At 41.1% G+C, this 144,179-nt stretch overlaps 3 protein-coding genes across 6 annotated transcripts; all 3 read left to right on the top strand.

Moving 5' to 3' along the window:
* The first annotated feature begins 1,153 nt into the window (after window positions 1-1,153).
* Window positions 1,154-2,005, top strand: LOC121529120 (myeloid-associated differentiation marker-like). The gene has a single exon (XM_041816821.1). The coding sequence runs from the start codon at window positions 1,154-1,156 to the stop codon at window positions 2,003-2,005; it is 852 nt and encodes a 283-aa protein (XP_041672755.1).
* An 11,506-nt stretch (window positions 2,006-13,511) lies between these two features.
* LOC121503493 (somatostatin receptor type 5-like) lies at window positions 13,512-23,517 on the top strand. Of its 3 annotated transcripts, none has more exons than XM_041777947.1 (4): window positions 13,512-13,743; window positions 18,193-18,922; window positions 19,005-19,400; window positions 22,671-23,517. In XM_041777947.1, exons 2-4 carry the CDS (start codon window positions 18,239-18,241, stop codon window positions 22,752-22,754), a joined length of 1,164 nt encoding a protein of 387 aa, XP_041633881.1. In that variant the 5' UTR covers window positions 13,512-13,743; window positions 18,193-18,238; the 3' UTR covers window positions 22,755-23,517. The 3 variants fall into 3 exon arrangements, with proteins under 3 accessions (XP_041633881.1, XP_041633879.1, XP_041633880.1); XM_041777945.1 differs by having other exon boundaries at window positions 22,668-23,517; XM_041777946.1 differs by having other exon boundaries at window positions 13,515-13,652; window positions 22,668-23,517.
* Window positions 23,518-36,824: 13,307 nt separating this feature from the next.
* Window positions 36,825-101,957, top strand: LOC121503785 (Na(+)/H(+) exchange regulatory cofactor NHE-RF2). 2 transcript variants are annotated; one of them, XM_041778340.1, is made up of 7 exons: window positions 36,825-37,625; window positions 41,111-41,404; window positions 71,373-71,435; window positions 88,759-88,992; window positions 97,992-98,145; window positions 99,256-99,374; window positions 100,064-101,957. In XM_041778340.1, the coding sequence occupies exons 1-7, from the start codon at window positions 37,419-37,421 to the stop codon at window positions 100,226-100,228; spliced, it is 1,236 nt and encodes a 411-aa protein (XP_041634274.1). In that variant the 5' UTR covers window positions 36,825-37,418; the 3' UTR covers window positions 100,229-101,957. The 2 variants fall into 2 exon arrangements, with proteins under 2 accessions (XP_041634274.1, XP_041634275.1); XM_041778341.1 differs by lacking the exon at window positions 71,373-71,435 and having other exon boundaries at window positions 100,064-101,955.
* Window positions 101,958-144,179: the final 42,222 nt, after the last annotated feature.

Raw genomic sequence — 144,179 nt, 5'->3', positions numbered from 1 at the left:
GGCAAGAAATGGACAAAACAATGGAAAAAAATATATTAAATGCAGAAAAAATGTCAAAAATTGAGAAAAGTGGCAAAAGCAGCTAAAGTAGCTCAAAGTTACAAAAGAATGTGGCAGAAATGGGCAAAAAGTTGTTAGAAAAAGTGACAAAAAATGGCTTAAAAAGGGCACAAGTGAAATAAAAGTGGCAAAAAAGTTTTAAAAGGGGGCAAAAAGAAGCAAAAGGGGCATAAAGTTTTAAAAGAAATATGTTGCAGAGGTGGGGAAAAGTGGTAAAAAAAAAAAACAGGAATACAGCTGTGCAAAGATGAGCAGAAAATGGTCATAAAGTGGTAGAAATGGGTTTTAAAAAGTTGCAGAAAGCTGCAAAAACAGGTTAAAAGTGGCAAAAAGATTGGGCTATAAATGCAAAAATAGTGAAAGTGTAGAGATAACACACCCCCAACAATAGCGAGGACGCTGAGGCCTTAAACGGCCTGTCAGTAGTTCTGTCTGACCTTGAAGAGCACTCTGAATGTCTCTGTGTTTGCATGGTGCTCTGTGAACTAAAGTGTCTGGTCCTGCTTTGCCTATCACAAAGAGATCAAACACAGAAGTCTGGAACAAACGCAACCCCAACAAGCTGCCAATGCAAAGTTAAAAAACACAAATGTAGCCACGTCCAGCCGTCACAACTAAAAAAGCTAAGAGCCCATACTGATAAAGACAGATTCTTTAAAAAGGGATCTAAACCTAGAGTCTTAACTCTGTTTCTGTCTCAGCAAAATGAGTTACACCACTGCCACAGCTTCTAAATCTCCCTAAGAACAAGAGACAGGGGGGCAGATATGGGCGTCTCCTCTCCTCAGGACGTGACCTCCACCTACATCACTGTCAGAGATTAGCTCATGAGTGGAGGAACAGAGTCCAGCCTGTTTGGCTCTAGCTGAATGTGATAAGGCAGGCCTTACCCAATCCAAAGAGAGAGTCAGCGGCCATAAAGCTCTCAGATAAGACTGGGATGCTCTGTTTGAACAGTTTCATTTTCAGGAAGAGGCCGGCTCTGACTCTACATGGATTTCTATGACAGGATCGCTCGGTTGCTGAGACATGCTCTGAGAGTAAAGTGACTAAAACAAGGATTATTTCAGGCTGAGCGGACTCGTGTGCAGCCATGATCATTGTGAATTTACGTGCGCTCACTCAGCCGGTGGGCATCATGAGAATAATGGCGGCCCTGCTCACCTGCATGTCTTTCAGCCTGGTGGCATCAGTCGGACATCGAGACTCTCCGTACTGGGCGTGGTGCATGTTCACCTGGTGTTTCTGCTGCTTCTTCACGCTCCTCATCCTCATCCTGGAGTTCACCACCATCTCCACGAAACTCCCCTTCGCCTGGGAGGATTTCACCAACGCCTTTGCTATGTTGGCCGGCCTCATGTGCTTTTCGGCCTCCATCATCTACCCCACCTTCTTCACCTGCAGTAACTGCCATCGACAGATCGGAGCGTCCGTGGTATCCTGGGTGTGCTTCGCCGTGTACGCAGGAGAGGTCGTGTTCACTCGGCTCCGTCCGAGCGGGGAGCACATCGGCTTCCTCTCCACGCTGCCGGGGATAATGAAGATGCTGGAGACGTTCCTCGCCTGTCTCATCTTCACGTCACTGGAGGCGGGACAGTACTCGACCTCCCCTGGGCTGCAGTGGTGCATCGCCGTGTTCTCCTTGTGCTTCATCTTTAACGTCGTCATCATCCTGCTCAGCATCGGACGGTACACCTCCTACATTCCTGTCTCTTTTGACCACATTGTGATCGTTTATAACATTTTAGCAGCAGTGATGTACCTGACAGCGATGGTGATCTGGCCGCTTTACAGTTTCAAAACAGCGAGACCAAGCGACTGTGGCCGGCTCTGTTCGTGGGACAAACTGGTGGTGGTCACCCTCATGACTATTTTCAACTTCATTGTTTACACGCTGGACTGTGCGTACGCCATACGACTAGTTTTCTGTGTCAGGAACCAATGACATGGCTGCTCCATCTGACCTGGACAAAATCAGCCTGCAGCTTCACTTCAAAAACACCAGCTGAGTTTTATACCTCTTATTGTAAACTTTTTATTGGTGCTGCAGACAGGATGCAAGAGAAACTGCATATTCTGTCTGTGCTCTTTAACAGATTTCCATGCTATGTTAAATAAGAAAAAAGGAAGGGTTAGTTAATGATTACAGCTGAAGTATCAGTGCCATAAAAATGAAAAATCACCCAGAACTTTGGATCCTGATACAGAGAGTGATCAGCAGTAAAGGTGATTAAACAGAGCTGCAGTTTATGGATGATGGTCAAATTGTTCCTCTTGTGAATACACACATCTATGTTTACAGCTGTTTGCTTCTCATGTCTTTATTTATGATTTCTGAGGATCTGGTGAGTCCATGGTTCAAAGCCTTTATCTTCAGAGCCTTATCTCTAAGGAGATACAACACCATGTCCAAAAAAGTTGGGGCACTGTGTGAAATTTGATTAAAGCAGAATGCAGTGATTTGCAAATCTCAAAAACCTAAATTTTATCCACAATAGAATATAAAAACATATCAGCTGTTAAAAAATATTAGCTCATGTTGAATTTGGTGGCAGCAAAACATCTCAAAAAAAATTGGGACAGGGCTGTGTTTACCTCTGTGTAGCAGTCTGTAAACATCTGGGAAGTTAGGAAACCAGCTGCTGGAGTTTAAGGAGAGGAATGTTGTCCCATTCTTGTCTGATGTTAACCTGACACGCTCACACATCCATCTGGTAAACCTCCCTGCGTTTGGGAAAGGGCAGAGGCTTTAAAAAAAACTCGGAGGGTGACTGGATGAACATTCTGTCTGTCACATCTTTACGGGCCAATCAGAGCAGCAAAACACGTGACATCATAGCCCCAAATCAAGGAGTAAACTCCACAGAGAGCTGCATAACGCAAACCATGACAACTGTAGACATGTCAGTACACGACTTTTAGCGTTTTTGAAAAGAAAACAACTCACTGCTGTTCTTTGTTCTTCTTTTAACGAAGAAATGTCATCAAGTTCTGATAAAACTGGCATTTTTAGCAGCATCCACACTAATCTCTTCCGCCATAACTGCACCGGCCTCTTGTTGCTGTTGCTTACATCACAACTCTGCCGCGCCCGAAAGTACTGCCCCTCAACACTGATTGGTCCTGTTACTTTCAGATGGGTGAAAAAACGGACGTATCCATCTGCTTTGCAAGGTTGTCCTGATGTAGGATTCTAGCTGCACTGATGCTCCAAATGTTTTCTAATGGTGAAAGGTCTGAACTGCAGACAGACCAGTTAAGGACCCAGGCTCTTCTCCTGTGAAGCCATGCTGTTGTGATGGATGTGGTTTCGCATCATTTTGCTGAAATAGCCAAGGCCTTCCCTGAAACAGACTTTGTCTGGAAAGGAGCATATGTTGCTCTAAAACCTCTCTCTACTTTCCAGCATTGATAGTTCCTTTCCAGATGTTAGAGCTGCCCACGCCATAGACACCAATGCAACCCCATACCATCCGAGATGTAGGCTTTAGAACTGAGCCAGGAGAACAAGCTGGATGGTCCCTCTACTTTTTAGTCCACAGGACACAGCATCCACGGTTTTCACAAAGAATTTCAAATTTTGATTAATTTGACCACAGAACAGTTTTCCATTCTGCCTCAGTCTATTTGAAATGAGCTTGATGACAGCTTTAAATGACATTTGTGGATGGCACCAACAGCTGTGTTGACAGAATGTTTTCTGGTAGCGTTCCTGAGCCCATGCGGTGATTTCTGGTAGAGTCAGGCCTGTTTTTAATGCAGTGGCCCCTGAAGGCCTGAAGATCACGAGCATCCACTATTGACCATCACCTTTGACTCTTGTTCACAGATTTCTCCAGGTTCCCTGAATGTTTTGATGATATCATGGACTGTAGATGGTGGGAGATTTAAAATCAAAGCAATTTTACATCACAAAACATTTCCTGAAATTGTTCCATAATTTTTGGACACCGTTTTTGGCATATTGGTGAACCTCTGCCCATTTTTACTTCAGAGAGACTCTGCCTCTCTAAAATGCCCCTCCAACTGTTTTTCATTACTACCACGTATCTTTCCAGCCTATGTTGGCCTGTCCCTACTTTTTTGAGATTTGTTGCTGCAGTCAAATTCAAAATTAGCTAATTTTTTCATGAAATAGTAAATCTGATAAATTGTTTATGTTTTACTGTGAATAAGATGTTTTTAGAACAGTGAAAATCATTGCATTCATTTATTTACTTTATATAGAGCGCCCCAACTTTTTTGGAATTGGGGTTGTACATGCATATTGTGTGACATATTCCATGTATTACCCTCTAATCTGCTTGTTGCTTTATCTGGATTTGAGCACAAACAAAGTCGTTTGTCTATGAGATTTTGATTTACTCAAATTTAAAAATCGTTTCACTCCGCCTGCAGACCGGAACGTTTCTCTCTGCCAGTATGGAAAAGGGCCACAATTCCATGGGAAAACCACAGACCTGGCAACTCTGTTAAGACTTCCCAGACTGCAGGGAGTTGGTTGAGGAGTTGCTACCGTGCCCACATCCTAATGGAAATATCTCAGGAATCTATTATTGCACTTTACAGAGAAATATTCCTGCTATGATGGTTTATAAGTAGAGAGGGCATGGGAAAAGGACAGTAAAACTCTTCAGTGAACAGGCAACTCCTTTTCTTCTTTACTGGTCAAAACCTGAGAGCGTTATGTCATCTCCTCTCCCTTTTTAAGAAATGAAATCTTCACCAAATCTCTCCGTAATCCTGCAGGTATTGTCTGCCTCTGCACACCAATCTGAGAGAGTGAACTCGGGTCAAATGGAGCAACTGCAGCGTGCAAAATGTAGCCTTTCTCCTCATGTCAGTCTGTCTGAAATACCTACACAAACACCTACCTACTACAACATTAGCCTCCTGAGACCTGAGCTTTTGTTAGGAAAGACTTTCTAGTTTCTCCACATTATTTGAGATAATCAGTCTGATGAGGTAAAACATCAGCCTTGTGTTTGAGCAGGAATTTCATGGAAATTTTCTTTTTCAAAATCCAAACAAGTTAAAAAATTATGTAAAATTATGTCAAGTTTCTATATCATTGAAAGGACCCTTTCATTTTTTTAATCCTTAAATCTTTCTTTACAAAGCCTAAGTATCCCAAATTTTAAAAATCCCTCCAAATTTTCATGCAAATTCCCCAAATGTTAAAACAAGTTTCCCCAAAAATTTCTTTGCAAATTTACAAACACATTCTCCAAAATTCCATGAAAAGGATGAAAACATTCAAACAAATCCCCTGAAATTTCCATGAAAATTCCTTAAAATTTCAAAGGACAATTCCTACCCTCAAACTCCCAGTCCATTTCCCCAAAATTTACAAATACATTCCCAAATTCCCCCAAAAATGCCCCAAAATTCCAAAGCAATTCCCAGAATCTTCCAAACAAACTCTGCAAAATATACAAACATATCCACTTAATTTCCACTCAGATACTTGAGTTTTTCCAAATTCCCCCAAAATATCCAAACCACAAATTATCCAAACATTTCTAGCAAGTTGCTTTAAGTTTAGTTGACATTCCAGTTAATTATTCCAAAGATCCTAACAGCAGGAATTCTTACTGTGTTGTAGGAAAGCCGAAGTGTCATCTGCTTACAGGAGGTTAACTTTTTAAAAAAATCAGTTAAGATCTGAATGTTGAATTGTGGGTATTCAGCCTTAGCCTGGGTTTTTACTTCAGCTATACCAGGGGCTTGCATCCCTCCTCCACCCCAGCTCCTCCTTTTTCCTGATTCTGGTTTGATTAATGTCGCTCTGTTGTCACTGATGCCTGCTATGCTCTAGTTTTTGCTGCTTCCTGAATGAATTAGCCAATCACTGAGTATTTCTTAACCTACATCATTTTAAAGCGACCTGAACATCCTTATATATTTCTGCGTGTGGCCCTCAGTGGAAAAAGTTAAGACACTCCTGAACTATACCCTTTAACATCTCTTTATACCAGTTTTAAACCATAATAACCTGAAAGTCCCATTGAACACAGTATTTCAAGATGCAATAATCAAAAACAAATATCAGGTTTGCTTGTAAAGGTAATTTTCACTCCTGATAGTCCAGGGAACTCGGTTCCACTGGGGCTTAAATTGTAACGCTGTTGTGCTGTCCTGTGATTTGGTCAAACGAACCAAGCCGTCAGGACAACTTCTGGCAGTTCTATGTTTTTGGTGCTTGTTTGCAGATGATGCCACACAGCAGCAGAGGACTCCCCTCAGGGGGGTATTAAGAATTTCTGCATAGAGAAACTCTACCAAAAGGCCATGTTCACGCTGTTTATGACCATGGAAGCTTTTAGAGTGCAGGAGGTTATGCTGACAGACAGCAGCAATCCCTCAAGTGAAGGAAAACTCCAAAGAAGGGGGGTAAAACCTGATCCAGATCCATGCATGGCTGTGTGATAACCCCAGAATAACATCCTAAAACAAAACTTTATATCGTTATGAATGCATCGTGTGTCTGCAGGCTTCCTTTGTGCATCATCTCCCATAGAAACACAGATTATTAACATGCACGGTCCTGAGATGTGAAGTCTCCTCCTCAGGTCGCCTGCTGGGATTCACTGAGGTGATCCGACTGATATGTGAGCGTTACGGCGTGTGAGTCACCGTGACTCACTCGTCCTCCTGCTCATTATCTCTTATTAAAGTCTCTTCCTGATTACTGATGGCCCCCGATTCAACTGTGCAGAAATCTGAGGGGGAACTGTGAAAGTGAATCACTACTAATTAGGAGGCACGATTCAGGGGAGTCAGTGAGCGGGGGTCAGAAAGACCAGCACACCTCAGGACTGAATTATGTGGCCATTATTACATAACAGCACCATTTCAACTATCAGAGAGCCTTTAACCCTTCAGTGCCAGTCTGCAGTGGACAGCAGTCTGAAAACTGAATGCAGGTTTAAAGGGAATGGTGCCACATCAGCCACTTCAGTGGATGTTTTTAAGTTATCTCATGCAGCGCCATCCACTGGCTAGCTGTAGTAAGTGCACCAATATGTCAGAACTAATTCAAAGCAGGAAACTCAAGCTGAACCAATTAGTCTGACATAAAGGGCCTGACCCAGCTGGTGGACCTGACCCAGCTGGTGGACCTAGCAGTGTGTGGGAGGTGTGTGTGACAGAGTCAGTGGGTTCCGTTCAGAGCGTACTGTTAATGCTTGTCATCCTCACCCCCGTGTGTCTGCACAGATTCAGCTTGTACCTGTTGTAAAAACTTGCATTGACTAACTCCCTGCTCTAAAAACATAATGGACGGTCTTACCTGTTCATTCTAGCAGGAATCTGGACCCACTACTCCTGGATTAGAACCAGCGAACGCACAGGTAAGACTAAGTGGGAAAGGCAAGGGTGGCACTGGGACTGAGCCCAAATTTGATTTTCACATCACAAAAAGAAACAGGAAGTTCTTCCACAATTAGAAAATTCAATTAAAACTAAGACTCCAGCCTTTTGAGACCTGAGAACGCTGCCTCCATCAGGTTTCTGGCTGTGCCCTGTTTCTTTCTTCACCCTTTTCCTCTCTTTAGCACACACCTGATTTCCTCTGGTTATTCTGAGCTGCTTCCTCTATGTGCAGATCTGCAGGGGGTTTAAATACTGGCTGACACCGCCACAAAAGCCAAACATTGCAGAAATTCTTAATAACACGTCTCTTTTTAGGGGAAAGTCCTTCCCTCAGCCGCCCAGGAAGTCCTTTTCAAAGCAGAGCTGCAACACGCTGTAATTAAGACTGTCAAATCATTTGTTTCAGGGTTAAAAATAGAGATTTTACTTTTCTTTTTAGTCTGTCAGCAGAAAGAACAAAAAGCACTTTGTTAGCAGAAATATTAATGAGAGCAAAGAACAAGAAACGTGTCGATTCAAACTTTCCTAATCAGCACAAACTCATCCACAAGCACAGACGGGGTGTTTGAATGACGGTTGGATTTTTCAGTCATAGAGGCCAAACGTTATAGTTTTAAATAAACAGTAAAGCCTACTTGATCACTCAACTGTGTCTATACTCAACGCCACCCACAAGGCAGAACAAGGGGACCGCAAAATCATGATCCATTTTAAGTTAGGTGTGATGAAGAGGTTTTATTTAGGCTTATTTAGGCTATATATTTTTTTATATAGGCTGTAGCAGTCTTAAGAATGGAAACTCGTTCTCTTCAAACTGAATTAAAGATGGTGGCAAAAGGGGTTTAAGAAATAAAATATAGTTAAAATGGGCAAAAGTTAGGCAGAAAAGTGGTGGAGAAGGTTTATAAGTAGCAAAAATTGGTTTAAAATGAAGAAAATAAGATGTAAGAAATCGTGAAATGCAGTTTAAATGGTCAAAAGTAGGCGTAAAAAGTGATGAAAAGGGATAATTGTGGCATAAATTGGTCAACTGTGTGATGTTTGGGCAACATGAAACAAAAGGAGGACCCAAACGTTAAGGCACTGCTGTGGAAAAAATGTTTAATAAACTCAAAATGCAAAAATAACTTAACTAATACGAAACTGGAGAGCTAAAAGACAAAAAGTTCCCCAAAAAAAATCTCACCAAAAATAAACACTGGAGACTCGAGGAGTTAGGAAGCACGGAAGACAAAGCACAGATATTCTCAAGCCGGGTAAACACGAACAAACGGACAACGGCAAAGAGAAACACAGAAACTGCAGTCAACTTCCAAAAGATTGGTTACGTATCTGATTTAGAGCCACATTCGAAAGTGGCCTGATTCTGACTCAAAAAGGTCAGAATCAACGTGGCTCGCAACATTCACACTGTCAGGAAAAACTCCGATACGAGTCACATGTGAGCAGAAAAATCAGATTCTGGTCACTTTTAACTTCAGTGTGAAAATAACCTAAATGTACTGGGAGTGATTGCAGACAGAGAGACAGGTGTGACAAATGAGACAGAGGGAGGGAAACTCAGGCAGGAAAAAAGCAAAATTAAACAGGAAACTTAACAACACACAAAAGCACTTACCTGACACGCCAGAAGGAAGTGTTTCAAAACCTTCAATACTAAGCATTTGGGAAAGGGCAGAGGCTTTGAAAAAAAACTCGGAGGGTGATTGGATGAACGTTCTGTCTGTCACATCTTTACGGGCCAATCAGAGCAACAGAATACATGAAGTAGCCACGACCAAGGTGCGCATGTGCAGCTACCGAGGAATAACGCGAACAATGGCAACTTCTGAAAATGGAATCAAACACAGAAACATGCAAGAAACACCAGGCAAAGGATCCCAACAGAACAGGAAAAATCAACCAAACACAAAATCATGACAAACAGAGGCAACAGTACAGGTGGGAAGGGGCAAAACAGTGTTACAAGAGGCAAAAAAAGGCATTACGAACAGTGAAATGTGGCTTTAAATGGCAATAACAGGTAGAAAAAGAGGTGGAAAGGGTTTCAAAGGGCCAAAAATGCCAGGAAAGGGTAGGAAATGTTCCTGAAATGGGATTTAGCACAGAAAAAAAATGGGTGAAAAGTAGAAACAACTGCTGCAACAAAAAGTGTGAAAAAAAAATAATTAAAAAAAAACAGGCAGATGAGGTGGTGACATGGGGTTTGAAAAGACAAAAAAAGGGATTAAAGTGACAAAAATTGTTTAAAGTTGCAAAAATGGAGGAAAGAGGAAAAAACAGCAAAAATGGCAGAAAAAAATGATGAGAAATGGGTGGGAAAAAAGCAGTGAAAAAGGGTTGATTTAGGCAAAAATGGACTATAAGTGGCAAAAATTGTTTTAAAGTGGCTAAAATGGGCGCAAGAAATAGTGAAATGCAGTTAAAATTGGAAAAATAGGCACAAAAAGTGAGAGGGACCCAACTGCAGTCAAGATGGCCGACATGGGCGTCGCTATACATCCAATCCACGCCAGAAGTCCCAAGCGGAAGTTTCTTCTTCGTGTTGGACTCAGCTGCCAGTGTTTGTCAGTCTTTTTCACGCCTAAGCCTAACCCTTGGTGCTGGATCTCAAATATATCACCTTCCCCACTGCCTTACCCTGAACCTAACCACCTGGGTTCTAACGCCTAAGCCTAACCTTAGACGTACGGACTTCTGGTTAAGACTTCCTGTACGGATTGGATGTATGTCGGCCATCTTGTCTGCAGCAAGGTACTCTTGTAAAAGGGGTTTGGCAAAAATGGCTCAACAGAAGCATCAGTAGGCGGCGAGTGGCAAAAAATGTGTAACAAATAGTTAAATGTTAAAACTGGCAACAAAAAAATAAGCAAAGATAAGTTTAAAATGTGAAAAAATGGGTTAAAAGTTGCAGAATAATGTGTTAAGAGGAGAAATAAAGGCCCAAAAATATATATATATATTATTGGTTCCAAAAGTGGCAAAAACAGTAGAAACTGGCAGAAAAGGTGGAGAAATGGGATTGTTAATGTTGCAAAGGTGGTTAAATGGGGAAAATGAGGCAAAAAGAACAAAAATTGCACGAAATTGGTGAAAAGTGGCAAAAATGTGCTGGGAAAAATGGTAACGAATGTCACAAACAAATAATTCCAATATCAGGACCCAGGAATAGTACGACACACTTTTCAGCTCCAAAGTTAGAGAACTGTTAGCCAGGATGCTAGCACCAATGCTACGGATCAATCATGAACTGAACTGATACGATCAATAAATCCCAATGGAGGGTCAATCTCCTGGGCCCTGCCAAGTCTGTGTGCAGACCTGGTTCAGACTGAGAACTGAAGGAAACAGGCAGCTCCAGTACGAAAATCATAAACAGGTCAGAAGAAGAAGAGTAACTTCTAGAGGCGTTCAGAGCCGACTCCGTCAGAGTCGTTTCCTCTCCGCTCCTCTGATCCTCCAGCACCTCACACACGAACTCACAGGAGTGGAGCTTGTTTAACCGTCAGTCCTCTCTGATCGATCTTCCTGTCACCAGACGACAAAGCGGGTGATGACACAAACGCCATCTGATGTCAGTTTCACCGAGAGGAAGGTCGAAGGTCAGGAGGTGCAGGACAAGAATGTGAGTCGGCAGGGCTCATCTGGGGACGAGAAACAGAGATTTAGGAGAGAGAGGAAAATACCAACCCACATGTGGACTAGGACTAAACCAGGTCTCCTTAGTGCAAATATCTCAGCGTTCAAATGTGACAAATATGAAAAATAGAAGTCAGGAAGGGTCGAACTTCAAATTATTGTTAAAATGAATTCTCTGTTGCTTCCTGTGGTGCATGGGGCTGGAATGAGCTGAGCCCTCAAACATTTTTACATCAAGTATTCAGCATATTTTTGGATGAGGATACTCAGACTTTGTTCAGTAATTTGCTGCAATTTTTAAAATGTCCTAACCACAGGAATCTCCTGAGAAGATGAGGAATAAATTTGCACTAAAAATACCAGGCTAATGGGTTCTGTATTTGCAGAACCTGCTGCAGACAGATAAACACACAGAACAGAACACAGAGTCCCCGCCACACTCAGACCGACCGGCCAGGCCTAAATAATAACTTGGTTTTAACTTCAGGTTAGACTAACAGGATTATTTTACTTCTCCAGGAGTTAAAAGTTTATTTCACACGTGTGCATGGTCAGAGGTGTTGACCTTGAGAATGGGAGCTGGCACTGACCCACAGAGTTGATCACATGCTGTAAATTAGCCGTATCACATCCTGGCATCTTTAGTGCTACAGACCTCTGTCCCCTCAGGGCAGCAGATACACACAGCTGCTAAACGCTGTTTACCTCCACGATCCCAGGTCTCAGAAAAACCTAGTCTCTGGCCGAGTGAGGACCAGTCAAACAGGACCTGTAGGCGACGTCATCCACCCCCCATGTGTCCTTCCTTAACCCTCTTTGATGCTGCACGCCGGTGGAAAAAGCAGCACTGTAAACATGTACACAGAGAGAGGGGAACCTGTCTACACCTGCACCCAGACCGGCCCAAACCAGACATGGACTGAGAGGATCTGCAGCACTGAGCGCCATGACAGCAACATGAACCTAATGGTTTAAAGTACGCAGCTTTCACACCCAATCAGCATCAAACGTCTCCTCCAGCACCAACGTCTCAGCGCTGCTCCACTCCTCTTCGTCTGGCTCAGGTGTCCTCATGGTGCTGATTTATTCCTCAGGCTGAGTCTCAGCGCTGCTCCACTTCTCTCTCTGGGTGTCTAGAGGGGGTTATGACCCTTTAGTATGGAGGCCCTGAAGGTCAACTGCAAAAAACATTTCATTAATGCAAAAAAAAAAAAAAACACAATCAGTCATCCTCAGCTGTCTATGCAGTGGTTCTCAACATGGGGGTTGACGGGATCGTTTTCCTGAAACGATTCTGTCTTTGCGAAAAACTTTTTCCAAACGAAACACAATATAATGTTTTCGTCTGCGTGTGGACGAGACCTGAGTCTGGCCTGTGGCGTAAATCAACCCATAAATTTATCTTTAAAAAGAAGAAGGTGAGCAATGAACTGAAAGCTTTTCTTAGAAAAAATGTTTTTGCTCTTTTACTGACCGCCTGGAACAAGAAATTAATTTTCCTAAGTGGCTCCACTGATAGTGAACAAAGTGTACCAACATGCCGACAGCTGCCTGTGGTGCTTTTACTCCTTCTAGGTCATCATTTATGTCGCTCTGATTGGTCAGTTTTTTTAAGGTTCCCAAACACGTCTCTGTGTCGTTGCTCGGATAGATGTGAAATATCTCATGGATGTGTGAAACGGCCAATCTGATTTGTCAGGTTAGAAAAGCATTTTGTCAAACATAAAAAAAAATGTACAAAAATTAAAATTGTATGTCATGAATTATTTTAAGGATATCTTACTTTTTTTTCTTTCTTTTTTTGCATTTAATGAAATGTTTTGGCATTTTTTCCTTCAGAGCCACTGTACATCATGAATTACTAACTGTAAAAACTCACACTGAAGGAAGTGTGTCCCTCTCATTTGTAGTCAGATTATCGTCATACTCATCATAAACCACATTTACCTGACAAATCAGGATACACTGTTTATTTCAGGGTGTGGAGCAAACAATAAGACCTGAATTGTGCCGTAGTGCCACAACATGAGATGTACTGAAATCTAAAATAAGACACAAAACAAGTCGTATTTAGACGCTCCATTGGCAGATTTATTTTTTGCTTTTTCCCAATTAGGCCTTATTTCTGGCTTTTTAAATCCTTGAATTGATCTGGACTAGTGCTGTAAATTTGCCTCATAATGACTGTAGAGTGGTATTTTAGTGGAAATAAGACAAATAAACTGGTTTAGATTTGATTTAGTGCAGCAGAAAAGGGTTAAATATAGAAGATTGTGCCTTAGGGGAAAAGAAAATATAAATAATGAGTTTTCACACCAACATCTGCAGACTGTGAGGAGATAGTGGGATGGGCATCCACAGGCGGAGTGACTTTCTCCTCTTAAATACTCAGAGCGCATCAAGGCACAACATAAGAGCCTCTCCAGGAGCTGCAGGAACGCATTCCTTCTTCAGACCTGACCACAGACAGAACCTTAGGAAATCAGGCGTAATGTCAGGTCTTCATCGTTGCTGACGGTGGAAATCCGCGCCTGCTGACTGGAGAAGATGCCTCAGGATGAGAACTTTGAGCGGGAGAGGTGATTTTGAGCGCACTTTTCCAGAACACTGCGAGAGACGCGCAACACGCGAGCGCTCATTTGAGAGGAAAGAGCGCACAAGAGCGCACGGGTAAGCTGAATTACATGCGTAAAAATGAATTTATCAACAATAATACAGTCCTTTTATGTAGTCAAACTACCAAAAGACGTGATCATCAAAGATGCCTTCAGGTTAATTTTGTTTATTTTTGCCATTTTGGTGCTTTACGCGTAACGCTTCATGGATTTCATTGGATGACTTTAAAGAGCCAGACTCTGCTCTCTCGTACCTTTAGGGTGTAACACTTCATGTTTTTCAGACACAGATGTATTGAGCTCCTCTGAGGCTGAAGGGGACGTGGGGCAGCGTGTGTTTGTTTTCTCAACAATACTCTGCGGGCTGCGCGTCATTCCCTGTTTTTTCTGCACCTCGGTTGACTGAATCTCACGTCACACCATTTATTTGTGCAACACGTTTTCACAGCCTCGGGCCCGAGCGTCTGACAGCCGACAGTTATTCGATTATTTATTATTTGAGGTCACCCGCAAGCCAGCAGGTGAGGGTGGCCTTTAGTCTCACCTGGGACCAAACAGTCCAGGAGTCAGCAGGGGAAGACCGGACAATATGGAGACACACATAATATGAATATAGTCAGGGTATTTTTATGCAAATGAATGCCTATTAGTGAGGCACGTGCAGGTAAAAGTGTAACGTGTAGACCAACTTATAATTGTGGATTTATTTTATTTTGGTTCAGAAACTCTTTTTTGCTTTAAATTGTCAAAATTCTCACAAGCCATCAATTACAGCTGAAGTCTGCCTCTCATTGGCTGTCCATACACACGTGACTTTTGCAACACTTCTGTAGCACAATCTGCAAATGTGTACTCAGATCTTTGAGTGTTAAAGCCCTGGGTTCTGTTGCCCTGAGTGCAGGCTCACAGGAAAGGCTGTCCAGCTTCATAGCATAGGCATCACACAGACCGGTATTCAATGCTGAGCCCAGCAGCAGTCTAGACCTCAGTCCACGATTAAAAATTGGCCTTCACATCTGCAGAATTGTGCACATATTTGTGGATCTGTGCACACATTTGCAAGTTCAGCTCCAAGATTTAAGATTCAAAATCTTCATTGTCAATTCTGCATTATGTACAGAACGTATAGAGCAGTGGTTCTCAACCTTTTCAGCCCGCGACCCCCGAAGTAAAAGTGCCAGTGGCCAGGGACCCCCGCTGTAACCTGAAGGTTGTTGGACGACCATGTGCAGACAAGGCCGTACATAAGGGGGGAAAAGGGGGAGGTTTCTGGGACCCAGCCAAACTGGGGGCCCATGGAGTTCAGCAAAACCATGGTCCATTGTGAAGTTAAGCTGTGAAAACCATGTTGACCTGAATAATACCCACTCTTATCAAAGGTCCAAATGTCTTTACTTATTCATTCAGCCTTCTTTAAATTAAAAACATAATTAAATTGGGTTAAAAAAATGGCTAAACTTGGTTAATAATGGCACAAAATAGTGGAAAATTGGGGAAAATGAATTTTTTAACGAACATAAATTGGTTAAAAGTGGCAAAAACTGGCACAAAAATTGGTTAAAAAGTGGCTAAAATGGCGTTATAGTGCAAAAATTGTTGTAAATTTAGTTGAGAATCATTGATACAGATGATCAAAATTGCGTTTCTCTCTTAACTGCGGTGAGATATGTCTATTAAAAAAATAGAGACAATTAACATCAAATCTATACAATTTAAACAATACTGAACAGTTTGTAATTAAATGGAGGAGTGCAAATAACCAGTAGTGGAATATAAGTTTTAGAAGACCTGAGGAGAAAACAGTAAAATGTATGTCGATATTCACATTTGCAGATATGAGTACAGATCTGTGTATGCATTTGCAAATAGTTTTGCAACAATAATAGCTCCATAATACCAGAGCATGCGGACAGAAGTCTTTCAGTCCTTGATTCTTCCAGTTTTACTTTACTCTTGTGAGGCCTGGACACTGACTGATCTCCAGAGACTGGACTCCTTTGTGACGACTTCTCTGCACATCTTTGGCAGGACCATGTGTCTGATGCTGATGTGTTCAGGAGAGCAGGGAAGGGAGGGGTCAGCTGCTTGATATGGGAACTGCAGCTGCACTATTACAGGCACCTGGCGCATTTCCCAGGGCCTGATCCGGGTCACCACATACTGGGTTCTCAGGACCCTGTGGGCTGGTCCAGATGCCAGGGGGTCAACTGCGTGTATTTGGAAGGGTCAGCTGGGAGGATACCTAGAGAGATGGGGGTCATCAGAAGGCTGGAGCAGAACAGGACCAAGGTTGACCGCTCCCATACCTGACCTGACTTGATTGGAATAATTTTCTAGCAGTGCTGATCATTACTTTACTCAATCTGCACGTCCTCAGTTTGAATGAAGAAACAGGCCTGCAGTATGATGGAAAACCTAAAGATAAAGAGCACTTTAAATTTTATTTTTAGGTTAGAATTCAATTAAAAATATTACTCAATAGCCAATTCTCATGCAAAGTTTCACAGTCTTTAACACTACCCAGTGAAAATGTTGGTAAGATGTCTCTAAAATGAGTGAATCGCCATTTTTATGCAGTTTACTGGTAAAAAAAAAAAAAAAGCAGCCTCAAAGTGGCAAATTAATGCAAAAATTGGAAGGGTGTTATTAACAAAACAATGTAACTGCAAAGCTATATATATATTTTTGCATCTTGAGGTAAAATTAAATGACACGTGAAGCTTTGTTCCTGCAGGAATACATGACTGGAAGGTCACACCAAACGACCAAATCTTTATCCCTGCACACACTCCTCCACTTCTTTGAATGATTAAACAGTGATCTAAAGCTGATGTTAACCCTCAGAATAAAAAAGATTTTTTACACTTGAGAGACTCCATAAAACTTTAACAAACTCTGTGTCAGCTGCTGAAAGTGTTTGGACCTCCTCATACTGTTTAAATGATGGATTTTTCCCACCGTCGCAGCGCTCCAGCTCCTCAGAGAGTGGGCTCTCTGCCACTTGGCTGCAGGTTCACGTTTTTTGTCTGAATCCAGCTCAGGAGTGACAGAAGTTAAAACCTGCTTCACTAATGTCATCGTCTTCTAAAGTGCACCTTCCCATTAGGAGGAAAAGCCTGTTGGCTACTCGCCCAGACAATCCCGTGGAAAGTTTCTCTTCATCTCAGGTACATATGGGCACCCTGCCCAGAGAGAGCCCAGGTGTGGCTGTGAGAGAGTTTGGGACAGAAAAAGGATTTATCAGGATATTAGGCAGATTAGAGCAGAGGTTCTTCACTGGTGTCTCCTCAGAACCACCATCACCTCCTCAGTGAGAAATCAAAACCTAAATTTTACAACATTTTCAACTACTGATGAGAAGTGTTTGGACCTTCGACTGAACAAACGACAGAGTAAAACAAACAGGAAAGTGATTACAGGAGCCCTGAGAGGACATGCATATGAGCATTATATTTTACTTCTTTTCCATCATGATGAGCGAGTTTTGGTTGGTTTGTAGAGATCGGATTGAATTAAAACATTTTAATGGGAAAATTTCTTTTCAGGTACACATTTGAGGAAAAATTGGAACAGCTCCACAATACAAATGGCAATGATTTTGAATAATTAGATGCAGATTTGGTGGTCATCAGAGTGTTTCTGTGTCGGGTTGTTTTGGTGTCCAGTGCCCCTTTGCCCCTGAGAGAACGGAGGAGTTTTAAACAATGTGTTTCTTAGGTGTTTGGGGTTTACAGCAATATCACATGCCTGATTTCTCTTAAACATAACCCAAACATTATATTTTTATATTACTTTGGTCTTAAAGTCCTTTTTCAGATTTCAAATGTCATACACTACCTGCATTTCCATTACCCCTAGAAAATCTAAATCTAAATAGCGCAATAAAAAACTGGTAATGGAAAGACCTAATTTTGAAAAACCTTTCAAATGTCTCTAAAAAATTTTAGCGCTCTCATCAGGAGGTTTTTGTGACATTTGGATATAGATATATATAGCAAAAGTGAAATGGAAACAACCTGACACGCCAGATGGATTTATTTCAGACATCCATCTGGAAAACCTTAAATGCTAAACGTTTGGGAAAGGGCAGAGGATTTGAAAAAACCTGAAAGGATTTTTGGATGAACGTTTTGTCTGTCACATCTTTACGGGCCAATCAGAGCAACAAAACACGTGACGTAGCCGCGAGTCCGCGACCAAGGTGCGCATGTGTAGCTACCAAGGAATAACGTGAACCATGGCGACTGTAGTACATGACGTTTGTTGTTTTTGAGAAGAAAATTACTCACTGCTGTTCTTTCTTCTTGTTTAAACAAAATGTCGTCAAGTTCTGATTAAACTGGCGCTTTAGCAGCATCCATGCTAGGCTCTCGTAACCTCCTGAAACAGCTCCTTGATCCACTTTTGGATCCGCCAGTTGAGAACCACTGACCCAGTCAGGTTTTGTTTCTTGTTTCTGAAAGTTTCCATATGAAATTGTAAAATTCTGCCTTTTCTCTTCTAGCTCTTACCTCGTAATCTGAGTGGACGCCATCTCTCCCTCTGTCATCATGGATCACTTTAATTGGACGATGATGCCGGACAACGACACCTCACCCCCCTCCCAGCCGTCCCCCAGCTTCTCCACCTTTAGGAATATATCAGAGATCGCTGCTCCCATGCCCTTTGACGTGGTCACCGCTGTCGTCTACGCCATCGTCTTCATCGTGGGCCTCTTGGGAAACACGCTCGCCATCTACGTGGTGGTCCGCTACGCCAAAATGAAGACAGTGACCAACATTTACATCCTCAATTTAGCCTTGGCGGATGAACTCTACATCCTGGGGATTCCCTTCCTGGGCACTAACAGCGTGCTCTCTTATTGGCCTTATGGGGGGTTTTTCTGCAAAGTGTGCATGGCTGCTGACGCCATGAGCCAGTTCGCTTCCACCTTTAGCCTGACGGTGATGAGCATAGATCGCTACCTGGCCGTGGTTCATCCGATCCGAAGCTCTAAATGGAGGAAACCTCAGGTGGCAAAGGTTTCTAATGTCCTGGTTTGGGTCATTTCTTTCTTGGTTGTGCTGCCAGTCACGATTTATTCACATGTCCAAGAGGAGCTGAACACCTGTAACATCACCTGGCCTGAACCACATGAACTGTGGTCAATTGTTTTCATCCTCTACACTGCCATCCTGGGCTTCTTCGCCCCTATCATCGTTATCTCCATCTGCCACCTGCTCATTGTCATCAAGGTAAGAAGATGCATGAAATCATTTCTCATTGTTAAATCTAACTTCAGTTCCTAAAGCTGTCTTTCTATCTGCCTGTTTCCAGGTGAGGTCTGCAGGTGTTAAAGCAGGCCTGACCAAGCGCCGTAAATCAGAGCGAAAGGTAACCCGTATGGTGGTGGTCATTGTTTTGGTGTTCATACTCTGCTGGCTTCCTTTCTACGTCACCAACATCGTCAACCTGATCCACATCATCCCTGAGAACAAAACCACCGCGGCCGTCTACTTCTCCCTGGTCATTCTCACCTACGTCAACTCCTGCGCCAACCCCTTCCTCTACGGCTTCCTCTCCGAAAACTTCAGGCAGAGCTTCAAGAAGGTTCTCTGCATCCACAAGCCAAGCCATGCCGCCACTAAGGAGCAGAAGGGAGGCAGAAAGATGGTGTCACAGGAGAACCATAGTCCTATTTACTTGCAGAATGGAAAGCTCCCAAGTATTCAGGTATTCATAACTTTATCATATCAGGGCAAGCTGACTTTGCAATATTTTTCAGTAGATTTAATTTTTTCTTGATAAAAAAGCTGAATAATAATAGGTGACTGCAGTGTTGTCCTTCAGTGTCTGCCTCCAGTGTCAGTCTGGTGTATCTGTGACAGCAGCGGAGAACACTTCCTCTGCTTAAACAGGGCAGAGTTTTATGGGTGCTGGTGCTGATGTATGAGCTTTTACTGTAGGTGTGGTTTCCATTAAAGAACTAAAATGAAATGTGCTTTGAGTAATGTAACTTACATCTTCATCTTGTGTCCTGCAGTGGCTCATGCATGTATTGTAATTGCGATTGATAAACAAATATTGTGCAGCCTTAATTCATATAGAAGTGTGCAGGGAAGCAAAGATTAGGTGAGAAATTGTAAATTAAAAAGAGCAAAGTACTAAAGTACACAGGATTTTTAGAAAGCACTTTAAACAAGCAATATTTTTATGATTAAAGCCAAAACAGTAAAAAGAAATACATAAATTGACAAATAAAATCATAAATAAATAAAGCAAATGAATGGGTAATTAACCCAGAAAGTATGTCTTTATGGGCAAAATGGTGTGAACCCTTTAATTGATCTTGTTTTCTGCATTAATTGGTCATCAGATGACTTTGTAACCCCTTACAGTCACATGCAGTTCAACAATTCTAGACCAAAGGTCGTCTCCCCCACCTGGCTCAGATCTCCTTTAATTGATGGGACTTCAGGTGAGCTAACCCCTGACTCCAGTTAGCTCTTTTTGGAGTTATTAGCCTGATCCGCAATTTCCAAATAGGATGACTGCGCCGCAGGTCTGGTCCGACTGAGGGCAAGTGACCTCGCCTGCTGGAAGCGAGTCTAGAACTCTAGGAACTACATGGTGCCAGATCCACCCGTCCTGTTCGATGGCCACGTCTGGCCCATGTATTTGAAACACAAGAACATCAGGGCGCCGCAGCCCTGATCAGCAGGCAGAGATCACGGGCAAATTGCAAGTTCACACAGGAATAGCATGTCAACAGCGGACTATTTTACCTTTGGGGTTCAATTTATCATCCGTTCTGGTATAAGTCCATGATATTATTGCTTCCGCCATTGGGTGGGTACATTAGGAAGTTAAAAGGTTCATGTTTGTTCAAAGGATCTGTGGTTTTATGTAAAACCAGTGGCACCGTTGTAGCTCTGTGACCCACTGACCTCTCTGTGACCCTTTGCTCTCGCTGCAGGATGCGACGTAATGTTGATGTAGTGATGATTTACTATTGGGAGTCTGTGCGTTGTGTTTTATTTTGAAAGAACCGGATACTCTACGCTTGTGACTTCCTCTTCTGGAGCTTTCTGATCGATGGGTATTGACACGGTTTGGCAGCGGCCGGCGCTGAAAATAGACCTGTAGTGTGTCTTAAACGAAGCGAAGTGTTGGTCCAGGCACGCGCCACTGCCAGGCTGGAGCGCTGACTGTGGAAATGCTCTGATAGACTAGAAAGGGAGCGATTTGCTCCACAGTATGATTCGCCAGCTGTTCGTGGCGCGTTCGTTGTATGTGGACATTGGAGGTAAGGCAGGGGTGTCCACTCTATTTTTGATTCACCCCCAGCTAATTCTTGATATAAAATGAAAGACAGCCCACATTTGAACATCAACACCACGCTTGACTGTATTGAACTTCATAGTTTCAGCCCAAGGCGTGCTACCATGTTAATTCGGTAAACAAACATTTTGACAAATTTTTATGTTTTTTTGCACTGCTAAATGTTTCATCACTAAATCTTTGATACCTGTTCAATAGTTGTGTAATTTAGACAGCATGAAGGCTGCAGTTTTAATGATTCGAAACAAGAATTGTCCCAATGCTGAGATCCTGGGACTTCTATTTGTTGTTGTGGTATTAGATCAGCTGTTAATAAAGTTTTATTTTGACTGCTATCATATCTGAGGTCTTCATATGTATCAGGTAAAATTGCCATCTTCAACCACAGTTCCCATTAGGAGCGTCCTGTGTCTAACCTTGCAAAGCCGATGGATTCGCCCATTTCCATGTTTCTCACTGGAGAAATCATCTTACAAAGCTCCCGTCTGAAACGTTTGGACCCGGTTAGCAAGTGATGGGCCAATCAGCGTCGAGGGGCAGTACTTTCGGGTGCAGCAGGTGCGGAGTCATGACGTAAGCAAGCAGCAACAGGAGGCCGGTGCAACTATGGCGGAAGACATTAGCGCGGATGCTGCTAAAGCGCCAGTTTGATCAGAACTTGACGACATTTCTTCATTAAAAGAAAAACAAAGAACAGCAGTGAGGTGTTTCCTTTAAAAAACGACAAGTCGTGTTCTGACATGTCTACAGTCGCCGTGGTTCGCACCATAGTCGTGGCTATGATGTCACATGTTTTGTGGCTCTGATTGGCCCGTAAAGATATGACAGACAGGAAGTTCATCCAGTTACACTCAGAGTGTTTTTCAAAGGCTCTGCCCTTTCCCAAACGTGGTCTATAGGATTTTATCCTCTGTCGTGATGTTGGTGTAAACGCTCGGTGTATTTTCTGGCAGATCCATTTCCTGTTTGTAACCAGACAAGGATTAACTCTCGCTCTGATTATTTGTTTACTTGTTTATTGTGTACACACTAATTAAAAAACCTTTCCACCAAACAATACGATTATAAATTGAAAATCTAACTCCTGCTGTGTACATGGATTAATACCTCAAGCAGTCCAAGCTTATTTATTAAATTATTATTTATTTTTACTGCTGACATTATTTTTGATACACCATATGGAGCAAATAGGCCTATTATTACACTGTCAAACTCAGTGGATGGCTATGTCGGCTTCAATTTTGACATGAGGGCTTTTATTTTGAAATGTTCACCTTTCCAAATGGGTCACATGATTCCCTTTTCCTCATGTATTTTATTAAAACAAAATAACTGAATTTTAAAAAACAGAACCTTTGTAAAAAATGTTTGCATTTGTTTTTTTTTTTTTAAGAAAAAAGTGAAAAGCTCTTTTTTCCTCCATTTTTGTCAAAAACAACAAAAAACACACCCATTTTCCTTTTTTTTCCCATCTTCTGTCAAAAATGAAATAACCTGAGTTTCTCTGGATTTTTTGAGTCTGGTTTGAACCAGGTGACGGATCTGCCAGAAAGCACACTGGCCTGAAGAGACTCTGCTGCTTGAACGTTTGTCTGCTGCTGATGTTAATTATTGATGCTGGGGTTTTTTAATACCTCTGATCTCTGTGTCTTGTTTCAGCAGCCAATCCAGTTAGAACGCAACGAAGACCTCAACAGCGAGGCTCTGACTTTGAAGACGGACCTGAACAGCCAGACATTGCTATGATTTTGACTCTGGACCACAACCAGGGACGGTCCAGTCCTGAATCTTTTACTGACGGCTGTTTCCTGATTTTATTTCTGATCCTCTCTGAACTTTGTGAAGAGGACTGAAGGAGGAACATTATTGAGCTTTTCTTTACTTTTATTTCTCTGTTATGTTATTTTATCTGTTGTTGTGTAAAAAGCATTACTATCTGTCATGGTGTAAAGTCTTAGTATGACCCTTGACACTTAGCCTTTTTTCATTCTGTTATTAATGTCTCTATTCTTTAAATATTTATACACCATCACTGTAATGCTGGTTGAAATGTCTTTGATGGTTATGGCTCCTTTGGATCATTAACGTTGTTTTGAAATGGTACAGAGAAATTTTATCCCCCGGAGCAGATGCCTCTCTTTCTCTTCTCTTCAAACCGAGCATGTGCAGGAATGGACGTCCCGGTCACAGCTCCTGTCCGTGATTTATGACGCTGACATGAACTCAAAGTTGCTGGACAACGCTGTTAAAGCTGACGATACGGACTCCTTTAACTTCTTTAACAAATAAAAGAACTAAGAAATAACCGGAGAGGTGGAGTGGAAGGAAACCTCACAGGAGAGACGGGATATTTTAATGTTGGAGCCACTGTGAATTTTAAACTCTCGGGTTCCTCATACATATGAAACTAATGTTCACTCATCCAGTCTGTAAAGAGAATCTGAATAAAACATCATGTCTGTTTTGCATGTTTGTGTGTTTTCATCTGTGCTGTTATGAGCTGCTGATATGAAACTAAGCATTTTACATTAAAATGAGCTTCATAGCTGCTCCTGGCTCATCATGTGTGTTGTGCATGGCCTCTGTTAAATAAAATTCACTGGGATTGATTCATACATCATACATTTATGTACTGCACCATTTAACTGACCAGTTATCCATCGATTCATTGTTTCTAAATGTTTAGAGGGATCTTCCCAGAGAGAGGCGTCGTCCTGATGGAGCATGTGCTGCTCTAAAACCTCCATCTACTTTTCAGCATCAATAGTTCAATTCCAGATGTGTAAGCTGCCCACACCATGCATGAATGTAAGGGTACCAGAGAATAAAACAGAACGAACTGAAATAACTTTAAGGGAAAAATAAAATAAAGGCAAAAGGCAGTAACAATTGGCAGAAATAAGTGGTGAATAGCGGTTAAGGAGTGGACAAAATGGGTTCGAAGTGGCAAAGAAGGGGATAATGCAGCAAATATAGGTAAAGAGAGGAAAAGAGGAGCAAAAACGTGTAGTAAAAGTGATGAAAAGCAGTTAAAAAGAGGCAAAAATGGTTTTATGTGACAAAAATTGATTTAAAGTGGAAAAAGTTAAAAGAAAAAGTGGTGAAGGTTGAGTATACAGAGTGACAAAATTAGTTTAAGGAGGAAAAAACAGAAAATGCAGCAGATATGGGTTAAAGTATGTAAAATAATGGCAAAAATGGTCAAAAGAGGCTAAAATGTGGCAAAATGGGTTAAAAGTAGAGAAAATAGTGATGCAAAAGGTGAAAAGTGGTTAAGATGTTGCAAAAATGGGTGTAAATAAGTAGTGAAATTTGATAAATTGTTTAAAAGTTGGCAAAAAATGCATTTTGCAATAAAAAAGAAAGGAAAAAAGTGATTAAAAAAAAGGGGGGGGGTGTTAAAATGGGGAAAAGCAGTTAAAAGGTTGAACAAAATGGTTTTAAGTGGCAAAAAAAACTGCATGCAATGAGTGGTTTAAAAGGTGAAAAGCTGTTGAAAAGTGGGGTTTTCAGGGGCCCGGCCAATTCTGTGGGCAGGCCTGTTAGTACCACTTACTTTTCCAGCCTTTTGTTGCCCTGTCCCTACGTTTTTTAGATGTGTCGCTGCCCTCAAATTCGAAATGAGCTAATATTTTTCATGACATGTCTCAGTTTCTTATATGATGTTTGTGCTCTATCATGAATAAAATGTTGGTTTATGAGATTTAACAATCGTTGCATTCTGTTTTTATTTACATTTTACAGTGTCCTAGTTTTTTAAACCTTGGGTTGGAGAAGCTTTTATATCCAAAGACAGTGTGGAGATATCCAGCTTTAAATAAACTACACCTCTCTCCTACAGCGTTGTCCTGACCCTCATTGCATGCCTGTTTGCTGACAGTCAGTCTGTGTGGGTGGAAACACGGCGAGGGACTTCTGCAGGTTCCGGTTGGTTCTGTTTATGACAGCTGCCAATATCAACACTGACTTATCAAAAAGCCTAAAAAGCCAGTGGACTAGACTGAGGTTAACCTCAGCATAAGTTTATTATTTTTGTTTAACATTCCCGCTGAAATGTTCCTCTTTTTAGGAAAAATGTCACCTCCTGCCTCTCAGCGGCGGTCTTTGGTGGCACTTGTTGCCCTTTTTGTGTGATCCTTGTCTTCTGAGTAAAGCTCCAGCCCTGCAGGATAACTTGACTTTTAAGAAACTGTGAGAAATTAAACTTTAGATATGGTGATTTATTTTTAGGAAAGAAGTTACTGAAAGCCACTGGCTGTTCTTTCATCTTAAATATCAGTCCATCATCATCATCATCATCCTCACGTCTCGTGCTGATTTGAGTTCTTCTTCCTGTTTGCTCTGTTCCTGGTACTTTTGATGCTTTAGGCAGGATTGTGATGCCAGAGTTCTCCTTTTTAACAGGATCACTGACGCAGCCTCTGGATTTGATTTAAAGCACGTGGATCTGAGAAAAGGGAAGCATACAGCGTTTAGACATGTTTTAAATTTGTTTATATGAGTTTAAATGTTGTACAGGGATCACTGATGACATCCCTTTGCTCCTGTTTTCTCTAGATTATTGTTGTTTTCACGCTAAACACGTATGCACCATGAGTGAAGCTGTTCACTGAGTCAACCAAAGACAGTCAGATGTTCTTCTTTAAGTGTGCTGAGTTTGTCTGTTTGCCTCATTCTTATATGACGACTCCTGCTTTAGTGGTTTTATTTTTAAGGAGAAAGAAAGAAAATGAATAAGTGCAATGAAATGCATCAAGTATTAAAGCAGCAGGCACTTCAGATGAACACCTCCGGGGAGAGGGGAATAATAGTGAAGAGGTGAAAGTACACCTAGTGTGTCAGAAAGGAACAGTCTGGTAAAAATGAACACTACCAGAAAGATCAGAACCCCTGATAAATATATAAACTCTGAGAGAGACTTATTTAAAACCATAATGCATTTCTTATATATTTTTAATGAGTATTTTTTAAAATGTAAACTGAAGACAATTTGAAGAATTGCACATACAAAGTTTCATTAACTTTCCTGGACTTTTGTGTGAAAGCATTTGGTCACGAACATCTTCGTTTCCCTCTTTTAGCAGCACGTCTGCAGGTCGAGGAGAGAGCAGCACTGAGGGGGTCAGAAGTTCCCTCTGTGGATAATTAGAGCTGAACACCATGCCCTTCTCACACCCACCGTGACTTTTCCTCCCACAGCCAGGGGGGAGGAAGGATGTCTCTGCCCATTTCAATAATTCACACCACAGCTGAACACAAGGGGGATGCACGCTGTCACTCAGTGCATCACCACAAAGGTGAGGTAATGCAGTAAATATACGCATAAAAAATGGAAAACAATGGAACAAAAGGAGAAAATTAAACAGTATGAAACAAGCAAGACAAGTGGCGTCTCTATATAATTTACTTATAAACCGAGCCTCACCAGAAACAGTTGAATGGGCACTCCTATGATGCTGCAGTGATCTTAAAATGATGATGTTCATTTTGCAGACATATCTGGAGGGCTGAATTTCTCCTTTTTTGTTTTAAACACACGCTTGAGCTCAAGTTGTTACTAAAACTGAAGAAGGAGTCAGTGGATTCTATCTCACAGACGAATCCAAAGACGAAACTGGAGCACACAAATCCCTTAATCAGGACTAACACTTTGACGCGCACTGCATCATCATCTGAGTCAAACAAACTTTGTTCATCTGTCTGATGGTGTTATAACAGCAGGAAAAGTTTGTCTGTCTGTTATTATCAGTGATGGTTTCAGGAATATAAACTCCCATACTTTCTGTTGCTGGGAATCAGCCCATTTTTTGGAGGGAATCTTTCAAACAATCTTGTCACCCAGTATAACCCATCTTCCCAGTATGCTTTGCATCTTGTCACCCAGTCATCAGCTGGTTGAGTTCAGAGATTTTCTTCCTTCCTCCTTTCAATATCATCCAAACAGGAGTGCCGCAGAAAGCCCACCAAGATCACACAACTCTTGTCCCAGCTCAGAAGGACAACACGAGCCCTGATCTCATCCTGAAACTCAATCTTGGCTCAACAAGACTTTTAACTTGCTGGAACCGTTAATGGGTTCCATTAGGACCATTAGTGGACTGACCTCTGCTCCTTCCTGATCTGTTGGATTAGACTCAAATCACACACTGTGGTCACAAGTAAGAAGCATTGATCTGTGTGCCCTTCATTGCTGGAACCTTGGAAGGAACATAACAAGACAGACGTCTGCTCACTCCTGGATCCATTAGATACCAGACTGAAATCATACAAGGTTGTAGCACGTAAGAGGCTTTGATCTGTGTGCTCCCTTCATGAGGACGAGGGGGATTTTAACACCAATGGACAGATAGCCAACTGGCCGCTCCTTCCTTCATTACTCAGGTAGAAGAATAGTTGCTAGGGTTTAAAAAGACTTCTGTAGAAGTTGAAGTGTCAGCTCAAGCTTTTTACTCGGGTAAAAGTGTAAAAGTACTGGTTTCAAAACTACTTAAAGCCCCAAAACACATTTTTCTAAAGGCTATAATGACTATAATGTTATATTAAAATATTAATGTTGAAAAATTTGGGATGCACCTGTTTCAGCCATATTTATGCCCATTGAAAATGAACCCATTTTAGTACAATGCAAATACACTCAAGAACCATATATGTGTACTACCAACCTCCTCGCTGGTGCCTGGTTGGGACATTTCGCTCCAGTTCTCTTGAGTCTCAGCCACGGACATCTTCGTACGAGGCTACATACGTCTGATATTTCCTTGCTGGAGTGTGACGTGATTTGTGTCATACACAGGTGCGATGGATCGTGTACAAACCAGTAGGGTGTCAGAATGGTATTATGTTTATACTTCTCATCCAATCACAATCAAGTTCACTCTACCTGGATGGCACGATTTATCTGGATAGGTTTTCAGGTTATTTATTTGTGTTTTTTTGAACAATGACAAGCCGGATTGAAAACAAGCTTAAATGAAATGGGGCTAACGAGGCTATTTTTAAAATGTAAGGACTAGAAGTAAAAAGTCTGCTGAAAAATAATTACTCCAGTAAAGTATAGATACCCAAATTTCTACTTAAGTAAGGTAACAAAGTATTTGTACTTTGTTACTTGACACCTCTGCTGCTCTCATCCTAAACCTTAATTTTGATTCTGCAAGACTTTTAACTTCCTGGAACCATGGAAGGAACATTACTGAACTGACCTCTGCTCACACATACATCTGTTAGATACCAGACTGAAATCACACACCCGCCGTCACAAGTAAGAGGCATTGATCTGTGTGCGCTCCTTTCACAAAATGAGGGGGTTTTTAACACCTATGGATGGATGGCCAACTGGCAGCTCCTTCATATGTACAGCTTTGTGGAGCCATACCAAAGCAACAGCGATGACGCCGCCGGCATCCACAGGATGATACGAGCCCTCGTCTCATCCTGAAGCTCAATCTTGACACAGCAAGGCTTTTAACTTGCTGGAACCGTGGGAGGACCATTAATGGACTCACCTTTGCTCACCACTGGATCTGTTAGATACCAGACTGAAGTCACACACCTGTGGTAAAGTAAGAGGCAATGATCTACATGCGCTCCATTCACGAAGGCGGGGGGGATTTTAATATCTATGAACAGATGGCCCACTGGCAGCTCCTTCATATGTACTGCTTCACAGAGCCACATCAAAGCAACAGCATTGACAACACTGACTTCACAGGAATATACGAGCCTTGCTCTCATCCTCAAGCTCTATCTTGATGCCACTAGACGTTTAACTTGCTGGAACTGTCAAAGGAACATTAATGAACTGTTGGACTGTATCTCTTAGATATCAGACTGAATCATACCATGTGGTAACAAGTAAGAGGCTTTAATCCGTATCTGCTAGATTCATGAAGCGAGGGGGTTTTTAACACCTACGGATTCTCATCCTAAACCTCAATCTTGACGCTGCAAGACTTTTAACTTGCTGAAACCATGGAACATTAATGGACTGACCTCTGCTCACTGCTGGATCTGTTGGATTAGATCCAGCAGTGAGCAGATTAGATCCAAATCACACATTGTGGCCACAAGTAAGAGGCTTTGATCTGGGCAGGACTAGTCGTAGGGAGTGTGTGCTAATTGAAAGCTGCATTTTTTTGTCCCGTTGTCTGCTCATGTGTTATCCAGCACAGTGCCCTCACCTACATGAACATTAGTGCAATCAAAGTCTGTCTACTGGGTGTCTGTGTGGTGGAGCTATCATGCTGATGTTTGTTTAAGGTGAGACCACGTGGCACGTGCTTGTTAATAGTTTGTTGTAGATCAGCAGTTATAATGCTTATTTCTTTATTTATGGGTCATTGATGACCATTGATGCTGCTTCATTAAATATTAATTTATCTAAATACTAACATTTTTTGAAATTATTATTTTATTTTTTTTTCTTAAACTAAGACTGATTTTTAGGGTTGTTGCTTCCTGTTTTTAGGGTGGTGCCCCATAAATTACGTATATTTTCAAAGATTTTATTTATTTGTATTGATAAATATAATTATAATTATTCTGATTTAAACAATAAGTAAAACCTTAAACCCCAACACTGCTGTCACCTGATGGATGTTGGAGTGACATTTTCTCTGCATGTTTCTTTCTCACCTACGCATGTTTGTTGTTTTGCAGACCCATTCAGAGGGAGGAGCAGAGCAGCAGGGAGTCCATCAGTGTGTCAGTAGCAATTATACCTGCAAAAACATGCAGCCAGGAGTGATTTCATGCTATTTTCATTCTTTTACTAGAAGGTGCATGTAACGAAGACAGGTCATGAGCATGCAGACTGGTCCTAACACACATGATGGAGAGTTCTGGAGGAATAGCTCTAGTCTTCTTCACAGTAAATGTTTCATAAGTCGACTAAATCCGAGAAAAAATGTCACTCTTCTGGCTGAATGAATTAGCTTTGACTCTGACTACCAAATTATGTATTTGCTGTGTATTTTACTTTTTAAAAAATTCAATTTTGTGCATAATGTCTGCTGTGGCCGCTCCATTTCTCTGCTCAGGCAAAGCTGTGAGAGAGTAGACTTTCCCAGAGGACTCTCTGGAAGGCAGATCTCATCTTCTTCAGTATAAACACAGAGAAACTCCTCTGTGTTGCTTTAAAGAAGCCTTGCAGTGTGTGTATTTGTGTGCAAATGAGATGTTGGCAGACAACACATAAACTCATCCATTATCAGTGACAGAAAAAGGTCAGTGTATCATCACATTTCCTCGTCTGCTTTTCTTCATGTTAGCAGTCAGCTCCTGTCTACAAGCTGTCAACCCTTAAACTCAAACAAAGGCCCCGTTTACGAAGAGGCAGCGATGGTGGATGGGACGAGAGCAGAAGAAATCAGCTCTTCAGCTCATCCTCCATCCTTCCCTCCACCACAGAGAGCCGAGACTCCATAAGAGCGATGTTCTTCCCTGCTTCCAGCCCCACTTTGACTATTTAAGGGCATAATACTGAGGTCTAATCACCGGAGTCTTTGCACATTGTGCATTCTTTTCTAAACTAGTCAATAAAGAACTTTTCCCCCATAATAACATCCGTCCTGATTGAACAGAGAATGCAACAGGAAATGCAACATGATCAGGCATGATTAATGTGATACTTCTGTTGGTGTAAAACTTTTCAATCAGTCTGCTGGCAATCAGTCGGCCGGTCTGATTACTGATCGCTCTTCATGCACGCAAAAGTTCACCAGGAAAAACCGCTGCTGAACTTAAGAGAAGGTGACCTTGGAGAAATCAACACATCTGAGTGGATTTTAAAAGTTTCTGAAGAGAAAACCTGATTGCAGCCACATGCAAACATTAGCTTGTGCATAGCCTTGTGTATGCAGAAGAAGGTGAGTGAAAGAGAAATGAGAGGAGCACAGAGCATCGGTGTTTACTCAACAAACCAACATATTCCTATAGGAAGAAATGGGTGAAAAAAATCCAAGGTATCCAGGTATGGTAGCATATCAGCCTCAGTCCTTGGCGTCCTGATGGCCATCCTCCAGGCCGGTGCCCCATCTCTCCAGGTATCCTCCCAGCATGCTTAGGCCCGGGCCCATAGAAGCAAACCTGCTGCTCCCATATCTGGCTGCTGACCCTTCCCATCCTCACTCTCCTGAGCGCATCTGCATTAGACAAACAGTCGTGCCAACGATACCCAAAGATGCGCGGAAGAAAAGTTGTCACAAAGGAGTCCAGTCGGCGCCTCTGGCCATCAGTCAATGCTGAGGCCCCACAAGGGTGGAAGGACCAAGGACTGTAAGACTCAGGATTATGCTGCCAAGGTAGGTGAACTGCCCCACAACTTCCACGCTCTCACCATTTACACAGATTCAATGGCAACATCCCCAAATACCTGGATCTTTGTTTTGGACGTGCATTACCAACATTTTTGCCTCCTCACTCAGCAATTTAAGATCCCCCACAAGGACATCTACGGTCTCTGCAGGATCACAGCATCAGCAAAGTCCACATCAGTGATCTGGACATAAATGACACTCACAGTTCCCTGCCCCTGTTACCCGCTCCATTATCCAGTCCATACAGGTACTAAGAGTGTAGGGCACTGATCATCAACTGGCGGACCGGGAAAAGTGGTGAGAAGAGGTTAAAATGTGGCAAACCATTGGTATTAGAGGAAAAAAGGGGCAAAAAAGTATGTCAAAAATGGGTTAAAAGTGGCAAAAATGTTGACAAAAGTAATGAAAGGTGGCAAAAATAGACAAAAAGGGGCAAAATGGAAAAAGGAGAGATAAGACAGGCAAGAAAAGTAGTTTGAAAGAGTTAAAGAATGGCAAATAGTTGGGATAAATTGGCAAAAATGGTCAAAAGTATCAAAAAGGGTTAAAAGTAGCAGAAAGGTGAAAAAATAGCCAATGACAAAGTAGTGAAACCGCAGGAAAGTGGGTTAAAGAGTGATTAAATAGCAAAAATGGGTTAAATGTGGCACAAAATGTTGCAGAAATGGCAGAATGAAGCAGTGACATTGTGAAAAGTGTTAAACATGAGTTTAAATTTGTAGCTAAATCAAAAATGTTTAGGGCCAATTCTCTGCGATTTTCAGGAGCCCAGCCAATTCTGTGGGCATGTCTGTCTCCTTGTGGTCTACGGCATTATTGGGATATATCTCACTGGTAATGCCTCAAAATGTCCTGCGTTTTGACAGAAAATACAAATACTATTGAAGTAATTTGTTACTTAGAACAAAATATTGATGTAATTTTTCTTTATTTGGAAGTCTGGACCCCAGAGACTGTCAGGAATAAACCTGGCCCTTGTGCAAATGTACTTGATGACCCCTGGTGTAGGGGAACCCTGCCTCAACACAGAGTCAACTAGGTAGAGGTCAAAGGTGGAGCCACCACACTTCACAGCACTCTATACCAGAATAAAGGCAGACATCAGCTGGATGAGCCAAGGTGGGCGCTCCAGAATCTACCATCTCTACTCACCAAGTCAAACGCCTTCTGAGAGTCAACGAAGGCTGCAAGCATTCGCAGCATTTTGGTGACCCTAAGTTGTAACTAATGCTTTAATCATGCTTTGATTAATTTAAACATTTCAGAGGGAAAATTACAGATTGAACCTTTAAATTTTGAGAGAGACTGCAGATGTGGAGGGTAGAACACCACTTCTGCAGAGAAGCATCATGATTGATTTCACCGCGTCCTCATGCAGATTTAACACAACGTGAATCTTTTTAAACTCCTCATGCAGCTTCTTTGAGCCTTCGGGTGAATCTGAACCGTTTTTAAATGTCACAAAATGTGAAAAATGGCAGATTCTCAGAGCCTATGTGACACCCTGTGCTATTTTTTACGGTCAGCTCTCTGAAACCCTTTTTTTATTTAATATGACAGATGACAAACAGCAGCTATTAAAAATGAGACGGTGTAACCACAGAACTGTGACCTTTCACCTTTTTAATGACTCAAAGGTAATATCTACTTATCCAAATTGATGAAAATGTTTAAGTCAGCTTTTCTTTGCAGCTCCTTGTTGTTGTTTTTATTATTTTTATCGACAGATTAATGCTAAAACTACAATATTAGAATAAATGGAACTGTCAGTGCTGCATGCTGACTGCAATGCTGCTTTTGAATTCTATTAACATTATCTTTTAATGCAAAAACATGGAGGATTTTTTCCACTGGATGGATGAGAAATGAAATTTGAGAGCAGGGTCTTCCTCCAGAGCTCTGATGTGATTGTGGCTGATCAGGAAATGATGCTCTGAGTGAGCACTAATATGACCAAGAAGATCTGCAGGAGAACAACAGGCTGTAAACAGAGAGACTCTGATTTTCACTCCAGGACAGATTTCAGTTTGCTCTAACTGTGCAGAGGTTTATGATGCATCTAGAGTAAAGAATAAATTTTTTTATTGACCGATTTTACTGACTGATGGGTAAATATTCTATTTATTACGTCGTTTATTATTCACAGACTTTTATCCTAATTTTGCAAATAATAGAACAGATGTTTTATACCAAGAGGTTGATTTGACTTTAAAATGTTTAATAGAAAGTTTCAGTGTCTGATTGAGGGAAGGACTGTTCGTGTATAATCATGACTTTACTGCCCTCTAGTGGTCAGAGCTGCAAAGCTAAAACTACAACAGCACAATGGTAAAAACTGATTTAAAAATGGAACATACACATACAAGGTTTAGGAGTGTGTTTATGGGGATTTTTGACCATTCTTCCTGAAGCACATTTGTGAGGTCACACACTGATGTTGGACGAGAAGGCCTGGCTCTCAGTCTCCGCTCTAATTCATCCCAAAGGTGTTCTATCAGGTTGAGGTCAGGACTCTGTGCAGGCCAGTCAACTTCATCCACACCAAACTCTCTCATCCATGTCTTTATGGACCTTGCTTTGTGCACTGGTGCACAGTCATGTTGGAACAGGAAGGGGCCATCCCCAAACTGTTCCCACAAAGTTGGGAGCATGGAATTGTCCAAAATCTCTTGGTATGCTGAAGCATTCAGAGTTCCTTTCACTGGAACTAAGGGGCCAAGCCCAGCTCCTGAAAAACAAGCCCACAAATATAATCCCCCCTCCACCAAACTTTACACTTGGCACAATGCAGTCAGACAAGGACCGTTCTCCTGGCAACCACCAAACCCAGACTGGTCCATCAGATTGCCTGATGGAGAAGCGCGATTCGTCACTCCAGAGAACACGTCTCCACTGCTCTAGAGTCCAGTGGCGGCGTGCTTTACCCCACTGCTTCCCACGCTTTGCATTGCACTTGCTGATGTATGGCTTGGATGCAGCTGCTCAGCCATGGAAACCCATTCCATGAAGCTCTCTACCACTGTTCTTGAGCTAATCTGAAGGCCACATGAAGTTTGGAGGTCTGTAGTGATTGACTCTGCAGAAAGTTGGCCACCTCTGCACACTACGCGCCTCAGCATCTGCTGACCCTGCTCCATCATTTTACGTGACCTACCACTTCATGGCTGAGTTGTTGTCATTTCTTATCACTTCCACTTTGTTATAATACCACTGACAGTTGACTGTGGAATATTTAGGAGTGAGAAAATTTCCCCACTGGACTTGTTGCACAGGTGGCATCCTATCACAGTGCCACGCTGGAATTCACTGAGCTCCTGAGAGCGGCCCATTCTTTCACAATTGTTTGTAGAAACAGTCTGCATGCCTAGGTGCTTGATTTTATACACCTGTGGCCATGGAAGTGATCGGAACACCTGATTTCAATTATTTGGATGGGTGAGTGAATATTTTTGGCAAAATAGTGTATTTATCTTGTAAATGCTTTAATAAGTTTCCTTCAAACTTTGCAAAAAAAAGTTCACTGTCGCTGTTTAGCTGAAATCAAAGCTAAAAAGGTCAGAAAACTTTTTCTGTCTGGCCAGGCAGTGGTTCTAATTTATCTAAGTTCTTATTTTTCCTATCGTAATTTCTTTAATTCTTTTGATTTTGTGTTGAATATATTTCATTTTTATTGTCTTTTAGCTGTCTTGTAATGCTCTTGATATTAAAAAGGTTCTTTATTTAACTTTGTTAAGCCTTTGAGTGCATTGTGTATAAGAATGAAATTTGCTTTACAGCTTGAACATCTGGTGTAAGGGTCTTAGAGCTAAGAATGATCCAAATGTGTCTTAACAACAGAAAACACCAACTTTAAAATATTTTTAATCATTTTAAAACATTATAACTTCCCTATAAGAGACTGAAACATTATAAAAAGTGACACATTATTCAGATTTGTCGAATATTTTGAAACTGAATTGTAAAGTACATAATAGTGAGAAGTATCTTGCCAATAAAGTTTAGTTTCATGTGCATTTTTGTTGCCTGAAAAGTATAATTTTAGGACTTTGACATTGACCAAGATGCATTTATTCGGGCATTAATAAAATTGATAACTATAATGATAGTAAGCATTAACTACTGAAGTCTTGATATTAAAAAAACAATGGTCTTCAGTGATTAAATTTTTTCTTTCTGCACTGTGACGATCAAAACATAAATACTTGCACAGTTCATGGTTACTGACACGTTGTCTGAATAGATTTTTTTTCTGTTTGAAATAAGATGCTTGATTTTTGGAGCTGAAATAAACATTTTCTGACTTTTTTTAAACATCGCATCGCTGTAAATGTGTTTCTTTCAGGGTAAAACCTTTATCCAATATTTGATTCTCTCTACAACACTGATCATCAGCTGGCAGCTCGGGGGCCATATCAGGACCCCCAAAGCTTCCTGTCTGGCCCCTGAAAGATCATTAAATTCAGAAAAAGAGGAGAGGAAGATGTTGTTTTAAGAGTATCCTTTAAATGTTTGCAGCTGTTAAATCCATCCCACAAACATTAATATTCAAATAGTTTTAGACTTAACATTTGATCTATTTTACAGAAATTTACTGCCATACTGAGTAGATATTTAAAAATAGGGTCAAGGTTGGCAGAAGTGCTGCGAAAATGACCAGATAAAGTGGTGAAAAGAGGTTAAAATGCGTCAAAAATTGGTTAAAGAAGGAAAAGGGGACAAAAAGTATAATGAAGAGGTTAGAAATTACAAAAATAGTTTTAAAAAGTAATGAACATGGGTTTAAAATGGGCAAAAATAGATGAAAAATGGCATAAATTGATAAAATAGTGGCACAAAGGGGATGAAACATGCAGGAAAAGTGGTTTGAATGGGAAAAAGAATGGCAAAAATTGGGTTAAGGAAGCAAAAAGGGGCAAAAAGTATCAAAAATGGGTTTAAAGTGGCAAAAATACAGCAGAAATAGCCTGGCAAATCAGTGAAAATGTGTTCAAGAGTGGCACAAAAGGGAAATAATTGGCAGGAAAGTTGCAAAAGGGGGTTGAAGAGTGACAAATATGAGTGAAAAGTGGCAAAGATTTGTTAAAAGTTGCAACTATTGTTGAGAAAAATGTAATGAAAAAAGGTTAAAAAGTGGCAAAAATGGATAAGAATGGCACAAAGAGGATAAAACATGCAGGAAAAGTTTTTTAAATGGGTTAAAGAATGGCAAAAAAAATTTGGTTAAAGAGGCAAAAAAGGGGTTAAAATGAGTTAGTACTGGTGCTAAATCACAATTGTTGAGGGCCCATTCTCTGGGATTTTCAGGGGCCCAGCCAACTCTGTTGTCCGGTCTGTCTCCTTGTGGCCTGCTGCATTATAGACAATAGAGATAGATCTCACTGGTAATGACTGAACGTGTCCTTAAGAAAATACAAATACTACCAAAATAATATGATATCCAGACCAAAATATATTTAATTTTTGTGTATTTAAAAGTCCGGCCCCCAGAGTTTCTGTCGAGACTAAATCTGGCCCTTGCGCAAAGGTTCTTGATGACCCCTGCTCTACAACCATCTCCGGCCACCAGGGGGCAGTACTCCATCGTCCTGAATCCTCTGGTCCTGTCCTGAATATTTCAGTCTCTTCTCAGAAACAAACAGTGAGGGTTGAGGGGAGGTGGTGCCATTGCGCATGAGACGCTAACTGTGCGTAAAGTCCACTTTAACAGCGTGCACGTTTCTGATCAGACGGTATGGATAAATGTCGAGGCTCAGGTGAGCTACAGGTGATCTGAGCACGGCTGCAGTCCCTCTAAAGATGCTCTGTTTTTGGCTGTGACGTCTGTGCGTGGTGGTGGATCTGTTTTGGAGTCTGACACACGATCTGGAGGAGTGATCGCATCGTTAAAGTTTACTGCTGTTGAGTGGTTCTTCTTTTTGGTTGCATTCGGAGCTGACTGGTGTTTGGGTGTTGCTCTACTATGGGGGACAGCGTGCGTATCGGGCTCTTGTGTTTCTGCTCCGTGGAAGTTTAGTCACCCTAACCCTCATCTTTGCATCTGAAGCATCAAACATTAACTGAAGTCTGCACGAGGATTCAAACTTCACGAGTGGAAATGGCCAGCGAGCGGAAGCCTCGGCTGTGTATCATGCTGAAAGCAGAGGGTGGATATGGATTTCACTTACACGGAGAGAAAGGGAAGAGTGGACAGTTCATCCGGAAAGTGGAGCCTGGCTCCCCTGCAGAAGCTTCGGGGCTCCGGGCTGGGGACCGAGTGGTGGCTGTGAATGGGATCAACGTGGAGAAAGAGACACACCACCAGGTGAGCGCACGTGCAGGAATATTTGTGGGTTTACCCTCTGATAGAGAAGGTTTGGGCTGGCTGAGCTGTAGTTTGCAGCAACAGGTTGCTCTGGTTGGTGCATGCTCTCTGACTGTTACTGTCACAAAAATGCACCCACAGCACCCTCCACCTGGTGGGAAACTTTCCGTTCAGTTTCTCTTTTGTACGGCAGCCCTGAAGGTGAACTACAAAAACATTTTGCAGAACTCAAAAATATTTAATGGAAAATAGAAATATTAGCTAAAATACAGAAACCCTTTCACTAAATTAAGAATAAGTGATGAAATGCAAAAACATTTAAAAACAGAAAGCTCAACATGGCATTTGTGCCTCAGATTTTATTTATTTAGTGTGCATGTTTTAGTGAAAGTATTTGCATTGCAAAATGTTTGGGTTTCACCTAATGTATTTCCACCTCTAAGTTTTTTTTTAATGATGTGAAATGTTTTTTGTGTTGCATTAAATGTTTATCAACAGCCAGTAAAAACTGATTTCCCTGCTTGGTAACATTTTTTTGTTACCAAAACTGAAAACCCTTTAAATATTACAGCGGCACGTACTTTACATCTTTGTATGTGTCGACTCTAAAGTATTGTACAGCCTCGTTTGCAGCCCATAATCTGAAGCCCTGCTGTCTGATAGCATCATGATGAGGACGTCGATGTGTTGTTCTCCTTAAAATAATGCTGATTGCTCCAAACCATTTTTGGGTCTGGTGGAAACGTCTTAGATTGGAGCTTTGCAGGAGGAATCTGCCTGATGACTGTCGGGTAAATCCATTTGCTTTTTAAGGTTAAAAATGGTTTAATTTCAAAATCTTTCATATTCAGCAAGATTTAGCCACAAACTTCTAAAACATGAAAATATTTTCCAGTGAATTTTAAGCTGTATTTATAGTAGATACTCATTTACAGGGTGGTCTGTACTGTGAGGTGGCTGTCCTACACCTGAACTCATTCATTTCATTTCATGAGAATTATTCTGCTTTTATTTTGCATTTTTCAGTTATTTCTACTTCATATATTTCAAAATGAAGAAAGAAAAACAAATGAACAAAAAACAGATCCGTGCAAAAAAAAAAAAAAATAGGGATGCACAGAATGTGATTTCTTTGCCAATATTTACAGATTAATTTTGGCAGGTACAGTTATTCAAATAGAAGGATAGTCGTTTGTTGTCATTGCATTGTAAAAACACAACAAAAGCATGTTTGGCAGTCTCTTCTGTAGCTGCAAACACAGTCCTCCAAGCGGTGGTTAGAAATTCACAGCCTCACGTCATCCATCCTGCTGGCGAGGGAGCGAGCACCTGTGAGAAAGACACTCGGCACACCAGGTTTGTGTGGGGCCGCTCTTGGCCTAGCCTGCAGCCCGGCTTGTTTGCCTCGCTTCCACCTTCTCGCACAATGCCATCTCTGCGTCCTCCCTGCCAGCTGTAGGTATCATGCTGCTCCACGTTCTCCCCCTTTGAGTCTCCGAGCTCCCTGTTCTCCGGATAATCTCCGTCGGGAAAGATGTAAACTCCGTGGGCACACTGTCAGTTCTGGTGTAAGTCTAGGGCTTTGTTTTGCTGCTAGTGATGGAGCACCAGGCCGCTGCGTTCGTATGCGTCGCCTTATGCTATCTCAGTAGGTAGCATTCAGTAGTCTCCTGTTGATCGGGCAGTGTTCAGTGGCAGTTACTGGCAGTTGTTGTTAGCTTTAAAGCTAGCCAGGAACTGTAGTTGAGACTTAGGTCTTCTTTTTCATCTTTAAGTAAGTATTTTAAATCTAAAACATAAGTCCTTCAAACACATTTTATTGTTTAAGGATGAACAAAGAATCTAACTTGAGTGCTTTGTAGTTTTATGGAGCTAATATTGTTGTAAAACTATTTGCAGCTGCGTACACAGATCTGTGCATAAATCCACAAATGCATGTAGCTACAGATCTCCAAATGTGTAGACCATGTGTACTCAGATCTGTAAGTGTAAAACCACTGGGTTTTATTGCCCTCAGCGCAGGCTTACAGGCAAGGCTGTCTGGCCTCATAGCTCATGCATCACACAGGCCAGTATTCAGTTCTGAGCCAAGCAGCAGTTTAGACCCATCCATGCATTTGCAGGTTCGTGTATGCATTGGTGGAAATTTGTCTTTGTGCAAATTTGCAAACCTTTTTTCCAGATTTGCAGATCTAGGCATGCATTCAAAGATCAGTTCATGCGTCCGGAAAACCATCAACACGTTAACAGATTTGTGTACAGATCTTTGTACGCATTTGCAAATAGTTTTGCAACAATAATAGCTTCATATCGTTTAAAGATTGAGAATGAACAAAGAAAAACAGACTGATAATATCGTGCATCCCTACAAAAACACTGTCCTGCAGTTTCACGTCATTACTGAAACACTGAAGTTTATGTCCATAGACTTTGACTGATTTTAACCACCTCTGTTTGTTAATCAGGAAGTATTTTTCTCCTTGTTTCTGTCTCCAAAAGCCACACAGAGAATAGAAAGACCCCCACAGAAACACCATTTTTCTGCTTCTAAGCAAACTCTAATGGGGGTTTTTGTAGAGTTTCTGATGGATGCTCACATAAAACCCAGTGCTACTTTAAAACTGTCTGTCATGTTTGCAACCTCTGATACAGTTCTACTGTGTTTCTTGTGACGAACCTGCTCGGTAACCCACCTGTATTCTAAAAGCAGGCATGCACTGATGTGATCATGCAGTCAGGGCCGTCATTGTTCAAGACATGCAGTAAAAGACCGAGTCTCTGGGAGGTGTTGAGTTTTCAGCCATTTGCAAACATTAAACCACATCATCGTCAAACTGTCTCCACCTCAGTTTTCATGTCTTTAAATCAGCAGCACGTGTCTCTCTGCCTCCCTGCTGCCGGGCAGACGGGGACGGCTGACTCAGACGATGGTTTTCCCAAAAGTCTGAGACTGTTTCTCTGTAACCTTGATGCTGAGATAAAAAACAAACCTGCTGAACTTTGTGTACGAAGCTCTCAAAAGATTCTGCTGCCATGGAGCTTTTAACACAGAGAAGAAAAGGCACCATAGTCTCTCAGTTTGCTGTATTGTTGCATGATTGTTTCTCTGCAACTCAGGCTTTTCACAAGAAAAGTAGTCAGGAGTCAAGTATTTCTGGTCAGAAAGGGGTATGCCTGTCTAAAGTTTTACAACCTTTGTCGCGATACAAGAGTTGTAAACTTTGATATGAGCCTAATAAACAATATTGATATATTCTGATGCCAACACAATAAAAATAGAAGTCTCAGACATCCAGTGCCTTTTTTACAAACATGCATGCAGACTCCTGCAGCGCCCATCTCACCAGTTATCAGATTGAAGATTTAGATCTAGTCTGGACTCTCTGCAGATGTTTTGCAGACTTCATTTATTCAGCATTGCCTTTGTTACTTAAAAACTTCTCAGTCTGTCGATCAGTAAACATTTAGTCTCCTCCGTCTCTCAGGTGGTTCAGCGGATCAAAGCTTTAGAGAGCGAGACCAGGTTGCTGGTGGTCGACCACGAGACTCATGAAAGCCTGCGCAGCCTCCGCCTCACGGCCACAGAGGAGATGGCTGTCCTCGGGGTCGGGCCTCCTTCCTCCTCTTCTACCCCGGCCTCCCCCTCTCATCCCCCTTCGTCCGTGTCCTCCACCCCGAGCAAGAAGCGGGAGAACGGCTCGTTGTCAAAGCAGCCAGTGACAGCGAGCGGCCAGGTGCAGAAACCCACCAGGAGGTCCCCGTCGAAGGCGGCCAAGAAGGTAAGATGGACTCTTTACTTCAGTTTCAGTGAGACTAAGGCTAATAGCCTCATGAGGATGATCTGTGTCTATCAGAACTGTGCATTATGTGCACAGAATGGTTGGAGAAAAGATGAGGAGCTGTGAGCTTCTATCACAAGAAGGCATCTTTTTCAATTTCTCATATTTTTCCCGGGAAATATCATATTATGTTGACAGCAAAAGTTTTACTGTAGAACTGAGGAAACATCAATCCATTTCATTTCTGTTAACATTTAAACTTAGCCTTTATTGATATGCATGATGATTTTTTTTAAATAATTGCTGAAACATTCTGTCAGCAAAGTTCTAGAAAGCTATAAAGCTGAAACTTTCTCTTTTGTTAAAATATCAGGCTGTAAAAGGACCGACTGAAACCAAACAAAGACTGTAATTCAGAAAATATTTACTCAGAAATACTGGAACCAGGAAAGTAGTTTCTTTTTAAATAACTCGGGGTTATTTGTGCACATGATGGACTGACGTCTTTTTGTTTTCTTGCATAAATAGATGACATAACGCCCAGTCTCATGTCTGCACAGTAAATATGAAACTAAAGCCGGAGGCAGGTTAGAGCGGGAGAAAAAAGTGCCTTAGAGGATCGTCAATGCACAAACTTCAAATTGCATAAGAACATTTTGTGGTTAATGGAAAATGATCTGTGTCAGTTTCTTAGCTTGGCATAATCCCTGAATAACAACAAAGTCTATTCCTTTGGGTTGCATTGATTTTAGTGCCCCCTGTGGACAAAACTGTCGATATTGTCTGTCTTCATGTGAAGTTGTTTTTTTTTTTTGACAGGAATCTCTTCCTTTTTACTCTAAATGTCTAAAATCAACTCATAATGATTCTGCAGCGGTCACCTAGTCCCGGGGTTCTCAAAGTGGACCGTGGGCACCCCCAAGGGGGAACGGTGTCATGACAGAGGGGGGCGGGGCAAGTCAAGGCAACACCAGCTGATGACATCAGCACTGGAAAAAAAGAGCAGGTCATGGATGTCACCTCAGATTCAAGGATGCAGTTGAAGTTCATGTCTGCATTTTGGATTGGAGTAGAAAAGGAGCGCCCACTGCTGGGCAGGAGAGCCCTGGCCACTCCCCTTCCTGTTGTGGTTGTGTCTCTCTAGAAACATCCCTTTGGTGCATTTTTACACTTTTCTTGCACATGTGGATGTGCAGTGTCTTCCAGACAGTGAGGGAAAAATATAAATACAGACCAAAGAATTCCACTGTATGCACTTTTAGTTAGCGAGTCGGCACAACACAAAAACATTAAAAATGGCCCTAACCCAGGAGGATGGTGGAGCTCAGCCTTAGAGATAGGATGAGGAGCTGCTGCTCCTCCGTCTTGAAAAGAGTCAGGTGACTCCACAGAGGTGACCCTCTGTGACATCATGTAAATGTGCTGTCACACTGTTAAAGCGCAGTGACAGGGCTTCCCTAACCTCTCTCCTTAGTAAATCAAACCTAGAATATAAATGTCCTCTAACACTGTAACATTCCTAGAAACTTGTCAAATCTGAACCATAAAAGTTAAAAACACCAAACGCATTAGTGAACAGATTGCAGGCGATGAGTCAACTCTTTGAACAGACTCTCCTCTCTTTAACCCCGACTTGTTTTCGTGCTGCTTTGCCAGTCTCAGATTAGATTAGGAGATGTTATGCAAGTTTCCATCCTGTTCTGCAGCCTTCCCCGCATGCATGTATGTGCATCTCTACATGCGTGTGTCCTGAGGGGGGAACACAGCGTGCTGAAAGTGTTTAAGAAGTTTTGTTAGAAGTCAGAGAGGGCGTGAGGGGTCAGAGGTCGGGAATCTGTGAGGACAACGCAGTGGCTTTGCAGAGCAGGAAATCCAAGGAAATCAGAAAAAAGTGATGAATAAAGACAGCTGAAGGGAGATTTTCTGAATGCCTTTCTGTCAGAGATGCTGTTTAGATATTCTGTTAGGAACTTTTTCTCTTACAGGGTATTTATGACTCATTTCTGTGTTTATTACTGTCACAGTTACATAAAGGGATGGATATAGTTGATATGTATTTATTGTGATCCCCTCATGAATAGTCCCTTATAATCCCAGTTTTTATCGGTGCTGCAGTGGAAAAGTTATCTTTTACAAAAAATAAAAACACATATTTACTTCTCCTTCAACCTTTTAACTTTCTAATTTACTCATCCATGGTGTAAGCAATAATTTCATGGACTCATCACAAGGTAAAATAATCTGCTGTTGACGTACTATTCCTGCATGAACCCACAGATCTCCCATGATCTCTGCCATCTGATCAGAGCTGCATGCCTTCAGTCAGAGCAAAACCATGGTGCTGCAGAGTGCTGCGCAGACGTTGTATATGAAAATTGCGAGCTAACAGTACCGGAGAGGTTCATATGTAACAGACGTTTCTCTATCTCATGCATTGCTGCCCCCATGTAACCTGACACGCCAGATGGATTTGTTTCATACATCCATCTGGAAAACTTTAAATACTAAGCATTTGGGAAAGGGCAGAGGATTTGAAAACTCAGAGTGTGATTGGATGAACGTTCTGTCTGTCACATCTCTATGGGCCAATCAGAGCAACAAAACAGGTGACGTAGCCGTGACTGAGGTGCGCATGTGCAGCTATCGAGGAATAACGCAAATCATGGCGACTGTAGACATGTCAGTACACGGCTTTTCTCGTTTTTAAAAAGAAAACAACTCACTGCTGTTCTTTGTTCTTCTTTTAACAAAGAAATGTAGTGATGTTCTGATAAAACTGGCGCTTTAGCAGCATCCACGCTAAACTCTTTCACAATAATTGCACCGGCCTCTTGTTGCTGACTCCACCGAGCCTGAAAGTACTGCCCCTTGTTGCTGATTGGTTCTGTCACTTTCTAACCAGGCCCAAACGGTTCAGACAGGAGCTTTGCAAGATGGATTCGACAGAGAAACACGGAAACGAGCCCATCTATCTGCTTTACAAGGTTAGCCGTTATGTTTTCCTTCAGAAATGTCTGTAAGTTTGAGTTCATTACAGACTTCACTTAACCCAAACACTGACAATAGGGGTAATTCACAAATTATCAGAGGTCCACGGGTAAATCTAGTCCTGTCCATTGTCTTTGAATAGGGTTAACCAAAAACAAATATTATGTTTTTCCTCACAAAAAATATATATAATTTTTTCCTGAATTGTAACACAAATTTTGCCAAACAATCCGAAATTTCATCAACAAATAGTATCAAGTTTTCCTTAAAACTACCAAGATTTTCTTACAAATAATAGCAAGTTTTCCAAACAAAGATTCCAAAATTTTCCTAAGAGAAAACCAAGCTGTTTCAATAAAGTCTAACTGTCCCTTTCTTTAACCAAGTTTTCCGAACAAATAAAACCAAGTGTTTTTACCGGGATTCATGGCAGAGTTTCTAGACAGAAGCCTCTCCTCAGTGACAAACATGTTAAAGCCTGTTTGGCTTTCATTTTGAGTTTATAGCAAACTCCAATCAGGCTTTCATGTGTTTTGCACTGAGGAGAAGCTTCCAACTGCTCACTCTGCCATAAAGCCCAGATCAGTGCAGGGCTGCAGTGATGGTTGCCCTTCTAGAACTTTGTCCCATCTCCACACAGGATCTCTGGAGCTCAGTCAGAGTGACCATCAGGTTCTTAATCACCTCTCTTACTAAGGCCCTTCTCCTCAGATTGCTCAGTTTAACCGGGAGACCAGCTCTTGGAAGACTGCTGGGTGTGCCAATCTGAGAATTATGGAGGCCACTTTGCTCTTGGGAACCTTCAGTGCGACAGAACTTTTTGCATCCTCCTCCAGAACTCTGCCTGTCAACAAAATTAAGAAAAACATACAAAGAGTCCTCAACAAAATACAAAGAGTTTCCCAACAAATAATACCAAGGTTTCAAAACAAATAATACTAAATTAATGAAACAGTTATTGCTAGTTTTACAAATAAATAACATCAAGTTCTCCTGCCACGCCGTGTTAGCATTGACATGCTAAGTAAGCGCCAGTATTACTCATCAGCGAACCTCTTGAATCTTCTGTTTGATTATTCCTTGCTGACACAGAAAACAGGATGTGTTTCCGTCCACTCTGTCCCTTGGAACGCAGAGATCTGATTGGCTTGGGTTTCTCATGCTCCCTATCAGCTCTGTCTTCTGCTTTCTGCATTTACACAACATGTGTTTTCACTTAGCTTAGCCCTGCCAAAATGTGAGCGGCCACTCAGGCACTGTTTCTACCCGAGCAGTGACAGGGCCAATCAGTTCAATCTGAAATGTGTGTCTTTGTTTGGCTTTGCCTTTTGTGACCTGTGGGGAGAAATCCCAGAGCATGCTGGGGTCGGGTTGGCCTCGAATGAGACTCGTGAAACGCTAAAAGGTCTCTCGTTTCTCTCTGGCCCAAACGGCTCTAATGAAAGAGTGGAAAGAAGGTTTGGCAGGATGAGCCTTAAGTCATTAGTTATGTTTAAAAAAGGAAAATTTGAGGTCATTGTACGAGCTTCTGTAAGAACAATGGTTTCAAACAACTTCATTTGCATTAACTGTCCCTAAACTACAATCCTCCATCTTAAATGATACCTTGTTAGTGTGCACAGTTTGCCATCTCTGTTTCTGAAAGAAAGCTGCTCCACCACAGATATGCAGACTCAGTCATGACGCCGCGCGCTAAAACAGCATAGCATGTCTCGTGTGTAGGTTGGCAAGAAGCTTTGGCATTCAGTGCCGTGTAATGCTTCAACAAAGCCGAGGAGAAAACAGACTGATCAGCAGCACAGCCATTAATCAGCGTGTAAACATCGTAGCTTTTTGTCCATGTGTTTGTCTTTCACAGCTGCAGAAGTTGACTCAGTGTGCTGCGAGATGTTTCGCTGAGAGCAGCACATTTCTTCTGCTATTTTATTCCAAGGAAGAATGAAGTCGGGATGAGAGTGTTTGGATGGAGGGAATCTGAGACTGAAAGCAGCCAATAACAACCATGATTTGTTGGAAGGAGTTTCAGGAAATGGGCCCCCCCTCTTTGGGGTAGAGGAGGGGGGGAAGCTGAAGTTACAGGGTACGTGGAGTCAAACACTGACAGGGAGAGATGAGGAAGATGTCTGATGGTTCTTGACACCTCCCAAGCATGTGTCTGTTACAGATAGTCATGCATGTGCACATGATGTTAGAAATTCAGACCTATGCATATGCTGTATAGGACGCATTTCAACACCAGTTTTGCATCAGAAAGTTGTCTGCATCTTATACACCAGTCCAACCAGTATACCAGTATAAATGCAGAGGCATGCACCTTCATTAACTTACATGCACAGCTGAGTTTCTGTTAGCTTGGGACAAGCAGAGTTTGTATTCAACACAGAATCATGTCATGCAGAATGGCATGGACTGCTTGGGGCTGATGCCGAGAGCACCATCTCACGTCCCTGTAGCTGAGTGTTCATGCTTGGGACGTCCTGGCTGATCAGCAGCAGTGTGGAAGGAGCCATTTATAAGAGGAGGACTGTACTGAACTATCCATAGTGGAATTTTTTTACTTATCTCAGAACTAATGCAAAGAAATCATGATGGTTGGGTTTACTATTTTAACGAGGTTACAGTTGAGATCATCAGTATACGAGGACCTATATGGGACAACTGGTGGTAAGACTCAACTTTCATTTGTAATGCAGAATATGAAGATAACTAGATAGAGCACTGGTTCTTTATTTATTTGGAGGATTAGTTGGTGTTTTCAATGGGATGTGGTATTTGGCTGTTGTAAGCTGCTGAGAAAAGGTAGCGACTTATGTGCTAACGGGCTAACTTAGGGCTAGCAGTGCTAGAGCTAACAGTCATTTCCAAGGTCCGATATGTGTCTAACAGGTAGTGTTAACAGGATAACAAGGACTCAGTTTTACTGTTGCCTCTGTTTCTACTGTCTCGGTCTTGGGTCAGGTTTGACAAAAAAGGTGTCACCAGTCCCGTTCCAGCGCATCCATGAAGCAGTATCATAGTGTCAAATGTCCGGTAGTTCTTCTTCCCTGTAGCTGGGTGTTCATGCTCGGGACATCCTGGCTGATCAGCAGCAGTGTGGGAAGAGCTATTTATAAGAGGAGGATGGGACTAAACTATCTACAGTAGACACTTTTGAATTTTCTGTGAACTTCACCAAAGAAACCACAATGGTTGAATTTACTTTTTAGCAAGGTTACAGTTGAGATCATCAGTATATAAGGACTTATGTGAGAAAACTGACAGTAAGATTCAATTTTTATTTGTAATGTGGAGTTTCAAGACCATGTGTATTTAACTGAGCACAGCTTAACCACACCTGTAGCTACTGCCTCATTCTCCTCAAATAACACAGATTGGTCCGTCCGTTCTCAGACCTGGCTTTGCAAGATGGATCCAGCTGATGATGAATCCAGTCCATCAGTTCTGAAAGGTTAGCTGCAAGCTTCTTGCAATAGATAACTCAGTGTAAAACAGAAGGGGTACTTTCAAAGTACTGATGAGCAGGACAGCACATGGTGGACCACATGCAGGTCCATTTGCGACATAGTTTTTATGTAAAAAGTATGTTTGATGAGCAAGATCTTTGTGGCATATCCCTATGTAAGTACATGAGCATTAGTTTTATTATAGATTCCCAGCCCTGCTAAAGGACACTCAAAAAAGATGCTACAGGAAGTTACCGGTAAGTAGAGGGGAACCATGGGTAGCCATAGACCCTTTCTGTAACTTTAACCACTTGCACATTTAGCCAATAAATTTCCCTGCTCAGGATGTTTTGTATGTTTTTATGTGTGTTCCTCGTGTTACCGGACACGCCTGAATTTTTTTCAGTTTTATGGCCTCTCATCCCCCAAACCTCTGCTGGTTTTAGTGTCTTTTTTCCTGTTTATTTGTACATTCTTTGGTGTACACATATAGATGTTTACATAAATCTTCACCCTCCCTTCTCAGCTTTCTTCCTATGTTTTTTAGCTCACTTTCATCAACTTTCAACCATGAAATGATAAATTATGTTTCTATATTTTCCTCATTTCTCCACCAAGGCTCTCTGACTCAACAGGATAACTGGTGAGTCATGCTGGATTGTTAGAAATCCAATGTTCAGACCTTAATAGAGCATTACTGTGGACGGAGACTGACAGGGAACTGCACAACCTTATAAGCCTGCTGAGCACAGAGGCTTTTATATCACCACTTTCAGACTGATGGGCTGATGCTGTCACTGAGTACATCACTCTGATCTGATCTCAGTAACTCTAATATCCTTCGTCTGACATCCTCTTAAGTCTGATTACCAAATCTGAGTGTGCATTCACCACTTAGAACTATAAACTTGATCAAACCAAAGTAAGAACACAGCGTCTAGACTTTGCTGTAAAGGAAACATGCCACATTATGACGGTTTATAGTGAATATTTTGGACCACTGCAGCTTTATGTGTGGTGTAGACATAAAATCATAGAAGTACCAGGAAATGTTTTCTCCATCTCTACACCTTATTTGACTTTAGACCTCTTTAACCACCTAACACAGACACAAAAGTGGATTCTTTATTCTTTGTGGGAAATGAAGAGACATCTCAAGGACATCACACACCCATTTGGATTTGTATCGTCTTACCTGAACACACCTGAGGTGTCGGTGCTGCCTCTCTGAGCTTGTCTTTGGTCTCTCTGTACTCAAACACTCACACAGACTATCCACTCAGGTGTGTCACATGGACGTGTCACTAACACTAAAGCTGCCTTTAAACGTGTCAGGTGTCACTTTCTCACCAGAACGTTTTTAACCTCCTAACAAACAAGAACGAACAAGTGCAAACATGGTGACTTAGTTTGCTTGACTTTCCCTGTTGGTTAAAGTTTAAAATTCAAACTTTAGGCCTCTGTTTTCTGTTTGTCAGCAGGATCAGAACTTTTTATTTTGCCTCTGTTGCTCTTAGGATGCACTTACACTAGAGCCAGTTGCCTCATATCAAGCCCCCCTCACCAGTCCTCTAGGACTTGCACTCACATCACTCCAAGCCCAGTTGGGCCTGAGCATGCATGAGTCATCCCTTCATAATACAATCCATGTAGTTTACATGCATGCAGTCTATCTGAGTCAGCACAATTTAGTAATACATAGACGACGTGACAGTAACTTTACCTACTTTGTGGCCAGTTTTGAGTCATTTTGGTCAGATAGGCTCTCTAACTCACTGCCATTGTTCAAAATTGTCGTTGGGAGGAACGCTTATATAAATAATGTCCACACCACACAGTCTTGTGGGCATATGCATGAGCAATTGTGCTTTCATCCATGCCAGGGCCGAATAGTGCTGTGCTTGTGCACGGCATGCAGCATTCACAGGAGTAAACACCTGCAGCCTTTGGGTTTCAAGCATGCTTGGTTATAGATTTGTCTTTCCACGATCATAAATATTTTAACCAGGATTAAGTGATTACTTTGCTGCATGCCATGTTGCACTCTTTTCATTTTTTGCTTATTATTAATGTCATTTATCATATTTAGAAATTTCAGGCAAGATAAAAGATAAAAACTTAACTGATCACTATTGAGAGAAGTTTGGTAATAACAGCAGCTCACAGTAAGTAACTAGCAGGGTAAAAGAAAAAAAACAAGTATGCTAATTAAATATCAAAGATAAGAATAGCATTAAAAGTACAAGTTACATACATATTTGCAATATTAATGTTCTTTTACTTATTTATTTTCATTTATTTCCACTCCATACATTGTATTTACTAAACAGTTAACCCCGCTTTGGACCCAAGAGAGAAGAAAAAGAAAGAAATGGCAGTTCATCTACCTTGGCAGTGTAGTCCTTCAATCTGCTGACTGTTAGGCTGACAGACAAGAACTTGTGCATGAAGCGATGGGTTCGCTGGCCAAGGTGTTATGGTGCTCACGGTATCTGAGCATGCAGACAAAAGCCAGAGGCACCGGCTGGACTCCCATATGATGACTTCTCTTGGGCACTTGTTTTTATTTGATGTGGCAAGACCTTGTGTCTAATGCTGACATGCCCAGGAGGGCGGGGATGGAAAGAGTCAGCAACTTAACACGGGAGAAGCAGCTGTTCTTCTACGGGCATCTGGCACACCGCTTACAGGGTTCCCAGGGCTCTGTGGGATGGACCAGACATCGGAGGTGGCCGGGTGCCTCATAGGGATCAGCTAGGAGGATACCTGGAGAGATGGGGCATGGTCCTGGAGCAGGCCTGGAGGATGGCCAGACCAGTACAGGACCAAGGTTGATGCATAGATGGAGACATTTCAGTGCAAACATACTACAAATTGTAGCTGTAAATTCAATAAATGAATGTGATGCAGGTGTTGTATAATCAATGACTGATCACAGGGTCAATTAAATAATCATGATGATGATTTTTGTCATAATGAAGCCGCTCTCATCCTCTAACAGCCCTCACAGGCTGAATTTTCCCTCTCTGCAGCTCTTCAGCCAAAACAAAAACATATTATAGTCCTCTGTTGTTCTTTCCAGTCCTGCTGCTGCACACCTGGCTGGTTTAACACCAGGCTGGTTAGCAGGAAAGCGGTTACTATAGCTACAGTCAGCTTCAGGATGCTGGAAAATCACATGTAGCATAATGTGGGAAAATAAAAGCTTGAAATGAACGAAGAGAAAAAAGAGCACATGCATCCACAATCAGTGTCTTTGTTCCTCTGTTATTATGACTTTGACCTCTAAACGTACTTTGCCGACCTTCAGAGCTCAGAGAGATTTCATGTTTTGGCTCATTCAGACAGGCCCAGCTGCTAGCATACAAACTGACATGTGAACAGCTCTTCATGCTGTAATAAACTTCACTGAAACATGTGTAGAGCTCTCCCTGTAGAGAACGTACCCTCACATCTGTTCAAACAGTCAGAGAGAGAGGAGGGGTCTGTGTTTGTGTCTCTGTGCACGCTCAAGAATGTGATGCAGATTTGTGTGACGTATGTAGCATCAAAACATCAGCTCTTCATGGAGGGTGCGTGTGCGTATTTGTGCACAATAACCAGAGGACACACATGTGTCACAGGTGGTGAAACCTCAACAAACTCAGTTTCCATCTAAACAGAGAAATAGACTAAACAATAAGAGGGCAACAGAGAAAATCACTAAATACTTTAACATGTGCATCTTCTTAGTCCTGGACTGAAAGAGATCTGCGTGAGAAAACTGTGGACAGAGAGAACGGTTTGTAAGGGTCAGGACTCAAGGTCAAAGGTCAGAATTGAATAAACAGAGATAGCAACACTCACGATCAGAGAGCCCCAGAGGAAGAGAGGGCTTTGCTGGTAAGAAACAGTTCTGCAGAAATCCACCCTTAAATCATCACGCATCAGACGTTTTAATCTCAATAAACTCTACATGAAAATGTCTAGACTGCAGATGCATTATTGCAAAAAAAAAAAAAAAAAAAGAAAATGAGAAGAAAATCTTTTGGCCCTTAGACCATTTCACCTGAAGGAAGCCAGAAAGGCAACTTTAACCTGAACATAAGCTGTGAAAAAGGCAAAAAAAAGGATTAACCAAAAATGCATTTTGTTCAAAAAACATGCATGTTGATGATTATTGTTAGGATGAACATTTTTGGGCATGCACACATCAATCAAACTACTGTTAAGCCTGCATGTGTACATGATGTATTTCATGAGAAAAACAGACTCTATGCAGAGATATGAAAGGTCAAAGTAGCCTGGACTGAATTTGGACAGGAAAAGATAACGCCGCTCTATCCCAACTGGAAGAGGGATGATGTAAAATGTGAAATTAAGATGGAAAATGACTCTGTAAAAATGCATGTGCCTCCTCCAAGAAGTAAACTACATAGTGCCAGCGGGACAGGCTGCTGTTTTCTTTTTAATACATGATTATTCACTATCAGTGGAGCCAGTTGGTAAATCAAACTTGCTGAGGTCAGCTGGAAGAAGAGCCAGTATGTCTTTTCCACCAGGAAAAGCTTTCGGTGTGCTTCTTTACTCCTCTTTTAATGAAGAAGTTTTGCAGCTCTGATCAAATTTTCACTATAGGTGCATCCATTCTGATCTTGTCACTGGCAGCCATTGTTTACAGGCCATGCATAGCTACTGCCTCTCTCTCTTCAAATGACACTGATTGACCCTGTCATTCTCTGCTTAAAGCTTCTGGAGTTGAACCTGCTTGATGACAGACATTGAATCTTGCCAATCCATTGGCTTCACATGGTTAGAACTACGGCTGAATGATTTGCAAAAATAATCTAATTGCGATATTTTTTCCCAATTTTGTGATTGCGATTTGATATGTGATTGTCATTAGGTTCCTAAACTTATGTATTTTTCAACAAATTCTAGCAATAAATCATTCTATGTCATAACCTACAATCAGTTAGGAGCATGCTCATCATATATTTAATCATTTTATTGCAAAGCGGATCTACATTTTAACTTGGTGGAGAAGGCTCTGCTCTAAAGATGCTCCCTGGGTTAGTCAAGCAGCTGCTTTGACTTTTCAGGGAGTGCATGGCTGGAAACCCCCACATGAATAGATAAATAAATGTCAGTGTGCAGTGAAAACAAATAAATTATTTTAGAACTAATTAATCCAGTAGCATGAATCTGAATATAAGGATACAGCAAGCTTTAAGCTTTTAAGGAGGCAGCTGGGGTGGGGGAGATGAAGCTGGCTATAAGCTGACCGCAGCAGGGGTATGAACTAATGCTAGGCTTCATCAACATTAAAATGAACCAGTTATTTCTGCTCATGCTGCAAATTTGATACCCATTGCTTCATTGAAGGGGATTATCATTTTTATATCACTCATTTTGACTGAAACAAAAGCATACATAAAGCACGCAAAGGAGGATTCTTGAAAACCAATAAAAATAAATTGACACTCAAATTATTGCATAAAGTGCATTAACTGCTATTTTGACAATTTTCAAGTTAAACAAAATTGCAACTTCTGCAATTAGTTGCCCAGCCCTAGTTAGAACTGAGCTGTTGCAGCATGAATAAAGCCAACTGATGGTGCTACCTGTGATCTATTTTGTCAAGTCACCAACAGTTGGTTTTAGATTACTGAAAGTTAATCAATGTGAAATGGAAATCTTATTTTGAAAGGTAAAATGGCATGGAATAAATTAAACAAGAAAATTTTGTGAGTTAAATCATGTTGTGAGCTTTTACGGTGCGAGCAGCTGCCTCAGGCATCCACCCTTATCTTTTAACCAGCCACCATTGTTTACAGGCTTGCATCACATCCTTACCAAGCAGGTAGCTTCCGTGTTGTTGTCATTGGTCCGGTCATTTTTAGACAGGGAACAAGTCTTTCTCCTTAAAGCTTTTCAAGATAGCTCCACCTGGTGCTGCATGTTTAGGCCAAAAATTAAGACTAATGTAAGGCATAGACGTGGTGAGGAAGGCGCCTGAGGCTGGGCAGGAAGGAGGATTGACACAACCCTGGCGGTGCTCTGGTGGTCCTTGCATATTAATAAAAAAAATCTAAGTCCACATCTTTAGGGCACAGTAACGGGTGGATGTGGTGAGTAAACATGGCCTCGGGTACCATCTTGGTGGGAAGCAGAGCTGCTATGAGCCCCTGGTCTTGCTGTGGATGTCCCAAGGGCCCAAAAAGTGCTGAAAGTCTCCAGGCATATCACCAGGGGTGAAAAGATCAGAACAGTTGGCTACCGAGCAAGACGTGTGTCAACATATGCAGAGCTTGACTCTGCCTTAAACCTAGATTTATGATGTTCTAGTATTTGAAAATAATGGCCCATTCCGACTATATAATTCCAGACTGATCCATATCCTTATGGTCAGGTCATTATCTAAACCATGCATCAGCATGAAGCTTTACATGGATCAGCCTGATGTTAGACATGAAATATGGCCATCCATCGACTTTGCAAGGTTACCATGAAGTTTCAATATAACTATGATGAAGTTTCAATATAACTATCTGGTTACATTTAGACTCACCAGAAACCAATTTAATCGTGGGTATGGAAGTTGTTGACTTTGCAGACATATCAGAGGGCTCTAATTAGCTTTACTCTTGATCTGATCCTGGACTGGAACAGTGGAACAGCTAGAAAGTTGGCCATTATTTCCAGAGGCAAAAAACTGACGAATGATTGCTGCTGGGTTTAGAGTGTGCACATGCTTATGGTAGTTATACTGCTTCATGTTTTGATTTTCTCACCCACTTAATAGACCCACATTGGAGTTTTTCCTCCATCTCCTTGCAGATGTTGTACAGATAATAAGAAAAGTGCCCTCACTTCTTGTTTGTTATTTAAATGCTCCCTTGCTTTGTGATTTTGTCCCCTAGCTGACAAAAACATAATCATTACCAGCCATTACTTTATAGCCATTCAGACTGACTTCACGTTTCAGGTCAGACCCTGTAGTATCTCTTCCTGGTCCTGTTCTCTGGCTTCTCATTATAAACAGGATAATAGGAAAAAGATGTTCCCTGTCAGCCTTAATGTAACAGCACAGAGCACAGCAGGAGTCTGGAGGTAGTCAGCTTTTTAATCTGTGATCATCTGTGTATGATTTCTACCTGCAGACCAGACGTTCGTAAGGGGACGCACATGTGAGGGTTTTTATGCCTCTGCACCGCTGATTTCCAGGGGGATTATGTTTTCAGGTTATCAGGCTGTGCAAGCATCCTTACATCAGCCGTTCTTGTAGAAGTGATATCTCAAGAACAGAGGTTATTCGCCAAGGTCTGTGGGCCTCATTTTAGTCGCTTGCTTGTGAACACGTAGCCTGGGGAATGCTTTGAAACATTTTCTCCAAACTTTACATAAATGTCCACTCAGGCTCAAGAGTGTACCAGTTTAATATTAGTGACTTCATTGAACTGAATTGTGGAGACCTTAAGTCAGATGTCAAGGTCATTGGGCCTCATGTTCATCCCCTGATTGTGAACAAAATATCTGAAGAATGCTTTTAAGTACTTTCCTAGAACTCTGCGTACATGTCCACTCTGACTCAAGGATAAACTCGTTACATTTTGAAGGTTTTAGGTCATATTTCATGGTCAGAGGGCCTCATGCTCCTAGCTGTCTTTTGCACTCTTTATCCAAGTTTTGCTGTTTTGTTCTTTGTTGATGATGCTATGATCCTTGTGGAGACTGTAGACGTCCTTGTGGGGGTTCTTAACTTGCTGTGTGAGGAGGCTGAAGCGTTGGTAATGCACATCTTGATCAAAACAAACATCCAGGCTTTTGGGGATGCCTTGGATGCTGCCATCAAATCTGAGTCTTCGAATGGTGACAGCATGGAAGATGTAGAGCAGTTCACCTACCTCAGCTGAGATCAACCACAGACTTGGACTCGTGCATGGGCCGATGGGTTCTGAGCAAGACAGTATGGCATTTGTGATGTCTGAACATTCATATGCAACTCAGAGTCTTTCAGTCCTTGTTTTTTTAGTCTAAAGGCCGGCTCAGACAACACAAATTCAGCCAGATTTTTGCTACAGCATTGGGAACAACGAACACTCTTGTAGTGTGCCACAGTTGAAGATGCATCCAAGATGCCCCACAACCATGATTCAACAAGACCGGCATGTCAGAATTTGTCTTGCATTGTCGTCTAGTTTGACACCCTGGCCTGACGTCAGTGACATCAATCATGAGCATTTTCTCTTTATCTTTGCATCACCATTTGCCACAGTGGCATTATATGAGTCCCTATTTTTTCTCCCTCTCCCTCTTGGAATTTGAGTGTACATATGGTGATTTTTTGGGCATTTTGTCACATTCATTCATCAAACTATTTTTGAAGGGGAGCCAGTCCTTATTGTCCTCCTCTTACTGGGACAAGTCCCAATCAGCATATGATTAGAGATCGGGATCACTCTTGTAGTGTGGCCAGGCTGTCACCCAAGATGTGGCAACATTTTAACTGCCTAGTCTGACACGGTGAAGTTGTGAACGTCCAAAAAATGTGCATAGTCTGAGCCGACCTTTACGCATTCTTGTGAGGCCTTGATGCTAACTGACGGCCAGAGGCCCCAACTGGACTCCTTTGTCCACCACGTGTCTAAACTGACGTCCTCAGGAGAGCGGGAAAGGTCAGCTGCTTGACGTGGGAACTACAGTGGCGCTTTTTCCGGCACCTTGCATGCTTTACCCGGGCCTGATCCAGCTCTCCGCATACTGGGTGCCCAGGACCCGATTGGCTGGTCCAGACGCCAGGTCCAGCCACATGTGTTGTACAGAGGTCAGATGGGAAGATACTGTACCTGGAAAGATGGGGCATGGGCCTGGTAGAGGCCTGGGGGATGGCCATCAGGAGGCCATAGCAGAGCAGGACTGAACCAGCATTTTCTCCCATGCCTGACTTGACCTTACTCAGTCTATAATGATTAGATCTTAGAGTTAATAGGTCAGATAACGGGCCTTTTGTTTATCCCTGGTTTTTGGATGTGATGTTTTAGGAATTATTTTAGGTATTTATTGCACAAATGTCCACTCTGTCTTAAGGACAGACTGGTTAGATTACTGAGGTTGTAGGTCAAAGGATAAGGCTAACTGCCCCTGTGGTCTCAAGAACCCATTTGGTGGTTTTCTTCAAACTTTGCACAGTTAATTATTCTGACTTTAAGATAAATATTATATATTTAGGAGTTACAGTGTTCAGGTCAGCAACCACCTGACCCTTCTTCTGACCCCTTTCTGAACTTTCACTGTCTATCAATTGCACACATCCTGGAGGCATGTAGCCTGTCAGTAGTTCTAGCTTCTTGTTGCCTTTGCCTTCTACTCTGAAAACTGAACAGACAGATGACATAGATGTAGAGGAATGGAAACCATTTCAAAAATCTCCTCTAATAGTTACATTTCTACAAAACAGGTCCATTTCACCGTTTAACCTTTATTTAACCTCTAATGTCAGCCAACAAAACTTTGCCTAATTAAAAACATTTGATTTCTAAGTGACCGTGCATTTGTGAGAGTGTGTAATTTGTTCAGCTCACATCTGGATTTGGTGTTCAGGACCCCGAATACCAACTGTGTTACATCAAGATTCAGGGGGTCCCAATTCTGTGTGTCTCCTGAGTGTGTGGGGGTGATGAGGAGAGACTAAACCACATTCCTGGAGTAGAAACACGGCCTGTAGGATGTGGAGGGGTCGGGAGTGCAGGCGAGGGTGTACGTCTGGGGAATTAAGGAGCAGAGAGGAATTAGTAAGGTGGGTAATGTAGGAGGGACGAGAACAGCCGAGCCTATTGAATCAAGTCCATGTGTCTGTGTGAGAAAGAGAGAGGGAACACAGCTGTGAATCCTGGTGTAATATCTCCACATGCAGAGCTGATAATACAGTCATAATGTTGTTTTTACCCAGAAGACGTTGACTGTACCGTGGCCCTAAAAACAGCGTTTGAATCAACAGAAAAAGGCAGGAAATCTCTTTGTCTCTGTGTCATGGTTTTAGCTGCAGTGCTCGCTAAAATAACTGACTAAAGATGCACCATGTGCAACTTCTATGAGTGATTCAAAGTTCTAGTTTTTATTATTATCTGACATGCCAGTTCTGATTATTACCAGTCCTGATTTTTTTCCTTTAAAGGAAAATAATAGGCAGGAAAAACAAACATTTTCATGCCTTTTCTCAATTGAAAATGAAATTTTATGTTTACAGTTAAACACTAACAATTTATTTAGAGTTTATTTAAGAAATTCTCCAAAACTGCATGGGGTTATGAGACCAAACTTCATCTTTACTCAGACATTTCCCCTCTTTAAGTTTTGACTTTGTGATTTTTAACTCCTTAACAGCTGTGTGTTCCTATCCGGCCTTTTAGTAAAGTAAATCCTTGTATTACATGCATAATTCACATGCGTTTAATACAGTAGATCATCACTGTGAGAGCTGACTCTGAACTGTGGAGGAAGTACCTCAAGACTCTCTACAAAAGGGGTGTCAAACTCAAGGCCCGGGGGCCAAATCTGGCCTGTGGTACAGTTGTATCCGGCCCACAAGATCACACGATCTTTCTATTACAACTGGCCCACCAGTATGAGGTCTACTCCAGTATAGATGTGTAAACTGAGCCTTGATGATTGAAAATTTCCTTGTTAAATTATACAAATCTAAAAAAGTAAAGAGTAAAAGAAGTTAGATAAAAAGTCAGGAAGGTGGTAAAATAAATTAATGTTCTCATTTCATATTTTCAATTTTGCATCTCACAGTTCTGACTTAAATTTATGATTTTGACTTTTTTTTCAATGTTTTGAGCTTCAAGATTCACAATTTGAAATTCTAAGTCATATTTTAACCTTTTAAACTTGTGATTTTGACTTTATATCTCATGTACTTGTCTTTTAAAAACATAACATTGCCTTTAAATTGTATGTTTTGATCTTTTTAACTAGTAAGTTTGACTTTTTATCTCAGACTTGGATTTTTTTCATCTCAGAATGATTTATTATCAGTGTTATTTAAAGTTTTACATATTTTACTAATGGTGAAAATAAGGTTAACAGTTTATGTTTAAATGTTGACTTTGTTAGGCTTTTAGGCCTAAATTCAGAATCCACGAGGGAGTCCGGCCCTCAGGACGTCTCATTGGAGTAAATCTGGCTGACTCAGTATGAGTTTGACACCCCTGCTCTACAAGGTCCATTTGTACTTTTTATCTAAATGCCTCAGCTTAATCAAAAAATATGCAATCATGAAATTTTCTTGCATCGATATGCAGATGACACTTTATTTTATTTATCAGTGAAATAGAGGGATTCAAACCAGTTTCTTTCTTTTATAAAACAGTCACCAAAAAAATCTCCAGTGCAACCAAGACCACCCAGTGTCTTAGGGCATGCAACATTATATTTTGTGTTATTCAAACCTAGATTTCTAACAAATACTCAAAGCCTGAGTGCCAACTGTACAGCTGATTTTGTAGTAAAAGCTGCAGCTATGCATTGGTGACCAGAGACAGATTGTAGAGAAACCCAGATTAAAAAATCAGGGCCAATATACTGTAGTACTTCCTAGGACTCCGAATGCAAAAATGTTCTTTTTGTTTCACCGTGAACACAAATCCGTTTACATCAGGTGACTTCTCCTGCCCAGACGGTAAATCACCCATTGATTCAGCTGTTAGGTGATCTGGATGACGGCATTAAATCAGGCACAACAGATAATCAGCGGCTACAGACTCATGCTACATTATTGGGCATATGTTTGTCAACAGAGCTCATGTGGTTGCCCCGTGTAGTGCGGGATCAATTTCCATTAACGGGGGTTTACCAGTCTTTGGCCGGTGTAACAAACTTATGTCCAGGAGACAAAAATATTAACTGCTGAAATGTCTGACTGAAGAATATGCCAATCATCACATAAGTAAATACAGAATAATGACATATATTGTGTTATTTAGATGATAAATTGCAAGAATCCTTTAAAGGGGGCGTATTTTACTCTTTAAAGAGAAGTCTATATTGGTCTCTGAGGTCCCCACAACATGCCTGTGAAGTTTGTTGCTGAAAAAACACTTCAGTATTGGATTTTTGCATGTCTAAAAACTCCTCTGTTTCAGCCCTGCTCAGAATGAGCTGTTTCTGTGTCTGTGACTTTAAATGTTACTGAGCTGTCTGACTCCACTCTTGACTCCGCCCTTCTCAGGAAATGGATGTGGCTTAATGGTTGTGGCTCTCCTGATCCTCCTCTCAGCTGCTGGCTCCCTGCCTCAGGCTTTCCTTGTAGGCACAGGAAAGGCAGGAACGTGTGCCATTCCTTTTTAATGCTTTTCAGCTCGTGAAAGTGCAGGGGGATCACAGAACAGCTCCACCGCCAAATATAGATAACAGAATAACTAATAACTGCTAATAAAGAAATTTTCTTATTTCAACTTTAACTTATATGGTGTTAAAGGTTTTAAGCATTTTGTGTTCTTGCATGGTGTTTAGAGTTTTGTGGATGCATGCACGTGCAGAACCAGACCTCAAACCTTCTGCTTATTTCTAGATGTAGATATTACATGTTAAAAATAGTCATGCAATCTCAGTGATTAATCTGATATAAAGCAACTTTATAAACTTAGTTTATATGGAAAATGCAATAGAAATAAACTTTATTATTGACCAAGCTATAATTTTGAGGCAATAACTTTGCTTAACTGACCTCCTCCCATCCACAAGCTGTAAATGTTGCAATTTCAAGGCTTGACCCAAATCTTGAGCATTATTTATAGATTGCACTAGTTTAATGTGGCTCTTACTGGGTCAGGATATTGGAAAACAGGCTTATGGTCTCCAGCCATCGCTGAGCCATGTGGGAAATATCTGTTTTTGAAGTCATAAAACTTGTGCTATGATTTGGGGGTCTAATCCCTGCTTGGGGTGGATATTTACTCTAGGTCTTCGTATTCTTAGCCTCGTCTTTCAGTCTGTTGTTGGATGTGGGAAAATCAGTGAGTGTAGGTCGGCTGTATCCAGGCCCGCAGTGATCGATGTGCTGCCCACACAGAACAGCATCACCAGAAAATACAAGAGAGCCAGAGAGAAAGAGAGAGAGAAGAAGAAAGAGAAACTGACACTGTGAATACAAAGAACTCCAAGCCGGCAGCATGAAATTCATAATTGCTTCAGTTCATAACAGCTGATGGAGAAGCCTTGAAAGTATTGATAAAGGGTGTTGTTGTTGTTCCATGTTCATGATTAAGCAAACACGTGTTCCCTCGACTTCAGCCTGGTTGTCACAACTGTGCTGCTTCACAGACCTATCCAGAGCTGCACCCAGCCTTTTTTTTCTCCATGTTCAGCCCATGTTTAGTCCCTTCACATGTTTGCTGCTCACAGCTGTGAGCCAGCGTTCGTTCCCTCACAGAGCTCAGACACATTTAAATTAAAAAAAATTAACACAATCAAGAAGCTAATGTCCCTCTGGACCAGCTCTGTTTGGATCAGCATCATGGAAACTTTAATTACAGCCTCTTTTACTCTGTTAGCAGCAGAGCAGATATGATAATAGAGTGGCTTTCAGTCCATACGGATGAGGGATTAGCAGTGATTTCCAAATATTTTAACCGTCATTAATTTATAGAAAACAGAACATATCCCAATTTAAATATATTGTTTCTCCAAAAGAAAGCTAGCCTTGGAAAGCCAAATCAATGCCTGTCATCTTGCCAAGCTCCAGTCTGAAACATTTGTTCATAATCAGAGAATGACCGACCAATCAGTGGCATTTAGGGGAAAGAGACGGTATTTGTGGGTGTGCTTTAGTTGTACTGCGAGCCTGTAAACAATGGATGCATGCATGCAGCTATAAGGGTAGTTTTATCAGACCTGGACAATATTTCTTTATTAAAATAAGAACAAAGAAGAACACACTCAGTTGCCTGATGGGTGGCGCACTCTTACGTCAAATGTTTTGTTGCTTTGAACGGCCAGTAATGAATTTGACGGGGGTACAAAAGATCTCAGGAGGAGTTCCTCCAGCAACCCTCAGTTGTGCCATTCTTAAGTCGCTATCCATGCATTCGTAGCTCGTACGGAGGCTTTTCTAGCAAGCCTGGAACTTGGGTTACTTTCCGGGGCATTTGTAGATAAAATTCACATCAATAACTCTGACATTGAACTTCTTTTTATCCATTTTTAATCCATTTCAATCGTTTCTATAGCTAGCTTAGCATTAGCTAATGCTGGCTTTGGCTACTGGTACAATGCTCTGAGACAAAATCACAGAGACTTTCCGGTTTAAGATAAAATGCGTACAATTTCTCAATCGTGCATACATTTGAGCCAACATTGTTTTGGGACCCATTTTTACTAAATGCTTGTGAAATTCCACAGAGACTGTATAGCCTAGCTTTCTGGCCAGTACAGCCAGGGAGTCCTTCTTAAAGGAGCAATGCTCACTAAAATCACTGGAGGCTAATGCCACTTCTACTGCTACGCACCTCATATGACTCAAGTTAAAAAATACTGAAATATCCCTTTAATGAGACTGTCTTTTACTTTAAACTAGGGATGCACATGTGCACCGGTTTATCGTCGGTGTTGGCCGATATCTACCATGTTTGCAAAGATCAGCCATCAGCATGATGTGGCGTAACAGATATCAGTTACCAGTGTTTATCTGTGTTCCTGTCAGTTTTATTCTGGTATCTGGTACATGTAGCTGCTGAATCTCATTCAAGATTTTTACAGGACAGAGACAAGAGACCTGTTGACAAACTGTGGTCTGATTTCATGGTCAAATATGTAAGAAATTGTTGACATATTAGGAATTTTACACTATTAAAAGTGTGATAAATAAAACTGGTACCGGCCCTAATTTTCACTATCAGTGCATCTATACTTTGAGCCACTCATTTTTAAAATGACCATTTGAAAAGAAACCAATCAGATCTTGCTACAAAGTCAGCTTAATGCCTAGAGCAGCTGAACCTTTTCTTAATATTAAGTAAATACCTCAATGTTTTCTTTTACATAATTGAAAACCAACCACATCTTAGTTCTGGATTCTCAAGATTTCCTGAGGGAGGACCCCCATATCCTCTTTTATTACATATACCTCACTTTTATGATTTTGGGGGTGGGGGCAGCTTTCAGACCCACCTATCTGCCAACATTTCCCCACAGCCTGACTTCTCCCTGTGTCTGTGGAAAGCCCTGCACAACTCTACTTTATAAATGCCTGAGATGCTTGAGCGGCACTCGACAGGGAGGTTCTGATTATGTTTGTAGGTGTGAGGTGAGGTGAGAGAGAGAGGATGTGTGGCGTAGCCGCAGACAGAAATTCCCTCTAATTGATTCATTCTGCTGAAGAAAGTTAGAGAGGGTGATTTACATCCATCTGTTGGAGCACACAGAGCTCTAAATCTTCAGCCTGGTGTCACACACTAGTCCTCCCTCTTACAGCATGGCCAGGTCTTCATGATGTCACATATGGAGTATGGATTTCCTGCTTTGGGGCACAGAGATTAAAAACAAATATGTCTATAGCTGTAGGTAAACTTTACCTAAGTTTCCTGATGATTATTTTTGTGATCATAGTAGCCATGAACACAGGCATGTGTAGAATATACGCCAGTTCATTAAGGGGAGAACCCAAACCATTGGCCAAACACAAGAGCTTGTCCTTTAATGGTAAAAACTCACTTAAATAGTGGAGGATGGTCATAGTGGACTTTGTTTTTCATGTGGTCATGATACGTATGACTATTTTTTGGGGGCACTGTGGTGCCGTTTTTCTGCACTTGGTTTAAATGTGTGCTAGAACCCACTGCACACTGCAATCAAAAATCAACATAGATTTTAATTGTTTCACTCATAAAACCCTAAAAAGGCCTATGCATGCTTTTCTTATCAAATGACCTTTGTATAAACTACTTATTAACTTTTTCATGATGGTTTTAGTCAATATTTGCAAATCTAATTCTGGCAGCCTTAGAGCAGTCTCCCTTAAGATCTTTGCCCCTCCCCCAGGGGTCCCAGACCCCAGGTTGGGAACCAGTGTGCTCAAACATTTCTGCTGCAAAAGTTGTGGTTCTTGAAGTGAATCTCTGATAGACCAAGTTCGCTTCCAGAATCACTGCAACAACTTTTAGATCATCTGTTTCAGCTCCACACAAACACTAACCTCAACCCTGAATCAGTCAAAAGTACTAACACCAGCTTCCTGCTTCCCTCAGATTCTCCGCCTCTTTTGCAGCTCTTCGCTCTAACGTCCTGTCCATGAGACAAACAGCATCTGCCACACGCTGATAACAAGGGCGTGGACGCACAAATTACATCACCGGCATCTATTTCAGTGTCACACGAGTGAAAAACACAGGTAGAGGTGGGAATGACATGATTATACAGTATTAATGCATATTTAAATGCTCAAGTGTAGTTTGGGGGTTTTAAGGGTTTCACTGAACTCTCTGATGACTGGAGACAAAAAAGCACAAGTATTAAGGAGTCATACTTTCAGAACAGTTAGTTCTTTATTCATCCTAATACATACATGATCAATAGAAAAGACCATTGTTTGTCTTTCATCTGTGTTCATTTTTATAGAGCTGTGGTTCGGCTACAAGCACCGTGGATCAGGCTTCAATTACACCCATCTGCTTCATCTCAAAGTCCAACTCTCAGAGCACATTGGCCACCAAAGCCTGTGTGAATCCTCTGACAAACTGCACCAGTAAAGAGTCAGAGAGGAGATTATTACCACAAACCAAGCTCCAAAAGAACTAAGACAGCTCTAATCAGACTGAGAAGTACCAAATGTTGAACCAAATCCAAACTCAGAGGGTGGAAGAGACCCCGTAGGTCACAGCCCAGGCTCAGTGAGCTGGACATTCAGGAGGCCACAAGGTTTTAAAGGGATTAAACGATAACTTATTGAAAATTAGTTAATCCAATATGAAGAGTCTGCAGTCAAGGCAAGGCAAAGACAAACCAAAGGTGGTGATGCCAAGAGAGAAGGACTGAGACCAGCTTATATAAGCCAGGACATCTAATTAATTGACTCCAACCCCTCTGAACCGAGCCAACATGTGGGTAACCCATTCAGAGAAAAATTCATCCCCATCACGTTTTAAAGCCCCCCGTCTTCACAAATGTGGAGAGAACGTGCCTGCATGTGACGGTGTTTGATCTCAGACATATTCTGATTTTGGATAAGATAACTGTAGATAGAAGAACAAATAAGAACAGGACCAACTAGGGCTGTGTCACTATTTTTATGCATCTTTATTTACCATTACAGTTCGCTGCATCATGACAAACACGTCTTAATAAAGAGGAAAAAAAAGCAGCCACAGGCAGGCTAGGGTATCGTTTGGGTTTGATCTGAAACTGGTGCTGAATTAATACGTTTATACAGCGTTGTTTCCTAAACAGTCAGCAGGAGAATAAAGTTTGTCTGGGTACAGTAATGATTCACAGAAATACCTTCATAAAATGCCATTTGAACATGGAGTAAGAAAAGGGAGGGAACTGGTGTAACCTCACACATAGTTTGCACAAATTCAATGATGTAATTCTAGCCTTTTATTGGGAGCGGCAAGGGCTCACACTGGGGTGGCAGGATATCAGATCTTGATGCTCATCCTCTGCCACATGTGGCAGAATTTACACGCCAGCGTAGGTGACGGTAAAGTTTGTTCACCTCTGTTTAAAAACAACAAAGACGAGGAAGAAGTTTTAGGGTGCTTTCACATTAGGGGTCCTGCCTAAGATCCCAGCTCACTTGAGCCAGTCTCAGGTGTCTGGACTCCAGCCTGGTAGGCAGGAGATGTTAATGCACCTGTGCCTCGATACGAGCCTCTGTGTTCCTGTTTTAAAGGGATGTTTCGGGAGAGATCCTGAGCATGGATTTGCATTTTCAACACCTACACCGACAGGTAACTCAGGAACTCTCCAGGTTTCTCTGCTCTCTCTTTCAGCCCGCTGACTCTCCATCTGCATAAGTTCTTCTTCGGGGTACTTCGGTTCATACAAATATCCTCTTGTATCCACAGCACATGGCACATCATCATCACATGAGTTGAAATTGCTCGTATTGTCTTTGTTTTAGCTTGGTGTGGTGTTATTCTCCCTGTAGACCACAGACCCACACAGCTGATTAGAGGATATCAGTGCGCAGCGGAAAGAGACAGAATGGCGAAAGCTGCATTGTAACTTAGTGCCTTACACAGAGGGGTTTTTGGAAGGAATTAAGTGCTTTGTACATTTTCAACACAGCGTACAGGTGAGCCAACATATTTTCTTGGCCTCTTTTGACATAAAACTTGTTGAACTATGATCCAATCTACAGCCGCTTTGTAACGGATCCTTCTGAGCTCGTAATAACCACCGGATCAACCTTCACAGAAATCACTCGAGGCTAATGCCACTACTACAGCCAAGGACATCATATGACCCAACTTCAAAAATCCCGAAGTATCCCTTTAATAAAGAAGTGTGGCCCAGTTCTGATAAAACTGCAGCTATATCCAGGCTACCTGCTACACAGGTGACAGCCATTGTTGTGGCTTTGAGTACAGCTAAACACCGTCTCGTTCTCCTCAGTGATGCTGATTGGTGAGGTTAGTTTTTAGTTCTGGTACAATTTTTTCAGATTAGAGCCTTGTAAGACGGATCTGCCTGATGACAGACTTGGAATCTGACCAATCAATCTGCTTTGCAAGATTTGCACTTTTTAATTTGTCTTTTTAATATCATACTTATTTGATCTTTTCAAATCAGGAGCTATCAGGCTATTACTTTCTGTGTTGCATTTTATTTTTCATAAAATAATTTTTTTTCCCTTTTTTTGGTTTCATGTTCATTACACCACAGGCTAAACCAATGATCACAGATATTTGAAATAACACTAGATGGAGGAAACTTTGAGCTGCAATATGGTCAGCTAAAATTAATAATATTGGACCTATAGAGTTAAAAATAAGGATTTTATTTTGCTTTTTTCCTGATTAATCAAACCCAAACCAAACCAACGTTTTGCAGACACCTTAAGGTCGTACTGAAACACAGTTGCTTCCCCTGATCACTGGAAAGTTTGTGTGACATTTCATAAATGCTGCAGAAAGATCACCAAATTTGCGTGGCTGATCTGTGTTTTGCAGAGGCTCGTTAGCATAGAAAGGGACCAATTTATCTAAAAATTACACATCAGTGGAGAAGAATGGAGGCATCGTCTTCTCTTACGTCAGTGGTTCTCAACCTTTTCAGCCTGGGACCCCAAAAATAAAGGTGCCAGAGAATGGGGAACCCTGCTGTACCTGAGGGTGGTTGAATATCGGCATGCACATTCAAGAATAGTCATGTCAGACAAGGCTTCCCATAAGGAGGGATAAATGGGAGAGCTTTCTGGTGCACAGCCAAAATGGGGGCAAACAAAATCATGGTCCATTGTATAGTTACTCTGTGGTATTCATATTTTATGTTTATCCTGAATAATAACCACTATTATCAAAGAAACTATTATTTTTTTATCCATTTGTGTTGTAAGGACTCCTCTTAAAAATATAAATTCCTTTTCTTAAAAACGGAATTAAATGTGTTAATTATGGCAACAACAAAAAAAAAGATGGATAAGGTGGTGAAATTTGATTTCAAAAGTTGCAGAAATGGGTTAGAAGTGTAAAAAAAAAACTTAAAAAGTGGCAAAAAAATCACCAAAAAATGGCAAAAATGGGTTAAAGTGGCAAAAACAGGCATATAAAGTGGTAAAAGGGGATAAAAAGTGGCCGAAATAGCTTTAAAGTGGCAAAAAATAGGTGGGAATTTGGTGAAATAGGAAAAAATGGTATAAACTGGCAAATAAAGGTTAACTGAGGCAGAAATAGGCTGAAATTTGGTAAACTGGCAAAGTGTCGTGGTTAAAATGGGCATAAAAAGTGGTAAAAAGGGGTTAATAGTGGCAATAATGGGACAACAGAGCCAACAACAGGCGGAAAGTGGCAAGATTCGTTTTAGTTGTTGCAAAAACAGGCAGAAAAAATTAGTGGATTGGGTTTAAAATGGAAAAAAATGGGTTTGGGTGACAAAAATGTGCTAAAATTGGTGGGAAAAGGTGGTGAAAAATGGTTGAAATTTAGCACAAGTGGTGTAAAGTGACAACAGTGTAATTTGAAAAGTTTTTTTAAGGCATCTGGAGACCCCCTCTTAATGGCGACCCAAACACTGAGAACCACTGTCTTACGTTACCTTTAAAACTGCAGAGTTCAATCTCTTCTTGTGTGTTTACGTATAGACGAGCAGAGTCACTGTATTTACCTTTTAAACGTCTCTCCTTCATCTGTGACACGCGCTAACATGGCAGCAGAATCCAGATAAATGTATGTGCACTGCCAGCAGCCCACACCACTCAAACTGACATTGAAATTCAAATAAGCAGAAATGTTGCCTTCTGCAGACACTTCACTGCAAACTAAAGGTGCTGTAATGAGGCACTTTAAGATAACTGAGCAGTGAGAGGGTCAGAAATGTGTGCCTAAAATGAGACGTAAATACCATGACGTCAGTGCTGTAAGTGCAGAAGAAATCAGAGATTAAGGAAAAGAGATGGTTGGAGACAGATGGAGAAGAACAGCTGTTACGTATCTCTCTGTTTCTCTGTCTTTTAGTGCATACTTTCAATAACTCCTCATGCTCTGACTGAAACAGAAGGAGATGTTGACACGCTGAAGTCCTACAGCTGATAAAACAGTCACCGTGCATTTAGACGAGGAGGGACCATGTGATCTGGAAATCAAAATACCATTTTTATCTGCCTCTTATTGCTTTTGATTTTCCTCCCTCTGCAGTTACGACCTGCGTCTTTAGCATGAAATATGTCCATGGAAATTCAGTCTCCTCCATGCAGCATGTTCTCATGGAAACTAAAGCCTCACTCTCTCTCTCTCTACAGAAAGGTCGACATGTACAAACACTTAAGTTTCCATCAGCTGGCACAAGAATCACAAAAGCCTCATTATCACAAACAAGCCGAAGCTAAATAATGTTACTTCTGCTGAGAGATAAAGGACATTTTGTGATGTACCATTTGGGAAGAAGAAAATACAAAAAGACACAAGGAGGACTCGTTTCGATGCATTTAGCTGTGTGTGTCACCGAGACCTTTGTGTCATTATTTTCCCTTTCATCACTTCCACACTGAGGGCCAGAGCAGAAAAGAGTCAGGAGATTCATCTCTATGAAACTGCAAGAAATAACAAAACATAACAGAGGGTTTTGGACAACGGTTCACATTTCTGTCTATGAATAAAGTCGTTTTTGTTGCTAGAGCACACTAAACCACTGAAACATCCAGGCATACTAAAGCAGAGGTTCCTAACCTACACTGTATTGCCAAAAGTATTCGCTCACCTGCCTTCACTCACATATGAACTTAAGTGACATTCCATTCTTAACCCATAGGGTTTAATATGACGTCGGTCCACACTTTGCAGCTATAACAGTTTCAACTCTTCTGGGATGGCTTTCCACAAGGTTTAGGAGTGTGTTTATGGGAATTTTTGACCATTCTTTCAGAAGCACATTTGTGAGACACAGTGGTGCACAGTCATGTTGGAACAGGAAGGGGCCATCCCCAAAATGTTCCCACAAAGTTGGGAGCATGGAATTGGTCAAAATCTCTTGGTATGCTGAAGCATTCAGAGTTCCTTTCACTGGAACAAAGGGGCCAAACCCAGCTCCTGAAAAACAACCCCATACCATAATCCCCCCTCCACCAAACTTTACACTTGGCACAATACAGTCAGACAAGAACAATTCTCCTGGCAACCACCAAACCCAGACTGGTTCATCAGATTGCCAGAGAATGCGTCTCCACTGCTCTAGAGTCCAGTGGCAGCGTGCTTTACACCACTGCATCCCACGCTTTGCGTTGCACTTGCTGATGTATGGCTTGGATGCAGCTGCTCAGCCATGGAAACCCATTCCATGAAGCTCTCTACACACTGTTCTTGAGCTGATCTGAAGGCCACATGATGTTTGGAGGTCTGTAGCGATTGACTCTGCAGAAAGTTGGCCACCTCTGTGCACTATGCACCTCATCATCTGCTGACCCCGCTCTGTCATTTTACATGGCCTACCACTCGGTGGCTGAGTTGCTGTTGTTCCCAGTCGCTTCCACTTTGTTATAATACCACTGACAGTTGATCATGGAATATTTAGGAGCAAGGAAATTTCCCCACTGGATTTGTTGCACAGGTGGCATCCTATCACAGTACCACGCTGGAATTCACTGAGCTCCTGAGAGCGGCCCATTCTTTCACAACTGTTTGTAGAAACAGTCTGCATGCCTAGGTGCTTGATTTTATACACCTGTGGCCATGGAAGTGATTGGAACACCTGATTCCAATTGTTTGGATTGGTAATATAGTGTATTTCCTAGGAGCCACTCTAACTTATGAACTAGGAAAAGCTGATGCACCCTACAGATCTTTGCACACTAAGATTTTTATGCTTCGCACGAATAGTACCAAGTTAAGATTGAGATGTACGCCCGCTAGGAGCTCCTCTTTTGCAACATATCCACTAAATATTTTACTTGAATCATGTGATGGCGCTAACGTCCATAAGGTTGACCAGCAAGCACACTTAGCACGTGTTTTACCACATCCATATTCAGATTCATGCTACTATGGATTAATTGCTTTGTAAAAAAAATTCATTGTTTTCAGTACACATGGTCTTATTTATGGAATTATTTATTGCTTTAATTTGCCGCAAAATACATAAGATTAACCCAGGAGTAATCACATATTAAATCACAATATTTGGGAAAAAATTGCAATTAGATTACTTTTGCAAATTGTTTAGCCCTAATCTTTATGCATCTGGTAGCATGATAAAATATCTTGGACTACTTTTGTGCTGGAAACCAAAACATCTCAAGGTGCCAATGGCACAGTGCATGTGCCCTGTGTGACACATATTTCAATTGTGCAGGAAGCATCAACAATTTAGAGAAAAATGGCTGTAGTAAACGGACAAAAAATACATAATTTGCACCACTTTTACCCCCTGTTGCAGCCAGCACTGGCCTTTGTGAATCAGTTGCTATTTCTAATGAGGCTTATTTGCATATGAAGGAATCAATTTTGCACCCTTTGGATGCATTTTTCAGTTATATGCATGCAAATTGAACAGGGTGCTGTTTGCTCGGCTGAGCAGTTTGCATGCATTTACTGTGCAGTTAGAATGGATTTCTTCTGTGCACGAACTTTATGGATCAGATCTTTTTTGCCATTTCCACAGCAGAAAACAAAAACTCCAAAAGGTTGCACTATTTATAAGTGGATGTGGCCTGTGGTGTATTAGAAAAGGAATGTTTGAGGCACTGGTGGTCTTGGGATTAGGTTGAGACTGATGTATAGAGGCTGAAGTCTGGTTTCAATGTTTAGATTGGCTTTGATGGTGCTGCCCTGCTGGCGACTCATGTACCTGCTATCTTATCTTAACCTGTAACCTATCTTACCTTGTGTTTTCCATGTTTCCAGTGTTATCAGTGTTACCAGTATCTGCTTGGCTTGGCTCACCTCCTTCTCCGTGGTCAGACCCAGGTACATTTCTTCGTCACCAGCTCCTTTTCTCGCCATATTCGCTTCTAGTCTGCTTTTATTTTTTGAGCTGTGAAGCTTCTTGCATCGTTTGGGGTTGTGTCAGTCGTATTAACTTCATGATAAGCTACAGAGCAGGAGTAACCACATCCGCTTAGGTCACTGCCATAACCACACGTCCAAGTCTGCGGTTAGTTTGTCTCTGATTTTGTGCTTCAGTTTCTTGTAGTGATGTCAAACACATAAGGGGAGTTCACCTCTAAACCCTGAGGGGACAGATGAACTGTAACACTTTAATTCATGTTGTACAAGTGGTGCAATGTCCATTGTGTCTTTATAATTCTAGAAAAAGCTTGTTATCTTTGGCATACTCAGAGTTTTTAGATAACACATGTTGGGAAATAAGGAGAAAATTACTTTGTGGCCCACAGATGAAGACTTCCTTGCAGCGTGAGCGACACATTAGGGGGGGTTGTGTTTTTGGACAGTGATGGTGTCAGCATCACAGCTCTTGTTTAGTGCTAATTATTCACACAAGTCAAGCTGTGGGCCTTCACATCCATTGCCATCTCATCTGTCCTCAGTTGACAGTTTGGCCTCCAGCGACAAAACCCTGTCAAACAGAATGTGTTTGCACTCACAGGAGTTTTGCATTGAGTTGTATTGTCAGTCCTGCAGCTCTACAGTAAAGCTGACATTTGAGTTTCAGGTGTTTAAACCTTTAAACAAACATTCCTGCTTCTGCAGACATTTATGTCAGCATGGCAAACGTTTCAGATTATTGTTGCTGCCCATTATTAAGCTTACCTTTGCATTTTTATGTAACTTCAGGTGAAAAACTGAAAATATTGGCTCTGTATCCAGCCCATGAGCATATTTATGTCACTGCTATTGTTGATTTCTAGTTGTGTGAACTTTCTAAGTCAAAAAATCTTTCCTCTGACCTTTAAAGTGAACATTATTAGCAGATATTTGTTAAGAGCTGTGTGCTCTTCTTGAGAAAAACAACCATTCCCCTGCAGCTAAGTGCTGAAAGCTTAAAGAAGGCATGACATTTGACTTTAGAGGCTTATTAAAGAGCACAAAGCAGACATTTTGTCTCAAGACAAAACAAAGACAGATTCATGCAGAAGAACGAGATGCATCTCGGAAATTCAGTTCACTTAAATGCACTGAAGTTGATTTTATAAGCACCACTTTAACAGTGCAAATCTAGCACATATGCATGATATTTTTTCTTAAAGTAAAAATGTTCCATCCAACCCTTGAGGCATTATAAAGGCAGCAAGTAACACATAAGTTCAGTTATTGACATTTCCAGTAAGTCATCCACAAAAAATGAAACCTCTCACAAATCTGTGTGACAATTTTAGAGCTAAAGGCAGAAACTAGTTAGCAAAGAGATGGCAGAAAACAAGGAGGGTGACAGCTAACCTGGTTAAAGATGACATAAAATCTGGCTGCCAACACATCTAACACACTGATAAACCTGCTACATCACAGTTTTAACAGACAAAACAAATGCAAAAATGTCCTTTAGTAATTTCTTTGGCCGCCAAATAACAGCAGGGATTCAGCAAGTCAACACTCCCAGCAATGTAATGAGACCTAGCTGATGATAGTGCGCTAATTTTTGAGTTTGAATGGTCCCCAGATGAGGCCAGCTGTTTCCCTAGGATTATGGAGCTAAGCTTAGCTAAACTCAGAGGCTGCTGAACACAGCTTCAAAGTTACTGCTGAGACTTTAAAGCCAGAATCAGAGACAAAATCAGCTTTATTGGCCAAGTATGCTCATGCAACAAGGAATTTGACACTGCTGGCTTTGCTCTCAATGTACAGGATTAAGCATTAAATACAGAAAAAGAAAGCTAAAAATGTATACAAAATTCAGATTTAAATATGTACAAGCTCCTGTGGATATTATGTCTTGAATAGTGTGTGTATAGTATCATCAAAGTTACTCTATGACTGTTGAGTGTTAATCAGAGTGACTCTGTGACTGCTGAGTGGTCTTTAGAGTGACTCTGTGACTGTTGAGTGGTCTTTAGAGTGACTCTGTGACTGTTGAGTGGTCTTTAGAGTTACTCTGTTACTGTTGAGTGGTCTTTAGAGTTACTCTGTGACTGTTGAGTGGTCTTTAGAGTGACTCTGTGACTGTTGAGTGGTCTTTAGAGTTACTCTGTGACTGTTGAGTGGTCTTTAGAGTTACTCTGTGACTGTTGAGTGGTCTTTAGAGTGACTGTTGCTGTTGAGTGGTCTTTAGAGTGACTGTGACTGTTGAGTGGTCTTTAGAGTTACTCTGTTACTGTTGAGTGGTCTTTAGAGTGACTGTTACTGTTGAGTGGTCTTTAGAGCTACTCTGTTACTGTTGAGTGGTCTTTAGAGTTACTCTGTTACTGTTGAGTGGTCTTTAGAGTTACTCTGTTACTGTTGAGTGGTCTTTAGAGTGACTCTGTGACTGTTGAGTGGTCTTTAGAGTTACTCTGTGACAGTTGAGTGGTCTTTAGAGTTACTCTGTTACTGTTGAGTGGTCTTTAGAGTTACTCTGTGACTGTTGAGTGGTCTTTAGAGTTACTCTGTGACTGTTGAGTGGTCTTTAGAGTGACTGTGACTGTTGAGTGGTCTTTAGAGTTACTGTGACTGTTGAGTGGTCTTTAGAGTGACTGTGACTGTTGAGTGGTCTTTAGAGTTACTCTGTGACAGTTGAGTGGTCTTTAGAGTTACTCTGTGACTGTTGAGTGGTCTTTAGAGTTACTGTGACTGTTGAGTGGTCTTTAGAGTTACTCTGTGACTGTTGAGTGGTCTTTAGAGTTACTCTGTGACTGTTGAGTGGTCTTTAGAGTGACTGTGACTGTTGAGTGGTCTTTAGAGTTACTCTGTGATTGTTGAGTGGTCTTTAGAGTTACTCTGTGACTGTTGAGTGGTCTTTAGAGTTACTCTGTGACTGTTGAGTGGTCTTTAGAGTGACTGTGACTGTTGAGTGGTCTTCAAAGTGACTGTGATTGTTGAATGGTCTTTAGAATAACCTGACTCAGGTCAGACACTGATGTTGGACAAGCAGGCTTTGCTCACTATGTTCCAGTACATCCCAAAGGTGCTTGATGGGGTCAAGGTTCAGGCTCTGTGCAGACCAGTCAAATTCCTCTGAACTCATCAGTGAGTCCTACAGTAAGAAGTCTGTATGTTGGACTGGCCCAAAGAAGTCGTAGGGATTTTTTCTTTTTAGGAACCACTTTTCCTCTTGCCATTATCCATTAGATTTTTGCAGTGACCTGGGTTCATCTTTGAGATTCCTGCTGTTAAAGTCAATGAAATAACAGAGCTGACTTTTGTCAACACAGTCCAGCGTGACATCTTCCTCCATGACTCACAAACTTTATCAGTCATCCAATCTGATCCTGTTCTCCTCAGAGACTCCTTCACTTTTGTTTTTACACATTCCTCCTCTCTCTATTTCACTGCTGGTGTTGTGATCTAATGAAGCACTTAAACAGCAGGATCCACCAGTAAGACAGACTGAAGCAGACTTTCTCAACACATCTCAGCAGATCCTGATCTGTAGACACACAAACACTCGCAGTTAGAGCCATTACGCAATACAACATCTCTCCGGTCAGTCCTCGTGCTCTCATGTTCTCTCTGCTCTCTATTATGTGCATCGTCTCTCTCTGTCCGCTCCATTTCCCCTCATCATGTCCATCTTTTTCTCCCTACAGTGTCTCTTTTATTCCTACGCTCCCTCGTTTCCACTCCACAAGCTTTAAATCCCCCTCTGCTTTCCTCCAGCTGTCTGTCATTTCCTTTCTCTCTTCTTCCCTTCCCACTCCTTTCTCTTTCTTTCTCTCTCTCTCCCTCTCTCTCTCTCTCACTCTTGGTGAACCAAACTGATCTGTCCTTCTTCTCTGTGATTGAGCAACTCTGAAAGCAGCTGCATATGGACAAAAACACACACACACGTATACATACACACAGTCAGAGTTTGAGGTTGAGCCGTAATGGGCTGAATGTCTGAGGAAAAGCAATTTTCTTAATTTGGTAAAGCCCGTTAAATGAGCCGCATGTGGGCTTTGGCGAACGTATGAGTCATGCTGTCACGCAGAAACAGGGCGATGTCAGAAGACAGAAAAAAATCTGATTTAATCTAAATGATAAGACGTGTCTGCTGGTGATGTGTTTGTCTGATAGAAACTGGTTTTACTGGTTCCACTGCAGTCTGCCCAGTGACATGCTGTCAACAGTGACATCAGCAAAAATCCCACGTGCAAATGTTGTTTGTACTTCAGTCATGTTTTGCAACATCAGCAACATTTCCACGTTAATTTCTTGTTTACTTCTTTGGCTTCCTGCTGATTTACAACAACAAGAACCAAACGTCAGTGCTGTGATTGACAGGTGACCAGTCCAGGGTGAACCCGCCTCTCACCCAGTGACAGCTGGAATTGGCTCCAGCTCTCTGCAGCCTTAACAGGATAATCAGTATAGATAATGGATGGGCATTTGCTGGACAGTAAACACTTTTGTTTACATTTTTAAGTTCCACTCTTAAACATTTAAAACTTGCTTCATTTGGGATTTTTCTACTGTCTTAAACTAAGGCTAATTAACTGCCTGATTGGATCAAAACCAGCTTTTATTTTGAGAGAAAATACAAATTTTAGATTGTCAACGTAAATTGGTATGGATTGAAGAGGAAAAAAGTGAACAGTTAAAAGATGAATGTTTGATATCATGAGGTTCAGATGACTTTTGACTGTTTTTTAAAGGGAAGTGAGACTTTAAGGAGTAGTGGTGGATTTAATTCACATTTCTGAGTGCTGAAAGGGCCAATAAAGCATGCAGTTGATACTGCATTAAATGCATCGGTGCTGACAACCTTACCTGTAAGCAAAGTATGAACATAGACCCAATGACCTTGACCTTTGACCTTCAAATGTAATCAGATAATCCTTTTGCAAATTTGAAAAAAAATCCTCCAAGTGTTTTGAAGATAATGCATTCAGAAGAATAGCCCAGGCACCGACAGAGACAGCGTGCATATATATATATATGTATCCCACAGGATTTGTGGAGACTTTGGTGCGGGGGACCCCAGACCTTCCAGGGGCATCCAGAGGCATGCTCCCCCAGGAAAAACTTTGGATATTTTGAAGTTAAACGCAACAAGAGCAACATGAAGAGACTAAATGTAAAAAAATGTAGTCCTCTTTAAGAAATTTTCTCTTGTAGTTCATTCAGAGGTGCTCTGATTATAATTTATTTTGCTGATTCCAGTCTTTAGTTTTTTTCCTCATCTGACTTAATGATAAGTATTTTAGATGATAAAGATTTTCTTTTCTCAAAAAATCTGTTACTGGCATCTAAATATTACTTCATATCTTGTGTTCAATGGGTTTTTATTTTTACGTTTATAATAAAACATCTACTGTCTATAAATATCATGTTTTAAGGTCACATATTATGCAAAACAAACTTTTTCAGGCTTTTCTGGCAAAATTATTTGAACCTGGCCTGTTGTCAGAACCCCCCCCCCCCTCCACCTTTCAGAAATGAAAGCCTTTCTTAGATTTTCCCCTCATGATGTCATGTGGGGAGTTAGCCCCGCCCCCAGTTTCAGTTGGCCCTCCCAGCTTGGAGGTAAGTTCTCATCTTCCTCTCAGTTGGCAGCAGGGGAGAGTGGACATGCCGTGATTTCTCCTTTAAAGTCTTCCTTTACGTCCCGACCTGCAGACTTGTTTTTCTGTTACTTGATAGATTTACGTTGTGCAGGAAGAAGATCGAAGGTCAGGGATGTAGTCCTGCTAATGTTAGCTGTATTCTGTAAACCAGTTTCGAGCCTTTTACTGACTGCTGCTGTGATTGCATCTTTAAAAGTGTGATTTTTTACTCAAGGTGTTTTTTTTTTTGACTGGACTTCAGACCAGGCAGTCAAAGACAGTTGATAATTTGCATTAAGTCGGATGGAATTGATTGAATGCAAATTGTTGTTGTTTTTCTGAAGTTTAAGGTGATGCTGGGATTGTGATAATTATGGAATTCATATTTATTGTGCAGCACAAACTTGTAAGCTTATTTTTTTTATTTTATTTTTTTTTAAAGGCTTCATTGTGGTTTTATGCATAAAAATTTGTGCAAGGACAAGGCTAGCACTGCCTGGGTCTGAAAATGATTCATATTTTCATTAACTAATCTTCCATTTAATAAGTGGAAATAAAGGAGCAGCAGCTTTTTGTATTTTCCAAGAACCAGCATGTCCCTCCCAGTGTTGAAATACAGCATTATCTGTAAAAATACTACTAAATATCTTACAGTTCAGCTGAGTTCCTCTGTTGCTTGGATACTTCTTGAAAACATCCCTGTATCCTCCAGTCTGACTGACATTTTCTGCAGCATAAGTCAAAGATTTTTAGCTTTTTAAACCCTGTAGGTTTCTGGAAATTTCTCCAAAGCTGGTCCAACTGGAAAACATGCTGTCGACTTTGGTAGACTTTTTCCAAGCTTAGATACAGCATTAGTAAACTTGGATGCAGTTTTTAGGTCATGGAAGGACTCTGGTTGAGTTATGGAAAGCCATAAAAATCATATTAGAGCCATGGATCGAAAGCATGTGCTTTCAGTTAGATTAAATACTAAAATGATTCGACACAGAGCTTCCCTGTTTCATATCTAGCTGTCAGTATTATCATTGTCATCATTTTATGTAATCACTACCTACAAATTTGCTTCAAAGTTTCAATGACTTCAAGTTTTAATGACTTTTTTATTGCATGCACAATTAACTGTAAGCTTTTAGTTTTGTATGTTGGCACTAAAAGCAGTTCTGCGGTTTACCACATTTGTCTTCAGTGAAGTAAACTTTGCAGGAAATACTTCTGACTGAATGCTCAGAGGAAACTCGACCTCCTGATTTATTAGGTTGAGGATATTAAGTTAACGATAATCCCCATTAGAAGGACGCCAGTGAAAGCTCTGTTGACACACATGGCATCATGGATGCACACGCTCGGGATTTAAAGTCTCACGTGCACACGCATGCACGGACGGATGCCCAAACACACTTTACTGTGTCGCGGCTCTGCACTGAGCCAGTGATCCTTGGCTGTGAAAGGGTTAACAGCGGTCATGATCCATCCATCGCAGCAGGCCAGCACTCAATTATTCAACAGGCTGAGATCGAGTTTCATCAATTGCCAACGCCACTGCCAGCCGTCACTCTCAGAGGGAAATATTCTCAAAACACACTTCTGTGAGCACGAATAGACTCTCAAATTAGACATGTAAATGACTGTGTCCTCATTTTCAGTCAGAAAGTACAGAGACGGCAGATGGGTCACATTAAAACTCACAAATACATTTAGATATGACATGGTTGCAAATGTTGGTATTTCCAAAAGCATGGCCCAAATGTCCTACATCTCTTCAACTTATAGAAAAAGCCAGGATGTATTTTAGTAATAAGAGGCCTCAGGTAAAGATCAATATGAGGCCTCGATTAATTAAGCTAAATGCAGTTGTAAAAAATAATTTAGAGCAACTTTTTTCAGGTAAAAAATCAAAAGAGAACTACAGGACACACCCTGATCTGAATCGTAAATAGGTACCCATGTAGGTTCTTTGCAGTCAGGTGATTCTGGTGACCCGGGGATGGCTGTTTGGGTCCAGGACTGGGGGACAGCCGGTAGGTATGAATGGGAATAAAGGAAAGTACTTTACAGCCCTGAATGGACCTCATCAGAAAATTTCTACATACATTGAGTACACTTCACAAAAAGTGATTTTTTTTTTCATAGTTGAACTGATTTACCTGGCCAGAGGGGATCAATATCACAATTTACTCAGTCCTGCAGACCTCCTAGTGTCTGGCGCCCTTAAGTCAGATGAAATGAGAAAAGAGTCTTGAGGATTCTTATACTGAGCTATGAGTTCACCTGAGCCAAGTTAACATACAAAAAACTCCAGTGGTGTATTTAAATATGATGTATTTCTCACGAATCCCTGCTTGGATTAATGACGCACCACTCTGCTGCTGCTGGCAAAGCTTAACCTCCTCCTCTAAAGCAAAAAGCTGTTGCACCCTCATATTCAGATTCATGCTTCTATGGCTTAATTGCTTTTCTTAATTTCATTGTATACAATATGAATTTGCATATCCATTTGTGAGCTATGCTATGCTAAGTAAACTGTAGATCCATTTTGCAAAAAAAAAAAAGAGTGTTCCTGAATGAAACATGCCTTTGATAGAAACGGTGGTGTACTATCTTTGGAATGAACCTTGTTGGGTAAGCAAACAAGTATTGAACGGCTCTTTAATGCTAGCTACAGCAGCTAGCTCCAGTTTGAGTGCCAGTTTCCTTTCCTCCATGGTTGTGTCAAATATAATCCACAAAAAAAGCCAAACCAGTACTGACGAAGATCCATTTTTGAGCCAGCTCTGCTGAGCTGGGCCAAATGTTCAGATCTCTACAAAGAGACAAGTACGAGCGAGGCTGGACAGACATCAGCTGAGGAAACGCAGGTAAGATTGAGAGTTGAAGGAGCTAAACCATGGCAAAAAATGTACTGAACCAAAGCAGACCATGCACAAGCATTGTGTAACAGGCTTTAGATGGATACTTTTAATTCCTGCCTTTCTCTGTTTCACTACTTCTGGACACAGAAGTATCTTGTTCATTGTAAACAGCTCAAAACATGGGCTTTTGGTAGTTTCTCCACACATAAATCACTTTTAACCTTCCAAGGGGAATTCTCTGCTTCTGCGTGGTCTCATCTGCAAAGAACCCACTGGGGCCAAGGGCCTTCACTTGGACTTTTTCAGAAACTGAAACTCTATTTTGATGCTATTTGATTCACTCTGGGGCCCCTTGCTTGTGTTGTGTACCTAGCAAAATGCTCAGGCTGTAGAGCTGGAACAGTGAGATGACACATGCGTTTTTGTGTGAACCCAGAACAGCGTAGAACTGAGCTGCACTGATCAGCCCCATGGTTTCATCGTCACTGATACCTGATCTAGTTTGAGTCTGGATTTCCAATACCAGGATTGGATGTGCACATAAACCTAGAGAAACAGTAATATGGTAGCTGTAGATTTCTGTGAATAAGGTGCAAACTTGGCCTGTTTTATGTGAAGTAAATGGTGATTGAGGTCATAACATCTTTCCTGATATTAAGTAAGCTAACAGTAGGGTCAAACAGAAGTCTGTAGACCATTCTCTCCCCCTCATGTACTCACAGATGGACAGAAACAAAGGCTGATTGTGACAGGAAACTAAAGGAATTTATGGGATGGCACTTTGACAGCACATCCTCTCAGCCTGCCACAGTGGGGGGGTCAGTGAACGTGTGTGATGGAGCGTCACACTCCATAACATTCAGCTGTGGGTGTAAAAATATTCCATATTGCATTTTCCTTATAGAAAATCCTGATTTATGGCAGATTTTTCCATGGGAACATGTTTGGAGCAGCGCTGCATTCATGGAAAAAACCTCACCAACAGTGTTTTCCTAGCGCTCCTCCTCCCTCTGGGACTTTTGTTTTCAAATAAAAGTCCAGCGCTGATAACTGACCGCTTTCCTGACGACTGGCTAGTTTGCTGACAAAGGGGGAAAACGTTACATGTCTTTTTCTCTCTCGTCAAAACATTTTTCACAGAAACCATGAAGTTTTCAACGCCCGCTGTTCAAACAAACAAGGTGGCCACATCTCAGTCGATGCTTTTTGGTTTTAGAGAGGTGGTGTGGAAACTCCAGGCCTCTACAGCTGAAACCATGAAAGCTGTTTAAAACGGAGAGTTTTCACAAATCAGACATCTGAACTAGAGGATATACAACGTAGGGTTATTCACACAAAACTCTCACAAGCTTGGCCTGAAAGAGATCAAACCAGGAGCCCAAAATTAGATGTTCATAAAACACTCTATAAGTCAGAAAGGTTGTCAAAATGTCAGTGGATACTTTTTAACTCCACGGTTTTAAAGTGATAGTATCTCTGTCATTTTAAGTATTGCAAGAATCAAATAATGAATTTTTAAACTATTTAAATTTTTCTTTTTAATTGAAAGTTGTCTGTAAGAGAGATACAGCACAGTCTAAGTCGCACACAAACAATTTCTCAATGTGTTTGTGCAATTCAAACACTGCTGGAGTTTCCCTGCCTTTTTGTTGTAAAAACTATAATTCATTCAACATTTGGTTTGTAATAATTCTGTTTCTGTTAGATCAAAAATGATCATTTGTGTAGTTTCATTTTTATCCTGTGGAGCTGTGTTATGTTGCCACTGAGAACATATTTCCTGACAGGGCTGCTTTCAAAATAAAAGCATTCCAACAACATAATAAATGGGGACTTATTGAGAGGAACTTGCTGCAAATAGCATGTTTATTATTGAACAAACTGGGCTTTTGCAAAGCCATAGTTAGCAGAGAGGGGGATAGAAAGGAACAGGTTGCATTTACTCAATGTAGCAGTGTTCATTTTGTCGACTAAAACTATGACTAAAAATGTTCAGCAGCAGCATTTTTCCATGAGAAAGACTAGACTTAAGATGAGCAAAAAATAGATACTTGATGACTAAAACTGACAAAAAGTAAGCTGAGTTTTGGTCAAGATGACTAAAACTTGCCAAAAATATAATTTAGTTTTCTTCAGGCATTTAAAATCCATTATATTCTCCACTGAGGGTAAATCTGTGGAAATACAATGCATCTAGCTGTAGAAAGCAGGGACCCCAGGTTCGGCAGGGTAAACAGAACACACTGTCATGGATTGGTACCAGATTTAGCCAACAGAATAAATGTTTGGACTAAAAGTCCAGACTAAAATATGAGGACTTTATATAGACTAAAACTAGACAAAAATGTCTTGAGTTTTCATCAACTAAAACTGTAGAGCATAGAAATGACTAAAATGTGACTAAAACTAAAAGTCATTTAACCTAACACTAAGAGTGAGGCTCAAATTTAAAATAGCTGTCAAAATTAACACTGTAATATTACAGTAAATTTTGCATTAAATAAAGTCAACTTGGACTCGTGCACGGGTTCGCTGAGCAAGACAGTGGTGCGTTCCCGGTATCTCAGCATGCAGACAAAAAAGTCTTTCAGTCCTTGGTCCAACCTTCCCTTCCTCAGCAAAATTCTCGAAAAAGCAGTTGCTGCCCAACTCCAGCAACACATGTCCAACCATGAGCTCCATGAACCTCTTCAATCAGGATTTTGCACTCACCACAGCACTGAGACCGCCCTTATCAAAATAACCGACGACCTCCTCACAGCTGCAGATTCTGGACACATCAGCCTCCTCATTCTCCTTGACCTAACCGCTGCCCTCGACACGATATCCCACACCATCCTCCTTGACCGCCTGTCTCACCATCTTGGCATCACTGGTACAGCTCTCTCCTGGTTTCACTCATATCTCTCACAAAGAAAACAGTTTGTTACCATTGGCACCTCTCACTCATCCCCCGCCTTAGTTAACCAGGGCGTGCCTCAAGGCTCTGTTCTTGGGCCTCTCCTTTTTACCATCTACATGCTTCCCCTTGGACAGATTATTCACAAACACGGTCTCAGCTTTCACTCTTATGCAGATGACACCCAGTTCTATCTCAGCGCCAAACCATCCACCCAGCTCCCTCCCCACTCCCTGGTAAACTGCCTCCACGACATCAAAGCCTGGATGACATCTAACCAACTCAGACTCAACAGCAATAAAACAGAGCTCATGGTGGTGGCCCCCAAAGCGCTGCTGCAGAAGGTTGGAGATCTCATGCTTGATGTGGACGGGACCTCCATCTGTCCGTCCTCCGCGGTCCAAAACCTGGGCGTCATCCTGGACTCCACCCTCTCCTTCCAGTCCCACATAAAGTTTTTCACCAAATCTGCCTTCTATCATCTCAAGAACATCTCCAGACTCCGACCATCAATCCCTGATTCTGTGGCTGAAACACTCATTCATGCTTTCATAACCTCCCACCTCTACTGTAATGGAGTCCTGTCTGGAGTACCCAGCAAAACCCTGGACAGGCTTCAGTACGTCCAAAATTCTGCAGCTAGAGTTCTCACCGTCACTAGACCCTGGCAACACATCACTCCGACCCTCATCCACCTCCACTGGCTCCCTATCAAGTCCCGTATCAACTACAAAGTCCTCCTCCTCACATACAAATCTCTCCATGCTCTGGCTCCCCAGTACCTTTCTGATCTCCTCCATCCATACACACCATCCCGCAACCTTCGGTCTTCAGACATCAGCCTACTTTCCATGCCCAAAACCAAACTCCGAACCTATGGAGACAGAGTCTTCAGTGCTGCAGCCCCCACCCTCTGGAACACTCTTCCTGCAGACATCCGTAGCGCTCCATCTCTGGACATTTTCAAAAAACATCTCAAGCACTACCTGTTCACCGCAGCCTACAGTCTTCAATAACCACCCCTTACACTCATCCTACCCCTCACATAGTTTGTCCATGTCTATGTGTTCCTGTAAAGCGTCCTTGGGTTTCTTGAAAGGCGCTATATAAATTCAAGAATTCAAGATATTATTGGTCCTTCCAGTCTTACTGTACTCTTGGGAGAATGTTGACTGATGAGGCGCCAACTGCGCTCCTACTTCTCTTCAGTGCACCTTGGGTATTGTTGTTAGACTATGTGCCAAATGCTGATGTGCTCAGGAGAGTGAGGATAGGAAGGGTCAGTTGTCTGATACAGGAACCTGGCACGCTTTCCAGGGCTGATCCAGCTTACTGGGTGCATACAGGGTGCCCAGAACCTTTTGGGCTGTTCCAGACCCCAGGGGGCAATCGTGCATCATGGAGGGGTTAGCTCAGGGGATACCTGGAGAGATGAGGCATGGGCCTGGTTCACACCTGGAGGATGGCCATCAGGACAGGACAATGGTTGAGGTGGCAAGTACCGAACTGGCATATGCTGCCATATCTGACTAGGGCTGAACGATTTGCAAAAATAATCTAATTGACATTTTCCGCAATATTGCTTTGCAATTTTATATGTGATTATTCCTAGTTTCCTCAGCTTATGTATTTTCATCATATTCAAGCAACAAATCATTCTATATTATAACCTTCATTCAGTCAGGAACATGCTCATCATACATGTAACCATTTTATTGCAAAATAGATATAAACTGCTTTACTTGGTGGAGAAGATTCTTCTCAGAAGAAGCTCTCTGGGTTAGTCAAGCAGCTGCTTTGACTTTCCATGGAGCACATGGCTAGAAACCCCCATATGGATGGATACATTTATGACAATGTGTAGTGATAAGAATTGAATTATTTCAGACACAGTTAATCCATAGAAGCATGAATCTGAATATGATGGTGCAACAAGCTTTAAACTATAAAGGAGGAGGCTGGGGTGGAGGAAGTGAAGCTTTGCCAGCAGTAGCAGCGTGCACAAGCATTAATGCAAGCAAGGATTAGTGAGAATACGGCATATTTAAATGGGCTGCTTTGTTAACACTTGAATGTATGCATAAGGTGTATTAAATCTCTGCTGCTGCAAAAAATGAATATATCAAACTATTTTTTTGACACATTTCAAGTTAAAGAAATATTGCAACTCCGGCGATTTATAAACTGCAGCAGGCCATATTGCGATTTAATCTAATTTGCAATTAATTGCCCAGCCCTATACCTCGTCCTAACCAATGTGCCTGTACTCTTACTGACTCTGACAACATTCCTGTGCCCTTTTATTCCTGGCAGAGAGCATTCAGTGTCACAGTATTTACAGTCACTCCTTTGACCACCATCAGAGCCACAGCTCACATCTTTGAATCCTTGTGTCCATTAAAACACAAATTTAAGTTATATAAGCTGTGCACTCTGCAAAGCGAGCACATTCACTTAATATTTGTGTTACTTGCAGACATCTAACTTAGAGAGAGATCATGTTTAAGTGACTGATGTGCTGCAGTTCACTCTCATTTTAAACACTGACACGAGGAGGAGGTAGTGCTGTAGTTAGTGTGTCTGGCTCTGCTCTCAAGAGCTGGAGCAGAAGGAGATGTAGGTGGCATCAGCATTGTCTCGTGTGCACTACAACCAAACAAAAGCCTTTAAAGTGATAAAGAAGGTGTTGCAAAAATCCCTATTGTGTCAGACATAATGCCAGTGATGGCTCTGGAACTGCAGCAAGCCTGAATCATGACAGTTTTAGGAGATGGTACAGACCCAAGGGAGGACTCGCTTGATGCAGACTATCCTGGAGAGTAGTCAGAGGTTAGACTGGCAGACACTCGAGTCTCCCCCCATATAATGACTCCCAGCTGGGCCTCTCTCCCTGTTTACGTTAGCAGAGTTTCACTGCAAACTCTCCTCTCTCTACCATCACTAACTGGAAACTCCTGATTCCTCTTCCAGCTCTGTTTATCAGCCTGCTGTATTCCTCTGCAAACTCTAAACTCCACTGATTCATTCCTTGAACTCTTTTTCTCAGTCCTCTCGCTGCATCTCATTTTCTGTCCCTCCCACGCACTCTCTCTCACGCCTCACTCCTTCCCTTTCTCCTCTCTCTATTTCTGCCATCCCATGATGCTCATACATTTGATTTTAGTTACATTTTTTCTCCCTGCTGCTCCCCAACCCTGGAACTTCCTCTGCAGCCAGGAAAAGGAGGATCTGGAGGGATTTATGGAGGCTTTTTACTCCCTTTCTCCTTCTCCCTCCTTCCTTTTCAGGCCAGGCAGCTTAAATCATTGCTAACCATAAAAATGTAAGGCCTGAAATGGAAATCTATGTTGCCTTTTGTTTGTTTTTTCCAGTCGAGGGATAGAATTCAAGGCTTTGCTGTGGCTAGGATGCATTTTAATAACCGCAGAGGAAGTTTGCAGGGCAGTTTAATCCAAATAAATATGTTTTAAGTTTAAAAAAAGGCTATTATTCTATCAAAATAAACCATAAAGTGTCTTTTCTTTGTGCTTTTTTCTGTTTCTCTCTCTGCCCACACACTCCATATGTATTTTTAGCAGCCACAAGCTGGACCGTGGTGCTAGCTTCACATATGCAGTGGAAACAGTAGACTTCTCCTGTTGCATAATATGATTGCAGACGCGTCCTGTGCTCACAACATGTCACTCTGTTTATTTGGTCCCCTGCTCTACCTGCCTATTACCTCACAGATAATATCAGCTAAGGTTACCGAGCTGGCCACCGTCCCTCTTGCTGCACTTTTCCCCCCTCCGATGAGTGTAGGCGGGAAATCAGAGTGATGGCATTGAAGAGCCTGGGGCACAATTATCTGCTTCTATAAATGTCTTCATACAGGCTGATAGAAATGTCAAAGATGTGCTGCAAATGCACGCTTTCACTCAAGAGAAGAATACGCTGCATTAATAAACGTTGCATCTATTCTGCAGGTGAATGAAGCCTGAAAGGAAAGGATTAAAGGAGAATGAATCTGTTATCAACAATGACAGAAGTGTGATTTTATTTCAGCTCATTCACGTTCAAATGTTTTGGAGAGGATTTTTGTAAAATTACCTTCCTCCCACATTATTTTGCATGAAATCTGCGGGCCTGAAAGGTGACTGCGCTAAAAAAACAAAGTGATTCAGAGGTGTTTGGTCGTCTGCCGTGTTCACATGATGCGCAGGGAGCCGATAACACTCAGGCATGCCCACTTCTGAAATATTTTGCACCCTTTAAAGGTACGTGCATATTCTCTGTGTCCAGTAGAGCTGATTCTGATCAGGTCAGTTTAAATTTTGTTGGAAGTGAAGAAGTCTCTCATGATGAAACTTCCATCTTCGTTTTGCTCTCTTTCCTGCACGATAGGGCTGACTGATACTAGAGAAAGCTCCACCAGAAAAGCACCAGAAAAATGCAGCACCTTTTTATGTACATGAATCAATCAATCAACTATAATGTGCAAAACTTTTAAGCATGTTTGGGCCAAAAATTAAGGCTGAAATAAGGCTTGTAATGGCAAGTGGGGAGGATTGGCACAAACCTGCTCGTGCTCTGGATGCCTTTGCATATAACCAGGGGCATGGGGAAATAATCTGTTGAAAAAATAATAAAGGCCACACCTTTAGGGTGGAGTAAGGGGTGGGCGTGGCAAATAAGTACGGCCAATGGTATCATCTGATCGGGTAGTAGGGTTGCCATGAGCCAACAGTTGTGCTGCAGATGTCCTAAGGGCCTGAAAACTGCTGGTGATCTCCAGGTGTATCGCCAGGCATATCACCAGCCGTGAAAAAGGCTCAGAAAAAAGAAATGCCGTCGAGCTTGACCTTGGCTTCTGAGTGCAAAAAGTCTGTGAAATGTGGCACATTTCTGATAAAACTGCTGCTTTGCTACAGCTAATCCCTTCAGCTGTAGCAGCTATTGTATACACCGGCTTACAGTGGGTCTAAAACTTCTCCGTAATGATAACAAACCCATGCTAAAGCAGGTCAGGAGAAGCTCAAAAACGTGTTTTCTGTCTTGTAAAGCTTTCATGTGGTTCTATGATCTTGTTTTCATTGAGAAATGTGCTCAGTTTCTGATAAAACTGCCACTGTTGCTACATGGGAGCTAATTGTTCCACCGGCAGCCGTACTGATTCACACTCACCCCCCACCCCAACTCACACAACCTCATGCCAAAGCATGTAATGGAGTGGAAAGACCTTTTCCATCATAATAATCTTAAATTCATAAAGAAATGGGATGAAATTCAGATACAACTGCCTCGACATCAGAGCTTATTGCTACACCCTAGTGGTAGCCATTGCTATTGGCTTTCAGTACAACTAAACCCCGCCCTGTTCTCGCCAAATGGCGCTGAATGGTCCAAACCATGTTCACAGCCACACTAATGCTGTGGATTGGAGCTTTTCAAGATGGACTTGCCTCATGACAGACTGGCAGATCCGTCTGCTCTGCAAGGTTAACATTGCACATCCTGCAAATACTGCACATGCACACACAGAAATTGTAGTTTTAATTCCTTTGAAAATTAAATTGAATTCCTTTAACTGAATTTACCTGTCTGAAAGTGCTTTTGGAGTTGCAGTTATTCTCATACAGTATATTTAGGGAATGATATCTCTTTTTCTTACTTCATAATCCAGTTTTAAACTACAGCTATGCAGCTTCCTATAAATGTTATAAATGGTTAAGGGAGAGATAAACCCACCTTTCCCATGTCAGACTGGGGAAAGTGTTTTTCTGCAAACAGTCTACATAGAATCACAGCCTTGTTGAAAGAGTGTGTGCACATACAGTATGTGAAGCTCCTGTGTTAATAGGTGATTTGACCCATCTAATTTTTGCACATGTCACAAAATAAAAGGATTTGCTCATGGTTAAAAATACTCTCTTCTCTTCCAGGAGCCTCTGGCCCCAGCTGAACATCTCTCCCAGGCCCAGCCTCAGTCTCAGCTGCGGCCCAAAGTCGACCCATCTGAGCTCGCCCCCCGGCTGTGCCACCTGGTCCGGTCTGAGGCAGGTTACGGATTCAACCTGCACAGCGAACGATCCAGACCAGGACAGTACATCCGCTCTCTGGACCCAGGATCACCGGCGGACCATGCAGGGCTCCGACCTCAGGACCGTCTGGTGGAGGTAAGATGGCGCAGCGCCTGGCAGGATAACGGTACGACCTTACTGAATGAGTCAAAGGTGGATTACTAAGCTAAGGATTTATTTGTCTATCAGTGGTTGATAATTTTTGACATGTGCATGACAAGCTCATGTCTGAATCTAGATGTTTTTGTGGCATGCACTGATAGAGTTTAACACCCTGAGTCTGTGTAGTGTTACAGTTCGGCCTGTTTCTGTCTGATAAAGAAAATAAAAGGCCAAAAAGTAACAGTGAGGCCCACAATGATAAACAAGAACTCTGCATTTGTCTGACACTGCAGAGCTCAGCAGATTATCGAGGAGCTCCTGAAAAATGAGGAGGCTCACTAATGAGGTGTTTATTGATGAATGATTCTGGGTCAATGTGGGGAATGTCAGAGAAGAGTCTGAGTGAGTGGGTGTGAAAAACTCTCACCAGAGGACTTCAAACTGTACGTTTTACCTTTGAAGAAGCACGGCTCTTCTCTGTCTTTGTAGCAGTGCATCTTAATAGCTGATTTAGTGGATGTGAACAATCTGTGCTTTTAATTGAAATGGTCTTGTACTAGAGTAATAAACAAGCCTGTGCTAAGAAACGGCTCTTAATGCTAGCTAAGGTTGCTAGCTCCCATTTGAGTGCCAGTTTCCTTTCCTCCATCCTTTGCCATTATTTTACCCATATTTAAAAAGCCAAACTGGTACTGATAAGGGTCCATTTGTGATCCAAACATCCAGTTCTACTGAGCTGTGCCAAAGGAAAGAGCCGTGAACAGCTAAAAACACTGTCTTTTAGGTAGTTTGTCTATGCAGAAATCACTACTTGCCCCCCATCAGAAGGTCTTTGCAGTTGCGTGTCACCTTTTTACCAGAAACATTCAGCCCTTTGGGTCAGAAAGAGTGTAGGCTTGATAAACTGACACTTCCACTTATAAATCCCCCTCTTTAGTATAATCACCCTCCAGCTTTAACGTTCCACACTTCCCAGACAACATCTATGGGGTGTTGCCCAGATGGATGTGAACTATATCCCGGGCTATGGGTTTTTAAAGCAGTCTGGTTTTTTGATACCACTGCAACAAGAAAATTTCTTTCCTATGTATTTCTTTCCTGTCTGGTGAAAAGGAGAAAAGCTTGTGAAGTTTTGTTGCTTTTTGATCAGACCATCAATCATTAAAATAATGGATTGCATCATTTTTAAATGTGATATTGAATTAACAAATTTACAAGTACAAAATACTGTTAGTCCAAAAGTTAAGCCTAAAATAAGCCATACTTGTGTTTCTGATGGCCAAAGCTGCTGTTGTTAAAAACTCAAGTCTGAAGCTGCTGAAAAGTTTGTGACAGTTGAATTGATGCACCCTCTGGGCCCGATTGGACCCAGATGTGACCCCATCTACGAACACCATCACAGCTGTAATCGAAATGGCAGCAGCCACACGTACGCTGGCGGTCAGGGCGCTCTTCCTGATGAAAACAGGACCTGAAGCCTGGACTGGATCCTCACTGTGAGTCAGACTGGAGAGAGAAAAGAGGCTGGTAACACGGGTGAGAGGAGGGAGTTATAAATCAGTCTGATGGGGAGGAGAGAGGAGGAGGATATTGTGTTTATGTAGTCTCTTATTAAACATGTAGAGAAGAAGATGCAGACGTTTAGATAAGAGAAGAAAAGAAAGATGCATGGAGCAAAAGGAGGAGACGTCTTCATTAAAGGTACAAAAGCAGAGGGGGGCTTATAGATGGGCTTACAGAGTCTCGGGATTCTGTCTGACAAAGGACCACATGTTCAAGATCAAGTTGAAGTCTTTAAGAGTTCAATTCTGCTCCCCATGAGTGGTGGTGACATGTAGGGATGAAGAGTGTGGGTATTCTGTCAGCGCTTTCCTCACAGTCATCATTTGAAGCATTTCCTCATCGTAGTTTACTCACAGAACTTTCACTCCTCATTCCCATGGCCTCTGACCTCATTTGGAGTCCATCAGGGTTTAGACCAGGCTGAAAACCAGGTCAAACAGGACCCTAATGGGCTCTGATAGTGAAGTTAAACAGAGTTTAGTCAGGACCCCACAACTGTGAAGAAACTTTACCCTTATTTTCCATCTTTTAGACAAATTTTCCACTTTACTTTTGCTGATTGAAGAAAATGGTTTTATGTGATGTTCAGAGGGATTCTACTCAAAATATAGATCCTAGTCCATTAAACATTTATATAAAAATAAATACATTTAGAGCTGCCTGATGATGGAGTAGAGATGGGCTTGGAAACAGCAGCTGGCTAGCGTTGCATGGATATAAAACCTGATACAGAGAAAAACAAAGGATAAATCTAGTTCTATAAATACAGTCAGAGTTGTGTCATAGCTGGGGGCAGGACGTCCCATGAGGGACAACAATCATTTCTCCTAGCCTGCTACACTGCAAACACATGAGTTTTAAACTCTGATGTGAGCTTTAATGCCCTACAATGAGAAATAACTTTTATTTCATAGCTTTCATGTTGTTGCAAGTTAAAAAGATGACTCAGTCTTTACTGTAACTTCTCTTGTACCAACAGTCCTAGGTCCTTTACAGTTTAAATAACATGGTTAAAAAAAAAGAAGAAAATTCCTACCTGGCATAAGCTAATCTTATGTCATGTGGAAATATTAACCATGTAAGGTCTCATAAATTGATCTAAAGCTTGAAAAACATCCCTATGATCCACACATAAACCATGTATAAAAACAAAAATAAGCTGTTTGTGGTCCTATTACTGATTATTAATACTAAGAACAACTGTGAATGCCTGCTAAATCTAACTTTTGTTCATCATATTTAAGCTATAATCTCATCATTAGAGGGCGCTGATGTTATGATGCTCTTCAGAAACTTCAGCCGGCTGCTCAGCGTTTGTGGGAACATCCTGCTGAAGGTCACTGATGACAGGAACAGATGTCACAGAGCCTCATTTCTCCATGGAGACACTTAATGACGATCACATTTACATGCCACAAACGAATGAAACTGAAGGGCACTCGAGACCGTGTCAGGCCAAATTTATTTCAGGTAAAGGTGAAACGTTCTTGAGTCAAGCGAAGATGGCGTGGCTGATGTCAGCTCAGTTTAAAGTGAGATCCTGTCTCATCGAATGAAATTTAATCTGGAGTTATTTAGATAACTCTCCAGTGGTTTGAGTTCCTTTTCAAGCAAAAAGTAACTCAAATACCAATGAGAGGATTTACAGTGTGGTACTCTGTTTTTATCCCTGAGGAAACTAGTCTTGCTCTTTAGTGTGCTGCAGACATTTAGCATGAATACATAAAAACAATCAACCTAAATGTCAAACCACATGTACGGAGAAATTTGTACCAGTCAAACCACAAAATATATGTACAAGAGCACTGCACAAAAGCTTTTATGTACTAAATATGACAGAGAAAGATAAGAATAAATTAGTTTATTTTTGTCACGTCTTTGCAATTTAATTATCATTAATTCTCACATTTTAAGTTGCCTGACTATATTGGACCATTTTTATGCTCTGTCTTAGATTTTATGGTCTAAATTAAGGTTAAGTTTTTGATACTATAGAATCAACCACCTATCCATGTAGTCTCCATTAACAAACATTAGTGATACTAAATGGGTCGTTCTGAAGACCTCAGTGGCTTCAAGTGTGCTGCTGTGATGGAAGCCATCTTTGCAATAAGATGGTTTGGGAATTTCATCCCTGCTGGATATTCCACAGTCAACTGTAAGTGAAATTATTAGAAAGTGGAAGAGTTTAGGAACTCAGAAGACCAGAAGACCACAGAGCAGGGTCGACAACTGCTAAGGTAACCTTGCAAAGCAGACGGATATGCCCGTTTCTGTGTTTCTCACCAGCGAATCCATCCTGCAGTGCTCCCGTCTGAACCGTTTGGGCCCAGTTAGAAAGTGACAGGACCAATCAGCATCGAGGGGCAGTACTTTCAGGCATGGCGGAGTCATGACATAAGCAAGCAGCAACAAGAGGCCTGTGCGGAAAACATTAGCGTGGATGCTGCTAAAGCACTACTTTTATGAGAACTTGACGACATTTCTTCATTAAAAGAAGAACAAAGAGTAGCAGTGAGTTGTTTTCTCTTCAAAAACGACAAAAGTCATGTACTGACACGTCTACGGTCGCCATGGTTTGTGTTATGCAGATCTCTATGGAGTTTACTCCTCAGTAGCAGCGACGTCACATGTTTTGTTGCTCTGATTGACCCGTCAAGATGTGACAGAACATTCATCCAATCACCCTCTGAGATTTTTTTCAAAGGCTCTGCCCTTTTCCAGATGCTGTCTATGGGAGGTTTACCAGATGGATGTGTGAAACAAATCCATCTGGTGTATCAGGGTACAGCTAAGGTGCATGGTGTGTACAAGTCTACATAGCTGAAGAGTTCTGAACTTCCACTGCCATCAATGCAACAAAAATTATGCAGTGGAAGTTCATGGGTTTCCATGGCTGAGCAACTGCATGCAAGCCTGATGCCAAACATCAGATAGAGTGATGTAAAGCACACTGACATTGGACTGTGGAGCAGCGGAAACATTTCTCTGTTTGGCAGTCAGATGGCCAAGTCTGGGTTTGGTGGAGGAGGGATGATAGTATGGGGCTGTTTTCCAGGGTTTGGTTTAGGCCCCTTATTTCCAGTTAAGGCCAGTCTTAATGCTTCAGAATACCAAGACATTTTGGACAATGCTTCCAACTTTGTGGCAACAGTTTGGGGAAGGCCTTTTTCTATTCCAACACGACTGTGCCCCAGTGCACAAAGAAGGACTTTTGGACTGGCCTGCACAGAGCTCTAACCTCTACCCCATTGAGCACCTTTGGGATGAACTGGAATGGAGATTACAACCCAGGCCTTCTGGTCCAACATCAGTGCCTGACCTCATAAATGCTCTACAGAATAAATGGACTCAAACTCCCACAGAAACACTCCAAATCTTGTGGAAAGCCTTCCAAGAAGAGTGGAGGTTGTTGTAGCTGCAAAAGGGGGGCAACTCTGTATTAAAGAGTCCTTTCAAAATTGCTCAGAAACATTTGCAAACATGTTGTGGTGTTGAAGATCAAGAACTTGCATAGGTCCTCATAGGACCAGGATTTTATCTTTGCACCCATGACCTCTCCAACCCTTGCCTAAATCACTGAATGAAAAAAACTTAGATTATCAAGCTATGATTGAATTTGTAGCTGCAGCTCTAGTTTAATTTTAACAAACCTGATTATTGTGTGAAAATTAAATTATTTTCTGTCTCATGGACTTATGCTCAGCTCTCCTGTTGCTTTTATTTTTAATTTCCCACCAGATACTCTGAGATAAGCTGAAAGACTTTTAGTTTTCTGGTAAATGTTGAACTTCACACCAGTTTTATAACCATATCTCAGGTTTTTAGTTTGGTTCGGACTCAAAAATGATGATGAAGTCGGCTCCATATTTGTGTGTCTGCTGTCTGTGTGTGATAACTGTAACCGTCTCTGAGCGTGCATCAAGACTCTGCCTGTGTTATCTGTCAGCAGCTTGTTAGCGAGGCGAACAACCATGACAGATCTCTCTGCTGTTGTCTTTCAGTGTCTTTTTCTCTCACCACGCCCCATTACACTGGAGGGGATGAGCAGCTGGTGTTTAAAGGCTATGCTGAACGCTCGGCTCTCTGAGCATGTTTGGCAGAGGAGGCGACAGTGGACGCCTCATCAGTCTGTCTGCTCCGCCTGCACTTTAACTCGACAAACCACTCACAAACTTTAGTGTGATGTTAGAGGATTAACAAAAGTGGAACCAGTTCACCTCTCTAATGAAACCTGCACATATCAGTCTAAATTACATCACACAAACCAGCCACAGTGTGTGACATCTGATGATCACCTCACACTGCTGCAAACATCTAGATAAAAAAAACCTGAAGACTGAGTGGTTAAAAGTCACACGTGCATCACATCAACAGGTGTTCAGATGCATTAGAGAGTGTTTGTTTTGATCCAGTGAGGGTCGTCTGAAGCTGCTCAAAGCTACACGTGTGCCGTCAGACTTCAGGTGTCCATGACTTTGATGAAAAACAGAGAGGGAGAGTACGAGGAGTTTCCCCAAGGATAGAGTCCCATGAGAAATGAGCGTCTGTGCTGTTCCTGTATTAATTTTCCCAGCGGGCAGAGAGTGGAGTGTATTGTCTCGTGTGGGACGGACCGTTAATGACGGGCTGTGAAACGTGACACAACACCTGTTGTTTGGCCCAACACAAAGATGCTTGTTCTCTGTCTGTCTGTCTCCCGCTCTCTGAGGATGTCTGTTTCTATTTCTTCTTCATCTCTCGGTCAGCCGTTCAGGGGAGACGGTAGGGCTGGGCAAGAGACCAAAAGCATCAGATCTTGATAATTTTTAGTACAATAAATGCTGTGTTACATCACCTCTAGCAGGAGATTCAGATTATCCAAAAATATTTTATCACTCAACATTACAGAACTCTTTCTGTTTCTTTGTTGTCCTTTAGTGCATTCTTGTATTTATATCAGGGCTTTCAAACAATTGCATGTTTAAATTGTGACTAATCTCAGAGTTTTTGTGGTTAGTTGGGAATAAATGCATCCGTTTTTATTTAGTTTGCAATTCCACTGATTGCATGAAAGTGGTTTTTCTGTCATTTTGGATTTATATACTGTCTTAAGCCATTACTGTGTCCTTACACATGCTGCAACTCACCTTAAAGACAGTGATTCATATTGTAGTTTCCTGACAGCCTGCAAGCAGCGCAGCACAACGCAGAGTGAAGCAGCATGTTACAGCTGTTGTAGCAGCATACTGAGCAACGCCGCTTCATGCAGCAAGAAGTAGCATGATGCAGCACAAACCCGCTTTATGTGGTGAGCATGATGCAGTATGATGCTGCACAAAGAAGCAGCATTCTGCAGGCAGAATAATGCAGCGCAAAGTTGCTTTATGCAGCAAGAAGCAGCATGCTGCTACAAAAAGCAGCTTGATGCTGCACATGCGGGATACTGCAGTGCAAACCCGCTTTATGCAGTGAGCATGATGTAGCACAATGTTGTACAAAGCAGCTTGATGTTGAGTGAAGCAGCTCGGTGCAGCTTGAAGCAGAAAAATGCAATGCAAAGTTAGATGCTGTGCAAAGATTTGAACTAAACCACCTTAGACAATAGCGATTAATTTGATTCATCTTGACAGCCCTAATCTACCTTTATCAGTGTCCTTGTGGCTGAGTTTGTGATTGGGTTCTCTATGTCTTATGGTTCAACCTAACCTTGCAAAGCAAATCTCCAGCGATTCTGCGACAGAGATAATAGGTTGAATTTGAAGCAGGCACCCATGCACTGAGGTCACAGTCCTCTATGTTCTGGTTGCAGGGTCAAATCCTGATCCTAGTGCATGTCTTCCCCTACTCTCTCCCTCTCCAATCCTTGTATCTCTTCAGCTGTTCTAACCATTAAAAAGCCAAGAACCTAATTTTTAAAGAGACAAACAAAGAAAGCGGGGGAATGGAGGATAGGGAAGAGGGTCCAGGTTGTTTTTGGGTAGGAAACAATCATGTTACCAACATTTTCATGCAGTTTAGACTCTCTGCAGGAATTTGCATGCAACTTTTGATAATAAAAGTGACAAAATCACCCAACTTTGGGTGTCTAGAACTCCTATTTTTTGCCAACATATTACATAAATCTTAAGCATGTCAAACAGATTATCTTGTGGTAAATAAGCAGATTACTGTTTGTGGATTTTACTGTAAACTATCTTTTTATCAAGCAATTTTAATCTCAAAACACTTAATCCAGCACACCTGTTTATGGAAAGATCCAGTCAGAAGAAATGTAAAACACAAGTTTAATGTAACACACAGTGTCTGTAGAAACTGTACTATCTGAACCACGTCCTGTTTGAAAATATGTTGCTATCTTAAAAGCTGGATATATTTCCCAGCCCTAGAAGGCAGGAGAGATCATTTACGCTCCTGTCCTCTTTCTGTTGATCTTAAGTTCCTTTTTACTTCTCTGTCCTTAGAGCTTCTTTCTACTTTTCCTCCCCAGCAAAAGAGAGCAAATCTTTAATGTAAGAGCTGTCTTTCTCCTATGTCTTGTCTTTTCATAAGCAGTGAATTTTAAACAAATTCCCCCTCAGGATCTGACACCTGAAACCTGTACAAAAGCCGGAGCCCAGGAGAGCCATCAATAATTGATGCAGCACCAACACTAAGTTGGCGTAGAGCGGATCTACCTGCCTCAGAGAGGTCCAGGTCTAGACAAACACAGATGCTCTCTGATCATGTTTTCAGCTCTGTTTTCTGACTGTTACAGCCTTTTTAAAGTGTTTACAAGTGTCTTTTTTAATGTTGTGAATTAGGTTTCCTCAGGCATGAACAGCTGTTCTTCTCTGAATCTCTGTAGCAGGAATTCATGATTTAAAACATGAGCTTATAACTGTCAGCAGAGGCATCCAGTCATGTTTAACAGTGCAGAATCAGTAGGCTGATCCACAGCTCCCCCTGCTGGACAAAAGAGGCTGCACAATGGCCACTAATGCAAGCAGAGCATCAGCAGATGTTATCGTGCTCTGATGTTTTGTTTTGTCCCTTTATTTCAGCCCGTTCTTGGAGAAAATGAGTCAGAGTGTAGAGTCTTTGTTTTTCTCTCTATATTTCAGACCAAGTGACCAAGTGATATTTACAGCCTGAGGGGTGTTTTCTGTGCTACAAAAACATGTTGAGAGAAATTCCCCTCACCATGGGTGTCTTTGCAAACACTCCAAGCTTCCTGGAGGAGATGACTTTCTTCAAAGAGGCTGAAAAATGCTAAAGTCAGATAGCACACTCTAGATGCTTTATTTCTTATCTCTCTTGTGCCCCCAGGCAGCAAAATTGAAACCCTGTGTTTTTCTGCTGTACTGTTTTATAAAGTTGGGGCACAATACAGTTGGAGCACCAAAATCTTACAAAGAAACCTCTGTACTTCCTCCTTACCTAAATGTCCTGTTGCCTCTGTGTGTCTGCAGGTAAACGGTGTGAACATCGAGGGCATGCGGCATGCGGAGGTGGTGGCCTTCATAAAGAAAGGTGGCGATGAGACGTGGCTGCTGGTGGTGGACCCCGACACAGACGAACACTTTAAGAGGAGGGGGATCGTCCCCACCGTCAACCATGTCAAAGGTGAGAGTGCAGTCACAGAGGATGCATTAATGAACTTTCATAGAGATTGTTTTCAAGTTTGATTGGAAATTTGGAGAGGAGTCTGGCTGCAGATCACTACTCGCAGATGCCTCCTCCTGCAGACCACTACTGTGAGACACCACCTCCATCAGCGCAGAAGTGACATCGGTTTAAATCACATTTTTAAATAAGGTGTTTCAGGCTGGATTAGTGAAGTCCTAAAGTTTGAAATAAAATGAGAAATTTCCCTATTGTTTAAGCCAGTGGTTCTCAACTGGTGGGTTGGGACCTAAAAGTGGGTCACTGAGCAGTTTTTTGAGGGTCACAAATGTGTCTGGAAAAAATGGTGGCAAAAGTCTATGAAAAATGTGTATCCATACCTTTTATCTTACTCTGTTTTATTTGGTAAATGTAAATTTCTTATCAATATTTCGACTCATTTATTCCATTTTTTTGCGATAAAAAGCTGCTTTTACCAAGATAATGAAGTGATTTCTCAAGATCTCTGGAAAATTAGCTAAATCGTACAATGTCATGGGGAAGGGTGATGTAAAGCATGTCAGTTTTGTCCTGAATTTTTCCTATCATAAATTTTGCTCCACCAAGATGTTAAGTGCAACATTTTATTTAATAAACGTGCATTGTTGAAATCTTGTGGACATTTGGGTCGCAATTTGAAATCAAAGTTATTGCTAGATCCTGAAGGTGGACCAGTTAAAAAACCACTGACTGAGGCCATTCCATGACCCTTACCTTGACCTAATCCTGACTTTATTTTGAACATTTTTGCATGCATTTCCATTCTGACAGTGCTGGTGTCTGTAGCTATTATGTCTTGCAATTCTGCATTATGGCTTCCCTTTTTTACCTCTGAGTACAGATTATATTGCTAAAGAAAAAGAAATCACAAGGTCACTTTCAACCAATACTATTCAGCCGTACCTCCCCCCTAAAACAAAGCTACTTTTAAATTGCACTTTTTTCTGTTTTTCCTCTTCTTTTTCATCTTTTCTGATTTATCAAATGTTGTGTCACACCATAAATTAGCTTTTTTGGTCGTAAAGAGCTCTGACTTGATAAACTGACATTGTTTTGTGTTTGTTTTCTCAGACTATGACGGTCCGTCCATGTCTAACGGCTCCCCCAACCCTCAGGTGAACGGCAGCTCGACCACGCAGTCCATCCGGTCGACACGTTCCGACCTCAGCAGCCAGGGAAACAGCACACAAGTGGGTGGTGTCAGGGTCACGCATACACATCTTACTTATAATTGGCAGTATGTCTGTCTGTATGTCTGTGTTGATTTGCACGCAATTCTGTTGCTCCAGTTGTCCTTGATCCCTCTCAGATGCCTTCTTTGGTGTACTGGTTTGAAACTTGCGCCATAAAAATGCATGCATTTGTACATATTTTCAATAAAATCCAAAAATGTCATAATTTGGGGTCTTCCCCTGTGTTAAGAAGTGACTGTGGAACGTTATTGCATCACAGCACCAACGGAGGGCGCCAGAGTAAGATGCAAAGTGTGGATGATTATATGGCAGAACTGAGAAAGCTGGCGCAGGACTGTAACTTTGATGATTTGTTTACAATGATGTTGAGAGATTGTTCGATCTGTGGCATAAATGACGACAAGATACAGCAGAGACTGCTGTTGAAAAAGTTCAAGTCTGCACAAGCACTGGAGGAGGCAAACAGAGACACTGTGGATTTACATGGTGTGAAAGATTCTGGTAAATGGAACAGAGCATTGAACAAGGTCACAAACAGATGACCAAAGCTCCAGCTGAACATTAGAAAATGCTACAGATGCGGTGGAGAAAACCACCTGGCCAAAGACTTTTGAAATCACCTAGTTATCACAGAGTCTGTTGTCCTAACCCCTCGCTCTCTCTGTTTCAATCATTTTTCTGTCTAGCTGGGGGATGACGACGGCAGCCGGCTGATGGACCCTTTCGCTGAGATCGGACTGAGTTTGAGCGCGACGGCAGCAGAAGAAAAGATGAAGGTCCACGCCAAAGAAAAGAGGAGGGCACCGCAGATGGACTGGATGAAGAAGTACGAGCTTTTCAGCAACTTTTAGGGCGTTTTTCCTGAATGACTTCAAACAAAAAAGGACAGAAACGTAAGCTCTTCACAGCCATCATGGAAGGATGTTGCTCTTACTTACAAATCAGAGAAAGAATAACTGAGGATATTTTATTACTGCCTGGAGTATGACGAAGGAAAAGTTGCTTAATGGATTTAACTTTTTAAACCACTTTGGAGACCCTTTAACAACCACTTTATCCCTCTAAAGAGATTACAGACTGAAAAACTGAGCAGACTTTGCTGAAACTTTCTCTGAAGGAGAAGCGTCTGAAACGTGCGCATATCAAAAAGGAATATTTGCAGAAATATTTTTCACTAATCTCACCTTTCTCTACTCCCCCCCCTCTTCTACAGACTGATTTCTAACAAATGAAGGAGACGTTATTTTTATATTGAAAAATATAAACAAGTATCTAAAAAGCATCAGCATTGACTTTAAAGGACACTGTGACATGAATGATTGTGGATAAATTAGGAATGAGAGAAAGTCCAAAGATGGCAGAAGATCACTGTGAAAGATTTCAGAACCTTGAGCTCACGGAGGATGAGGTGGCTGAGAGAGCTTTCAAATTTACTCTACATGTTTTTTTTACTTCCTCATAGAGTTAATGTGCTGATAACAGATCAGACCTGCTTTATTCAGAAATAATCCATGTTATTTGTTATTTAGAGCTCGGTTGTACTAAATCTATCACCACTAACCTCTTTTCCTAAAGTGCTCCGGTGCACACCTGCATTAAAAAGGGAAGCACCACTTTAGAGAAATTATTGCCGTTAGAAATAGGAACTGGAACGTCAGAGGAAGGAAGATTCTCAGGACAAACAGCATGATGAAGGAGAGTTTTTGTGTAGAAGCATTCATTTGTTCAGAGGGTGAAAGAAATCACAAATAGAGACAACTTTTCAGACTGAAACTGAAAGAAAATATTTGTTAAACCGAGTCAAAATTTAATTTAGTTTGAAAAAGATTCTTCACTGGTTATATGACAGTCACAAGATAAATTTCACCTTTTAACTTAAAAAAAACTTTATTAGATGTTCTGGCTCATTATGAAAATCATTTAAATGCAACGATAGTTTACCATACAACATTTATTCTCTCTGCGCAGAGTCAGATGTGATCTTTTAAGGTTTCTGGTTGACAGATTTGTTTTTAGATGTAATTTTCAGCCATTTTGCCTTCATTGAATGTTAAAGCAGAAGAGAGACAGAAAAGATGGTGAGGGAAGTCGTTATACAGCAGAGAGATTTAGTCTGAAATAAAACCAGCAGTTTTATCAGTTTGGAAAGTACGACGGCCTGTAAGGGCAGTTTTAAAATGAACTAAAACAAAGTGGATCTGTTGATTTTCAAGAAAAAAAAAAAAGTTTTGGAGTCACAAAAGTCAAAGCTGTGGATTTTAGTCCAGAATCATCACATCACTGTTTTTATCAGGACTTAGAAGAGACATTTCTGTATCTATCCAACCACAGTTTTATTTTGGATCCTTAATCATGTCGTTTATCTATGACTTTGTAAAGCTGACATTTTTGAATTTAAATAATCAAAATAGACGACTTTCTAAACTCAAACATTTTGTTTCTCCTGTATATTTATGACTTACTAAACTTCAAAGTGTCTAGTTTTTACCCTTAAATATACACCTCTAAAATGTTATAAATGTATGACTTTATAACTCAAATTTCATCTGTAAAATTTTTTTTAAATCTATAGATTTTTGAACTCAAAGATTTCTAGTTTTTCTCAGAAAATTCCTAAGTTAAAGTTCATAATTACAATTATTTTCTTGTAAATTTAAGAGATATTAAATTTTGAAATTTTTGAATTATTCTGGTAAATTTCTGACTTTTTAGACTTTGAAACTTTTACTTTTGTCTTGAAATTTTACATTTTTATTATGTCATAAATTTATCACTTTATTAAGATTTTGAGTTTTTAATGATAAATCACAATTTTTTAAACCCTTAAATTTCAAGTTTTTGTCTTTCTTGACATTATAAACTTTTTTTCTTATAAATTCAGGAATTTCTAATATGGAAATGTATGACTTTATAAACTTGAAAATTTTGTGATAATATAGTCAAAAACTACAATTTTTCAAACCTAGACTTTTCAAGTTTTGCCTTGTAACTTCACAATTTTTTCAAACCTTGAAATTTTGAAAATGTTCTCAAATTTCTGACTTTAAAAACTTTAAATTTTTGAGTTTATATGTCAACACTTCATGTCAACATGTCAACATGACTATTTGAACTTGGAAATTTTTTTCTTGTAGATTTGTGAGTCTTTAAACTTGGAAATTTTGAAAATTTCTCATACATTTTTGACTTAGTAAACTTTACATTTTTGAGTTTATAATGTCAACATTTCTGACTTTTTAAACTTGGATATTTTGAGGGTTTTTTTTGGGGGGGGGGGGGGGGGAATTTATGACTTTATAAACTGGAGAATTCTGAATTTAGGATTTTAAAGAATATAAATAAATACATAATATAACTTTCCAAACTCAGAAATTGTGGGTTTAGAGTCTCATAAATGTACTTTATTGTAATTAGAAAATTTCAACTTTTTTCTTAAAGGTTAACAGATCTATATGTTTATATTATTTAAAATGGCCCTAATTAACCATCATAGGGAAGTAGGTCTGCACAGATGCATCAGTTTGACATCAGCACCGACTAATATCAACCTTTTCACAGACATTGAATGATGGTGTTAACCAACATCAGTAGCAGATGTTTACCTGTTGTGTTGTTTGAATTTAATGCTGACGTTTAGCATACCTAGCAGCTGATTCAGAAAAGAACAGAAAGTTTGACTGGCTGGACAAACTCTGATGTGTTTTTGTGGTCAAACATGAGAGAAAATGCTGCATCAAAGGAAGTGATGAAGAAAACATCTATATTTGTTTTGACCATCAGCTAATATGTGATTTTAAAACATCAGCAACGATCCTGATTTTTACAATCAGCGCATCTCTAATGGAAGGTTTCCGCCCTGATTATTTTGTTCTGTTGTTCAGAAATAAAGGAGGTGCAGATCTGCTCACATGATTTTCCACCAGAGAGCAGGAAGAATATTTCCAGGAGTGTTGTGCTAGCATCGACCAGGAAGAAAAGCAGTAATGGTCCATTTCCACCAGGCTGTCTGGTTTGGTTCAGTACAGTTTCAGTATCGCTCTCTGGTCTGATGGGTCTGCTTGGTGCCTCGGCAGAAGGGAGGAATAAGAGTAGTCCCAACTTTTAAAGGTGAAAACACAAATAACTGTTGATCCAAACTAAACCAGACTGCCCGGTAGAATCACAGATTAAGATTCAGAAGTGCAGCGAGCGACATGAGTCAGCAGGTTTATGGAGCTGAGGATGAGGAGATCAGATACTCTGGAGGATCTTAACACAAGCATGGACTTCTGTCACACACATACAGAGCAAAACGTGTGTGCAGAGAGGGAATACACACCGCAATAAATCAATGTTAAAAATCGTAGTCATATCTGTGCTTTTTTGTCTTTTGTACTCCTGCAAACTGGCTCTGTATTTTCTCACAGTCATGATAAAAATCTTTATGTTACCATGATGATGTATATACAGTAATATAGCATAAGGAATATAAGGCCGGTTGCATATTTTTCAATAAAGTGTGACGATGTTTTTGAATAAATACGATTTTTTTTTGTCCTCTCTGATTTATTTGTGTTTGCCGTCCTTCTAAACCCCCTGATCTGTTCTTTCTCTCACATTTTCTCCTCTTTTTTTCCTCTCCTCCTCTCTTGTTTCGTCCCTTTCTGCGGATTACGTCTGAGATCAGTTTCAGCCTCAGTTCTTAGGATTCTCCATCGACCAGCTGCTGCTTTCAGACTCACAGAGGTCAGACAGGGGGCAGAAAACACAGAATACAGATTGAATGTGGCTGTGTGCAGGAGTGTTGGACAGAAGTTAAGAGTTTTTGAAAACGTTTCTGAGAAAGGATTATAAAGACAAAACTGACTGTAATAGCCCTAATTGTGCATCAGACCAGAGGTATAAATGGGTTGAAAAGGTGTCAAATCTGTCCACTAGGTGGCACTCCTTCTGCATAAAGGAAGTCAAAGCGTGGTGGTGTGCAGTCTTCCCTGCTCTACCTGATCCTGGAGTAAATGTACATCTGCACGTGTGCACATTATCAGACTCCCCGGAGGTTACACGGAGGCCGAGCTGTGACGGCAGCACATCAAAGCTGCCAGCCGCTTCAAAGAGGTCTGCAATTTCAGAGCCGTAAAAAAGAGTGGGAACAGAGGAGAGAATAGAGCCACAGGTGGGCCCTTTCTGTTTCGCCAGCCTCAGCCGGAGCCACATTTCTGCTCCACATTCATGAAACATGATTGCTTTTCTCACACCCCACCACTCCGTTCTGCTGCAGCCAGCCGGACTTTCATTAATTTTTCTGTATAAGCAATTTTATTTTACATCTGCAATTTCAGACTTTAATTCAGGTTACTGTGCCCCTCAATTTTCTACGGTGGCCCTGAAGGGCAGCTGCAGAACACAATGGAACCCAAAAACATTTCATTAAACAAGAAAATTTCATAGGAGCAAAAACATTTTGTAAAATGCAAATATATCAAATGAAATAAGCATTTTTAAATCACAAAAAAATTTTTTGATATCATAAGAACATTTTGTTAAAAAACAAAAACATTTAATGAAATGCTAATGAATTTAATGACACGCAAAAACATCACATGAAACACAAAAAAAGTGCATTAAAAAAATCACAAAAACCTTTATGTTTTAAGTTTAGCTAAAAGTTTTAATACATAAATCGTTAATAAAATCCTAGAATAACCAAACACAATACTGTGCATGAAAAGCAAGAACATTTAAAAAAAAATAATAAAATGCAGTAAAATATTTAGTGGCACATTATAAGCAATGCATAAATATCTAACGAAATGCAAAAAAATGTAAAAAACATTTTTTCACAGAAATTAAACGCCTCATTTTCTACAAATCTTCTGTACACCAGCTGGAGCTAAATATTCAATGGCCCATGAAAATATTTCATGAAATGCAAAAGCAGTTAATGAATTGTGATAACATTTTGTAAAATGCAAAAAATATTAAATGACAGGAATAAAAATTTTAAGAAATGCAAAAAGAAATTGAAGACAGGCATGAATATGTAATGGCACACAAAAACATTTTTAAAAAAATCAAAAAACAGCAGATATAAAGCCATAACATAAATTTCCTAGTTGCAAAAATATTTTTAAAAAACAAAAACAATTTGTGAAATCCTTAAAAATTACATGAATTGCAAAAATATTGAACAGTACACAATATTAGATGAAATCATTCATTAATCTTTAAAATATTTTGTAAAATACAAAACATTAAATAGCTTGCAAAAAAATTGGAAATGCAGAAACGTTTCGTGAAATGCAAAAAAAAAAAAAAAAATTGATTCAATTTTCAGACCAATTTGTGAAATGCAAAAACATTTCCTTAAACAGGAAAAAAAATATTTAATTGCATGCAACAATATTTCATGGAACACAAAAAAATTGCATAGGTCATAAAAACATTTTTTTCTGATCATTCAAAAAATTTTAGGAATTGCAAAATTATGTTTGCTGACATGCATAAACATTTTTAAGAAACATTTTATGAAATGCAAAAAAATATTTAATTTTTTTTAGAAAAAAAATCATGATCACAAACACTTTTCAAGAAATGACAAAAAAAAAGAAAAAAGAAAAAAAAACGCAATCATTTTTAAATGGTGACGTCCAAAAATGTTTTGGAAAAACAAAAATATTTTGTGAAACTAACAAACTTTCATAAAATGCCAAAATAAATAAATAAATAAACACCAACAACTGCAGAAAGAGTTTAATTAAAGCAAAACTTTTTAACTGCATTCAGCAACATTTCATGATATGAAATACAGTGTTTAACAGCAGGTGTAAAATAAAAAAAAAAAAACAGTGTTTTATTGAACCCAAAAAACTTTCTATGAATTGTTAAATAATTTTGTGAAATATTGGAACAATTCATAAAGTACAAAAAAAAAATGTATCCAATGCAATAGCCAGAACACACTGCAAAAACATGTCAACGATTGCAAAAATAAATTGATAATTGAAAAAATTGTGACATGCAAAACCATTCTGTGGAGTTCTAAACATTTTGTGACATGCAAAAACCTTTTATAAAATGCAAACCTTGAAATAATAATTATTTAAAAAAAAACCATTTATGAATCAAATAAACTCTTAAGCAAATACCAAAAAAACTTTTATGAAAAGAAAAAATACATGCCTTGCCCTTTATAAAATCACCTGAAATTTCATGTTTCTATGAATATGTTAGAGTTTACTTTAATGTTTTTGCCTTTGACCCTCAGGGCCACCGTATGTTCCTTCTGTCCTACAAACATGTTCAGTCCCCCACCTCACCATCCCACCCAAGTTCTGGTGCCACCCATTAAACCGTGCCAAGGCTGCCTGGGATGCAGCGGTGCCCGCAAGGAGGGAGAAACCAGAGACCGTCAGGGAAGGGGGGTGAGTGGGGGCGTCGCCATGGTAACAGTGTGTTTTGTTAGCGCTCGTGAGTCATACACGCCGTGACTCACAGTCAGGAGGAAACGCTCACACCGCCACATTCATACTCACACTCCCACTCAGCCGAAGGGAAGCCAAATAAGGACAGCTACACCGACGAGCGAGAGAGGGAGAGAGAGAGAGAGAGAGAGCAGGAAAAGAGGGCAAGGGACGGGAAAAGAGTTAGATAATTGGTGCTAACCTAAAAAAGAGATCAAACTAAAGAGAGCTGAAGCTAAATAAGATGAAAGACTGAATAAATAAACAGCAGAGAGCATGTGCAGTAAAGGAGGGCACGAGTGCGGGCACATCCCCTCTCCCAGGAGCACCCTTCACATGGGTGGGGGGAGCGGAAACACTCACTGACACACCCAGTGTGAGCACACCTTGGCTTAACTTGCTAAACCACCCAGTTATTGTCTACACATGTAGGAAGGCCACCTGGACGTGAGCGGCAAACTTTAGCGTGTTCGACTTTTGGGTGTCAAAGTGGGAAATAGTTCAAGAAGCGTGAGCGGATATATGTGTTTGTGTGTTTGGGAGTTTTTCTGAGTCATTCAGATGATTTTGCATCACGAAAATGAGAAGTTTGATTATTTTCATACTCGTCATCTTTAGGCTGGTTTTCTGGTTTATTTTCCCACGGCCTTTATCATCAGAAAACTCCAAAGGTATATACAGAAAATCTGACGTCATTTCATACTTTCTGAAAGCTTGTCAGACATTTTAAACCCCCTTACATTTTCAGTTTCTAAACAGTTACATCAGCAGCATAGTCCTGTGAATGTTTTAAGAAAGCGCATCTAAACAGTCCTACATTTCAGACTGGCTGCACGCAGCTTCCATGCATGTCATACCAGGCACAAGTGTGGCTCCCTGCTGTCACTGTCCTCCATAAGTTTTACCTCAATAAATCTTCCTATGGGTGACTTGATCTGTTGTATAGCCCAACTGAAATACTCAGAATAAAAGCATCCTGTATAAAAAGGGGGATTTTCTCCAAGGAAATTACAATGATGTGGATGTGCAGCCATGTGCATACGTTCTAGGCATGTAGGGCACTAGCACAGGGCCTGATTTGCTACAACCCGAGGCTGGAAACAGGGGTGGGGTGGCAACCAGAGTCAAGCACGTGTTGACACACACGTGTCACTTGGCAGCCAAGGTCAAGCTGGATGGCTCTTTTTCTTTTATATTCTCAGGGTTTTTTTCCCCCCAATGATATGCTGGGAACCCCGCCAGTGGCTGGGACATCCACAGCACGACCAGGGGCAAAGGGGAAATCACTTCCTGCCTGGACATTACCCTAGGCCAATGGTTTCCAACCTTTTCTCCTTACCCAAATTCTCAAATTCCTCAAATCCAAAGTTCCCTCGGCCCACTCTCATCAAATATCACAACCACAGCCAGAAATTTAGGAGTAATCTTTGATGCAAATCTCACTTTGGAAAAACACATTAAAACAGTTGTACAGTCCTGCTTCATTCACATCAGAACAATCCCAAAAATCAAACCCATCCTGCCCCCTGCTGATCTGGGAAAAATCATACACGCCCTCATATTCTCCCACTTGGGCTACTGTAACTCCCTTCTCTCTGGCATCTCCAAAAAATCCCTGTCCCGCCTCCAACTGGTCCAGAACACAGCACGGCTTTTAACTGGTTTTAACAGACGACATCACATCACACCTATCCTTGCTTCCCTCCACTGGCTTCCTGTTACTTTTAGAATTGATTTTAAGATTTTACTAATCACTTTTAAAGCTCTCAGGGGATTAGCCCCAGGCTATATCACTGAGATGCTGACCCCCTACAACCCCTCACACAGCCTTAGATCCTCGGGCAGGGGGGCTCCTGGTCGTTCCAAAGTCGAAACTCAAATCTAAAGGAGACAGGGCCTTTGCTGTCAGGGCACCTCGACTTTGGAACGACCTGCCCGAGGAGATAAGGCTAGCAGACTCAGTAACATCTTTTAAATCACTCCTAAAACTCACTTTCATAGAATTGCTTTTATGTGACACCTCCTTTAATCTATTTTATTATCACTCTTTTATTGCTTTTAACCTTGACTTTCCCTTCCATTTGCCATCTTAATATCATCTAACGTTTATTCTCACTTCATTTTATTTTTCCCTTATTTCATTTTAAGTTTTCCTCCTTTCCCTCTCTTTTACCCGCTATTAATCTTATCTGGTTTTATTGCTAATGATGTGATGTCGTCTTTTTATATGCCATCTTCTCATATGTGTTTTCTTGCATGCGTGTTCATGATTTTACTGTCATATAATATCACTGTCTTTTCCTAAAGATTTTCATCTTTCAGTATTTTAACTGCCTTCATCCATGTCCTCCCTTTTCCTTTAACTATGCAATTAGACGTCTGTATCTCAGTTTGTTTTAACTTTTTGTTTGATTATCAAGACTTTCTCTGTCTAGTTTATTGCTCATCTGTTCTTTCTTTTTTGTGAAATCCCTGAGTTCTTGCTTTTGCTATGTCTGTCAAAGCACTTTGTAAACATATGTTATTAAAGGTGCTATGTAAATAAAGTTAATATTATTATTATTATTATTATTATTAGCCCCCCCACATCTCAGACAGCGACTCTCCCCTTTGAACCACTCAGAAAAAGTACACATCATTTGTAATTGTTTTCACTGACAAAATCCCAACGTAACAGGCCTATATAGACTAAAGATCCATGTCTTATCTACTCTATATTATGACTGTGTATTAGGGCCACTCTAGGAAAAAGGAAATGCTTATTTCAATTCAAAAAAAAAAACTACAAATTTTCAAGTTTTAAAAGTTAATTTTTGAGAAGAAAAACTGCATGCCTATGAAAGCAGCAAATATGCCTGAACCCTTGATTAGAATTTTCAAGATTATAATAGCCAAAAGTCAAAATTTGACCACAGTGTTCAGTTTGTTTTTTTATTTAATGTTTTCCTTTAAACCTTAAAATTATGATTTTAAAAACCTGAAATTTTTTAGTTCACAATGTAAAAATTTAATACTTTAGAAACTGTTAAATCTGTTTTTTTTTCCTTGTTAATTCCTGACATTTGAAACTCTGAAATCTTGTAAATATAGGACTCATTAAGACTCTAAGACTCAAAAGTTTTGATTTTTTTTCCCCACCCAAATTTTGACCTTTTTAACCAGAGATCAACAGATTCTCCTCATATTTTAATCTTTTAGATTGGCCCTCAAACACCATTGTACATTATGTTTCCACACAGGATTTTTTTTAAACATCTAAATTTCTATGTCAGAGCAGACAAGGTCCCGTGCCCCCCCCGTGCGCTCTCACCACATGCACCCCTTTTCCCATTCCCCTGGTAATATGCAAAGGCATCCAGAGCACCATTTGTTGCTGGTGAATTTAGATGGAATAAATAATAATTTGTCAAAGAATGTGGTTAAAACGTGAAAACAGATTCATAAAATAAAATGAAGCTTGCAACCTTTTGATAACCATACAACTACAAACATACTGTAGAATTTAACCTACTTTTCCTGAGGACTTCCAGATATTTTTGAATGTCACACATTGATTTATCAACGTTTAAAACTTAAAAGACTCCACGGCTTCCTCTCTGCTCTACACATTGAAAAAGTCTGACTTTACTGGCATTATTTTCACGGAGGAGTCTGCAGCTTTAACTGTGAGCAGGCCGTGATTTACATACAGCTACAGACCATCGCTCATCCCACACTAATGTGTATTTTGGCTACTGTTGACCCCATCAGCGTGGTTCTTTCTGAGAGTGTAGGAGAGAGTTTCTACATCTCTGAGCTGCAGAAGAAGACAGGCCATCGCCCCGTCCTCCCTGTGAAAACGTATCAGTTTTTACAGTATCATAAAAGTTGATCTACTGCACATTCTCACTGCTCTACTTAGTGATGACTAACTTCCGCTAAGTGGCTTTATGACTCTTACTATCCTCCACCCATCCTCCTTTTTACCGCCATCTTTATGCAGCTCAGTTAATTCCGTTTAATGACTTCATATATTCCAAAGCTTTTTTACTTAAACAGTGAATAATGACCCACTTTAGCACTATTTTAAATGGTGTATAGAGAAGCAGGCAAATGCTTAACCCTCCTTGTGTATTGAAATGTTCTCAGGATAATCCGATTAAAAAATGAGAGCATGACATTGCTTTTGGTATTCAGATTTTTCTTTAAACATCCATTAAAAGCTGATTTTATGCTTAAAGCTGCCTACTTCTTAATTTTTCTCTGTGCTTCAAATGTGTTTTCAGGTAGCTTATGCTAGTTTGTGAAATAACCACTCTAATTTTTCTGTGTGTATAAAACTTTCTCTGCAGGCACTCGATATCAAAGTGCAGAAATATAAAACAAGTGTGTTTTTAAAAATATATTTTGGGGCTTTTTAGTGCCTTTATTGGACAGAGGTAACCTTGCAAAGCAGATGGATACACCTGTTTCCTTGTTTCTCACTGGCGAATCCATCTTAAACCCCCTGTCTGAACCATTTGGGACCGGTTAGAAAGTGACAGGACCAATCAGCGACGAGGAGCAGTAGTCACGACAGAGTCTAACGTATGCAAGCAGCAACAAGAGGCCGGTGCAATTATGGCAGAAGACAGCGTGGATGCTGCTAAAGCGGCACTTTTATCAGCCCTTGATGACATTTCTTCGTTAAATAAGAACAAAGAACAGCAGTGAGTTGTTTTCTTTTCAAAAACGTCAAAAGTTGTGTACTGACATGTCTACAGTCGCCATGGTTTGCATTATGCAGCTCTGTATAGAGTTTATTCCTCGGTAGCTGCACACAAGCACCTCGGATGCAGCAACATTGTCTCTTGTTTTGTTGCTCTGATTGGCCGATAAAGATGTGACAGACAGAACGTTCATCCAATCACCCTCCATTTTTTTTTCCAAAGACTCTGCCCTTCCCCAAATGCTGTCTATAGGAGGCATTCCAGATGGATGTGTGAACAAATCCATCTGGCTTGATAAGTTAGGACAGAGGAGGACAGTGGATAGAGTCGCAAATGAGCTGAGAGTGGGGAGAGACATTTGGCAAAGGACCACATTCGAACCCGGGCCACCCACATACATGGGTAGCAAATAAGACCGCTAGGCCATCTGCGCTCCTGAGAAATTTTTTTAGTGAAAGCAGATAAAGTTTTGTACATACACGGAAAGTTTTGAGCATAAGCAAAGAATATTATAAATGCAGGTAAAGAAAAAGTTCTGAATGCAAGCAGAGAAAGTTTACTTCAAATGTAGAGAAAGTTTTGAGCGCAAGCAGATAACTTTTTTGTAGGAACAACAAGACTGTTTCACAGAGAAAGTTTCATACATATTAGAAAATTTTGAGCGCAAGCAGAAAAAGTTTCTTACCCATGTAAATAAAATTTTGAGCGCAAGCAGAGACATTTTGTACACATCTATAAAAACTTTTGAACACAAGCAGAGAAAAGTTTCATATGCATGTAGAGACATTTTTGAGTTTAAGCAGAGAAATTTATGTAGGAACTGAGAGGAAGTTTTAAACCCACTTAGAGAAAAGTTTGCAGCACAAGCAGAGAAAGTTTTGTCTGCATGTAAATAAAGTTTTGAGTGTGTGCAGAGACGTTTTTTTTTTTTACCAAGTAGAGAAAGCATTGTGCATAAGCAGAGTGTAATCTGAGAAAGTTCCGTACACAGCTTAAGAAAGTTTGGAACAAATGCAGAAAATGTTGGCAGAGACCATTGTATGCACAAAGAAAAAGTTTTGAGCACAAGTAGAGAAAGCTTCGTACTCGGAAGAGAAAGTTCTGGGTACACATGGAGAACATTTGGGGCACATGCAGAGAAAGTTTTGTAAGCACACGTATGTTTGTAGCAACTGCAGAAAAGTTTTAATATGCCTAAAGTTTTCATCAGAGTAAGTTACATACAAACATGGAGATATGTTTGACCATGTGCAGAGAAAGTTTCATATGCATGTAGGTAAAGTTTTGAGCACTAGCAGAGAGTTACGTATGCACATGGAGAAAGTTTTGAGCTGGTGCAGAAAGTGTTTAATACGTCCATAAAAAATTTTTTATGCACACACAGAGAAAGCTTCATATACAGACAGTATTGAGCATGTGCACAGACCGCTTTCTTCTGAGTGCACCAAGTGCAAAAACAGTTTAGTACTCAGCAGGGAGATTAATCTTATGCAGGTTAAAAAAAAAAAAATCTGGGCAAACACAGAGAAAGTAAAATTCCCATGAAGAAGGTTTGAATGTAAGCAAAAAGTTTTGAGAGCAAGCACGAAAGTATTGTACTCTGCAAAGAAAGTTGCATATGCATGCAGAAAGTTATGTGGACAAGCAGAGAAAGGAGACATTTTTATATGTATTTGGAGAATGTTTTGAGCGTGTGCAGGGATAGTTCTGTAGAGAAAGTGGTGAGCCCAAGCTGAGAGTTTCATACACCTGTAGAGAAATTTTCGTGCACACGCAGAGAAAAAGTTTTGTACTCAGTAGAGAAAGTTACGTACGAACATGTAGAGAGCATACACAAATACACAAAGTTTCATACACAGACGTGTGCGTGTGCACAGACAGTACATAAAGTTTCGTACACATATTGAGAATGTTTTTTTATGTGGGAGTGGCATTTTTTACAGATATGTCAAAGCTACCTGAATGGGAGAAGTGGTTTGTGCTAGAGCAGGTAATTTGATCAGGATTATATAGATCTAACAGCAGGTAGCAGGAAATTCTAAGCACAGAGGAAAATTTAAGGACAAGGAAGCTATTTTGAGCACAAAGCAGATCTTTATGGAAAGTTTGAGGAAAAATCTGAGCCCAAAGTCAATAAATCAGGGTCTCGAAATGTTAAAATGCGTTAAAGTTTTGCAACTCTATTAAAAAAAGGAGTTGGAGATGTGAAGGCTCCCTCAGGTCAAAGGAAATAGAAGAAATTTGGTACCTGGCTTTGAGAAACTGAATGCATGCTCATGTCTTTGTTTGCAACTTTCCCCTACTTTCAACTCTGTGTCTCTAATGGCTGAAGTTCATCTCCTAACAGCCAATCAGAGGCTGGCGTTGATGATCCCTCTTCTCAGTTTTATCTCTGCAAAGATAACACACCAGAAATATCACCTGTCCTCCAACGGCTGTGTTTTCTTTCACCTTTTGTTCAACACCTAGAGTCCTAAATGAAGGTCGAAGCTACCGTTAAAAACAAGATGCCTTTTTAATCTCCTTTAACTTTTTACAGGCGTGTTTAAAGGCCCCCCCTCCCTCCACTTGTCTGGTTTTCTCCCTGCAGCAGGTGAGCAGCAGGTGGAGAGAGCACGGCCTGGAGGTTTTATTGGAGGAAGAGGTCGAAGGAGCGTAAGCGGCTGATGTTGGAGCTAACGAGGGAGGGAGGAATGTGGTGCTGAGCTGTAAAGGGGACAGGAATTGAGGAGAGTTTGTGCGCCTGTTAACACACTGGTGATTAATGGGACAGAGGAAGTCGTCCGGCTGTGTGTCACTCAGGATGATGTCAGCGGTCGAGCAGAGGAACAGAAACACCATATGGGCTCAAATAGGCTTCCTTCCTCATCAATCAGCACAAACAAACACAGAAAATTACCGTCTTACATGTACAGTACGGCAAATTTCATCAGTTCCTCCAACTGAGAAAAGTGAATGACTCCATCCACTTCTTTGGCAACATCCACTCTGCAGCGGCAACTGATTTCTTCCTCTTTTTTACAGCCACACTATCTTTAACATCATTCTGTTTAAAATGAGGCTTTCCTCTAAACATAACTGTGGTGAAACCAAGAATTCTTGAAGATGTCATTAGGCTTAAATTAAACAAGAACAGTCCAAACATGCAGGCACATGGCAGATGCATGTGTTGACCTACAAGCAAGTTTAACAGCAAAATGATCCACACTTTTAATATCTTTATCACTGGATTATTTTAAATGAACAGATACAGAACATCCCCCAATTTTAAATGGGTTAAGAAGACTTTGCAATCTTGTGTCATTTCATGCAATACCAAAATGAGATCGATTGCAAGTTGTAGCTGAAACTCGGGTTTGGTCTGCTGACATCATCCTGAGGGACACACAGCCAGACGATGCTGAAAATTCACATTTTAGAAACCTACATGAAGACTTTAGTACATAAACATGTACAGCATTTATGTTAAGGCAGAGAGAATAGAGTTTTACCCATAATTTACACATACTCCGGTGGGTCTGCTCTTTCTTAAATGCTGAATAAAACAACAAAACAACAAATAAAAAATACATTTATGACAGCACTTTAAAGCCCATAACTGTTTTTGCAGAATTAAGATGTTTTTGAGAATGCAGCCTGTGATGACATAACCTTGCTAAGCAGATGGATTCACCCCTTTCCTTGTTTCTTACTGGCAAATCCATCTTGCAAAGCTCCCGTCTGAACTGTTTGGGCCTGATTAAAAAGTGACAGGACCAATCAGCGACGAGGGGCAGTACTTTCGGGTGCGGCAGAGTCTGACGTAAGCAAGCAGCAACAAGAGGCCGGTGCAATTATGGTGGAAGACAGCGTGGATGCTGCTAAAGCGCCAATAATCAGAACTTGATGACATTTCTTCGTTAAATGAAGAACAAAGACCAGCAGTGAGTTGTTTTCTTTTCAAAAACTACAAAAGTCGTGTACTGATATGTCTATAGTTGCTATGGTTTGCTTTATGCAGCTCTCTATGGAGTTTACGCCTCCATAGTGGCAATGGCAAACCTTTTCTAGACGGATGTGTGAAACGCATCCATCTGGCATGCCAGGTTAGTGATGACAGGGTTATTTTTTTTTTAAAGGATGAGAGAAATCTAAGTCTGAAAAATACCTGCCACTTTATTGATATTTTTATCTGAATGGTGATGCATAATATACTGTCTGTATCACTTTACTTTTTCTGTGAAGAAATAAGAAATGGTTAGCAGCCTTTTCATTTGACTGTGCTATTTTTAACAGGACACACTCTGTAAACACTCATTGCCATGGCTGTGTTTGCTGTGCTTCCTCATTTGCTCAACGGTCCTCTGTGTTCCTTTCAAAACAACGGGATTTCTGATGACATTTAACCAAGCGGCTCTGATCATCCTCCAATCAGATTGTAGAAGGTAAAATCCCTCTAAAACACACCTCAAACCACAGGAAAGACTGGCAAGATAATCTTCAGAACCATACAACAATTGTACCTTTGCTGACTTTAGTCAGAAGGGACTATTTCTACCACTATGTCCTTCTGCAGGCCGAAGACATGCTGCTTGGTGACTGGTTGAATCTGATGTCAGCAAAGAAAGGCATTTCAAAAAAGCTGGGACACTCTGCTGCACCACCTCTTCCTGCAGCAACCCTCTGTCAGTGTTTGTGAACTAAGGAGGTTAGTTTCTGCCATCTTTAAAGTGCAGTGTTTTGATGAATTTAGCTGTTAAATAGGTAAGGTTCTCCTTTGTCTTTGAGGTATTTTCAAGTTTGCAAATCACCACATTTAATTTACATCTTCAATGTCCCAGCTTTTATGGAAATGTTGGTTGAATCTTAAAAAGGGGTGCTGGATTTAACAGCAGATTGTCAGCGAAATGTTGACCTCAATAATGAACTCGTTAACCTTCATCCTCCTCTTCCTCATCCCCTCCCTGATTTAGCTGCCTGGGGCACTTCAAACCCCTCATTCTCGGCCTCCTTTTCCCCCATCCAACCCTGACCCAGTGCTGGGACATTTGAGGTCAGAACTCCTTCTATACCTCATCCAGAGCTGGACCAGGTCTCTGGAAACGGCTCCAGAACTCTGTCATAAAGTCCAGCTAAAGAGCAGCAACCAAAAAATCAAACAGCAGCCAGCTAAGAGGCTCCGAATCATCCACTTGACTTTGACTGCTCTCTCTCTCTCGCCTCTCTCTCTCTCTGTCTTTGGTATTTATGTGTTGGCAGTTGCCGTGGAGACAAGACACACAAACACTGTGGCGGTAGACAGGAAGTGCTGCGGAACCACAATGGCGTCACTGCGGCTCTGCTCTCGCTCTCTCTCTCCCTTTGCATGCTATTATCCTTAGCTGGCTGTACAGAGACCACACTGCTCTCTCTCATTTCTCTCATTATTATTAGCATTGCTTTTTCAGCTGTAAGCAAGTCCCTCGCTCTTTTCTCTCGTACCACATTAGCTGCTTTAGCGTTTGGAAAAATCTCTGTCTGATTTGTGGTGTCTGGGATGCCTGGTGTGAAGTTAATGTGCTGAAAAGCTGTTGGGCATCGAGAGTTTTAAATGTTCGACCTGCGTTCAGGGCGTTCACTTTCTAGAAGCGACTCCCATGATTCAAATCTGGGTCAGGAATGTGTGCATGTGTTTGTGTATGTGTGTTTTCAAAGGGCCTGACAGTGTGAGATGAAGGATAAAAAACAGATTTATCAGGCTTGAATACCAAAAATATATCCCACCAATTAAATGTAGAGTTTTTAGATTACCAGGATTTTAAACTGATATAGACAACATCAACATGTTTGGTCCTTTGCACGAAATAAGGCAATTTGTTTTGTTGACTAACTAAAACTGCAAGCTAATTGCTCAAAAACATTGGCAACACCATTGAGTCAAATGTTTCTGTGCAATTAACTATCACAATATCAACCCCTGTTTGCAAATAACAAGTCCAGTACCCCAAATACTGTTCAGTGTCTTGTTTTTATCTACCTTAAACTGCATGTCAGCTCCTGAAAACTGTCTTTTTGCTCAATAAACATTGGCAACATTATTGCATCAAATGTTTCTGTGCAATTAACTGATGCATTATCAACACCTGTTTGCAATTTACAGGTCCGTTGCCCCAGATAATGATCATTTTCTTGTTTTTAATTACCTAAAATGGTAAGCAAACTCCTGAAAACTGTATTATTGCTCAAAAACATTGTCAACATTAATGTGTCAGATATTTCTGTGCAATTAACTACCAAATTTTCCACACCTGTTTGCAACTAACAAGTCCAATGCCTCAATTATGGGGGCAATTTCTTGTTTCAAACTGCCTTAAACTGCAAGCAAACCACTGAAACTGTCTTATTGCTCAAAAATATTGGCAACATTGCAGTATCAAAGTTCATGTGCAATTAGCTATCACAATGTCAAAACTTGTTTGTATAAGTCCAAAGCTCCAAATATTGTGGTGTTTTCTAGATTTCAACTACCTAAAACTGCAAGCAAACTCCTGAAAACTGTCTTGTTGCTCAAAAATATTGGCAACATGACCAGATCAAAATATCTGTGCAATTTTGTATTAAAATGACAACAACTGTTTTCAAATCATAAGTCCAATACCCAAAATTTTGGGAAGCTTTCCTATTTTTCATCACCAAAAATTGTGGATAAACTTCTTCAAACCGTCTTTTTTTGCTCAAAAACATTGGCAACACTGCGGTATCAAAGTTCATGTGCAATTAGCTATCACAATGTCAAGATTTTTTTTAAGATATAAGTCCAAAGCTCCAAATATTGTGGTGATTTTTAGATTTTAACTACCTAAAACTGCAAGCAAACTCCTGCAAACTGTCTTATAGCCCAAAAATATTGTCAACAATACTGTGTCAAATTTTTCTGTGCAAACAAATATCTCATTAACCACACCTGTTTGCAATTAACAAGTCCAATGCCTCAATTATGGGGGCATTTTCCTGTTTTATCTACCAGAAACTGCAAGCAAACTCCTGCAAACTGTCTTATTTCTCAGAAATATTGACAACATGACTGTAGCATAACTTCTGTGCAATACCCTATCAAAATGTCAACACCTGTAAGTTACAAGTCCAATGCCCAAAATTTTGGGAAGTTTTCTTATTTTTTCATCATTGAAAGTTGTAGATTCACATCTTTAAATAGTCTTATTGCTCAAATACATTGGCAACATTACTGTATCAGAATCCCTGTGCAATCAAAGTATTAATACACCCTGCTTTCCAAGCCAAAACCCAGTCATTCACTGGCATACCTAATTGTTGATGTCCATAGAAATGCATAAGACATGTTGATTTTCCTACAGTTGAAATTAAATAGATGCAGTTACAGCTTTAAAAAATGGTCAATCAGTGATCACAGATTGAAGTCAGTGCTGATCTGAGGCATCCTGAGAAGTTTGCTGTAAAGTTTTATTGATCAATTATAAACAGCAGTGGTGGTCCCATTTTAAATAGGCGGTATTGAAAACGTATAGTCAGTCTTTCTTAAACCCTGTTTGCTTGGCTGGTATTTGATGAGGGGAGTAGTTTAGTGTGTCTGAGTAAGAGTCTGATTTAGCGAGTGAGAGAATAGCAGGAATGTCTGTGTGGTCCTGTTGCACGCTCTTACATCAGACTGGTATTAGCGTACAGTGCACATCCCTCCTCTTCTCCCTCTGTCTTTCTTTTTTTCACACACCCCGACTCTAAATATACACCTCTGGAAAAACCCCTTGAGAAGATTCTGCTCTCTTCCACTTCACACGCTAAAAATACCCCACTAAGACCACCTTTACAAACCCCCCACACACCAGCACCTCTTGCTTTTCTTTCTGTTCCTCCCCTCGTTGGCTTGTTTACGTCTGGCACCGGCTCATTATCTCAGACAAACTCAAACTCCTTCGTAGGATGGGACTTGTTGCTTGTCTTCAGCTCCTTCTTTCCACCCACTCTATCGCTGCTTCAACTGATAGTGGCGCCTCCTTGCAATCCCCCACGACTGCTTGGCATTTCTGCTGACACAGACAGTCATCTCTCCATCCAACAATTTATTCATCCATCCATCAAGGCAGGAAATCAGACATCCAGCCAAGCAGGCAGCTGACCGAGCCAGATGAGGACTAGTCCAGTTATCCAGGTCTGATTTGGGGTCAAACCCAGTGAGCCGATGAATTCTCTCGACACAAACAATGAAGACACAAGAGGTGGATGGCTCAGGTCAGAAAGACTGAATGTAATGTAATGATTTTATAAACCACGTCCACTACAGGATGAATAGTAAGAGCGTAAAGAGGAGCAAACTGGCTGTTTCAGCTTTGAAAAAGAAAGATTTAATCCTGCTGGGCAGCGATTTCCAGACTAAAAGACCAGCAGAGAGGAAAAAGGTACACTGGGAAACAAACATTGGAAGTCTTTATTTATGTCCTCATAAGTTTAATACTCTGTGTTTAAATTCAGCAGAAGTACAACCATAATTCCAAAAAAGTTAGGACACTGAATGCAATGATTGTCAAATCTCATAATCCCATATTTTATTTACAGTAAAACATAAACAACAAATCAGATCTTGAAGAGATGACATTAACATTTCATAACATTTTATATTTCATTAAAAATATTGGCTCATTTTAGTTTTGTGGCAGCAACATATTTCAAAAAAGTTGGGAGAGGGTAACAGGGCTGGAAAAGTAAGTGGTACTATTGAAAAACATCTGTGGGGCTTTGTCACTATGACTTTAGGCTCTCCCGATCCAAACCAAGCCTTGCTGATTTACTTTTCCATCACTAGTTTGACCAGGCCAGGCTGTGGGCAGTGTATTTTCTGGGAGTTCCATTTCCTGGTTGAAACGTGCCTCGGAAATCCAGAGAAAAGTCATGATTCCGTTTTTTTGTTTTGGACACAAAAATGGAAAAACTGGAAACAAATTTTTAAAAATGGGTCCAATTCTTGTTTTTTTGGCCGTGGTCCTACGTCGTTCTGGGAGACAGGTTGACAAGGTTGGCTGCTGTCATGGTCTTGCGACCAAAGTTACCCTGGGATAAAATTCTGACAGCAGAAATTCAGGATGTCCATCTCACAATGTGACTGCTGCTATGACCTACATTGTCTAATGAACAAATAGAAATGCAAGGAGAAATTAAGTATTAATAAACGCATTACAAGGGAGAAAATGCCAAAATGCAGAAGTTTGTTGTTGCTTTGCGTCATTATTTACCACGGCACCTGCAGTGTTGATGGCGTTTATTTCCTGCATACTGGGGTATGTCAAAGTTGCGATTCAGTGGTGTTTAGTGGGAGTAGCAGGGTTGCCAGGTCCGCGGTTTTCCTGCCGAATTGGGCTACTTTTTATGAACTGCGGGTAGATTTTTTTGCTCTGCGGGTTGTGCAGACTCTTTTTTTGATGTCTTGTTTTGTATTTAATATCAAAAGCAGAATAAACAACTTCATTTACCCTCAAATGCAACTAAATCACCCAGCAGAGATGCAGGAAAACATAGACCATGGCACACAACCAAAGATCAGCTGTGCCACTCTGGCACATAGACATACAGAAGAAGCACGCCTGCACTTACACTAGCAATATATGCAATATGGCAGAGGTTTTACTGGTATATGTGTAATTTCAGCATTGGGCCTGGTTTTGGGCTGGTTTTAGGCTACTTTTTATCAGCCATTGGGCTAGACTTGTCACCCAGACCTGGCAACCCTGGGGAGTTATTATCGTTCAGCCTGCACACATCAAACTTGATGTCATATGAGATTCATGCCACACGTGTTGCATGCCAGAAAAGTTTAAGATTACTAAAACACAGTCTGTAGGAGGGGTAAGACAGGCTGCGTACAGGTTTTTGGCACCGGCAATGATCAAAAGCAAGTACCAGGTTTCATGCAGTTATGCAATCCTGCATCAACTGGATGAATACAAACTCACAGTTCACAAAAAATTAGAGCGTAGAGCATAAAAATCAGGTAGTATTGGTTATTTTTCCTTTTTTTATTTTGGAGGGGGTCCATGGAATGAATTATTTCCACCCAGGGGAGGCTCACTCTTCCATACTCGAAAACCCCTGCTCTGTACGATGCATTAAAAATTATGTCAATAGCAAAAATACTGGCGAGTTTATGGACTATATTAAAATTCACATTCATCATTCCCAGCTCTGAATTCCAAGTTTAATGGAACACAGCAGAAGTCCTTGAATGATGACTCGGCACAACATTTGGGGATTTTATAAAAAATCTGTTTATATTCATGATTTTTTTCATGGCACCAGAAGTCTTCTGAGAGGTTTCAAAGACAAGTGGAGCAATGGTGGAGCAAATCAGCACAGACAGACACACCAACAAATGGAGCGGTAAGACAATGCTGTCACAATACAAGTATTATGACCAAAACAAAAATTTCCTTCTAGACTTTCTAATAAATTAATCTGAGGCCTGAAAGGCACAAAACAAGCAAAAAAAATCATATTTCTTTTCATAATTTGATTTCTAAACTTAGAAGGAAGGTATTTGGACGTCAGGCAGCATGTGATGTAGGAAAACCTGATTGTACGGTCTTATAAAACATCTGGACCGGCTTTAAAAACCTAAATGACATTAACATGCGCTACTCAGAGTGAGCCCTTCAGAATTCGAGGCTTTTAATAGGAATGTGTTTTTACAGCCAGCGTGTTTCATTCAATGTGACCAACACCTCACACATCAGCTGGCACTGACAGCAGCTCTCTCTCCCTCTTATACATTTCTTTCTTTGAACCATTTTCCACCGCTTGTTGCATAATTGGATCTGAATCACCATGACAACTAAATGGAGTTTTTTTTTTTTTTCCAGACCCTGTGGCTTAGATTACGGTCTGTTACTGTCGTCTGACTCACCGTCTAAGATGGTCACTCAGCCGAATGTCCCGTGTGACCGGCTGACGCACACGAAACTACACATTCACACACTCACATAATCCATGCATGCAGGACCGTTGCATAAAGACTCATTTCTAGACCTGTATGCACATTAAAAGGTAGAAAAGAAGCATTTTTTAGAACTATACATGCATAATTTTATCTTTTGACTCGTATAGGTTTGTGCTCTGACCTTATTATAAGGAGTAAATTTCCCATGAACTTTAACTAAAGATGACACAACTCCTCCGTGACTACACAATTCTCCCACAGCAGATCCTGATCTGATTTTATAGGTCACGGCCTCAAGAAAGATTATTCATATTCATATAAACACACCTATCAGCTGTTATCTTTTTAAAACAGACCTGACCGTTAAAATGCAGATGAACACATAGGATAGGAACTTTTACAGCCCTGTATGTGCATCGTTACATTTTCCATAGAGCTGATAAGGTTTTATAGATCCATAAAGGACAGAGAGCAACGACAGGTGAAGAAGTACAACACTCTACCAGAAAGTAATGAATCTATGTGGGTTTTTCCTCCTTGTTTCTTCTCTTTCTCTGAGATAATCAACAGTTACAGGTCAATCAATAGAAAATGCAGAGAAGAAACACCTCGCTGTGGAAATACTTCTTCAATCCAAGCATGCTTTCTTTGAATTTATGCAAATCAAAAGAATGGTTTATCTTAAAACCAACCCAGTTCTTTCTTAGGTGTTCTAAATTTGGCCTCGAACCCAGCCTGTACGCCTATGCAACGTCTGGTTCCCCAGTCCGGTCCGACAGGAGTCAGCCTCCCTGGGCCACCTCAGCCGCAATTTCAGGGTTCTGACCAGAAGCCAATTGCCACTACTAAAGAGCTCCTGAAAACCCTGCAGTCCATGAGCAGCCCTTTCAGCATCCGCCTACAAGTCATTCTCCTTCTTTGTGACTTATTGGTAAGTCCAGAACCGCCAATCAGGTCTCTGGAACCACGATTCAGAGATCCACACTCCAACTGCTGGCAAAGTCAAGGAGCATTGAGGAGCTTTCATCTCCAGAGGCATGTGGGCCAACATATGCCTCATTGCCCTACCTGTCAGTGCCAGTGGTAGCATCAAAGTCGCCAAGAACGACCAAGGTATCACCCCTGGAGGCTGAGTCTACTACCATGTTAAGTCTGGTGTAGACCACTTCCTTTGAAGAGTTTGCTCACCCCTGTTGGAGCATAGACTGCGATGAACATGACTGAGCCCAGTAAATGGGTCAGTCTTGCCTGCACTGAACGCCCATTGACAGGCCTTACCTCTGATATCAAGGGGGTCAGAAGACTTGCAACTGCCAGCGTCACCTCCTCAGTGTGGCATCCATCAGCGTGGCCAGACCAGCAGTGGGTGTATCCACCCACACGTGTCTCGCCAATGCCAGGATGGCAGTCCCAAGCCAAGCAAGCTCCCTCAAAATCACACGTGTGTGAGAGTCCTCCTGACAAGAGGTCAAGTTCCAGGTGCCGACACAAAAAGTCTGCCACAAGTTGAGCTGAAACAGTTGAGGACCGGTCGACGACACCTCAGCAACACCAGTAACATTCGACCTACCTGATCGATGCTTGTTGCTGGGGGATTTCCTCCTCATCCAGCTGTTAGGGTACAAAGGGTTTTGCCCTGTCCCCTTCTTGTGATGTCTACAGCTGCAGCATCAGGAGTACTACCTCTGATTACAGACTAATCAGTTAAAATGAACATGAACACAGAAGATAGGAACATTTATAGCTGTGACTGTCTCATGAGCACTCCTGAAAACCCTTCAGTTCCTGAGCAGCCTTCAGCGTCCACCTACAAAGTACATGGTCAATCTCCTGAGAGGCTTTCCTTGTCAGTGCCAGTGGTAGCACTAAAGTCACCAAGAAAGAACAATGTATCATGCCAGGGGACCAAATCTACCACCTGATTGAGTCTGGTATAGAATGCTCCCTTTTGCAGAGAGTTCACTCACCCCTGTGGGAGCAAAGACCGCAACGAACGAGACCAAGCCCAATGAATGGGTCTGCCCCATGTGCATTTACTGGCAGGTCTTACCTCCGATATAAAAGGGGCCAGTCAGCTTGCAACAGCAAGCACCACCCCCTCAGCATGGCGTCCCATCAGTGCGTTCAGACCAGTAGTAGGTGGATCCAACGACTTTATGTCCCACCAGTGCCAGGGCGTCTCATCGCAGACAAGGCAGCGCCAGGAGCTAAATTCCTCGACATCGCAGGTACGTGAGAGTCCTCTTCTGGAGAAGTCTGGTCCCAGGTGCTGACCCAGAAAGACTTTCTGAAGTTGGGCTGAAAAAGCTGAGAATTAGTCGATGACACCTAAGCACCACCGGCAACATTCGTACGTAGGGATTTTCTCCTCATCTGGCCCTGCCGCAGTCATGTGATGTGCAGTCGGTCTGTAAGCTGTGTCAGGAGTACTACCCCTGCGCGGATCTTTAATTCGTAGGTGTTTTCATGAGATGTAGTTTCAGTTTGCACCCCCAGTCTTAGGCTCTGAGGGCAAGGGATGCCAACCCCCTTTTCAGCTGCATTAGCAACTGCCTTAACATAGAGGAGCATGTTATTTAAAAGGTGATTGTTTGCAGCACTAGCGTTTATCAATACCTGCTCATTCGTACGCTATGATTGGACGGACACACTTATGACCTTGTCATAAGAAGAGTTCTACATCCAGATTTGCACGGGTTTCTACACCAGACTAATAAATGAGGGCCATAGCGCTGGTAACCCTCCTCATCAGCCCAAGTCACACTAACACAAACTAAAATTTCCTTTATTTTCCCGTATGAGCTGCATGTGTGAATGCAAACAGACTAAAGAATGTGCAGAAAAAGCTCTGGTTTATTAAAAAGCGTTGATAGATTTTGCTTCTTTTACAGTTTTAAGTTTCAGCCTAACTAAAAACCCGGGTATCGGTCACTTGTTGATAAGCGTCTTCTGTCACTTCTGCTCAGTTATTACAGCCTGAGTGTTCACTGTGGTTTTGCTAATCATCGTGTGTGACACAAAATGAGAGAGGAGCGTGTACAGAGCGTGCATCGAGGTTCAGACCACAGAGATGGAAATGTTTAGTTTGTATTCTTACCACAGATGATTTTATAACAAATATGGGTCAGTTAGTTGTAAGAATATGAAGCTCTTATGATCTATAACCTTCATCCGTTATAGAGTTAAACATACTTGAAGGGGAAGAGTGATGAGAAGCCAAAGCAAAGAAAATGAAGAGCTCTTTTCCACTCTATCATAAGTGAAGTCATACCACAAGTAATCATAGTTAACAAACAAACAAAGAGTGCAGCTATTCATTACGTTTCGCTCCTCTCTGCCTCTTATGCAAAGTTGTAAATCCCCTTTGAAGACAGCATAGAAACTGAGGTCCATAAACAAAACATTATCCCATCTGAAGATATACAGCGTGTTACAGTCATGTGTCTTACTGGCAGAGTCATTACGCTAAGCTAGGGTGTATCTGTTGCTAGGAGACGCCCCAGTGTGTGTATGTGTGTGTGAAATGTGTGACGTTGGCGCTCAAAGGGGCGAGGTTGTCTGAGCGGGACTACGGCGCTCACAGAGGCTTCAGGGGAAGAAGGGGAAGTCATAAAGCCTCTAATAGCCCCGCTATGAAGCTAGTGTTACTGTCTCTGACTTTTTTTTTGGTGGGGTGGGGGGGGTAATGGACAGGTGCAGATCAAACCAAGACACAAACATCACTACATTTTACTGTCCTAGATCTGGAATCACAAAGTTAGGACAGGATATGGACTTTCTATTATGTTACACAGAAACTGAAGCACGCAGAAACAGCTGACAGGAAAACAGAGTTAAATAAAAGGTTCTGATGCATGTCCACTCTGGGCTTCCATACTTTTGGGCATGCCCTGTAGATGCCTGTATTTGTAATCACAGTCAGGGTGCAGTGAGGTATGGAAATTATTTTACTGGAAACTTTAGAAGCACTGGTGAACTCAGGGTCGATACCCCTGTGGTTCCCTAATGTTTGAAAAGACGCTGCAAAGCACCCTCTTAGATAACCCTCTGGAACATAAATATGATAAAGTGCCCTGTAGGATGCACTCCAGGTGGGCTAAAGTTTACAAAGTGCTCTCTTTGGGACATCTTTGTAGGAAAAAAAAAATAGGTCTCAATGGGAAAAATTTTCCCTCTTTGGTGCTCTCTCAGTGGACATATTAAATGTGCAAACTAATATAGTACCCTCTTTGGTGTCCTCGAATGGGCAAAAGCTCATGAAGTGCCCTTATGGGTTCTCTCTAAATGGGAAATGTGATAAAATGCTCTCATTGGTGCCATCTTAGTGGGGAAAAGTTTTATAAAGTGCTTTTTTTTTGGCGCCCTTTAATTAGGCAAAATTTGACGAAGTACCCTTTTTTGGTTTTCTTTTAATGGGCAAAAATGGTAACATGCCCTTTTGGTGCCCTATAAGTGGGCAAAAGTTCCTGTAGTGCCATTTCTTTGCACTCTTAATGGGCAAAATTCAAAAAAAGTTCCCACTTTGATGTCCTGTAAGTGGTAAATTTTTGACAAAGTGCCTTTTTTGGTGCCCTATAAGTAGGCAAAACTGCTCAAAGTCCCCTCCTTTTTGCTCTTTTACTGGACGAAATTTCATCAAGTGCCCTCTTTGGGAGGCAAAATTGAATAAGTGCCCTTGTTTACAAAGTGCTTATAAGTTTAAAACCCTTGGCAAAGTACCCTTTTTTGCTCTCTTAATGGGCAAAATTTGAAAAAATGCCCACTTGGATGTCCTGTAAGTAGTAAAAATTTGACGAAGTGCCCTTGATGGTGCCCTTTAACTGGGCAGAATTTGACAAGCTGCCCTGTTTGCTTCTCTCTGAATGAGCAAAATTTCACAGAATGCCTTTTTGGTGCCCTATAAGTGGGCAAAAGTCAACATGTGCCCTTTTGATGCTCTATAAATAGGCATTAATTATTAAATATCCTCTATGGTGCCTTCTTAGTGGGCAAAATCTATACCAGTTGACAAAATTAGGGAAAAAGGCAATTATTGGTGTCCTTTAATGGGCAAAAGATCAAGAAGTGCCCTGTTTGGTGCCCTTCAATTGGGCAAAAGTTGACAAATGCCTTTTTTGGTTCTCTCTTAGGGGAGATAAAACACCTTTTTGGTGCCCAGTAAGTGGGCAAAAGTGCCCTCTTTTATGCACTTATTTGCACAAAACTTGATAAAGTACCCTTTTTGGTGCCCTGTAATTTTAAATCTTTTGTCAGTGTCCTTTTCTTCACTCTCTTAATGGGCAAAATTTGAAGAAGTGCCCAATTGGACTTCCTGTAAGTGGGACAATTTGCCTTCTTTGGTGCCCTATTAAGTGGGAAATGTTAACAAAGTGCCCTCTCTGGTGCTCTTAACACAAAGTTGACAAAGTATCATTTTGATTCCCTTTTAGTGGGCAAAATTTAACAAATTTCCCTCTAGGGTCCACTTTAACTGGGCAGAATTTGACAAAGTACCCTTTTTGCTTCTCTCTTAATAGCTAAAATTTGATTTAAAAAAATCTTTGGAGGCCCTATAAGTGGCAAAAGTCAACAATGTGCACTCTAGAACCACTTAAAGCATGTAAAATTTGACTTTGTGCCCTACAGGTGGACAAAACTGACAGAGCTTGTGCACTGTTGGCCCACTGCATACAACAGGTTCCCTTCTTGACTTTTGCCCCTGCCTCTCAAACATCCAGAGTCCACTACTGTTTAGAAGACATATACTTCAATATCTCAGCTCTTTTTGACAGCTTTCACTTCTACACCCCACATTTTACCTGCATGAACTACTTTGAGCTGCTTACTTGTGATGGACCATGATTATTCTCTGACACTGGTGAGTGAATTTGTGCGTGACAGAACGTGTTAATCGTACTGTAACTGAAATGAGAGAGGATGCAGAGCCACAAGCCTCTGAATTTATCTTTCAGTAGTGATTTATATGTAGGGTTACTGCTACATGTTTGCTATTAGCTGTCTGAATTTAAATGTGTTTGCAGGCAAAAGGACGCTGATGATCAGGGATGAGATTTGCATACCCTCATATACCACAATAGTGTTTCTGAAAGATGAGGTCTTATCAGCTCGGCATGTTTCTGCTAATGTAGGTGTAAAGTGGTTTCGTCAATGAGCTGCGTGATGTTGCTCTTTTATGCTGAGCGAGCAACTTTAAGTGGGGCAGGAGTGCAGTGTTACAGTAATTTAAGCAAAAACAGACAAAGCACTGCAGGTTTTTCCAGATCATTTCATGCTTAGATGTCTGTGTCAGTGTGGAAATCATTTTCAGAGGGAGTGATCGTGTCGTAGTGGAAATATGAGCATGCTAGAATTATTAAAGGGGCACTGGTGCACCCTTCTTTACAAGAGGCAGTCTGCATCCATGTATCACTGGTTTAAATACAAGTCTTAATGGTGATTTCTTTGTAGAAGACAATAAACTATACAGAAATTGGCACTGTTAATTATTCCACTATAGTTTCCTGGTAAACTAGCTGTTAGCATTCTCTTCCTGAGTTTGTTACTCATTTGTTATCCAGTAACTCTGACACATTTGGAGCAAGTTTACTCAGAGCTAGTTACTAATTTTTTTCCTGCTAAACTAGGGGATAGTTTCTCATTCAGTAGTAACTATTAACTTTGCAAAAGGAATGTATTTGCCAGGCTGTTATCAGCTGATTCCAACTTGCAAAGCTCCAAGTGTGAGTCAGTATACAACGGCTGCAGGTGGAGTGATTAGCCGGATGTAGCTGTTGTTCAGTTTAGTCAGACCTTGATGATCCATCCATTCATCCATCATCTTCTGCTTATCCAGGGCTGGGCTGCAGTGGCAGCAACCTCCAGAAATCTCTCTCCCAAGCGGCAAACCCAACTCCTTCTGGGGGATGGCCAAGGCAGACAGGTTATATAATCCCTCCTACGCATTCTTCTACGCATTCTACATTTGGAGTGTTCTTTTGTCTTCATGGTGTAATGGTAGCCAGGAATACTGATTAACCAGTGACTGGACCTTCCAGACACAGGTGTCTTTATACTAGAATCATATGAGACACATGCACTGCACTCAGGTGATCCTCATTCCACTAATTGTGAGACTGCGTGCACCGATTGGCCGGACCTCTGTTGAATTAGGTTTGTCATTTTAAAGGGGGTGAATAAAGAGATCAGAAATGCCAAATTATATTGATCATGATTGATTTATAAAAGGGTAAAAATCATCCAAGGGGGTGAATACTTTTGATAGGCACTGTATGCCAGTTTAGTGTGGGTAGTTTGTTACCCATTAGCTATCTAGTATTTTTGCCATTTTTATGCAGGTTAACAAGCAGTTAAATACTCACTGAGTATCTAGTAATAAGACCAGTTCTTACTAGTGTTTTGTTTCTGTTTTTGCCAGTTTTCTGATCTTACTGTTAAGCAACTTTTTGCTGCTTTTAACCCAGTATTTAGTGTTACAAACAGTCCTGAGTATGTTTGTCCACTCAGTGAACATTGAGCCTGCTCCTCTTCCTGCCTGCTGTTGACTCAAACGGCCTCTGCTCATTTATTAGCAGCTGTGCGGCCAATTATCTCCCTGCCCCCTTTCCTGTGTTCGAGCAGCAGCCTCGCTCGGCCTTGCGCGAGGGGGGGAGGGAGGGAGGGAGTCTGAGAAGAGGGAGGGCTCCTCTGCCCTGACATCGTCATAAAGGGTTCCCCAGCTCAGTGCTGGACCCGCCCACTCTTACTCTCACCCTGTCTGGCTCCCAGACACACTCACTGCCGTCTGCACGGGGGACGGAGAAACACAGCCACAAGAGAGAGGGTTAGAGAGGCAGACAGAGGGAGAGAGGGGAGAAAGACAACTGTGAAGTTCATCTCTGACACTGGAGAGCAGGAGGGCAGTGTCTGAGGCAGAAAAAAGGAGTAAAACGTGTTTTTTCAGGTAGGTTCAGCATCGTCTCCACTTCCTTTCTAAAGTTGTTTCCTTTTTACTGTTTTATAACTTCATGACTGTACGCTGTCTTCTTTCTCTCTTGTCCACAGAGACGTCACTCAGCCTTCCCTCTAACCTGTTGATCAGGACATTCACACATGGAGAATGTAAAGTGCGCCTGCTGTTCAGATGTGCTGTAATACTGGCACAGGATTATTGCCCTGATCTGATCTGTGGACCGGCTCCATTACAAAGGTCAGACGTAAATAGTCCCTTTGAATGGGATGGTTTAATTTTCTGTCTGCCTGTCTGTCTGTGCCTGTGTTTGATTTGGGATCATATCTCCACCCATCTGAGCGCCTTGTTTGCCTCTACCTGTTTGTCTGCCTTCCTTTGAAGCGTCTTCGTGCATTCACACGTCATCCGTCCATGTGTGTCTTCTGTCTCTTTGTCTTCACGTCCATCATGCGTGCGTCTCCAGGGGTGTTGTTGTAGCGCTGACTGGAAACAGAGGCCATAAAAAGTTCTAGAAAAGCAGCCGTAATAGCAGTGGTGAAGTGAGGCCGGAGCCGCTCAAACATTCCTCTCATTGTTCAGAGGCCCTGTAAGTCTGCGAGCTCCCAAACCTCCATGAAAGGAAGGGAATCCAGCAGCTACTGTAACTAACCCAGATTGTGCTGCAGATCCAGGACGGCCGTGTATGTCTTCCTGTCCGCCGTCCTGTCCCATTCCCCTTTGGGAGTAAAGGATAGAGACGAAAAGGGAGGCTGAAGAAGAGAGGAGACGAGATAAGACTGAGTTAATTTGGTAACACAGATAGTAAGGTACTCAAAAACTGGCATAATTTCAAGGTGAGGAATGACCAACCAACTTCCAGTTAACTGTTCTTATTAACCAAAGAATAATGAGAAACTAACTGCTTTGAAACCTACACTAAAATTGGCATAGTTACCATAAAAGGAAAGAGTAACAAACAGCTGAATAACCAGGGGACGAAAGAGGAAGTAACTACTTTTTATCCTGTACAAAATTGGTATTGTTGCTAGGTAACAAATAAGTAAATAACTGCCAATTAGCCAGGTAAAGAAAAGTCACTTACCACTTATTAACCAACACTAAAACCGACATTGTTACCTTGTTACAAGGGAGAAACAAACTGCCAATTAACCCGTGGAAATAGGAGGAATATACTACGTTAACATTTACAAAACTGACATGGTTACATGGCAACAAATAAGTACCCACCTGCCAATTAACCAATTAAAGTAAGAGTAACTTAACTGGCATTGAACAAATGAGTAATGAATTAACCACTTGTTTACACACAAACTGGGCATATTTGTCAGGCAATTAATGAGGAATGTACCACTAATTAACCAGGTAACCAATACGGAATTAGCTGCTTGTTAACTTGCACTTAAATTGGCATGGCTCTTTAGGGAAAGATAAGATACTAACAGTTAAAAACACACACTAAAATGTGTGTTGTTACTCAACAGTAAATTAAACTGCTTGTCCACCAGGGAACGACTAATCAGTCAGCTGCTCATTAACATGCAGAGAAACTAACATGGTTGCTAGGTAACAAATGATTAACATAACCAACCAACCAATAAAAGATTAAGTAACTTACTGCTTTTAATCCACAATAATGGTAATATTGGTTAAAATGGTAATGGTCATAATGATTTGGAAACAAATGTTTAGTTAACTGCCTATTAAGATTGGAATAAAAGATCAACTAACCGCTCGTTAATCAACAAAATAATTGCCGTTGTTGCTAGCTAACTGCCGATTACTCAGGGAAGGAATAAGGAATGTACTTTTTTCTAACCTACCCTTTAATTGGCAAAGATAATTGGTAACAAGTAATGAGCAGCTTATTAACTAGAGAACAGATAAATAAATCACTAAAATTGGCAGAATCTCTTGATAACAAATGATAAACAAACCACCAACTGACTGGAGAAAGAATAAACAACTTACTGTCTTAAGCCTGCAGTAAACCAGTGAGTAGCTAATTAACCAGGGAATAAATGGTTAATTAACTGCCTGTTAACTTGTGCTAAAATTGTTGCTTTGTAACAAATTATTATCTTACTGCCAATTATTGGCTGGATTAATGAGTTTCACCAGCTTTGAAATCTACATTAAATATGTGTAGTTCCAAGGTAGCAAATGCATAATAAACTCCTGATGAACCAGGAAGTGAATGATAAATGCTTTTTTACTTTCACGACAATTGGCATCGTTTTTTAACAAAGAATTGGTAACTATACTGACTCTTAGTAAGGGAACCGATGAGTGAACAACACTTTTTAACCTACAGTAAAATTTTCATGGGTTCTTAGTAATAAATAAGTTACATCCTGCTTCGTAACTTGCACCAAAATTGGCATAGTTACTGAGTAAATCAGAAAAAAGAGGGAGAATGAGGTACTAACTACTTGGAAACCTAAAATTTGTTTAGTTACCAAGTGACAAACTTGCACTAAAACTAGCATAGCTGCTAGGTAACAGGTGATAAACAACCTGCCAGTTGACCTGAGAAAAATATGAACTGCTTTAAAATTTACAAGTAAATTGGTGTAGTTAATTGGTAATAAATCAGTAACAAACTGCTAATTAATTAGGGTATGAAGGATTAATCTACTGCTCGTTAACATGCAAGTTAATTGGTATAAAGTAACCAGGTAGCACATTGGTTATTACTGTCAGTTGCAAAGGGAAGGAAAAGAGTTGAAACCTACCCTTACATTGGTGTAGCTTTTTGGTAATGAATGAGTAATGAGCAGCAGATTTATCAGGGAACTAATGAGGAATTAACCCCTTGTTTAACTGCACAAAAATTGGCATAGTTATTCTGCAAAACTCAGAGGCTTATTGCAAGTTGGCAAGGAAACGACTGAGTTACAAGCACATTAAACGTCTAATAAAATTGCTCTAGTTACTGGAAGACATATTAGTAACCTGCTGCCAGTTACAAAGGGAAAGATGAGTTAAAAACTTGTTTTAATCCTCCTCTAAAATGTGTGTTGTTACCAGCTGACGAACTGCTATGAACCACTAATTTACCAAGAAACAAATAAGGAATTAAGTGTCTGTTAACTTTTACTAAAATTGGCATAGCTGCTAGTAAATAGTAAACAAACTGCCAATTAACCAGGGAAAGAACAAGTAACTTACTGCTTATAAACCTCAATTAAATGAGTGTAGCTACTTGCTAACAAATTTGTTATGAACTTCCAATGAACCAGTGACGGAAGAATTAACATGCACTAAAACTAGCCTGGTCACGAGGTCATGAAAAAGTGGCTGTCAGTCCACCATGGGTTGAATGAGGACATAATTATTAGTAATTGCTTGATAATCGTACAGGGTCATTTATTAGGTAGTCATTTATTGTGCTGTAGTGTGGAGTGGATCTTTGGTAAAGTTGCAGTTAGTTACTCATTCGTTGTCTAGTAAGTTTTCCGTTTTTTCTGTTCTTAATTGTAAAGTGTTAGCGTAGATTTAGCCCAACAACAAGCGAGGCTGTTGCCCTGTTTAACCCTTCAGCAGCAGTCATGACTAAAGGGGAGAGGTGTTTTTGTTCGGGGAGGAATTGTAGGTTTTCCACTGAACAGCAGATGGATGAATGATGGAAGACGGGCTGGGGAAAGGCTCCGGCGTTGGGTTTGGGTGGGTGTGCCCGGCAGCCATCTGTAGGAATGGGCCCAGGCTCAGGAAACCGTGGCGTAGTGGAATAAAGTATGTGTGTGCATGTGTGGTTGTGAGGCAGCAGGGCGGCTGTACACTAAGTACAGGGCTGGTGGCGGTGGCGGTGAGGGTGTTTGGCAGAGAATCAGCCCGAGGATAGGGTTACACGCACTGGGCTGAAGGGAGCGGACCATGGGCTTTGGGCTGGGCTCTTCACTGCTTACAGCCCCGGAGAGACTTTTCTTCTTTTTGTTTTTAAATCTGAAGCTGGGAGTACTTCTTTTATTCTCTAATGTCCCACATGTGCTGCGTTCCATTGATTCCAGGCAGGCCAGTGAACTTCAATTCAGGAAAAAACTGTGACAGAGGAGGCCCATAGAGGAGCACAAGTCCTTGTTTGAATGTCACTGAATGTCACGGCCTCCGCGATAATTACGCCCTCACACGAAACATGAAACAAATACGATCTTACTCACATGCTCGCTCAAACTCAGACCCACATGCTGTCTGTGAGCGCGAGGGTTAGGGCGTGGTGCTGAATAAGGTGTCTGGGTTCAAAGGGGTTCTCATTTTAACATGTTTTTGATGATTTTGCATCCATTTTCTAGTAGGAGTTTGGCTGTTTTGTTATTTTTCTGTTAAATTTCTGACTGTTCTGAATGCATCTTGAAAGCGTGCAAGCTGCAGCAGACTCAGTTTCAGCTGTGTCAGACATGCATCTATTGAATCTTCTGGTTTTAATCTTCTCCAAGTCTTTTAAGCTCATTGGTGGCAAAGGAAGGAAAATGTCTGGGGTCTCATGCATCAAGCAGCCTCTATGCATAGGCAAAGGTCTGCATCTAATGTGAGGTATACAGCAAAAATTATTTCAGTAATTAGGAGGAGTATTTAGCCGGTATAAAGGTGTGAAGGGTGCATAAAGTAGCATCAAAATAGAGTTTGATGGGCCAAACAAACCCTAGGGAGTCCAGATCTGTCAAAAAGCCTCACTTTATCTTCATATCATGCAAATTACAGCAAGATAGATCAATAAAGTATTGTAAAATCCATAAAATAGTGGGTCATTGTGAAGTAAAAAGGCTCAAAATACACCTGCAGTGCACAGTTGCTATGTCTCTAAGGGGTCGGGTTGGGAAGCAGAAGGTTGCTGGTTTACGGGTCTGACCAAGTCTAGCAATCGGTCTAGAGAACTTCCTCCTTATGTGGCCTTGACCATCAGTTGCTCAAGCATTGGTCCTTTGTGGGCAGCAGTGGCCCGCTCTCTCCATTAGTGCATGTCTACATGGTCTTAATTGTGCACGTGCATGTATTTTAGCCCGTGCTTGTTAATGTTAAACTATTAAGACATGGAGATTTTGCAAGATGTTGAGGTAATAAGTAGGCTAATTGTTCACGATCAGATGTGAGTAGGAATTTTCTTTCATGTTGCTTTAAGTAACATGAGCGTCCTCATTTAACTCCATATTATTAAAACTCTGCCTAAGATCGATAAGTGTTAAAGGCGTAATACATAAAGCTGCAATTACACGGAGCAAATATGACATATTCACGTTTTAAGAAGGTAATTCAGGCGTTATTGTCCCTCTTGTGCTCCAATATTGACTTAAAATCTCCAACTATAACACTTTGATGTGTTAATGTCACATAAACTCCCCAGCATGGAAAAATAAATCCTCCCTATGCTTCAGTTTGATGAATAATTATTGAAGTAGAGAGGCCCGTAGGCCTCCCCGTGTGCAGTGTGAGGCGTTCACAGCCTGCAGGTGTGAATGATGTCAGATTGGTATGTATTTGCTCTATTCTTGGTTTATGAGACAGGCTGAGAACCCGGCTGATGCACATGCCACGTTTAGCGGGCAGCCGGCCGACATGAACGTGTTTGTTTATTGAAAGAAGGCTTATTAAAGGCTGGGGGAACTAGTTTCAGCTTTTATGAGTTTGTTGGAGCCTAAAACAAGGAATCTAAGGAATTACCTAAGGAAACACAGAGATAATACATTCAAATTAATAAATATAAAGAGGGATTAAACCAACTGAGAAAGTCTAAGGTGAAGCCTAAACTTATTTAACCAGCATTAATACCTTGGACACACTTAAAGGCAATCCTTTTATTAGTTAGATTAAAGTACACCACAGCTAGGGCCGGGCAAAAATTATATATCATATTTTTTTGTTTTTCTGTGAAGAAAGAGCAAACAGTTTTCACAATACCGGAATTATAAATGTTGATATGAATCAAGTCTCCCTGGTCTTTCAGGGTTGTTTTTTCTTTTTTTTTCTTTTTTTTTTTTTTTGGTATCTTGTATTACAAATCTGTGTCTGTATGACACTGCCAGTAAAATATTGGGTAATTTCTAAAAAAATTTAAAAAATTCTATATTAACTTCAACACACTGTCTAAATTAAACATTGGCAACATGTCTGTATATTGCGGTTGTAAAAATGTTCTATACTCTTGGACACCATGATAAAATCTTCATAATTTTAATGTCCAATTTACAAAAAAGTCCTGATTATCAGTCATAACCAAAAGAGTGAAGTAGAGAAGGCTGTCCGTATTGTTCAGAAATGTTGGCAACATTTAGAAAAGTGAATGGAACTTCTAAGAGCATAGGCCCACCACCCCCATTTTTTAACTGTTGCCCATATTTTACCAATATGACTCCAGAAATTGGATTTTTTTTTTTTTTTTTTTTTTTTGTCTTTATTCTAAAAATCAAGACATGCCTACCTGCTGGCTAAATGGTATGAAACATTAGCAACACTGTCATATATTAAGATTGGTAAAATTGACTCAGAATGATAAAACCCACTTTATCTTAATGATCGTTGGTATGAAAAGGACAGAATCTTTTTGAATTTAGTCAAGTTTTAGCAAAAGAGAGACAGCTAGGGCTAAATTACACAAATACATTGGCAACATTTGAAAAGTGGCGAGGACACCTGAGCTCTTTGCCTGTTTCAACCATTTAATTCAGAACCAATGCTCAGAAACACATGGTGTGTTTTCTCTTTATTAGCAGTTGTTGCTAATTTGTTATTTGTTTCTTGCGTTATGGCTGTGCTGGGATCCCCCTGCCGTTTCACGAGACTACATGGAAAGGATCAAGCTGAAACAGCACATGTACATGACCACCTTTCCTGTACATGCATGAGGCAAGGAGAGAAGCAGCAAAACACCCAGAGCAGAGCAGGACAACAGAATGACACTGACTGAGTCAGAAGAGTAATAAATGAGGAGCTGGGGCGGAGGAGGGCTGCAAAAAGCAGCATACAAAGCGTAGCCAGGATAGAGTGGTTTAAATATGGCAGCATGAGTGCAATTCGCTGTTAGCGAACGAATCAGCTGGACGTCAGCTGATGAGGAATTGTGTGATCAGCTGATCTCAATTATATTGCAGCGCTTGACTCCATGACCTGCTTGAACTAACATTATGTGCTTGATTTTTACAAATGTTGCCAATGTATCTTTACAATTTAGACTGTGTTTGAAAGCTTGCCTGCAATTTTTGACAATGCAGGACAAAACTTGCCTAGTAACGGTTGTTAAGGACTTTTGCTACTTTGGTATCAGACAGGTTGATTCTTACTACTAATGAATATGCTCCAAAATTAAACAGAATAAACAAACTGCAGATCACTATTCAGACTAAACGTTTCAGCTAGGTTATATTGTGATCAATACGAACATTAATATTAGCAGTTCTCACTGTTAGCAATCACTGCACAGATTATAAAGCCTGGCATCTTTATTTAAATCAACATTAAAGAGCATGTTGCCTTGCCTTATATCTGAAAAATCAGACCTTAAAAACTGAATCTATATTGGAAATTTCATGAAGAAGCAAATCTGAAACCAGCTAAAGCTGTAAACATGTCTGATCTGTCCTACGTGTCCATGGTTGTGTGTAGAAGGGCATGGAGGGAGCAGATATGTGTTGAAACAACAAGAGGTTGAGATCCAGCTGTCTCAACAGAGGCTTTTCCACTTAACTGTGTGCCCTTGTGTAAACGCCAATGTCAGTTCAGTCTAAAGGGGAGAGACGCTCGGAGAAAAACAGCCAGAGGCCACGTCTGCACTTGGACCTCCATACGTCGTGTGCACAATATAAACTAAGTTTACTCCTTAAAACCATCAAAGCGGCCTCAGCGGGGGCCGCTTACCATGAAAACACTCTGAAGCTCTGCTTCACCAGGGTACATCTGCTGGCAATGGCCGCCCAGTGATACTGATTTTCCTCTCCTGCGCCTTCATCAGGATGCAACACGTTGGCACCATTATGAGCTGCCGATAAGTAGCAGCCCATACAGCAGAGCCTTATGATTACTCCTCGCCATAATAAACATCCAATCAGAGTGGAGAGTAACAGCAGGATAGCCCTGCTCCACCGTAGGACTCAAAAAACAAGAAAGTGAGGCATGTTGAGCAGTGAGCGTTTGAGGTGAGGTGTTGGACGGCGTGCGTCGACCAGAATGCTGTCATTACAGGGGAAGGGAAGGAATGAGCTCATAGACATTAACGGCTGCGGGTTCGACTGAAGAAGAGAGGAGGGGGGCGAGAAGGGGAAGAGAGAAACCGATGGAAAAGATGAAAAGGCAGAGAAAATAACACACAAGACGAGCCACTGCCAGATGAAAGGATGCCGGGAAGGAGGGTTTAAGGTTGATGGAGGAGAGGAGTTAAAGAGGAGTTAGCACGCCATCTTTGATGGGCACCGGAGCCTTGAAACACCTTCTTCTTTCAAGCGCTTAATCCTATTGTCACCGTTTGCACAGAAATGTCTGATGAGGGTGTTAACCTGAGGAGGAGTTTAGATAAAGATCCAAGAATGTATCGATCACTTCAACCCAAAAATGTTTATTTTTCACTTATAATATCAAGAAATAAGAATTTAACCAGACTTGTTGGGTCAATTTGGCTTTAAATAAATATATTTTGAGATATTTTCAACCAAAAATTAGACAAATGCACTTGGGAAGATTTTAGCATCTGTGATGTGGCACAAAATACACAGAGCTTAGAGCTGTTTATGGTGTTTATTTGCTTTTATTGGTTAATTTGACCACAAACCGAGGAAGAACACCCGCCTTTTAGAAATTAAAATCTGTCTGCACATGTTGAAGGTTTTTAATCCTTTGAGTCAGCCACTTTTACCCTCAAATACAAGCTGGTCCTTTTTTTTCTTCCTTAAATGTGGCCCACTATTTAGATGTTGTTTTACCACACAGTAAGCAACCAGTTCATTGTTCCAGTAAGTCTAGACTAGTGGTTCTTGGATAGTCCAGTATCAGGACCAACTACCTCCTCCTTGTTGATGAAGCTGCCCTGGTGCTCCTTCCACACACAGATTTTGGATTGTCAGATGTCATTGATTTGTTAAGAGTGATCATTCATGCTCCAAACTACTCAGAAGATGTTCAAAGCAGGACTGTTACATGGAACCAATCAGAAAGCAGTCTGGCTGAAGGAGGAAGCACATCAAACACAGCCATGCTGATGATGGTAAAGCTAAAGTTAAATCAGAAATGGTGGAGCCCGTTGTGGCAACAACACCAGTCTTTACACAACATGCTCAGTAAAATGTCTCTCTGTTATAGAGTAGCTAACAGCTAGCCAGTTAGCTTTTTAAATTTGACCGTAAAAGTCATGTTTGACCATGTTAGATTTGGAGTTTCGAGAGTGAAGACTCTGGTTGTTGGTGTTAGAATCTGTTAGTGTGTTCTGTGCTGTGTTAGTCATAGTTAGGGGTGTCCAAACCGGTGGACTCAGGATGTTTGAGGGTCAGGGTGAATAATAAAAAAGGCAGGGGGGCACCAAATAGATGTCAAACATTTAAAATGTCAGAGTTAGAAACCCTGGTGAAGATTCAATAGATATGTATTTTTATCACGATTAAACCGAATACACCTCTGTAATACAGACGAGGGCTAATGGACCATTTAACCATTGATGTAACAAAGATGAGAAAGATGTCAGGGATATTTAACAGGTATTGTCCATCAAAAGTCAACATGGAGACACTTTGTCATCCACTTAAAAGGCACTGTGGCAACTTTTGTATACAAAGAGGGCATTCAAGAGGGCAAGTTGTTTAATTTTACCTATTCAGAGGGCACCAAGCAGAACAGAATTTGTCATTTTTAAAACAGGGAGAGCAATTAGCTTTTTAATTTTTTTTTATTTTTTATTTTTTTATTTTTTTTACATAGAGGGTAATTTGTGAAATTTGTCAACACAGAGGGAACTTGGAGGGTACTTTGTCAAATGTAGTCTATTGAAAAGCGCTTTAGAGTGCACTTTATCAAATTGTGTCCACCTAGATGGCATCAAAGGGTGCAAAAAGGAAAAGGAAAATTTGTCAAACTATTTCTCCTTAGATTGTACAAAAGAGGCAAAAGGGTGCACTCTGTCAAGCTTTGCACTCTAAGATTCAGCACTTGGTCAAAAGTTGTCCACTTGGAGGGCTCCAAATAAGCCAAAAAGGGTAATTTGTCAAATTTGACTATATAGAGGGCACTTAGGGATGTACTTTATCAAATGTAGTCTTTTGAGGAGCATTTTAGAGTGTACTAAGCCAAATTTTGTCCACATTGAGGGTACCACAGAGGCCAAAAAGGGAAATTTGTCAAACTTTTTCCCCTTAGATGGCACCAAAGAGGCCAGAGAGGGCACTTTATTGTGTTTATCTACCATAGGGGCTTACAAGAGGGCACTTTCTCTGCAAATTTTCAAACATTAAGGGGGTAATGGCCCCTTCCATCACCCCTCCCACCAGTGCTCCAAACCATGGCCCAAGTGGCAAACACTGTCTGTAGGCAGATCTTTCAAATATGCAATATTTCTGTATTTGGACACTCCAAGAACAAAACTGTTAAATCTGTAATTATTCCTTGCCATATTTGGGTCACTTGTTAAAAAATGAAGGAAAGATTTAAACACTTTTAGAGAGTGCCCGACTGAAGCTGCTAATAAAACCCCCTTTCTTAGATGTAGAGTAAAGGGTAGGTCGGTTTTGTTCTATTTTGGGTATCTGTTTCCAAACTCTCAGACCTGGCAGCAGACAACAATGATTCAGGGAGTTCACCGTGTCCCTGGCAGAGATCTCCAGCAGGCTCATAATGACAACAGACAGCCGGCTACGGCTTATTTAGAGTCTGGACTTCCCCAAAAGTGTCCCACTGACTCATATCTGGTACATGAAGGGATGTTTAAGCCACTGCAGATAAAAAAACAGGACTCAGAGCTGATCTGGAGCTTAGATTAAACTATTAAAATATCTCCTGTTCAGACAAGTCAAATCCAAGAAAAAGGAATTTCCACTTATGTGTGTGTGCTTGTCTTTGCTATCAGATGAAATTTGACGGACAGTAATGAGCAGAAATAACACGCGAATACAGGGTCTGTTTCTTTACATAAGAAGAAAATTCCAGATAAATTCTCCAGAGCTGTAGCTAAGCAGCAGAGGAAACACGGCACAGTGCTCTCTGGCCGTCTCAGATAAAGTGGCAGAAGTAGAAGAGAGCAGGGCAATCGTCTTTTAAAGGGAGTGCCACTCCACTGGCCACTTCCTCCTTACCTAATTCTCCTTTCTGGCTTTGAAAAGCTATTTTTATAAGAGGCCAAGGGAAGTGGGAGAAGGAGGCACACATACTTGGCTGGGAAAGAGCATCGGCTCTGACCTGTGGGTGACAGAGATGGACTAATGTCAGGGTTCCTCTCAGACAGGAAGGTTTAGGTAGTCAGTGTTCATTTTAAGACATATCACTAAATAACCTTTTATTCCCACAATGAAGACAAGGCAATAACGGGCCAGGTTTTTTTACACTTCACAGAGAGAGGTCACTTAAGGCCTCACAAACTATTATAATAAAAGTTAACAGAGAAAAGAGCAGTAATCTCATTAATGTCTACTGAGACTGTATTAAAACATCCAAGGCAGTGGTCGTAGCTGTCTGAACCAAGAATATTATACATATTTTTGAGCTTTTCATGCCTTTATTCAGAGAGGAGGACAATGGATAGTGAGGAATAAGCGTAAGAGAGTGGGAAATAGACAATAAGATTGGCATTTTACCCTCTACTTTTCCCAAGCTTTCTATGGCTGGCTGCTGAGAAGCATCCCCACAGCATGATGCTGCCACCACAATGCTTCACAGTGGGGATGGTGTGTTTGGTGTCTTGTTTCATGGCCAAAAAGCTCAATTTCCGTCTCATCAGACCAAAAAACGTGCTCCCTCTTGACCATGGAGTCTCCCACATGCCTTTTGGTGAAGTCTAGCCCAGATTTAATCTGAGTTTTCGCTTTACCACTCTCCCATAAAGCTCTGACTGGTGAAGAACCCGGCCAACCGTTTAGTTTCTCCCACCTCAGTAACTCCTTCAGAGTAGTCATAGATGTCTTGGTGGCCTCTCTCAAGTCTCCTTCATGCACTGTCATTCAGTTTGTGAGGACGGCCTGATCTAGGCAGGTACTCTGGTCAGACCTGAGCTGTTGAAAGACTTGGACTGCTTACAGGGGAAAATGTTGTAAACTTTGAAGGCTGACTAAAATGTGACATCCAAAGGCTAAATGTGCAATAGTTGCCATGGTGCTGTCCACGACAAGATGGCACCGAGCTGCAGGTTTTTCATCATTTGTTTTCCTTTGAAGTCTCACCACAAACGGCCTCTCTGTCGGCCAGGGGAATTCCTGGCAGAGTGATTTTTGAGACTACAGGACTGAATCACATTGCCAGGGATTTCCAATGGCTGACACGAGGAAAGCAGCAAAGCAGCGTCCTCGCATAAACTCATCTGTGAACTCACGCGGCGCCACGCCCCGGTTTCTGATTTGCATAGTTGCACACGAACACACCCTGCTGTGTCACAAGCGCACGCCTGTCTAACCTGGCCGTGCGGCAGCAGGACTTAACCCACATGTGAGCAGTGAGTGTCCGCCATGTTCACAGTGGTTAAGTTCTGCCGCCACAGGGCTGCAGCCTGCAGGATGAGGAGGGGGGGTGAAGGAGGTCAGGGATGGGCTGCATCGAAACACAATCATTAATGCTGGCAAACACAACAGCATCTATGGAGAACAGATCACTGAAAAAAACATTTTATGTCCTTCAAAGAGGCTAAAGCATAAACATCTGTGCTCATAAGGTGTTAACATCCACCTGCAGATCTTTAGTCTAAGATCAAACTCTAACAAACTGAAATCACCTGCTGCATCCTAATTTTCTTCTCTATTTCTTCAAAGGCACATCAGCAACCACTGTCTGTTTATTCTAATCCCAATATCCCTAACTTTAAGAGGAAAAATGTACATATAACAGCATTTTATTTGACTTTTTCAGGCATTTTTATCCACATATGTGCTGAGTTTTTTAAAGCCTGCAGCACTTATATCCTAATAAATCAGTACATATAATTTCAAGACATTTAAAAAGTAATATTTCCCTATATGGCAGTTCTTTTACTAATTATAATCAATTCAGGTTTAATGTTTTGTTTTTATAATCCTAAAATAAGATTATGCTTAATTCGTAAGGATTGGATTCCATACACAAAAACAAACTGGGAATAGTCATCCCATTTAAGTATCACAGTGTTTATTTTGAATGCTAATTTGCAGCACCTGTCCATAGAGGAGCTTTTATTATCCAGATGGGTTGTTAAATAAGTTTTAAAAAGTGTAATGGCATATTTGGAATAGAAAGCAGACAGGTCGGTTCAGAATTGAATTGCAGTGTTTGTATTAGTGGGGAAAAAACAATAAAAAGCAGTTTAAAAATGTTAAAACAGAAGGATTGCTGCACATCATAACCTATGAAAAGAACACAAAAGAATCATGAATAATAGAGGCCATTAAGGTCTCATTAAAGGTCAAATTCTCCTGTTTTAGTTTCGGTTTAGTGCCCTGCTGCTGAATGCAATCATGGGGAAAAATATGCATGAATATCAACCTTACTGTAATAAAATGCAGCACTGATTGTGTAATATTTTGGTCGTCCTAAAGTGGTAAAATCTCAGCTGGATGAGTGAGTGAAGTGTTCTCTGTTGGGTGTTTTGGTGCAGAATTTTGCTTAATTTGGAGTCCAGCTATTGTCTGGAATATTGCATATTTCTGATGATAAATTCTGCTT

This window comes from Cheilinus undulatus, linkage group 21, assembly GCF_018320785.1.
Source record: "Cheilinus undulatus linkage group 21, ASM1832078v1, whole genome shotgun sequence".
NCBI lineage: Eukaryota > Metazoa > Chordata > Actinopteri > Labriformes > Labridae > Cheilinus > Cheilinus undulatus.
The sequence above is the reverse complement of the archived record's forward strand: the minus strand, read 5'-3'. Positions and strand labels throughout refer to the sequence as shown.

Excerpts from the sequence above, each read along its gene's own strand:
- LOC121529120 (XM_041816821.1), top strand. The coding sequence starts at position 1,154 with ATGATCATTGTGAATTTACGTGCGCTCACTCAGCCGGTGGGCATCATG.
- LOC121503785 (XM_041778340.1), top strand. The coding sequence starts at position 37,419 with ATGGCCAGCGAGCGGAAGCCTCGGCTGTGTATCATGCTGAAAGCAGAG. Across the intron at positions 37,626-41,110 it reads AGAAAGAGACACACCACCAG|GTGGTTCAGCGGATCAAAGC; the intron begins GTGAGCGCACGT and ends TCCGTCTCTCAG. Across the intron at positions 41,405-71,372 it reads CGTCGAAGGCGGCCAAGAAG|TGTTATCAGTGTTACCAGTA; the intron begins GTAAGATGGACT and ends CCATGTTTCCAG.
- LOC121503493 (XM_041777945.1), top strand. The coding sequence starts at position 18,239 with ATGGATCACTTTAATTGGACGATGATGCCGGACAACGACACCTCACCC. Across the intron at positions 18,923-19,004 it reads ACCTGCTCATTGTCATCAAG|GTGAGGTCTGCAGGTGTTAA; the intron begins GTAAGAAGATGC and ends GCCTGTTTCCAG. Across the intron at positions 19,401-22,667 it reads GAAAGCTCCCAAGTATTCAG|CAGCCAATCCAGTTAGAACG; the intron begins GTATTCATAACT and ends GTCTTGTTTCAG.